The sequence below is a fragment of the Lichenostomus cassidix genome, chromosome 4, assembly GCF_008360975.1.
Source record: "Lichenostomus cassidix isolate B80296 chromosome 4, HeHo_3.0, whole genome shotgun sequence".
NCBI lineage: Eukaryota > Metazoa > Chordata > Aves > Passeriformes > Meliphagidae > Lichenostomus > Lichenostomus cassidix.
In genome coordinates this window covers 69,467,083-69,611,261 of record NC_139484.1, presented here as the reverse complement: position 1 = coordinate 69,611,261, position 144,179 = coordinate 69,467,083, and the positions used below count along the sequence as shown (strand labels likewise).

Below are 144,179 nucleotides of genomic sequence, written 5' to 3'. Positions count from 1 at the left end.
CAAAAAATGCCTTTCGAAAATGAAATGTTGGTGAAACATCTTTTTAAAAGGAAAAATGTTGATTTCTTTTTAGGAGTGGTGATCAGATGTCTCCTAGGCTACAAACCAACATCTACAGTGGAACAGTTGACATGGATTTTTTTTTTCCCCTTAGAAGCAGGATATTTTGCATCATGGTTTCTTTGTGTTTACTGTGTCTCTATTCGCAGTTTTGCATGTATGCTTACTAACATTGCAAGGACAGGAGAAGTTTTGGAAAAGGGTGTGTTTGATATTTGGCTTAAGATCCAAATGAACAAGGTTTTCTCAATGTCTAGACCCTAAAACTTGTTCTGCTGTTGCATGGGGACTGGCAGACCAAACAATTCATCCATTTTTCCCTGAGTCTAATCTGGAAGAGTTGCTATTGAATCTGCTGGGTGGGTTCCTGTGGTAGTTGAATCCCTGTCATTTAAGTAATTGTAAGGGGGAGGGGAGGAGAAGTTAAGCAGTTATCAGAGCTTGGGCACTATGCCTGAAAGGTGATGTGTAGGATGAGCTATTTTTTGATTCCTCGAAGACCTTGTAATACTGCTCCTGCAGCATGCCTGTTAGCTAGAAACCCTGCATTGAGATTTGTGTTTGGATGGCTGTATGAGGGTGATTGCTCGTGCTTCAGCTTCCACTGGATTTGTTTATTGGCATATGGCCTGAGCTTCTAATTCCTTAAGAACTTATTTGGTCTTTGTAGTTGGCTAGCAAATCCTGACTACAAAACTGAAAATGTATTCTGCTGTTGGACCAAACATCATAGCACAGGTTGATTGTTGATCCAGTGTACACACATCACAAATTGTTGGAAGGAGTCTGGTTATACTGCTCTCAATCAGGCCCCCCTACATTACTTGTGTTTGCCCCAGACTGCAAATGTCTTGTGCTAAACTCAAACTCCTTGGCCTGCCCTGGAACAGAGAAAAAGGAAAAGACTGGATGGTCTGTACAGATTGCAGTGATTGCAAAATGAAATGTGAGATACTTGACATGAATCAGGTGCAAAAAACCCCACAAAAAATGCCATACCTTACAAAAACCCCAAAGCATCTTTGATGTTGCTATATTAAGAGTTGTATTTTAATGTTAGTTCAAGCCCTTTTCAAGCATAGCTCCTCAAACCCCCTTATTCTTAAAGGCTTCTGTTTTAAACATGACCATGCTTTTGAGCACCTGGCAGTTACTGGAAAGCTGGCTTCACTTCACCATGACTGGCAGTTTGCCTGCTTTACAGTGAAAATGCAGCTTAATTAGGCCAGGGCTAGACTTGGAGAGCTAATGTGACCAGTAATTCCTCACAAGGATGTATTGCAGGCATTCCCCTCCCCCTTTAACTGTGATTTAATCCCCGTTGCCTGTTCCATTTCTGCCATGCTTGTACAGCGCATTGGCCTTCCAAGAAGCTGGTCTGTACAGTCAGCCAGAAATTTGACAACAGCTGTTGTGAGGAATACCAGCAAATCCTAAATGAGATTCTTTAATTGGCAGTTGGTAAAGGGAAAAGTAAAGGACAACGCTGATCTGTTTGGAGATGGAAGCTGTTTTGTTGGACACAATACAATTATGGATAGATGTTCTGGCACCTCTGTTCCTCTGCCAAATGCTTTTGCTGTTAACAACTGGAGCTTCTCTGAGTGATGGTAACAGCCTTAAAACTTTAATTACATGACCATTTTCTGAAGCAAAATACCAAAGATGTAGAATCCTTCAACCTGAAACTGACTTTTTTCTTTTAAGGTACATTTCTAGCAGAGAAGCCAAGAATTTCACCTACTACATGTTAGTATGTCACTGCAGATACTGGTTCATGGTTGTGGCACAAGGAAGGATTTGCTGATAAAAACTTCCTTACAGTTAATTTAGCCATGTCTATCTCTGTTATGAAAGTATACAGAGGAGGAAAACGTGCCTTCAGTGTGCCTGGGAGCAGAATTATGCAGTTAACTGTCTGGCCTAAGAACAAATCACAAGTTTGCATATATACAGCAGATGCTTGTTCTAGGAGTGCAAAGCTCCCCAGAGAGGCTTGGGGAGTGACAGAATCATAAGCAGTGACAGAATCATAGAATATCTCAGTTTGGAAGGGACCCATAACAATGATCAGACTAAAGAATAAATATGTGTGTTTTGCATATTAAAGGCAGTTTGTTTGAAATACTAATATTTTTACTGATAGGACTGAAATCAGTTGGAACTATTCATAGACATGTTGGTGGAAGGAGCCTGAAGATCTCATCTCAAGTATGAAGTAGGGCTAGAGCAGTGCTAGACTAAGTCAGCTGTGTTCTGTTTTCTGATCAAGTCTTAAGAAACTTAAAAGGATGGAGATCACACAGCCTCTTCGAGTAATCTGTTCCACTTAAGTTTTTCCTAATATCCAACCTGAGACTCCAAGCTGTGTTGTGTGACTACTGGTTTACAGTATCTGTTACTAGCAGGAGGTGGTTGAACACTGTGCCCTTGATATTGTCCCCCTGCAATCTTTTCTCTGTTACCTGCTGGCCCCCAGTTGCATGTTAAGTTGTTGACTTCCTCCAGCCCACACAGCTCAGCTTCTAAGGAAGGCTGATGGGCTGCATCACCTCCCTCACCTCACCTGCATTGCTGTCAGCAGTCAGATGCAGAATTATCAAGTGGTCAAGTCTAATTTGCCTGTGTCAAGTCCGTGTTGGTTACTCCTTTGGCCTGCAAGTATTTAGGATTAAATTCCAATGGGAAGTGTACCTTCATCCTTTAGGGGTCTTTAGTGGAAGCAAACTAGCCCCTGTTCCTTGGGTCTTTTTTTTATTCAGAGTTGAGGTCTTTTTCCAGTGATCAGAGCTCTCCCATGATAAACAGGGTTTGCTTCATGGATGATATTTTAACTGTCTTGTAATCATGTAGGCCAACCACTTCTGCACCTCTGTGTTGCTCCCATCACCACCCTTATGGACTTGAATAATCCAGTTTTTAGGTAGACCCTAACATTGTTTGCTCCTAAAGGTTGCCCCTCTCCAGAGCACACTGGCACACACAGGGGTATGGGAGTAGGCCTGTCTGTGAAAACCAAAGAGAGAAAGTGTTGAGTACTTGAGCTTTTTCTATCACCTCGTGCCAGTTTGTTTCCCTCATTTAAGAACAGGTCTCCATTTTCCCTTGAAAAATTCAAGCAAAAAGCTGCATTGTGCGTGTTATAAATATCTGCAGCACTGCTGTGTTTCTCTGTTAAAACAAGTAGAAGAAATTGTTTTGTTGCCTTGTTGCTTGGGACTTGGAGGAAGCACATAGGTCTGAGGAATAAGCCTCACTTTAAAATCATTCTGAACTTTGCATCTTTATTTCTGAAATATTCAGTCCTGGAGTTGTAATAGCAATTACATCCTAATGAGAGGAGCTTCATAGATACCTGTAGCTTTATGAAGTTCTACAGATCACAGTTCATTCATTATCTACGAGCCAACCTGAGAGAAACTCAATATACAGGCCAGGCTTAGCTGTTCCTTTTCCCACGCTGTAGGTTAGCTGGCAGCTGAGTAAACTGCCTTTGGAACTGGGAGCAGTGGGGCTGTGTTGTCCCAGAGAAACAGTTTGTGCTGTGAGCAGTCAGCCTGTGCCTGTCTCGGAGTTAGATCAGCCAGTTCTGATTTCCTGTAGAGAAAGATAAACGTTTGAAGTGCAATTTACCCCTGACACCAAAAGGGGCTGCTTCTATGATACCCAGAATTGCTTATCATTCCCAATTGCCTGGTCTCTGTGATGTCCAGCAAGTGTGTCCCACATGAACAAGGGAGTCACCTGTATTTATCAACCCCTGAAACCATGGCTTATCAATATCATTCAGGCTGGGTTGTCAGAGGATCTGATTACCTGAGAGTTACTCAACCTGTCAGTCAGGTCTCAGTCGACTTGCTTTACTCTATAAAGATTGTAGGCATAAAAATGGGAAGAGGGAATCTCCTCAGGGCAGCCAGGTGTGAATATTAAGGCCAAATAAATATTGACAGATGTCTATACCATGATTCATATTTCTGAGTTGCCATATTTTAGCTTTGTTTCCTGGAACCCTGTTGCCTATATACAGCCTGCAACCTGTGCATGACTTCTGGAGAGCACAGGCTCTTGTTCCAAGGGTTGCCTTTGAAGGCTCTTCCTATGCCCACTGACCTGCAGGGAGGCAGCACTGGCTTGCTGCTGCTCTGCTCAAGGTTCCCAGTATCATTCTAAGTGCAGAGACTCTAGAAGTGCCCACTGCACCCAGGTACAACCCCACGAGGTAGGGATTGTGATTCCAGGATGGGGAAACTGTGTGGGGAAGAAGCTGCAGCCAAGTAAGTTAGAGCATAAAGTATTTAGACACAGTTGTTCTACAGATTTCTCAACAGCATCTATTTGGAGGTGGAAAACAGTCCCTTCTGCTGAGTATTTTTTATAATCTTCATGGACAATCCATTTCCAAGCAGTTAAAAACCAAATCTTTAACGCATGCAGCAGACTAAGCCGTGCCTCAGTTCACAACTGCAAAAACACCTGCATCATATTAAAATGAAAAATAGAAACATTAAGGTAAGGAAGGGGTTAAGAACACACCTAATCAGATAATAAATGTACATATTTGGTACTTTTGAGACTTAGACATTAAAAATGAAAATAGAATCGTGGGATATAGTTGGAATTCCTGAATTGGAAGGGACCCACAAGGATCATCAGAGTCCAACTCCTGACCCTGCACAGGACAACCCCAAGTATCACACCACGTGCCTATAAATAATGGGTAAGTAGCAGTTACATCTTTGCAACCAGTAGTTATCACATTCTAGGACACAATTTAGTCACCAGGACTGCCCTGTGCAAAGGGGAATGACATTTATTAGTACCAAAAATCATCCAGGGTTCAAGAGCGATTTTACCGTTCCGGGGTGAGTGGGTGTCCCTCATTGCTGGCTGTGCTGGCGGGAGAGGCGCTCGGGGCAGGTTGTCCCCAGGGCTGGGTGACACCCCGCAGGGAGGGAGGGAAGCAGGAGGACAGCCGCAGGGACCGGCCGGGACGGTGCTCCAGCAGCAGGTGGCAGAACAGCACTGCTGACGGCATCTCCTACTCAGTTTCCAGCTACTGTCCTGTCCACGCCGACACTTTCAAGCTGTTTCTGTTTCAAGATTGATTTACCTATTCCCGTGCAGGATGGCAACATGCAGCCATCCTACAGGGACAGCTTCTGTCAGACTACATTGAAATAAAGAGATGAAAAGGCAGGCGGTGTCAGAAATATACATTCATAAAATTTTATTGTATTTATATGCCTATGTTTAAGGCCAATTTTGTAACAACATTTCCTTACAAGAGGAGAGAAAGTGATGTCTGGTCTAACTTGAACCAAAGACAAGGTGATGAGTCCCAGTTCTGCAAGGCAGGACAGAGGATCTGGTGGAAAGAAATGTGTGGAAGAGATGCTGGAAGTTTGGCACTTGTCAAAGTGGTCACTCTAGGAATTGAACAGTTCTAAGAGAATCAATTTGGTGTTTGATAAGAAAAGCTCACAGCTGAAAACAGTGAGAGTTTGTATAATTGTTTTGATGCTGTAACAAAACAAGAACAAATGAGCCTTTATCAGGTGGCCAGATCATCTATGACTTACCAACAAAAGTAAAATCAGCTCCTCTTTATTGTGGTTAGCACAACTTGATTTCTAAATGTCTAGGTTAACTGAGTCAGTGACAGCAGTTTATAACAAGGCAGCAAAATCACTTGTGCAAAGATCTGGAACTGGAGCTTTGCTGACCCTATCCTGATAACCATGAATGCACAGGAAACGTCACAGCTGGACTGTGCAAGAGTCAGTGACCAGCTGAGCCAACACAGGACTGATATGGAGGGAAGGTCTTTCAAGGTGGTCAGATTACACTCCTTGGCAGGGGAGTGCTGCTGGGGTTTGCAGCAGCCTTGTGCAGCTGACAGGTTTGGTCATGCTGCAGTGTCAGTCCCACACTGGCAATGTGGGCAAGGGTCCCAGGGGCTGTGAGGGATGTGCCATCAGCAGATTGCTTGAGGGGCACAGGGATTACCCAAAAGATAAAGACTGACATGATTTAGGTCTCCCAGCAGCATAGCTGCCTCCAGGCTTCTTGGTGATGCAGCTGTGCCTGAGGATACATACACAGCAGTCTTCCTTGGTAATGCTGTCATTTCAACCTCACACGTGAGCATTCCTGGCAGGGCAGTGGAGAGAGGCTGATCACCTCCAGTGATTCCAGCCCCCATCTCTCCAGCTGTCATCTGCACAGGGATCTGGATAGGCTGGATCAGTGGGCCAAGATAAATTGTAAGAAGTTCAACAAGGCCAAATGCCAGATCCTGCCCTTGGGTCACAGCAACCTTCTGCAGCACTACAGGTTGGGGGCAGAATGCCTGGAAAGCTGCCTGGTGGAAAAGGAGCTGGGGATGCTGGTGACAGCAGCTGAACATGAGCCAGCTGAAAATGAGCCAGAAGGCCAATGGCACCTGGCTTGGATCAGGAATAGTGTGGCCAGCAGGACCGGGACACTGATTGTCCCCCTGTACTCAGCACTGGTAAGGCCACACCTTGAGTTCTGTGTCCAGTTCTGGACCCCTCAGTTCAGGAAGGCTGAGGTGTTGGAGCAAGAACAGAGAAGAGCAACAAAGCTGGTGAAGGGTCTGGAGCACAAGTCTGATGAGGAGCAGCTGAAGGAGCTGGGGGTGTTTAGTTTGGAAAAGAGGAGACTCAGGGGTGACCTTATCACTCTGTACCTGGTTATGGAACACCAAAAGAAAATGAGGCCAAGGCCCACATTTGATAGAAAGAAATTCAGCTATGTTTGGTTATCTTGTTAGGCCCAAGAGAGCACAACAGGACACAGCACTGTGCTGGGTCGTGCGGCTGCTTGTGCTGTGTGTCTGGTGTGAACAAGGCTTACTCAGTGTCCCAGCAGCTGGACAGACAAGGATGAAGGTTGCCAACTGGCCCTTCCTGGCTTTTGGCACCCTGCTCCCTGGAGAACACACTGGTGGCATGGAGGGACTGTGCCTGCCCTCAGCAGAGCTGGGCAGACTTGGGGGAGGCTCTGGGAGACTGGAAGTGGGCACATGGGCTGGGAGCCCCCCAGAGAGAGTAGCAGGGAGTTTCCCTGGGGGCAGAGGAAAACAGTTTTCCCATGCATGCAGAGGAGGCTGTGCAGAGATGGCTGGATTTGTTCACAAATCTTTTTCATTCCACCTTTTCCAGAAGATGAAAGTTTCTTTATTTGAAAGTCCATAGTTCAGGTTTGTGTTATAGCTATAATAAGAATCAAAGCTCTTTCCATTAGCCAGCAGTGTGCATTTTAAGGAAGAAGCACAGGCAGTTGCATTTTTGAATTAGGTTCCTGTCACAGTAGCTGGGATTGGGTACAGGTCTTGTGTAATGTTTTGTGTATCTTACCTGGCGCTTCTGTTTTTCCAGGAAAAATCATTGGGAGCCTGGAGGACACCTGTATCATCAACTGCCCTCAGCTCCTACTATTTCAGCTGTTAAGAAGTTCAAGGGCTATTTACCCTTTCATCTCAACAGTGGCCCACCTGCAGAGAACAGACGTTGTGGCACAGCCATATGGACAAGTGACTGAAAGAACATTTTTTAATAGCAAGTAGGAGAAAGTATCTAGTTCAGCCAGCCAGACAGCTCTGTCTTCTCTGAGAAGCTATTTAATTTCATTTGATAAGGCTTCCAATGCTCACAGGTAGAAAAAAACTCCTACATTTTGTAAGTCTCTAGCCCTGTCATGGCTTTTGATTCGTGTATTTTTGAAGAGGACCTCCCTAAGAGCAGCCTTTAAGAAGAAAGAAAATCAAGCCTCTGTTTCTTATGCATTTCTGCTAGACCCATGTTTTATCCCTTATTTGGATCAGGTGTACAGCTGGGTGTTCATGTGGCTGCTCTCCCATCCCCTGTGCTCCACTGAGAGAAGATCACCAGTCACCACTCACTCACTACTCCACTATGAGAGTACTGGTTCCCAGAGGGTCTTGGAGTGTCATTATGTCATCACAAAGTCTTGCTAGACCTTTGGTAATGCTGTTCTGAGACAGAAGCTACATAATTTAAATGCTTTAGGTCTCTGCATCTCTTCCTGTTCACTTGGAGTAGGTTCTGAATGACCTCAGCAATGCACTCTTTTCCATAAGGTAACAGACAGTCAGCAGAGATCATCTCATTTCTGCTCTGAGGTTGCCAGGCCTATGAAAGGAAAGCTCGAGATAAAGTACATCATGTGCTCTTGCTGCAGGTTTTTCCCAGATTCATGGAGAGTTTAGTGGAATGCAGCATCTACCCAGAACTGTGAGCAGGATATCCCGTTAGTGAGCTATTCCTTTTTTTGAAGTCTCTTCCTTGTACCTGGTGATACACAGAAATGTAGGACTGGCTTTGAGTGATTATTTACAGAAAGGTGAATTGTTTTCCCAGGTGTCATTGCTTTCAAGTCTCTTTATCACCTTGTCATTAAACAATTATATGTACTAACTTCTGGGACACCTTCATTATATTTTAAATAACAGTGATGCAATACTGGGTTTTAGGAAGGAAGTGTGCCAATCACTTACTGAAATTGATTCAAGTTCTGCTAGGGAGTTTTACCTTTCTGGATATTTTCAAGGAAGAGGAAAGCAAGTTTGCATAATGGAAACCTGAGTGTCAAAGATAACATCTTCTAGGAGGGGTTTTTTAAATGGTGCCAGATTCTGATAAATGTAATAGATAATACTTTTAAATATTAATATGTCTGTCTGTTTTGGCATTGTGTTGTGAAATTCACTTTAAATCATTTAACTTCACATTATTAGATTACAATGGTAGCATAAAAAAATACTATACTTTTAAAAGTAATTAATATATCAATCATAATTGTCCTGGTTGAACTCACAGTGGCTTGATTTCTCCATATAACCTACAATCTTAAGAGATAGGCTATTAAAGAGATCAATGAAGTTATATTTTGGCTGCTCTTTTAGTTTGAAGTCAATAGTTTAAAATTCTTCAGTCATAAAATACTTTTTCTTTACCATGTTCTAGGGAAGCCCTGCAATAACAACACTGCACTTACTGGTATGCAGATTGGAACAGAATTCTTTTAAAACTGGAATTCTATACCTAAAAATCTTCTTCCTGTATTTTTAGATGAGTTTGTCCATTATTGTCTAATGCAGGAAATATCAAATGCTTACATGATGCATTTTGATGACCAGCAGTATGCTAGTGCAAGGCAGTATGTGTTATTGAAGGTATGTAGAACTGGTTTGCACTATTTATTTGTCCATTTAACTCCTGGTTTTGCTCAATTATTTGTCTTGTTTATTATTAGCACTTGCCCTTTCAAAGGAGAAAGGGAGCTCAAATGACCACCAGCAACCACATCATGAGTATTTTGGGAAGATTGCCCTTTAGAGATGTGCAGACAGTGTGCCCACCTCCCATTCACAGCACAAAAGGTCTCACTTCAAATGGTTTTGGTGGGAGAGGAGCCTCCAGTCAACACTGATGGATGTCCCTGCTGAGTCACACACCTCAGAGCATGGCAGGACTGGGACTCTGCCAGTGTGGTACTGTGCCAAAATTGTGTCCTGTGGGGTATAAATGGCCATTCATCAGGTGCAGCTGATGACATCCTCATGATTAAGTCAGGTTTGTTTGATTATAGAAGAGACTTTTTCCTTTTCATGCTATAAATGAACAATCTCCTGTTTGCTACGATCACAGTTTCCGTGTTTCTTTTGCAACACATACCAATATGATACACCTAAGGTAACACCTACATTACAATCATTGCTGCATGCCAGCAGATTTTACAGGAATATTTTACTTTATGTTATGTTCCTGTTACCTTATTTAACACAATGCTTCTTAGTACTTTTTTTTGTTTTCTCGTAAATTGTGTCATTTCTTTTCTTAGGCAAGAAAAGGCTTTCCCAGTCATTTATTACCTGAGAAGATGGTAATGTGTCATGCCAAAAAAATTGCTAAAGGAAACAATTCAGGCCACTCTTCTGTGGGCTGTAATTGGCTGCCCAGTGCCCCCTGGTGAGACACCTCCCTACGCAGCATATCTCACCCAAATTAAGGTCAGAAGGAACTATTAGATCATCACATTTGGCCTGATACGTATCAAAGGCATTTAAGTTTCACCCAGGAATGTCTTGCTTGTTACATATTAAATTTTTAGCTGGTAAAACTACACCTTTGTCTAGTGCTTAGGAGTGGCTGAGGTCACTTAGTTTGTTCAGCCTGGAGAAGGGGAGAGTGAGGGGAGATCTCATTGCAGTTACAACTTCCTTGTGAGGGGAAGAGGAGTGGCAGCCACTGATCTCTGCTCTGTGGTGACAGTGACAGGACCTGAGGGAATGGCCTGAAGTTGTGTCAGGGGAGGTTTAGGTTGGATTTCAGAAAAAGATTCTTCACCCAGAGGGTGTTTGGCACTGGAACAGCTCCCCAGGGCAGTGGTCACAGCTCTAAGCCTGGCAGAGTTCAAGAAGCATTTGGACAATGCTTTCAGGCACCTGGTGTGACTTTTGGGGTGGTTCTGCACAGGGCCAGGAGTTGGACTTGATGATCCTTTTGGGTCCCTTCTAATTCAGAGTATTCTATGGTTGTATGGTTTAACAGGATTGATCCCTCACTCTACCCCAGCAGAAATATTTCTTGTTCTTACCAGGACCAAAGACCCTTTGGCTCCATTCAGACTGCAAAACCAAGCAGAGCCAGCTACATACCACAAGTTAAAGCAAGATTAAAGTGGAACAGTTTGCTCGTGCCCACACCACTCAGTACTTGGATTTGTACCTGTCCTGAGCATTACACCTTCCAATGAGTTCAACAAGTGTGAAATAATACAAATGCTGTGTTGCAATCCATCAGGGGCACATTTGATAACATGACATGACCTGGGTGTGTCGCATGCCTTGAGAAATTGCCTGAGGGTACAAAGTCTGCTGGGATAACATTGGAGGATTATGTAGGGTGGAGGAGCCAAACCTGACACAGTTTTGTCCATAATACCTATTGTGAGTGTTCCTTGTAGCCTGCTGTCTTCCAGACTGGGCCATGATCATCTCACAGTGGGCTAACTGGGACAGATCAACAACATGTCACACACACTGACAGTCCCTGCAGTGCTTTTTGACCCAAGGATTTGACTTAAGACCTAAAGGTTATCGTGTCTCCCTATTATTTAGCAGAATTCCCATATCTTGTAACTGTGTCAAGCAGCCCTTCTGATTGATATAGGGAGGAGGTGACTCCAGCTCAGATTACATACCTGTACAGAAATGAGACCTAGAGACCCAGACAGAAGATCTGGCATGTTTTTTCACCCAGAACTCATGAACCCATGAAGAAGTCACATGCCTTCCTCGCAGACATATATGCAAGGTTTCTGTTGACTAAAGATGGATTTTCTCTGAACAGTAACTTTTGTGAATAATGAAAAGTGGGTGGTGATGGAACAATTCTGACTTTTCCTCTTGAAAGGATCAACACTGAATGAAGGACTAACCTACATTTACATCTCAGAAGGGTCCCTGATTCTGTACCAAACTGCTAGACAAGGAAGTTGCTAGGTGTAGAATCCCCCAGGGTGTCAGAAAAACCTGATTTCAGTAGGGGTATGCTGACATAAATACTGAAGCAACACAGTCATTGATCAAGCAAAAACCTAGAGGCAATATCTCACTTGCTTTGATTTCCTCCTGCTCTTTTCACTATGACTTCCCCACAGCCATTAAAACTGCTTGACTTTCAAAATTTATGATTCTCTTTTAATATATACGATATTTTTAGAGAATCATAGAGTGGTTGATGTTGGAAGGGACCTCTGGAGATCGTCTTGTCTGAACCCCAGACTCAAGCATGGCCACCTACAGCCATGGTCTCTGTCCAGAGACTCCTTCTAGATCATGTCTAGACATCGTAACAGTAATGCAGTTATTTCCTTCTGATGCCCATGCATTACTTTTTATTATAATTTCATCACTGGCTGTTTGAAAAGCAGACTTGTCCTTTTCAACATCCCCACACAAACTTTGAGTGTCTATGAGGAAGACTAATAACTTTGGCAGCACTTGTCTTGGGAGTCTGGTGATTCCAAGATTACATGTTAGACACCCCAAAGAGATTATTTACCTATTTGTGGAGTATTATTTGCTTTTCAAAGTTATGTTCATGATAAGATTTTCAATTCCTTTGTCTGGGAAAACAATTTTGGAAATATGGACTAAGATCATCATGGTGTAGATTGGTCTTCCTGAATCTGTCAATTTCTTGAAAAATCTGTTCACTGACTGTGAGCTGCCCTTTGGGACTCTTAGCAGTACAACCATACAGTTTAGTCTTTCTTTTCTGATAATTTTTAAAGTTAACCACATTGCCAATGAGTCCAAAATTCCCAGATTCTTACTCGTTTCCAGTTAGATTCATGACAGCACTCAACACAAAACATCTGTGACCAAATCAAAACCGTGAACAAGAAGCAAGTCAATAGAATTTAATCTTTAAGTAAGTAACAGGGGTACTGCCTCAGAACATGTTATTCATTAAAAAGGGAAGGATTTTTCCTTCTAAAAGCCTTGCTACTGCATACAACAGCTTTCCTGGGCCTCACCTGTACTCTAGGTTTCTGCTGCACATTTCAATCCAGTTTGCCATGTCTTAGATTCTCAAATGTTTCTCACAATGCACCTTGAATATTGAACATGAGAAATTATCTAAATGTAAGAATCCTTTCCCAATAGAACTGGAGCATGATCTCCCCTCTGCACTCTGGTGACCCAGCAGGGCAGATCAGCTCACTGGTCCCCAGTGTCCCCTCACTGCACAAGGGATCAGCCTGTCTTGTTTACAGCTCCAGCTACCTGGTAGTTTAACACAGCTGTAAATAGCTCTTTGGAGCCCTGCTGTCACTGCTATGAACATGGTTCATGCAGCCCTTAATAAAAACAATTATCTAGATATAACAAGAAATAACTCTAGAAAATGTTTCTCTAGAATAAAACAGGTTCCTTGTTCAAGTGTGCTCTTTGGTTTTCAGTTCCTTCAAACACCTAACAGCAGAGCACAACTTTGAGGTCTTACCTGTGAACAAGCAGCACCAGAAATCTGACTTGAGGGAAAGCTATGGCATGTTTGTGCAACCATGGCACAGCAAGGTTAAGAGAAGTATTGAGGTGAAATATGTGTTGGAAATGCCAAGCCAGGTTATAGGTTAAAAAGGGTCATTGATTTTGCAACAGAGGTACTCTTTGTCTGCAGGTCACGTGTGAGCCTTAACCCACCCCAGTTCAGTATTGTGACTTTCCTCATTACAGTAATGAACTCTTCAACTGAAAATGTGGAGAGTAAGAGAAACAGTTATAAAAACTTGGATTATTTAGCAGTAAGCAAGAATTAGGACTCTTGCACATTTCATTTTTTACTAAATTAATATCTTATAACATTTTTCCTTATTTCCATGTTCCACCCAAGACTGTCCCTAGTGAGTTACATGACAACACACAAAGGTTTGGAAAGGCCACTTCACTGTTTGTGCAAATGAATCACACTCACTACAGAGTTTTTGGTTCAACAATTTAGCTGTTGCTAGATACTGCTGAGGCCATATCCTAGGTATGACTAAAGGATTCCTACTCCATTTTCTAATTTCCTTTTTAAAGAAAAATCAGCACAAATTATCACAAATGTTAAGCCTTTTGAGACAGGAGGGCAAACACCAAGTTTTTTCCTAATCTTAAACAGAAAACTTCACTGGCAATGTTTTCGCCATTGTTTATACCATCCTGAATTTTATAGGTTCCTCTTGACTGGCTTTAACAAGGAAGAAAATAAAGAAAGCTCCAGATTTACAATTTATTGAGTTCTTTTCCCACCACTTCTTAAATTGAGCTGAAAGATTGCATTTTATTTGAAATGTAAGAAAATATGCAGAAGTCACTACGTAACTGATGACAGTACCAAAATGTCCATTTTTTTCAATAGCCCAGGATTCCTACACAGCCTGATTTTCATTCATTGGTATTTCATTATTCATCACAAAGCATGGGCTCACAAACCCAAGGCCCAGCTGGTTTTGGTGTTGTGCAAATGCAAAAGATCTGTTCACTTTCTGTCTTTCCCCAGAACTTCATAATTATTACTCCATTATTCCCCAGAACACTTCATAATTATGTGTAAGATACAAATCTACTTTAAAGAGAACTGAATATTGTGTGACTCAGAGGTGTAAGAGACAGCCAGGGCAACATTTACAGCCAGGTAAACTCTGTTGTTAGAAAACTTACAGTATATTTAACAAGTTTCACAAATGCATTCAAGGTAAAAAAAAAAAAAGGCTCCACCTCCAGTTGTTTTGGATCCTGTGTGTAACAAATAAAACGCTGTACTTCCTGTGCCTTGGTGCAGATCTGCCCAGTGCTGCAGTGCCAAACACAGATAGCTTGAGCTGCCTCAGGTGCCAAAAGAAAAAGAGCCACGATGGCTCAGTGCTGCCCTGAGGTGGAGAAGTAGGCTGAAAGTAAGTCACTTGTATGCTTTGGGAGACAGGAGTACCCGGGGAGACGTCAGTGCCACACAGCATGTGCAACCACTTTGTCCATATTCTTGTAAAAAAGGAAGTTGCCTCAGGTTTCAGGGCTGTCCTGTGCAGGGCCAGGAGATGGACTTGATGATTCTTGTGGGTCACTAACAAATCAGGACATTCTATGGTTCTATGGTGCTCCACAGAAAGCCTGTTCTAAAGGGTAAATTTGAAATTCAAAGCAAGTCAAAAGCCCTCATTTTCTAGAAAATTGTTCAAATAAATTAACAAGAGACATAAACCCAAACTCAGCCTTTGAGCTGCTGAATGCTGTGACAGGGGCATTTCCTTGTAGAGCTGAGTCTTAGGGCACTTCACCTGGAGAACAGTCAGGAAACCCCACCAGAGAGTATTTGATTTAATCCTTACTAATGAATCCACAGGGGCCTCACTAGAAGACTGTATATGGAATTATTTTATTCCCAGCCTCACTATCCATGCTTTCTGTCCAGCAGCACTCACCTTTGAGGTCTTGTGATTAAATCTGACCTGCAAATCCTGTGGAAATTTCCTACTCCTGTTACTGCCCAGCCTCTTCCATGCTGTGTCTGTCACAACAGCCACTTGCTGCACTCAGAGAGAGAATATTCCTCATCCTGACAGAGTATATGGACAGCCCTACACCAACACGTTATCATGTTGAAATTTGTCCTCTTTTAACCTTACTTTTGCTATTTAAAGTGCAATTTTCATTTATACAAATTAGAAGCTAGTGAAGCATGCAAACTAAATGTGAACTCATGGAAATTTCTCCTTGCTGAGCAGCAGCATTTGAACAATGCAGAAGATTTGTATTTCCTGCTCACAAATAAAAAAAAATCTGATTTTATACTTTTGTCTAGTCTCTTTTTTTAAACTCTATATTCTTCACTTCCATTCAAAGTGTTTATCCTTATAAGATGGCTTGAAGTGGACATTAACTACAATATATACCAAATATCTGATAAGAAAAGACTGACTCAGACCAGATTAAGAGAATGTCACTAATTTTATTTGCTTCCAGTGTTTTCTGGCATTTTTGAAATATTCTAATATTAAAAGAAAAAGTGTAATAATTTAGGCAGGAACTCACCACCTCTGTCCCTTGGCTGTCACAGCCATTTTGACATCAGCAGATTTCTCTTTAACAAGAGAAGAGAAAGAAATGAGATCTGTTTGCTGGTAGGATTAGAACTCATGGATCAAAGCCACTCAGAGGATCTTGACGTCATGATTTACAGCCACAAGAGCTTCAGAATTGTGTAAGGAAGAAAAAAAAGGTGCTCCCCAGGCAAACTACTAATATGTAGTTTTTGCATTAACCCTTGGGAAAATGAGTGGGTATTTTTTGTTTCCTTGATGCTTGTATTTGCTATTTGTGTCCTTTAGTCTGTGTAAGAGGAAGGAAATTCAAGGCACTGGTGTGGTGGAAATGCCCCAAGGAAAGCAGCAGAGATGGATGCAGACCTGAGTCACAGAATCACAGCAGGGGTAAGGTTGGAAGGCACCACTGGTCCAACCTCCCTGCTCAAGAAGGGGACATGTTACTCAGGATTGTGCACAGACAGCTTTTTAACATCTCCAGGGAAGCAGACTCCACAAGCACTCTGGGCAGCCTGTTCCAGTGCTCAGCTACCCTCATAATAAAGAAGTTCTTCCTCATTTTCAGATGTTCAGAGTATATCCTACCTGTTCCCAAGTCTGTTACTCTTCTATCTATTAATTCAAAGACCTGTCATATTTGTCTTAAAATATTGCTTTTTTGAATTTGCTGGATTATTTCATTTTCTTAGTAGTATTTGGCAAGAACATTCTGATAGTTTATCTTTAAATTGAGAATTTCTGAAAATATGTTAATTTGACCTAAACTTTCATTGAGAGCCAGGAGAAAATTACAAAGGTACCTTTCCCTGTCTTGCCTGCAGAGGACAGACCACAGCACAGCCACTGGAGTGCTCTTTAGGATATCAGAAACCACTGAAGTGGTTTCTTGTTAGTGTAAGAAGGGCAGGAGATAAGAAGATATATTAATGGAGAGAATTTCATTTCAGGGAGAAATGGTGTGGCTAAGGCTTGTACAAAGCTCTAATCTCTTAACCTGGGCTTTCTTCCAGCAGAATTGCAGCAGAGCATTCTTGACATTATCATTCTGACTAATAGACTCAGCAGCTGAAACAGAGGATGAAGAATTTTTTTATTTATGCAGATAAAATTTACACCTTGATCCTATTTGTTCAGTGTCAGATGTGCACCTACGAGCTCTTTGCTCACTGCAGCATCTCTGAAAGTGCATTTTTGATGCAGATAGAGAGAGTAAAAGGCAGTGTTCTTTTTTTTATTATTCTTAAATAATTTATTTGGTAGTTTATTGCTACTAACCTTCGGGAATACACTTGAACATTGACACCTATTAAAAGCTGAACAAGTAGCAATGAGAGTGGTTTCCCCCCTATTTACAGTGCAGCTTCTGCCCTAGAAACTGTGGCCAACTCCTGTCATCTATAAGAAATTACTCTTCAACTGATACCTAATTTTGCACCTATTCTTTTAAGGTGGCCTGTGAGAATTCACACCAGATTATTTCCTTCACACAGTTTTAAATCATCACGTTGCTGAACCTGCTTTTAAAAGACTTTGATTTGAGTTGATGACAGCTCTTAATTGAGAATCCATGGGTTCTATTTTCCCCTGCTCCCCAAGCTCTCCTTCAGTTCCAAGCCCCGCAACAGCCCCATTGAGGGATGTTGCCTCAGTCATAGTGAAACAGTATTCCTACTGCAAGAAAATACATATTAGCAATTGCATTGTGACAAAGTATCTGAAATGTCAGGATACATTGTCATAAATCAGAAAAAAAATTCTTTTTCCCCTCAGAAGAGGCCTTAGAGCAATAGTATATTATCAAGATATGAACAAAGAAAGTAGATTTTAGCAAAGAAAGGAGTATATCTTGCAGAGGAAGAATTTGGTGAGAGAGAATAAAAATAATAAAGAAGGTTTGGTTCTCAGCCAGACAAAAGTTCAGTGGAGGAATTAAGATGTGTTTGCAGCAGCCTGATAAAGGAGTGCAGCCTGGCTTTTCTGGGTGTCTGAAAAGGAATCAGATGTGAAGGGTGAACAGAAAGATCATTGCATTTTGAAAAGGGGATCACTTCTAAATGATCTTTACTTTCTTGTGCCTATCCCAAGAAGAAAAAAAATTAGAGTATGAAAAACTCCATCCAAAGACTCTCTGTTCATCTGTTTGTTTACATCAGCCATCTATAAATCCAAAATCATCAGAAAATGAGAAGATTCAGAGAAGAGAAGAAAATGAGAAAATTTTAAACGGCACTTTGTCAGTCTGAGGGGTTACTGCTAGACCTGGGGATGGGAACTGGAGGTAGGACTGCAATTTGGTAAAACAAGTGCTCTCAGCCTAGGGGCTCTGAAACTTTCTGAGGAGTTGGTGGTAGTATCTTCTTAAGGAATATTCAGCAGGGGAGCTCATCCAGGATATTGAAATGGTTACCTGGAGAGCTGACATAACAGTGATCTCCTTGGATTATTTTCAATGACTTGGAGAAATGTTTCACTGTTCATAAGGCTGAAAAGTATAGTTAACTTTGTTCCTAAATCCTTTTCATTTCTGCTTTGACATTTTTAGAGTCAAATGAAGTAAAAGTAGCAGGTGGGAAATTGTAGGACTCAGCCAATAATTTGAATTCTGCAGATAAAAACTGAAGTTATATTTCCCAGAATAAATTCTAACATTTATTTAATGCAATATAAAAAATGCATTATATAATGAAATATTTAAGCAAATTATACACTTTAATATTGATATGACTTGCACCACATGATTACAATTATATATTAAAATATGTAATGTATATAATTTATTGTCATATACAAAACATAATGATGTATTAAGCCATAGAAAATTATAAGGCTAGAGAATCTGATATGCTAAAATGCTGTACCCAACTTCCACAACTTCCAGGCTATTCCACAAGGGCTCTTTTCAGACCTTGACTGATAAAAACTCAATGAGAATGAATTAGGTACTTTATTAATCACTAATTTGGAGAATCTAGAGGGAAATTCTAGTATATACTATTTAATATGACCATGATCATAACTGTGGCCTCCATGAAGTTCCAGTTCCAAAACACTCTCAGACAAAGTCCTGGTATTTTCCACCAAAGCTGATGGACTGTGTTTAGTTTTAATCTGGAAATTAAAGGAGATGAAGTTGATCTGAAACCTGCATCTGTTATCTCATGGAAAAGTACAAATGGGGAATCACTTTTTATGAAGTAGAAACTCAAGTGTAATTTGAGTGTATGGTTGTTGATGTCAAAGGGAAGAATTTCATATAAAGGAAAGTCATGACTCTGCAGGCTGAGTTTATGGTTTTATAGTCTATAAAAAGGGGGCAAAATATTTACATAAAAACAAAGCAGTAACTTTTTTTGTATATGTTTCAATATATAAATGTTGTCATTTCCTATTTTTGTCTCCTTGAGTTCTATTACATGAATGTTTAATTGGGCAGTTTATACTGCTAAGTATATTTTATGTTCTGGCAAAATCTGTTGATCCCACAACAAGCAACAATTAGTCATATAGCTTGTATCTTAACCTGTAATCTAGAATATTTCATCTACTAATGGTTGTGTTTGGAGAGTTGTTACCAGAAGGACAGTGGGCAGTACAGAAGTCCAGATTTTTACAAAAGAAATGTCTGTTATTCTTGTTGTTTTGCAACAATGACAAGCAAGACTTAACTCAAAATGGGCTGTGTTTTGCTTGCATGGTGACTGTAATTCCAAAGTGATACACCTGATGATCAAAGGGCTGGAAAATCTGCCCTGTGAGGAAAGACTGAAGGAGCTGCATATTTTCTCCCTGGAGAGGAGAAGATTCAGGGAAGAGTTTCACCACAGAATTTCAGTTTTTAAAGCATAGCTACAGAGAGGGCAGAGGCTGTCCCTTCTCCAGGAGCCACATAGAGAAGAAAAAGGGCAAGGGATGCCAGTTTTTCCAGGGAAGGTTTCCACATAAGAAAGAAATCTTTTACAGTGAGAACAATCAATCATGGGAACAGCCTCCCCATGTGGCAGAGTTCCCATCACTGGAGGCTTTCAAGGTGCAAATGAACAGGATGCTGGACAATCTCACCTGGGCTCCCTTTCCCATGAAAGGCTGTATCAAGACAGTCTTCTGATGTCCAACCTGGGCTGCTCTGTGATTCTCCAAAATTATGTAAAAAAATCCCTCCTGGTGTTCAAAAATTTAATTTTGAAATGTGTTTGAAGATTCCTGGGAGATATGACTGAATGATACATATCTACAGGTATTTTTATTTTCAAAATTGACATTCACAAAAATGTAACAGGCTGAAAAGATCAGGGATTCATAAAACTGCAAGGCACCATGAATAAAGACCTATTAAGACCACTAATAGAAGGGCAAGGCTGGTAGGAGACTGAGTCTCTGTACTGTAGAATTGAAGTAGTATATGATTTTGCAGTTAGAGACTAAAGCATAGTACATATATAAAAGGATCTCCCAGAAATGTAAGCAGTGCATTCAACATTAACTTCTGAGTCTCAGTAATTGAGTATTTTACTGTGCAATCACAAGGTATGAGTGAGGTGAGGAAGAGCATGGACAATCCTTATTCTTCTACAACAATGCCTCTTCTGTACAGTCAATTTCTTCCAAATACTTACGTTTATCTTCCAGTGAAGGCAAAAGGGAGAGAGTAGTTCCCTTGGGTCCTTGTCCTCCTGTGCATTTTGGACATTAGATCAGCAAACACACCACTAACTCTGTCAGCTCTGAGTTCACCAGGTAGCCCAGCCAACCCACAGCAACAGCACCTGGGTTTAGGGAACCACGGGTGTTTCCAGCCTGATAATCACATTAACCTGTGCCTGTACTTTCTTAGACATGTCTAAGACTTCTGTGCAACATAAGGACAGTTACATTTCTAGTAAACATGTTTTCCTATGTCTTTACAAATGCTGGGTCTGACTAAGCAGTCTGAGTTCCAGAAGGAAGTGAACACTGTGACAATGTGCTTACAAAGTGCCCTAATATCCAGTGAGTCACATCTACAGATAATCAAGGAAAATTATCACCTCCCAGTTATGGTTGTTCAACACAAAAAATAGGCCACTTGGCCTGTCTGGATGAGAAGTGCATTTAAGAATGAAGAAGCTCCATATGTAAGCAAGACACTGAAGTAAGTTGAAGGATGACCATGATAGATGGAAACAGCCTGCACTGACTCAAAACAGAGGTGTGTGAAGTCTAGACAATGTTTCCTGGCATAACCTTCCACAGTTTTCCTACTCTGCCTCTATCCTTAAGGGAAAAGTCAGACATGTTACTCTGCATGCTGTGTGAGAAGGGACATTACCCTAGGAAGTCTCTCCCTGGAGCAGGAAACAGGAGTTAATGAAATAGAGACACCCCTTTCTGAGAGGGAAACAAAGGAAAAAAGATGGCATATGGGCACTGACAGCACCAAAGAAAATTAGTGTGTGTTCACAAGAGGATGAGGAAGGATGCCAAGGATTTTTCTAGAAGTCCTGGCTTGTGCAGATGCCAATCCCCCAAGCCTTCAAGTGAACCTCCCAAACTATTTTCTGCAAACCAGAAGAAATCCAACATACACAAACCAGAGGAGCAGGATTTGAAAGGAGTCCAGATGGGGACTCAGAATCTCTGTTGTTTATTTTTTCACATTTTAAGAGTTCATGGTATGCAGTTACAGTTCCACATGACAGTTCCTCTCCAGAGAGAGGTGTTGGGGTGGTCTTTAATGAATAGTAGGCATTTATTCTGGCTTGTACCTCAAATTTGAACAAAAGCCCATTTCTTAATCTGAGGGTTATATTTCCACCTTTGGCTTTCACATTGCTTTTTTTATTTTGCTTACTGTACTTTACATTTATTTCTTTTAGAAATAGACTCTGATTTTGAGTTTGAACTTAGTTTTTTTTTTTTTTTTTAATGTGCCCAAAAGAGACCCTTTGAGCTAGAAAGGCAGGTGAAGTCAATAAGTGCTCATAGCATTTAAACCTCTGTCCAGTTAGTCTTTGTGTAGCATGGCATGATAGTGAATATCAGAATTGTGGACTTTACAATTGCTATGCCTCTGTTTCCTCATCTCTAAACAAGGTTTGTTGATAAGGATAAAATTATTCATGTAAATTACATGTAAACCAAGCATCTAATATATGTATAATCTCTCATCCTGAAGATTTCTTGAATTTAAAAGGTACTTGAAGGTTCTTTCTAATTTAATTTCTCTCAGAGGGAAAGTCTTCCCTAAATTCTACATCATTATACACAAAATGAACATATTGCTGCTGGCAAGCTGCTGGCTGGAAACCACAGTGGTGGAAGGCAGCTGAGACACCAGGGACTTTGTCTGCTGTGCAGTACAGAGAAGAAATGAGCATTTTCAAACTCCAGAGCAGTTTGGGGTGGCAACAGAAGGGGCTGGATCTGTGAAGGCAAGAAAGCTGCCTGTGGGCAAAGAGGGAAGGAAAGGGGAGATGGTTAATGAAGAACTAAGTGAGAAAGATTAAAGAGCTCTCTTCATGAGCAGAGGGCATTGGGCAGCCAAGAGGGCCATCATCCCAGCTTATTGCTTATCACAGAATCAGGTAGGTTGGAAAAGATGCCTAAGATCATTGGAGTCAAGGACAGCTGGGTAACATTACCTTAGAAAGGTCAGGAATTCAGTGGATAGGGCTCTTCCCAAGCATATGTCAGTGCCCAGCTCCAGGGAAGGATGGAGATGAGGATATGGAAACAGTATTAAATGCAGCTGGACTAGACAGAGAAGACCAAAAACCACAAATAGCAGGAAAGTCAAGATAATGACAATCAACCATCTGAATAAGCTAGATAATCACAAGAGAGTAAACCAGAAATAGGCTAGTATTAGGGTGGAAGAGATCTTGACTTTCTTTCTGTGAGCTGCTCCAACTCATATATTCAATTAAAATAACTTTTAATATTAAAAGAGTTAATAATTATTATCTAGCTCCAATATTCAGACCATTTCTAAACCTTAACATTTACAGACTGTACCAATAACTGGCTTTATCTGCAGTGCAGCCAGGCTACCAAATGGAGCAGAAACAAAACATTACTTAAAGTCATGGAATCCATCCTGCATTTAAAATTTATCAAAGATGTGTCAAACACAGTCAAATCTGTTAACTCTAATCTTCAGTTCCCTTTTGCCCAAACCTAATTGAGCTGAAATTTGTTGACAGAGAATTATATTTTTGTGGTTTGTCTGGTGAACAGATGAACAGATACTTCTCTCTTTTAGATGACTAAATGATACAGAAAGTAATTATTGGGACATTCGCCCTGATCCTTCATCTCCTACGTTTTTAAGAGCTTTCTAGTTTAAAAATATGATTGAATCAATTACTTCTAGAATAATTTTGTGAGTTGCCTTGAACTAACTCCTCAAACTACTAGCTTGATAATGGCTATGGAGTAGCTAAAAAGGAGTTCTAAAATTTTCATTTTGCCCTGGTGAAGTTCAGGATTAAAAGAAAATATCACAGGGCACCATTTGTTTTAGGCATATCATGTATGACAGAAAAAACCCCCAACCAAGTATAATCAGGAGAATATGTTTGGAAGAGTGAAATCTGGGAATAGACAACAAATTAACCACTTCTTGCAAATGAGGGAAGTTCCTATGACAGTGAGCTTTACATATGTATTAGACAGAAATCCAGCAGCTCGAAGTCCAGTGGGGAATGACAAATAGCCTGAAACCTTCTGTGGCTGTTAATGTGTTTTCCTCAGTGCTGGATTTGATTTCTACACTTAATCAGAAATAATTAAGATTTGCATACATTTTATCCTCATGCTGACCACTGACTAGAGATTTGGAGCAGAGCTACACGAGGCAGTTGTCAGTATGACAATATCTTCATTGGTTTTATTAGTCTGACTGCTTTTGTGGTCTTTATATACAAGAAAAGACCTAAGATAAAGTGAAATGCACCAGTTAGAAAGCACTTTTGGTAGTATGATTTATTTCCTTAAGGGAATTTATATAATTTATATTGTCGAAGGCTATGTCTATTAAAATTGTTTTGTCATACAATCACAAAATAAATTAGGTTGGAAGTGACCTCTGGGCTTCAGCTAGGCCAGATTTCTGGAGTTGCAGTGCAGAACTAACTTCAGTGGTGAAACAGGTTTCTCAGAAGCTTCTCTGAGCACCTCTTTAAACCAACCATTGTGAACATTGCCTTTTCATATCTACAACCAGAATTTCCCTTTCTGCTTCAGAGAAGGGTTTGTTCATGTCCTTTCTCGCCTCCCCCTACCTCACAAAGTGGAAGACAGTAAATAAACTCACTCCAAAGCCTCCAGACTGAGCTCCCTCAGACTCTGCCTCTGTGTTGGATGTTTCAATACCCTGAGCAGCTTCTGAGCTTCCATCCATCTGCTCATCTCTCTCTTGTCCCAGGGGACTCAGACCCAATCTGCAATTGCAGAGGCAGCACTGCAAATGCCAAATCAGCATCCATTATCACATCCCTCTGACTTACTGCCGAGGCTGCCTGCAGTCTTCCTCCTGTAATCACTTTTTAAGACCAACAATCGCTAATATAGAAATCCCTTTGAATAGTAAAGAATTAAACTAACAAATTATTGAAAAAATCTCGAAGATATAATTTTTCTTTGAAAATCTAATTGCAGATTTTCTCTATGTTGCGTGAGTTTAAAGATCTGTGTTCATGTCTCAGAGTAGCTAAATGGTTACCATAGATTTATGCTGAAATAGAAGAGGTATTATGAAAGAAATCAGGATTAACTTATCATGTTTCTAAAGAAATCACAAACCATTTCTCATAGGGCTTTTTTTGCCTAATTTTGCTTGGTTTGGAATCAGAGAACTTTTGAAAATACTGAATAAAAGGCAAAATCTTATGCTGTTTTTTCTTTAAATGTAATATAATTCATATGATATTTAATTTTTTTTGTTTCAAGAGCAATATTCATAGGTAAATGCTCAAGGAAATTGTTCCATTTTTCCCAACAGCCACAAAAGTGTGAATGTTTTTCCTATAGTGGGGTTAAGAGTTCTTCCCCTTCCAGGAACACCTGAGCAGAGGAATGCAGTTGGACAGCTTTTGCTTAATTAGTCAGTTTATCTGAATTAAGGATGGACTAACACTCTTAGAACAAACAGTATAAAAGAGGGTTGGCAATGATGAAGAGGAAAACTGAAGACTTGTTGAATGAATGAATGAGAGAATTAATTTCAGCCTGAATTAAGACCTTAGTAAGTAGAATAGTATATCTTAAAAAAAACTTGATTTTTACCCATATATTTATGTATTTTACAAGCTGGGATGTTGAATTGGGGCATTCTGAGCTAGCGTGTTAAGAGAAGAATGTATGTGTGTTGAGGGGAGGTGGGTGGCTTGAGCCTTCTTTACCTGTATATAAATACAGTGTATATATATAAATATATATATATATCTAGCATAGATGGTCATCTGTTTAAAGCTTGTATGACCTGACTCCTTATGAGCTAACACTGCCTTCTTATAATCATTTGGATGTCTCCATATATATATATATATATATACATATATTTGTCTTGTATTACAGTTTTGTTGGATTAATTTATTGGATGTTCATATTTTTTTAACATATCTACTACAATTATCTTGACACACATCAGATTACATTTCATCCATGTGTATGTTCATCTTCACATCCATTAATCCATTATTCTGTTCAAATAGTTCAGGACATAACTTCTAGGTCAAAAAAAGAAGTATTGGTAAGTAATGGTAAACTTTTTTTTTTTTAATTATTTTGTTTATAACATACTTTAAAACTGTGAAAATTTATGTTCCTTGACCTGCCTACAGCACTCTCACAACTTCCAGGAGGGATCCTTTCCTTTGGATATCTTCCTAATTACAGTTATTGCTGAATAGCTGACACTATGGTTATTTGAATTAGCAAAAAGAACCCCAGAACTGCCATCCTTTGAGACAGATCATTAACCACAATTTATTCTTGAATGAAACTTAGCATTTGCGATAAAATCCCAGAGGCATATTTGTATTTCACAAAATCATTGTTCATCACATGATGTACAAAGCAGCATATTTATTAGCATATCCTAGTCTGGTAGTGCTACCTCTCACATTAGCATGTATTTAGCAGGATCAGAGAAGATTGCCAAAATGGAATTTCTCATGCAAAACTAAACTCTGGTTTAGGGGTGGATAAGTTTCCCTAGAAGTAGAATAAATGACAAACAATGCAAACACTAATAGGAGGAGAAATATCTGCTAAACAGATGTTGTATTATGACATAATGTGCTTTTTATATTTTCAAGTAAGTATTTGTGCATAGTTAATATGGTTCTTGAAATAGAAATCAAGTTAATTTCAAAGGCCAGATCTTCAATTGTTCAAAACACAACTATTATATGCTGAAAACATGTTTGGGCTTTTACTTATCTTCCAGGGTTTCTAGTTATCTTCTTCTCCTTGGTCTGTGCTCCAGGATTAAGTATGGCTTGTTCTGGTTCAGCATAAGGTTCAGATATATACAGAAAAGGATTCCCTGTGAAAAATAAGAACATATGGCTGGACTGCAAATATATTTCAGTGGATATTAAAGTCCATGAAATGTCTTAATTTCATTGAAGTTTTGCTCTCTTGATTAAGATCTTGTGCATTTCCACAGAGAAGCCATTCTGGTACAGGAGCCATCAAGTGCATCAACACACTGTCTCTTGAGATCAGACATTAATCAGTGGGTTGAACACTTGATATTTTTTTCAGCTGTGGCTTGTGTCCTTCCAGAATATATCTAAGCTCAGTTTAACTTGACCAATGTGGGTTTGGCAGCCCTTGATACTTACCCTGCTAGCTCAACATTTTCACCAAACTGTCTTGTCTATAGGAAAACTCCTTAAGATTTAGTGCTGTCTGTCCACAGCCTATTTTATGCAATCTGCAGCGACTTCTGTAGGAGTCCACTGGTGCAACCCCTGCACCCACACTGTGAGCTGGCACAAACCCCCAGCCCAGTGTGACAGCTGGGCTCTCTGATCTGTCCTGTGCCTGCCCCAAGTGCAGCTCTGTGGACACTGGGCTGCTGTGCCTAACACTGCCTTTTGTCTCCAGGCCAGTTTGGAGACTCTCCACTCCAATCTCCTGTAAATCCAGCTCCAGGGAGGAATGATGAGCACTCGGTGGCTGCAGATTAACAAGATTAAATGGGAGCTTATTTGTCATATTATGTTAAATTCAACACAGGGCTTGGATGGAATTGGAAGATTCAAAACCAACTTTATAAAAGCCAAGCCAAATTTCATTTTAAACTCAATTGTTTGAGCTGGATAGCCCTAAACACAGGAGGCAACTCTGTACGTGTCTGCTGTTTCTGCAGTAGCCACAGTGCTCAGTTTGGGTCAAGGTGATAGCAAGAGGCTCAGCTAGGAATCTGCTGTGAGCTCACTGAGAAGCTCTCTGAGCAGATGCATTTGCTGCATGCCTCAATGCAGCAGCTAGGACCAGACCTGACAACAAGAGGCAGCCATGGACACGAGCTGGAGGAGCAGCTTCAGTGATCTCTTCACTCCAGAGACTTTCAAAGGCTTGCTCACCCCAAGACATGAGCTGTCAGCTGCTCTTGAGTGCCTGAGCACATTAAGACTGTATTACTCTGCAAAAATCATGCCAAAATCAGTCTTTAACCCTGTGAGGTGACAGTGTCTCCAAGGCTCTGAACCTGGCTCTGTACTGGAGCACCATGCACACTTAGGCCACAGCTTCATGCTTTTCCTTGGATACACTTTTTCCCTGGTGAACCTCATCTTTATTGCTGCATATTCAGTGCCATTTTTCCAGGACAGGTTGTGGCACTGCCTTTCCAAGTCTCCACTAACCCGAGCCTGATCTATAGGAACTAGAGGAATGGAACCAAATCTCCTTATGCTGAATAAGAGATTGAAGCAAAATTTTCCACTTCCTCTGCTGCTACAGGGGATTATAGTAACATTGTTAGAAATGTAAACACCTTAAGATTTTAGGGGAAAAACAAACTTTGTGGGTGTTAGTCTGTTCCCACAAAGAATGGCTGCTGGTATCGTCCTCACAGCAGGTTTCAGAGTTGTAAATCTCTGAAGCTATAACTATGTAGTGGTTAGAAGAGACAAACTCAGTAGCACTCTCTGTGACTCACTGTCCAAGGTATATGTTTTTCTTTAAAGCATTTGCATAGTCCTGAGAAGAAAACTCCTCAGCAAACTCCTCGTGTCTCAGCCACAGTCTTGAAAACTAGAACAACTGTTCAGTACTTTCTGAAACACCTCACTGATGCTTCAGAATGATCCTGTGCTGTGGTGGTCAGAAAGTTCCAGCAGGATGAGGTGCAGGTGTATTACCTGACTAACTGGGACTTGCCCTTTCTTTTTTTGATTCTTTTTCTTATATTATTTTCTTCACCTCAAGTGCAGTGAACTCCCTATGAAGAAGCTCTCTGTCTACTGGATAGTGAAGCACAATGCCAAACCTGGGGTTTGTCGTCACTGCTTTGTAAATATTTAATATCAATGATAATGGCTCTTTGGGAAAAAAGGGTGTTCCACCCATAAGTGTTACTGGCACTGCTATTACAGTCTCCTGGATCCAAGCCAGCAGGGCTGGCAGATGCTGGAGGAAGCACACTTAGACCCTTAAGTGAGGCACTAATGTAAATACAACAGTGTGTCCTCTGTCAGTGCCTATTCAAGCACTGTGTGGCCACTTTGACTGTATAGTACTGAGTCTGAGGAAGTTGCTGTGATAACTGTGAACCCAAGGCTGAGTTCCAGTAAAGTTCGGGCAGAGAAAGATAGTGGTTTGAAAAGAGTTCTGAGAAAAACAACTAGATTCTGGATTCAGCATCAAATTTACTTCATTTATTAGCATCCCTGTGTCTGAAGCTGAAAAACGCAGACCTTCTTAGATGTGTCAATTTTTAAATATTCAGCTTGTGTGTTCTTCATAATGCTCTGTAAGGTAAGACCAAATGAAAAACAAGTACAGAACTGCATCTCTCAATGAATAATAATTCTGTATTAATGTATTAATACCTCATTTAAAATGCCTGGTTTTTTTGGTTTTTTTCTTAGCCCAAAGGCCTTCTAAGACAGGTGTTATTGTCTTTTTAAGTCTTTTGTTAAAGTAAAGCAGACTGTCTGACATGAAAACCAATAAAACAAAGCAAATAAATTCTTGTTTTTTCTGAGGACTTATCTCACTGATCTTTCTTCTTTCAACTTTATTCTAGTACAATTAATGGCTTAATATTAAGGCAACAGATTATCTTATCAGCTGTGTGTTTCCTGCCCCTTCAGCTGACTTTGCTCCTTACCTACTGTTCAGCTTCTTCCCTCCTGAGAAACCTAAGGCTAAGTGCTCACCACCCCAAGGCAGGGAGAGAATGTGCAGGACATAGGAAGAGCTTTCTTGGGGGACAGAGAGGTGTGTCTCATGATGCATTTGGTTCCTGCTCAGGAGAGGGACAGAGCGAGCCCTGAGCAGTCTCTACCCCATGGGGAGGGCAGTCACGCCTCTCCTGCCCCCGTCAGACATGCACTGAGTGAAATTCGACTGGAGGACAGAGGGGCTGGCTGTCTTCACTCTCCAGAGCCCTCCCTGCTCACCGAGAGGGAAGCAAGAGCTTCTTCACTTTCTCGTCCTTTCTTTTGAATGCCAGAACAGCAGAGGATGCCCAGCAACCCCTCATCTCATTACTGATTCACAAAAGGTTTGTTTTTGTGGGGAAAATTCTGATTGAGAGGGGTCTGTGCATGTAATGTCACAGCTTTTATCTTCTGGAGGAACTGCTCTGTATCTACGGCATTCCTTGGAGGCAAAAAAATCTTTAGTGCTTTCTTTAATTGATGTAAGTATAGATTAATCATATACTAAACTTGGCAAGTGGCTTTATTAAAAATCACTTCTCTCTTCAAGCACATTAAAAAGCTCATTATGAGAACAAAACAAAAAATGATGGGGAGTTTCACCTCCCTGGCAGAAATTCTGAGTTGTAAACTTGGGGTCTGAGATAAGTATTTTAACCAATATACAAGGGAACAATCTTACAACAGTAAGATCTAAAGAATAAGTGTGGTGGTTTCTTAGCGTATGTAGCAATTTATGTGGAAACTTGTAACAGATAGATGGGGACTCTTGAATCCTTGTTTGTTTGTGTTTAAGAGGGATGATCATGTATTTATGTAAGTTAATGAGAATCTTTTCATTTGATCTTATGGGATCTACTCTAAGTCTAAATACATTTTGAAAACTGTAAAGGATATTTTCTTTGCACCATATCCTTCTTAACAAAACAAATTAAGACATTCCTTGCTCAGCCAAGGGTCCTATTTCTGTTTTGCATATGTTGCTTATGGTGAAGCAATTCAGAGGGTAAAGATTTATGCTGTTCTCCTAAAAGCACGGAAAAGTTCTGTAGGCTTAAGTTGAGCTTGTGATTTTGTATCTATTTTTATCCATTATCTTTTTGAGTCCAAAGGTAGAAGAAAGTCATTCACAGAAAGCACCTTTTGCTTAGGCACAGAGTGTGAAAGGCAAGCAAAGATCACAGACTGCCTGCAGTCTGCCAAACACATCAGAAGAACAAACACAACTCTTTTTAATAACCTTCAGTGTTAACCAATTTGGACCAAATTTTCATGTCAAGATTTTTGAGAAGAACAAAATGCAACACCTGTGAAATATTTTCCTCCAGCAAGCACTTTTTGGATCATCCATCCTCAGAGGTAGGAGGCAATAACTGGCAATATTAAACACTTTCTTACCTGCTTACTTTGAACTTTGTTTCTATATTTCTAATGGTTCTAATGTTCTGTGGTCTAACTGGTTGTCCCCAGTGTTTTGGAGTGCCATATTATGGCTAAATCACCAAAACACTTTATTTGGAAGTGCTAAAATTTCCACATCCACTAAGTCATAGAGTTCAATATTCTAAGGCTGAAAACCTGGAAGTTAGTGAGTTCAAGAACCTAGTTTGACAGTAAGTACTTCCCTCTCGTACTGGTAGACTATCCTAGTGAATGTATTTAATGCTAATTATAAGAGGATGAACCAAAATGTATACAAAATGTGTATGAAATCAAAATCCTATAGTCTCAAATATGTGTGCTTGGCCCCACTGTCAGGGAACTGGAGAGCCAGCTGATGCCAGAGTCTGAATGCAGCCCTGTTTGCTCCTGAAGCAACCTGATACCTCCCAGGCTTCTAGTCCAGACAGGATTGATTCTTTTCCTATAAGTCCCTATTCTAGTCTCATTAACTTCATAGTTCTCATTCTCCCCTTCCTTTACTCCTTACAATGAGGAAGAGTTTGGTTCCTCTGCCTGGAGATGAGATTTGCTCTGTGTTGCTAGGTCACAGTGCTGAGAGAGTAGGGGTAGAAGAGGAGGAAGCAGATGGCTGTATGGAGAAAACAAAAAGATGAGAAAAAATCTGCTTCTCAGTTCTCATAATCTGGGGTATGTGTGGTGGTGGTGGTGCTGCTGTGGGGTTTGTTTTGTTCTGTTTTCCAAAAGAAAGCTTCCTAAATAGCACTATGCTGAAACATGAGGTAGCCCTCCCTATCCTGTGCCACATCCTAAACAGCTGTTTATCTCTCTGTACCTCAGGGGTGTATGTTTCCCAGTTTTATAGTTCTAGTATAGTAACGAAAAGTCAAGTCATAGGTTCTATAATTTCTATATATGTATTTCTATATCTGTACAGAAAAACACTGAAGATTGCTCTTCAGTCCTTCTTCATAGTAGAAAAGTGGCTGATAAGAAATAGAAATGAACTTCTTATTTCTGCTGCTAGGCTATAATCCAAACTGATTAAATAGTTAAACTTTACTTCTGGATTTCAAGTCAGACAAAACTGGTCTGTGCATGAGAAAGAAGAAAATGGAAAAGTTAGGGAACAAGGGGTTTTCCTTCTTTTCCCCACTGCACTGAAACAGAGGAATCCTACCTAGGAATATGTCTCACAGCTTTGTTTTAGCAGACAAAAGCTTTTCCTCATTCTTAAACTATGTGTTATAGTGAAGGGGTAATCTAGATTTTGGCTCATACTGGACATTTACTATGAAGAAATTTTATGAACAAACACCACAGACAATGGGTAGGAGGAAAAATAGAACAGATTTGTTTAGCAAGGGAGTCGTCATATCTGTTTTCTCTAATTGTGAAAGGATTTTGAGGTATGCCACAAGGTTTGGAGAAGATGTTTATTACTGTTCCATCACTTTATTACTGCTTGTTAATTTACAAATTTGCAAAGGTTTTTGTGGTCATGCAAGAACTATACATTGTAATTTAAGTTTAAAAGGAAGAACAAATAGGTAATATTGGAAGCTACCTGGACTTCCAACTGGAAAAACCCTTCAGGTTTTGCAATAAGAAGCTATTCCAGTACAAATCTTTTTGATTGCAAACTGTTTTTTGAAAGGATTAAAAAACCCCTATTTGAGCTCTTGAGCAAGTGAAGCAGATATAACAAGATCATAACACAGAGACAGGAAACTTTGAAGGGAGTGGTATCAACTCTTAGACTTGGACAAAGGGCTTGGAGTCATTCTACACTGCTACAGAAACAGAGTCATTTAATTTAATGCAAAAAACCCTAACAGTAACCTTCACAGAGCCATAGAATCACAGAATGAACTAGGTTGGAAAAGACCTTTGAGATCAAGTCCAACCTATGTCCTACCACCTCCTCACCAATTAAACCATGGCACTGAGTGCCACATGCAGTCTTTTTTTAAACACATCCAGGGATGGTGACTCCACCATGTCCCTGGGCAGACGATTCCAGTGCCCAATCACTCTTTTGGTGAAGAATTTTTTCCAGATGTCTAACATAAGCTTCCCCTGGCACAGTCCTCTCGTTCTGTCAGTGGTTACCTGGGAGAAGAGACTGACCTCCACCTGGCTCCAACCACCTTTCAGGCAGTTGTAGAGAGTGATAAGGTCTCCCCTGAGTCTACATTTTTCCCATGCAAAACAACCCCAGCTCCCTTGACTAGAGCCTTGAAGAGGAGAAGTTGTAGTTAAAAAATTGTTTTGTCTGCCAAGCTGTCAGTATTTCAAGGCAATCCCTGCAAACAGGAAAGAACATGTTGTAGAGAAGAGGGCAACTGGAAAGAAAGTCACAGCCAGATTCCTCCCTCCTTGGATTTCTGAAAAAACATTAAGCCAAATGTGGTCGAAAACTGTGAGATCTTCTTCTCAGTCTCCACAGTTACTTGCAATTTTCACATTATCCCTTTCATTGCTCATATCTACAAGCTCCTTAACTTTGAACTCCAAGTATTTCCTTGCAACTTGGGTAGAGCGTTTTGTATCAGTAGTTCAGATCACTTCAGCTTAGAGGCAACAGAGAATTAGGATAGGTTTGGATGGTCAGTCCCCAAATGCAGTGAGAGTCCTCTCCATATTTGCTTTCATGTACAGCTTACCACAACACAAGTGTAGATCCAAGGAGTACGATCTGAGGAGTAACATCTCATGTAATCTGCTGTCTCTAAAATCTGTGGTCAGTCAGAGCCTGACAAACAAGACACAAACAAGTCTTGATTTGGCCACAGAGGGCTGTGGCTTCTGTGTAACTCTGTGTGCAGGCGTGAGTCAGAGCAAGGATGTGCATGTAAATGTGGTGCAATCTAACCTCCCTTTTGAAAGATTATCTTGTCCTGGTATATCCTATCCCACAAAGGATGTTAGACCTTAATCAGCAGATGTAGGTCAGGAGAGAGGTCACTCAATGAGGTCTGAATGCCATGGGGCCTGGTACAGTTCACAGACTTTGTGGATTTTGGGGTGAAGAATGAGCATAAGGTAATGTCCCCACAAAGAGATGAGGAACAGCACAGTATGTATTAACATCAACAGGAATTAAATTACACACAGAGAAAGGAGTTGAAGAGTTAAAGCTAGGGTTTCAAACAAAATAGAAGCTGGGTTGATTGCAGACAGCAGGATATTGCAGCAGTGCTTTGCACCTGGAGGGAAACAAATATTAATCAAAGTGATCAAGAGAAAAATCAAGCCACGAGGATGGGGGGGCCATGAGGCAGAACTGAGCCTCAGATAACATGTTCTGGTTTTGCAGAAATATGAGGAAAGGTAAGATGGGGACAGCAGCTTAAGGAGTTTTATGAATGAATTCAACCAAATCATGGGAGGGGTAGACAGGAAATTATAGCAACAAGAGAACAGGAGAATGAATGGAGAAGATCACAAAATTTTTCCAAATTTCTGTTTCAAGAGAAATGCAAAGTCTCTTATATCTGCAGAATATAGCATTTGCCCTGCCTTGCTGCCTTGAGGGCTGTTGAGAGCATATCAAACTAGAGCAGACATCAGCACTTAACCATTTCAAGCAGTTAGATATATTCAGGGTATTCCATGAAAATACCATCTATGTTTGCAGAGTACAAGCCTACATGTCCACACAATGCAGCTTTGAGGGCAGGTACTGTAGAGAGAAAAGTTACTATGGTAAGTCATCATTTTCCTACCTTTGAGACAGTAAGAATTTCTCCAGGAGTAAGAGAGGCTACATTAAAATTTGCCCATCTTGTTCTGGCTCACCAGCTCTTTCTCACAGGCTGGATAGAAGCTGCATGCCTCTTTTGCAACAGCAATTACACAAGTCAGTTTTTAACTCTTCCTGCTTCCCTGGGTTATGCTTTTGCAGTCAAATGAAACAATCAGGCAAGTTTCCAGCTGCTAATTAACTGCATGTGAATTGATTTTTTCCCTTTTAGGGAAGAAGGGGAAATATCAAGCGAAGTCTGTACTAACTAGGGAAACACCATCATGAGGTTCAGTTTAGACAAATTCATGGTGTTTCCCTCTTCTGTGGTGATTCTTCTCTCAATGTCTGTTAAAATCTTGAGTACAAAGTTGGAGAAACTGAATGCAATGGCATTATTATCATGTTTGCTTGCAGATTATCAGCTTGCTCTCATGCAGCTGATATAACAGTAATGGTTCTATTTAAATGTCGTTCTATTTTAATGTCATTTGTTGATAATCAGTTATTAAACTCCAAGGTGGATATTTGCTCTCAGTATTTTTGCAGAGCACCATATTATGCCTATTAAACTGTTTAATCTGAAGCTTAAATGCCACACAGATGATTCTTTCAGGGACAGGATTAATTATGTTGTCTTCATCTCGCTAATTGATACATGACGTATTATGGAACATCAATAAGCAGTTTTAGAATTAACCATCTATGGAGCAGACCTCATTGTTGCATTTCAGACCAGAGAGTTTTATGTTCACAATTTAGCTGTCAGGAGGATGGGAAGAAAAAGACAAAACATGCATAAGACCAGAGAAGGATTTTACTATATCTATTACTAAAAGCTCTCAGAAGTTCCTACAAGGCATATCTGTTTCTGCTGCTACAGTTACCTGCCTGGCTGGCCTCTTGTTTTCAGACCAGACCTAATCTCACTAATTAGGAATCCACTCTATTTTATAAAATAAATGAAAGGGAAAAGATTAATGAGTTTACCAATTTTCCTTGTGCACCTCCACAGAGAGACTTGTGAGTAATGGTATTGCAGCAGTTTGTGGGGCTCCAGAGTATATTCGATATTCATGACATTCACAGACCTTTGCAGTGCAATGTCAGTGATCAAAAACCACTCTGAAAGCCTGAGATGCATGCTCTCCTCCTGGAGAGGGGCTGGGCAGGGAGAAAAAGGGATCAGGCATGCCAGACACTGGTGATATTTAACACCCTGATGGGTTGTATTCCTCAGCCACAAAGGCAAGTACAAGAGTCTCTATATGTTTGCTTAATTACAGTATTTCTTTTTCCAGAACTTTAGACATAGATGGTCAGAAACTGTCATGCCCCTCTCCTCCAAAGACACTGCAAACTGCTCTATCACAACTGAAGTAGAAACAGCATAAGTAGTCACCAAATAAGATGAGAGTGAAGGGGAGAGAATTCTAATTGAATATTTTCTGAAATGGAAATAAACAACTGAGCAAGAAATTTCATTTCAGGAAGCTTGAGAGGATGAAAAATATGCAGTAAATAAAATTAATTAAATATTGTCCCAAAGGCAAACTAATAACTCAGAGTAGTCTGACAGAAGTCTCATCTTCAAGACATGCTTCTGCTCTTTGCTACCCATTCTCAGCCTCTTGCTCTAAAAGGGTGCTTACAGAAAGGACTCTATCAGCAATAGGCTGCCTCTGTAGGCTCTAGAGCTCCATTTTGTTGATAATTTCCCTTTGCTGGCTATGCTGCCCTGCTTTTCCCCATCCTGGAGCATCTGGCTCCAGCTCAGGTTTGCCTCTGCTCTGAGTGATCTCTTGCACCAGCTCTTGGCACTGATGCAGCAGCTCAGGAAAAAAAAAGTGGAGAATTTTACCAAAACAGATATTTTCTGTCCACAGCAATTCCTTTTTAAAATAAACACACCAAAACACTCCTGACAGAGGAGAAACTGAGGCTGAGGTTGCCTATTACAGCATTAGATGTGTGGAGAATCCTTGGGCACATTGAGGAGATTCTGGTGCAACCACAGTGGTGTTTTTGTTTGAATTTTAGTAAACCAAGGCGTGTTCTGGCTTGTAAGGCAGAGTAGTCTTGGAGCATGTGAATTGGATGTCTTGTAAAGTTTAGGAAAATGAGAACTATTTTAGTGACTAATATAGATACAGCCTGTGAGGTGTAATTGCTTAATGTAGCACAACAGGAGTGTGCCCAGGGAACCAAGCAGATGATGTAGGAATGTGCATGTAAACCAGCACAGCTTCACTTAGGAAGGGTATGGCTGATAAGTCTCACAACACAAGAACTAGACAAATTCTAGATGAGTAATCAGACAAGAAGTTAAAATTGACAACCTGATGTATAAACCCTGTCAAACTCATTGCCACGGGAAGCAGAACAAAAAATATACATAAATTGGAGAAGTGACACGGGTGACTTGAAAGTGGATCCAAATACATACTCTAAGTTAGGAAGTTGTTAAGAAATCTATACACAAAATCTGGACATGTAAACTTTATTTGTTTCTCGTTGCTTGAATAGCCAATCCTAGCCATTATAAGATGTGACAATGGGCTGGACTAAAGGGAGCACTGGCAAGTTTTATGGAAGTGAGACTGTTTGTGTAATTGTCCAAACCTCTCAAAGGTTCTGCAAGGAAAGGACAACCTGAGGGAAAGGTCACATCTCCTTCCTAAGTTTAGCATACTTACTCCAACAGCATCATTCATAATTTCTGTCCTTCTCTGCATCTGCTGTGACAGTAAAGGTCCATTACAGAATCTACTGCTGGCCACAGTCTGGATCAGTATCAGCATTATGAGTCTTTCATTAAGATTTATTTTAATGCTTTTCTTGTTTTGTCTGCCTCAGAGAACTCAACTGTCAGCTTTCTAAGACTATTCACAATGGTTTCTGGATCTTTCCAAAAAAATACCTGCATGAGAGTCCATTACTGTGTATTTATTAAAGGTTTTTATAAATTTATAGACATGGATAAGCAATTAATTTTATCTGTCACTTAAAGAACAAAAATGGCTTTCTACAGCACTTTGCAATCAGCTTTAGATTTGAGTGTCCCCAGTAAACTGCTATGCAAACTTTCTCCTCACATTTGCCCTCCTTTTCAAAATAACTCAGTGATAGATTGAGCAATAAAACCATATCAGATAACCGTATTATTGTGCACTGCTCTTTCATTTAATGCAATTAATTTGACACAGAAGTGGCTCAGTTCAGCAGTAGGACCAAGATCCAATTTAGCACAGTGCTTTAGCTCTTGCATAAATTGTTATTGTGCTTAGATTGCCTGCACTTGCATCCCATACTGGTCTGGAACACTGAATCACCTTTCACAGACCAGGTCACAAAATGTACTTAAAACCTTGATTTTCATTACAAGCACAAACAGGAGGTAAGGGGATTTATAACCAAAATTCTGCTATGCAACTACCAGTTACTTCAATAATGGCTTGCGGCATAAGATGAAGACTTTGAATATTCTTCTCAATGGCTTAGTGTGTGCTACCTATAGATTCCTGTTTCTGCTCTCAGGTTAATGTTTAATTAATTGACAACATAAGCCTTAGCATGAAAGTAATGCCCCTTGAACCAACAGCAAAGTAGAATGCAATAACATAGAGTCATTACAGGATTTTTTTGCCATACATGGCATGAGTCATGCACTTGGACATAATTCAGTCACTCTCACACCCTGTTCATATAACTGGCAATAAAACTAGGAACAATCTCACTGTCAGTGACTTGCCTTATGTCAGTGTTCTTGCTTTCATATACTACTTTACACCATAATATTACAGTAGTTTGTTCGATTTTCAAACCTTTAGTAACAAAAGTGGGCAGAGGTCAACTCTGACTGAACTTTAAAGCCAATATTTAAGACTGAAGAGACCAAAAGATTGTTACAAAAGGAAATGAGTAGGAGGGAAGCAGAAAAGCTGGAATACAGTGGCTGTCAGTAGCAACCCAAACAGAGGATATTGGGCTATATAGGATGTTGTACAAATGTTATACAAATACAGCTTGGGGATTTTGTATTGCCTGAGAAGCTGTGCACACATCTGTCTGGACACTTGTGCAGTTCCAGAGAATGCTACGCTAGAGTCATAGAAACATCTAGGTTGGAAAAGACCTGAGGGTGATAAGGTCCCTCCTCAGCCTCCTTTTCTCCAGGCTAAACAACCTCTGTTCCCTAGCTGCTCCTTATAAGAGGAGCTCCTGTTCCTTCACCAGCTCTATTGCCCTACTCTGAACTTGCTCCAGCACCACAATGTTCTCCCTGGACTGAGGGGCCTGGAACTGAGCACAGGATTCCAGGTGTGGCCTCACCAGTGCTGAGTACAGGGGCATGATCACTGCTCCAGCCCTTTTGTTTCTCTCCATAGAAAAGTCTGGACCCACAATGATGGTTTTCTGTCAATGCCCTTTTGTTCCATAAAATGAGAAAAAAGATACCTTCCCTTGAAATTATTGTGAAATTAATTTCATTTCTAAAGCCTTCCTAGGATATGTTGTTCTGTTAACATAATTATTTCTATGAATGATGACATCACCTAAATAATTAGGTGGTTAAAATGTATTTCTTACCATCCTAAGCATAGATTGATAATGAAGTTTATTGCAGGAATATGTTTTACAATTTGATGGCAACTGAAGCAAAGATTATCTTCTTTTATGGAGAATTCCTTTTGCTGTCACTAGTGCTAATCAGCTGAGAGACCCCTGCTTTTGACAAATAAAGATACTGCACTAAACTTTTGCAGTATCTTCTACCTCCCTTTCTGGACATCACAATTTAAATTACCCCAGTTTACAGAGTAGAAAAGCATGGAACAGAAACACTGCTCAAAGTACTGTTTATTGTCCAAGAGGAAACACACCTCACGTCTATTAGGAATTTAGTGTTAACTGTGAGCCTGTTTCTATAACTGAGATTTTAAGAGTCTCACTATTTGTCCAGATCTACTTATTACAGAGAAAGAGAGAACAACAATGCAGGCAGCAGGGTTACCCACACACTACATTAATGTTACACAGCATTACACTCATCCATCCCCAGCTCCTCCCAAGGTTGGTGGTTTCAGCCTGGGTGGGAGTGAGTTATGAAAAGTCACCTGTACCTCCAAGTCCTTTGTTTTGTTTTGTTTTGTTTTGTTTTTTTTCCTGCAACTCCACGGCTACTAAATTTGCTAGATAATGGTGTCTTTTATGCATATTTGATACTATTTCTTTGACAATTTCTTTGTTTGACTGCCAGTCACCTGGTAGCAGTGATCAGGCTCAGACAGAAGCCCAACGTGCCCTGGTGATGAGGCAGGTCTGGGGCTCAGGTGTGAACTGAAGTCAGCAAGTCAGGGGCAGAGACAGCCCTGTCATCAACAGGCAAGTCCACAGTGACAAGGCAGGGCTGAGTTTGAGCACAAAGTCAGGCCTGTGGTCAGGGTAAAGGTCTGGATCAGTTTTACCTGGAATGAGGACAAGGGCTGAGAATGTCCTTTATCATGCTCTCCCGAGGGAAGGCACAGGGGAGTCCCTGCTGTTCCAGGAGGCTCTCCTCACGAGTGCCATGAGCTGCTGGAAATGGTAATAACTAGCAGACTTTGATCCCAATATCTTTTGAAATGCAAAGCAGGCGCTTCAGCCATCAGCCTTGCCAGGGTTTCATAAGCCCTGGCAATGTAAGGGAGTTTCGTATATTTATGTTCATGGAATTGAAACTTACTGAGTGTGACAAAGCATTTTTTGTACCATTTTTTAAACTGCAACAAAGGACATTTAAATGCCCCTGGAAATCACAGCTAAAGCTTGAGAGAGGAGAGAAGGTGTATCTTACTAGCTTTTTCTTTCATTCCCCAATTCCTCAAAGTGGGAGAAAAACACATAGGTTCACAACATGCAGAATTTTACCATATTTACATATCAAGATTTAACTACACGAATTAAATTAGTGATACATTAAAGTCAATTCTTGTATTACAGTACCTATTTTAGGGGGAAATACCTTGATACTCTCTCCTAACCTTCCAGACAATAAATTCTGAACGACTGCTTGCCAGGTTTCATGAATCTGAGAAAGGGAGAATAATTTGTTTCACAAATATCTCTGATTATTTTTAGTCCCTAGATGAAGAAAAATGAAACATCTAACCTAAAACTACATCTAGACTAAACTAAAAGGGGTTTGTAGCTTGAAGCAAAGCTGGGATTTGGGTTATTTAAAATAGCTGGATATGTTGGATAGGGCAAAGTTGGGCAAAGTTTATTTTCCTAGCTTGATTTCCAGGACTGACTTTCGCAAGAAAGTAACGTGAGTATATATTTCTACCCTGGGCTTGCTCTGCATCCTTTTTAGGCACATTCAGCCTTGTGAGGAATGTGTGTACTCCAGGCTCAAGCAGTGCTTGCTGCTCTCAAGGGACTGGAGTCTTGCAACTCAAGTTTTGAGCAAGCTAGTGACTGGCTGAGATTGCGATGTATGCAAAGGCATGTTGATGCTTCCCTCTCCACAGAGACCAAGAGTGATATCTAAGGCCAAAAGCAGTCATTATGTCAATGAGGATGATCCTTGGGTCAGCACAGAGCTCCATCTGGAGGGTTAGCAATTTGAGTGATCTTTCAAAAAGATCACCTGTTCTCCTCCAAGGATTCCAAGAGAAGTAGGAAACAATTGCTGGGTGTAATAGCACTGCTCAAATATTTTGGTCTTGGAAGTTTTGAAAATATTCTTCCATGTTCAGCCAAAAGAAACTTAGGTGCTGGGTACTATGCCTTCAGGATGAAATCCAAAATTCCCACCCAGAAAGTTTTCATTTTGTGGCATCATTCTTCTTTATAATGCAAATTACCTAAACAGTGTTTCCTTTCCATCTGGAATGAACCTGTAAAAAGGAGCAGCTCTGGTCTTACCTCAGGGCATGACCTTACAATATAAAAGCTTTCACTTGTCAATATTTAATTCAACATTTACTAAATGGTACATAGATGCTAGGCTGATTTCACTGGAAATAACTTTGCAAAGATTTAACTAGCTTTAATCTACATGGAGGGTAATGTTGGAAATAACCCTAACATAATAAAAACATTAAACTCATGGCTCATAAGATTTTTCCTAAATGATGACATACCAGACTTGCATGTGTACATAGGAAAAAAATGGTTAAAACAACAGTAATGGCCAACACAGCAAAGGGTAATTATTAACCACTTTTTCTTGCAAAATAGCTGGAAAATACTTTGCTGTAGCTGATCCAAGGAACTGTCATATAAAATCATCAAAAACTATTTTTATATATTCAATATTCTTGCTCTGTTCAACCCCGATCTGTTTGATCTTGTACTGATGCCTGAATATTTGGAACTTTGAGGTTTTTAAGATGAAAGGATTACTAAATAAAAATGGTCAGTGTCCTGGCTTTTCTCTCAAAACTCTGGTTTTAGGAGCGCAGGAAGCAGTGCATTTCCATCAAGGATATGTAGCCAGAAAAAGACACCCAATTCCAGTTTTGGTGGTTTGACTAAGGGAAAAGCTAGATGTTCTCTCTTTCACTAGCAAACTATTTATGTACATGGTTAATTTTCTTGGGGAAATAGGTTTAAAACTAAACTGGATACTACTGCTTTGTAGACTGCTTTTGGAACATTTTCACAGACCCAAAATCTTAGCATCAGTTTGAGCCTGCATTTCCAAAAGGGCCTATCTGCATATAAACTACATCTTTAAGTGTGAATGAACATTCACACATATAGTTACAGACACTGTACGCTCTCTGGTTATCATGTTTTCTCTAGCATTTGTGTTTTCAGCTTCCTAACAATGAAAAAAATCATCTGGAACAATAAATTACAAGTTCACAGACTTCTGTCTGAATAGTGACTTGGTAAGCTTTTAACATAGGCTTGCTTGTAAATATTCTTTCTGTTCTGTTTATGATTTCTTTCTTGTGTGGTATCTATCAAAAAAATTCATGGTTTGCCTGTGCTTATTTCTTGTTTATGTCTGTATAAGTTGCCCTTGAGATTGTTTCTTTGTACTATTGGTCAGGATGATACAGGTCAAACTGAATCTAAAGCTTTGTAAAATTTGGACCAAAGAGCTAGCATTGTCAGAAAGGATTAGTCCTTTCACAGAATGAGCTGCTCTTCAATGATTATTGAATTGATGCTCTTTGAATGTGCATGCCTTCCCAAATCTCACATAACTGTGTAAAACTTGTTTTATAATGTAGCAGTGCCAGCGTTATAGCATTTCTTGCTTATTTTCCTGTCCTAATCCTAATCATGGGACATGCTGAGCAACAAGTCCTTTCCAAAAATTATAGATTTGCTAGAAGTAGTGCATCTCAGATTTTGTAACAACCTAATCACCTTGGATTAATTTGAAAGTTGTAAAGATTTCAGTTAAAACGTAGGTTGTTTGAAATGCAAATTAAATGTATATATGTAAAGGTTTGGAAGTTATTATCTGTCACTTGTACCTGAGATATAAGATTTGTTTGAAGCTCACCTATCTGCTCCCTCATTCTTGTTCCAGAGCATGAGAGAATCTCCTTTTTCTTATAGCCACCATGTTACAGAGAGCTAAAGTACAAGACATTTTTTCCTGTTACTTGTAAGAGATTAGATTCCAAGCCTAAAGATATTCTTACATAAAAAATGTTAGGGGATCTTAAGGAGAAGTTTCCTGTCACTCAGAAGTGGTGTTTTCACTGATTAGCATCTTATTACTGGAGAAGGATGCCTGTGTTTAGCTGAAGTAAATCTGATGGTAATGTCTTTTGAGAACCTCAGCAAGGTTTATGTAACAGGATCAGAGGTGATCCGTAGGAGCTGCCAGAACAATCATAACCTGAAATACAAACCAAGCACCACATGCTCAATAATCCCACTTTCCCCAAAAGACCAAAGTTACCTCAAATCCCAACCAGAGTTTACAGTTTCAGCCAATTCACATCTGTACCACTGCTTCTCTACCTAACACATCTTGGGTAGCTTCATGTCTGCAAATTTAGGAATAATCCAGCTAAATTAGCTATCAAAGTCCTTAGGACAATGCTGGTGAGACTGATTTAACACACCTTAAATTTTCAAAGAAAGCAATACATGTAGGAGCTGGGAAAAACCAAACCAGAGAGCACCTTTTCACAAAGGAGTGTTCTTATCTCTCTTAGCTTTGGGATGTGAGGAATTAATAACAGTCAGAACTGCTTCACCCTTGTCCTGACCCATTTTTTTTCTGTCTTTAAATTAACAATGATATGGAGCTCCCCTCTATGGCACAAAGACAAAAGAGCAGACAAGGTAAATCTTTTTTATTAGCTACTGAAGGGTTAATTACTGTACATTATGCTCTGTACAGTACTGTCCCAGCCTTCTATAATCTGGCAAAGGAGTAATTCCTGGCAAGTACCACACACCATCTCACATGCTTGAGTGTATAACATCACAGTTAAAAGCTATTTACAGCACGTGGAATGCTGGGGGTGTTCCTCAGTATGGTCACTCGTAATCAGGTAAAAGTATAAGAATGCAAGTCCTAGCCTTAGGCACTTGAGTTTCAAATGTCTGATGGTTCAAATGAGGGAAGCAAAGCTTTTTCATGGTTTATGGCATCTGAAACAAAGACCTCTTGTAGGGTATCACAGCCATACAAGGCAGTTTGTTTTCTATTGGGTAAGACAGAGACATAGCATGAATTCCAGCTGAAGCGTCATACTATTCTTTGTTTTCACTGTTAATTATTTATTACCTCTGAAAAAGTATAAAAGAGTTAAATCTGACTTTGCATTTAATTCAGTGATTTAGTTGTCCCTATTTTAGAGAGGAAGGCAGCTGTAGCAGTTCTGAAGAGGCTGCTCTTGAACTTCACTGGAAGTGAAGAATACTTCAGATAAGTGGTGAGTAACATCTAGAAGCTGGACTTGATACTCTGCAGCAAATTTGGCAATGCTCTCAAGGGATTGACTTGGGGAGGGAAGAATAGATTTATCTTGTTATAAACCAATGTTGTGAAGTTTATAAACAAAAAATTGCCTGTACTAGTGTAGTACTCAGCTTCTATGTAAGTAGCTATTAACTCTGAAATTGTCTTCTTCTCCTAGTGTAATATATTTCTATGGAAAATAACTTTAATTTTCACCAGAATTTATAGAAGAAAATCCACCAAAAGCCAGCAACAACCCACAACAACCCATAACAATCTCTATTGCACTTTGAAATTCAATAGATTCAACTTTGAAATTCAAGAGATTCAATCTTTGCACTTCTCAGTAAAAGAGATCGGATTGTGACTTGTATGAAATATTGAAATGCAGATAAAATAATTCATCATCTTGTAAGGACACTTTAGGATTTATACTAAAGATACAGGGAAAAAAGAGACATATGCATTTTTTACCACTATGTCCACTGATTACTTCTGAGACAGGTACTTCTGGAAGCTGGGGTGTCTACTGTATTTGAGAATAATCTTTTCTAAATAGTTTGATACCATAGGAACCCTCTGTGTCAAATTAAAGTCATGCCCCAGCTGATTTCATCAAAGGTATTTTAATATTGGGGCTATTAGACATTTTCCATAAACAATACAAGAAACACTGGCTTGTACAGTCTCACTTGCATCAGAATAGATTTAGTTTAACAAAACTACTTGAGAAGAAAACAATCCCTTCGGTTCTTAATGGACTTCCATTTTAACCAGATAGTTACATAACTTATCAGGATCTAACATATAAATTGTTACTGGTTTGGGGTACACAGATATTTGAAATATGTTCTTCACATTGATACTCTCGTTAACCAACCTTTTAATTAATCAATGGTGGATTTCTTCTGAGTGTGTGTGTGTGATTTATAGCACCAGCTAGAGGAGCACATTCATTGCAGTACACACCATAAAATAGTTACAGAAGAATCTGGTTTGAAACACAGGGAAGTCCCCAGCTCAAGTCTGTTTCACCACATGGACAGCTCCATTTTTGAAAGACACAAACACTCAGACATAGAAAGTCACTGCCACAGCTGAGTAGAAAAAAGATAGCAGTACACAAACTATGGGATAGGAGTGAGATGCAAAACTTTTCTCCTCCATGCTCTTTTACTAGAGTTTTAGTGTTGAATCCAAAAATATGAAATAATAAAAGGTCTTTTGAAGCATGGACTTATTTCCAGTACATAGCATAGCAAACCAAAGTAATTAAGTTTTGCAAAGGCAAAAATTGTTAGATGTCAGTCTCTCATGGACGATAAGACTTACTGGGTCTATTTGGGTTATTTTTACACCAATATATTTTCCAAAGCTTTGTGATTCACATCTTACTGTGGTGTCGTCTTAACGCGGAGGGGGAGGAGGGGTGGAACCAGGCCTCTGCGTTTACCGAAAGTGTCTCTATGGCTTTTCGAGAGATCACTCCAGCCAGCACTGCCTGGTGCTGTACAGAAAAGCCCTTCTCACACCCGTGCCGGTGTAAGGCACATATTCTCACTCACCCACGGAGTTGGATAACTCGTGCGTTACCAGAGACAAAGAATTCAGAGCGCTCAGTCAGCCGGAGGTTCCAGAGGTTTATTCTGAAGGGTTCCAGGGCCAAAAGAGGACGAGACACCCCAGCCGTCTACATTTAAAGGGGCGGCTGGAGGGTCAGGGGAGAGGAGGCGGGGGGAACACCACAACCAATGGGAGGAGGAAGGCATGGGATCAAGGGTTAGGTTACAGCTGGGGGGATTTACATAATTTGGGGAGGAACCATCGTGTTCTCCAGGGGGGAGGACTAAGAAGGCTTCCACCAGTGGGGTTCTGCTGTGTTGGAACCCCTCAGCTCCTCAGCAGTTCCTGAGGTGGTATCTTCTACCCCAACATCGTCTTTCTTAGTGCTTCTTTTCCCTGCTTTTAAAAGAAAGCAAACTATTCTGTGCTACATTTGAAAGAGGTGTGCCCTGAGGGGTAAAAAATAGTCCCTTTCCATCCTTGAGAGGTTGTACTAATTTATAATTACAAGTGAATTTTGCCAGCTGAAGGCAGCTCTTCCACATTTTCCCTGTCCATAGTAGTGCAATGTTGACATAGACATTATTTTTCTATGGAGATAGTATAATTTTGTACTTGGGTGACAGACAGGGAAGCTGTTCATGCCCATAATGAGGAATCTGTAGCAGCAGAATTTTTCCTATCACAGATAATCTGCCTGAAGCTGGTTTGTGTTGTGCTTTAGGTGGAGTGACTGGGGCCTTGGTCTAAGTCCACACTCATCTGATCAAGATAGCTAATGGGCCCTCACTGGCTACTGAGCCTTATGCTCAGACTGGAAAACAATAATTGATCTAGTCCAGGTTTATGTGTTTCTTAGTTTGGCTTGGTCTTTTTGGGTTATCTTTTTAGCATCTGTGTCTTTAAGTCAGCCTTTCTGAGGTGGTCATCTCCTTGGTGATTTCCTCATCTAACTTAACAAATGTGGTTATTTAAATTCTTAGTTCATCTGAACTGCTCCCTTTGCATATTTGCTTTTTCTGAACACGACAGCTTTCCAACAGCTTTCCCTTTCCCTGACTTCCAGTCAGTAAATGAAAGTTGAATGTTCAAGAAAAGTTCAGAACCAAACCTGGATTACAGTAGGTTTATTCATACCTCTCCCAAGCCAATTTGCTGTGCCAGTCATAATGTTCCTTTTTGTGAACTGCTGAGCCTTCCTTGCCAAGGCTAACAATTCATGGGACTCAGTTGGATTGCACGTCCTTCCAATGAACTCAACCCATACATTGCTAAATAAACTGCTGGATAAGTAGGTAAGTAAACTAGAGCTGAAATGGAAGATGCCTCCTGGCCTGATGTAAATGAGCCTTTTCTGATCTGTGAGTAGCTTGCTGACTAACTGTACAAGCTATGCAGCAGAAAAATCTAATCTGCTGTGACAAAGAAAAAGTAATGAATGAATATCTTTGGATCAACAACTTTAGCAACTTTTGCTGGTACTAGCAATATGAAATTCAGAGGGAAGGAATACACTTTTCCACACTATCTATTAGCATTTTTCAGGGAATGGTAAACATCAGCTTCAGAGCAAATGTGAGCCTTTTATTCCCCTAAGTGGATAATCACTTCCTTAGATCTTTTCAAACAATACAATCTGAAGATCAGGTTTCTGCATGCTGTGATCACGTCTCTCTTCCCTGCACACAAGTCAATAACATGCAAAAATAACTTTGACAAATCCATGCAGGATTTCAGTGACTTCTACACCATCCCCAGTCCAGATTTCTTATTTTTTGCATCAACTGGGATGCCTGTTTTGGATATGGCAACATTCCTTTTGCTACAATCAAGTTGATATGTTAAAAAAGTAAAAGAGGGCTACCTGAAATACAGGAAGGATAGCTCAGTCTGAACACTCCTGCAGGTGGTGAACTGTTAGCAATTAAACTTTCCAGACACAACAGACATACCTTAGAATGTTTTAAGTATGTTCTGAAAAAAATCCAGTGATATAGAAATAAATGCAGTGAGGAAAGGAAGGTGCAGATTATCCCTGCTAGTGGCTTAGCTGTGAGGTTATGTCTCCTTAGATCCTTAGCAGCTTGTTTCTGACTGTGTTGCTTCAGTGCTATGACCCACATAGTCTTTATCTTGTCAGCTCTTAAATTCCAGTTTGATGATGCTTTGTTTGTGTTCTGTCAGAACCTTCATTAATTTAATTATCTACATTATCCATATATGAAATCTGTATGGGATGTGGGAGCTTCAGTGAACAGGTCTTGACATTATTTTTCATACACTTTTTAAGTGTGGCAGGACAGGAGAACTGTTTGATGATATGAAGCCTCTCTCCTATAAAGCTAAATACATTTCAATGAAAGCCCTTTTTGAAGAATAATTTAGCAGGAATTGACCAAGGTCCTTTGAAGCAGAGGAAAAGTAGGTTGTTTGCAGGATGCTAGTATTGACTGCACTGGTAAGTGGAGGGGTAAGAAGGTAACTTTTCTGACTTTAGTGCTTACAGGATGCTGGCATGTCTCAAGTTTCTCTTACTTAAAAGCTCAGACTGATTTCTTGAAACCATCTGATATAATGGCCCCAGTACTGCCAATGTCTCATGGAAGTGATTTCATCTTAAAAACCTCTTTTATGTGTGATGGCCTCAACACTCCAGTGTGCTGTTTCACCAAACTGCCTGTTACTCCCCATGTCTCATAATTCACTGTCTTGTAGACTCTTGTCTGGAAGACAACTTTTATTCAGGACAGGATCTATCATTACCATAATGGCATGTAAGCAAAAATCTTGAAGTGTGCTGTCATCTCAAGATGTTGAATCAGAAGAACACAATAATCCATGTTCCAAATTAACAGAACAAACTGGCAGACTGCCCAAGATCATACAATGAAGCACCGTGTAAATATCAGATCCTCTCTGAAACACCAAAAACCAGTTTAGTTTCTTAATAAATTAAGATTAAAATATCCTTTAGCATTATTAAAGTACACATGGTGATGCACAGGCAAGAATTTGCTTGAAAGAACAGTAAATAAATGGACTCCTCCTTTGCAAATATGCAATGACCTAGCTAGTATAAGGTCTAATGATCATTAGAATCACACCAACAATTAATCCAAATGCCCTGGCTGGAACCCAGCCATAGTAATGTAGTTCCACTTGACTGACTAAACTTTTGTAGTTGCAGTGGGTCTGAAGTTCCTGCTCTAATAGTGATAGCAAGTCTACTAAAGAGCCTGTATCTTTTTCCTCTCCTGAACAGTAGCACAACTTTTTCCTCTTTTCTTCCTCAGCTATTACTTCACAAGGTAACAGAATGGAGAACAAGCCACAAAGCAATGGCGTGATGAAGGAAAATAATACAGTGAAGAAAAAAGTGGTGAGTGAATTCATCAAGTCTTCTGTCAAGACACTTGTTTGCTATTTCGGGACTGCAGGTAGAAAATAATTATTTGGAACCCATATGAATGCTTACCCTTTTTTTAGTAGCATATTTAGTTTCTGTAAGTTACCAACAGTGATTGTAGAGGGTCAAAAACTGTGAATGTGTTAAGGTGAGAAATTATGTACATATCAATCTCATTGTATATAAGTATGAACTGAGCTATTTGCACTGCTATATAACATGAAACAAAACAAATCACAGGTGTCTGATTCATCTCAAATACACTCTATATATTCTAGGGGCTTGGTTCTCCTAACTTGACTCTTTGACTGCTTATGAGCTTTCAAAGAGATTATAAATGTTGTCCAGATCGTCTGTCAACATGTACAATAATTTTGTGTGTTAATGAGTAGCATCTGGCTTTCTATTCAAACACTGGTCATCTTGATCTGAGCCAATGACACTTCAAAGCTGCTGCATCAAAAGCTGCTTTCCAGCCTGCTTTACTCAGTGGCATTAACCAAGGATGTCTTTGAGATCTCTAAGCTAGTTCTGAGGTATGTAACATATCAGAAGTGAAAACAGCTCAGATTTACACCAATATTAGCTACAGTCATCTGGGAACAGTTCCCAGATGCACTTAATACTCATCATTGCCAACTAAATGGTGTCATTTAACTCTTAGCAGTTCAAAATTCCGTGTTTGTGAGTAGCTACCTTCAAACATAATAGCTGAAAGCTTTTATCTTCCCTGGTAGCATGTCTAATTCCCATCCTTTGCACAGCAGTAGTGTGGCGTGTCAGATCTAAACCTCCTAAGGCTGTGGAAACATCCTTAACATCTTAATTGGCTACAAGTCTTGTGGTACCTTCGCTTTGCAGCCTCACGGGAAAAGTCTTCCCCACCCTAGACTAGAGCCTTGCCCACGGAAAGGCTGCCCAGGTCTCCAGGCTGGACCCAGCGGCAGAGATGCCCTGCAAGCCGTGGTCTCCCAGCCCCGGCGCCACTCGGCGGGTGGGTCGCGATGGACACCGAGTCGCGACATTCCCCTGCCCTAGCTGCGCTGCCGGGTAAATCCCCGCGGAGGGACGGGGGCTGCCGGGCAGCCACAGGGCGGACACATCGCCCTCAGTTCTGTGCGAGCACGCAGAGCAGTGAGCTGGTGCACCCCACGGCCCGAGCCCTGCCCGCAGCCGCTCCGTCCCCCCCGGGAGCCGCGTCCTCCCGCGGCGGGGCTGGCCGGGGCTGGCAGGGGCAGGGGCAGTGCTGCCGCGCCCCCGAGCACCCCGAGCGCCCGGCACGGCCCGTCACGGCCCCCTCGCCGCCCCTCGCCGCCCCCCGCTCTGCCCCGGGGATGCGCGGCCGTTGCGGGCCGGTGGCAGCGGCATGGCCGGAGCGGCACAGCCCGAGGGGGACGCGCTGGTCAAGCGGCGAGCTGCGGGAGGCGGCCGAGCCCGCCGGGGCGTAAGTAGCGCGGGGCAGCTTTCCGTGCCGCGGGAATGCCGCAGCCCTTTCCGCGGAGCGGGAGCGAGCCCGGCGGTGCGGGACGGGAAGCTCGGCCTGCGCTGCCCGCGCCTGGGGAGCATTAACGGGACAAGGGGTGATTCCGATCCTCTCCGGCGCGGTGGGAAGGGAGGGACGCGAGGCTGGAGCGCGGAGGCTGCGGGAGCGGAGAGCAGCCCGGCGGAGCTCAGGTTGCACAGCCCTTCCCCGCTCGGAAAGCTGTCGGTGCCGCTGCCGGCGGTGGGCAGAGCTAAAACTACCGCAGCCGCAGAGCCGGGCCCCGAGGGTGGGCGAGGGGCAGCGCGGGGCCGCGGTGTGCCCGGCCGGGAGCGCAGCCGGTGCCGCGGGAAGCGCCGGGCGGAGGGAGCAGCGCAAGGAGAGGGCGCGGCTGCTGGTGCCTCTCTGCTCCCCAGCACCACCCGTGCTGGCAAGCTCTCAGGGCAAGGGCAGAGCCCCAGAGACAGAGACGGAGGTTTCCCTTCACCCCCCTCAGCCCCGGGGACAGAGCAGCCGCAGGGCGCCGGGTCCGCGGGCACCTGCTGGGAGCGCCCGGCTTGCCATTGAGGGCATCCCCGGTAAGGCGCTCCAGAGTCCAGCTTCCCTGAGTCAACAGAAAGTCTTAGCAATGCCTGTTTAAAACTATTAAAACTTCCTTATGCATGCATGCAATGTTTGCCACTATCAATTGTGTTTAATATTAGTGCAAGAAGGGGTTTATAACTAACTAACCAAAGCACAATGCTCTAAACCATGTTTTGAAAACTGAAATGCAAACTGAAATGTAAACTGTCATGCATTAAATTAAAAAAAAAAAAAAAAAGAAAAGAAAAAAAGACTATTTGAGGCTCATGGTAGCCAGCACGAATAATTACACTGCATACTGAACAAGGACTGGAGTTGAGAAAAGCACCAGCAGACCACAGTGCCCTGGGATCTGTGATTAGACCAAAAATGTGGGCTTTCACATATTACAGTGTTCAGGTGTCTGGAGGTCTTTGCTGTGAGCTGACGTGCAGCTTTCCTGGCTGAGCCCTGATTGCTGCGGTGACAGTCACACATTCCTGCCCTTGGGCTGACAGCAGCGTGAGCATGAGCACACACATGGCCGTGAAGCCAAGGAACACCTATGAAGGAGGCGTGGCTGCCTTTTTATTCCCTGGCCATTGCAAAAGACATTGCGGGTCGTGTTTCTCTTTCCTTTCCTTTTACTAATGTTGCCACAGGGTTCATATCTTTTTGAGCAACAGTTTGATTTTTTTTTTTTTTCACATTCTTGCTTCATTGTGCTTTCGTCTTTATCTGGTGTTGCTGAAGCTTGAGCAAATATTTAAAATACTGAATGAGGGGACAGGTCATGGAGAAGCTGAAGTTCATGTTCCAAGTTCCAAAACCTCTGAATTGAGCAGGCCTGAGGTTTTCTGCAGCAGCTTGTATACTTAAAAACTTCATATTGAATAAGTTTCTAAACCCAGCTATTACCCTGTGGGGTTTTCTAAGCATTTCTGTGATTTGCCCTACATTATCTTCCACTTAGCCTCAAGTACATATAATTTGCCTGTGATGAAAAGCTTATACATACATTGATGTTTTTAATAACCATTAGGTTATAAGTTCCAATTAATTTTGCCTGCAGGATTTTTCTGATGGGTCTAACGTTGTTGGAGTAAAACCCTTTGCAAATATTGCTTCAAGATTACTGCATAACACTAGGGAACTCATGCTTATTGTTTGTGAACCCTTTGGGAGCAGTCTGGTAGACGACCAGGAATATTTGCCCCAGCATCATTCATTCAGAGTAGTAGCAATTTCTTCTAAATGTAGGAATTCCTGTGCACAGCAGAGAAATAATAAGCACCTAATATGAGGTGTTATCATCAGAAATTATATAAAGCCTTGTGTTCAAGTTGCTACATTTTGCTAGGAAAGTCATAGTGCAAACCATGTGTGTGTGTGGCTGGCTCATTTTAAGAACCTGGCTAATAATAATAAATTGTGTTTGGCTTATGTAATGATCTCAACGGGATACATTTCTTACACAAGGCTTTTCCCCCCTGCACACTTCCTCTTGACCTGACCAAAACCAGGCTGGTTAATGAACTGTGTAATCTCTTAAAAGGTTCCCACATCATGTGGAAGAAGTTAAAAACACTCAGCTGCCCTACAGGGTGCATTTTGAACGCTCAGAATTGGCAGCTGTGAGTGTGGCTGACCCCACAAGTGCTGAGCTGTACACGGTGCTCCTCACCCTGTGGCACCTGGGTATCTGATCCTTCATCTGTGGGTCACAAGTCTGTGCTGACAGTGTGGCACAGGAGCTCTGGCACATGCCAAGGGCTGTGCTGTGTTTGCTTGCCCTGCCATGCCTGCAAGGCTGGTGCTGCTTGTTCCAGTCCGCTGTCACTGCTGCTATGCCATGTGCCAGCTGCACAAACCTCGTTCATGCTCCACACCTTCATTTCCCAAAGCGAGCACACAACAGAATGTATTGACTCATTAACCTGGTGTGGTGTGCTGAGGGATATGGCTGAAGCTGGGTTTTTTAGGCCTGCTTAAGCAGGTCTTCTGCCTTTTGAAAGTATTGAGGTTTCAGTGAGCGAGGAGGCTGGGCATAAATGGCAGTGAGCTGTGCCTGAAAATCTAGATTCTTATGGTTGTTTTTTAAATTGAAAATGTGTCAAAAAGCCATCTATTTTAACTTAGTCAGAGGTGTCTTTCATGATCTACAACATCAGATTGGCAATTGACTAGCCACCAAAACACTAACTTCAATATCTCTTGGGAACGGCTGGGAATGGTGTCTTCTGCCACAGAACTGGGTGGCAGGAAGTAATACTGGGGAAGATGGAAAGGACCCTAAAATGCAAAATCCCTAAAATCAAAACAGTTCTACCTTTTATTCAACAGCTGATGTGGAAGAAGAAATTGCTTGCAGAGGTGGGCTAAAAAGAGTATGAGGAGGATGAGGGGAGATGTGGGGAGGAAGAGGTACAGGTGTGTCACTGGGAAAAGGGCAAATGAGTTTCCCCTGGAAAGTGTGTGTGGCAAAAAGTTACTGTCAGAAACTTTCATTTGGGTTACAGAACTTAGTCTGTAGGGATAATTTTAACCTTTTTGGTCACAATTTTATAAATCCTTGTGGGTGTGGATGGCACACCATCATGAGTTTTCATCCAATTCAGATCTACCCACAGACCTGTGGTATCACATATATGCTGTACCTTACTTCACTGTGTTAGTGACAGACTGTCAACAATATCCTTTGCTGAGATTATGCTTCCCCAGCATTTTACTTTTTGGTGTGGGGGCTGCTAGAACGCTTGCAGCAGAGCTGTGTGAGGTTGAAAGAAGTTCAAATGTTCGCTTATGCCTCTGTAGATGTTAACTAAGATGCTGTCACTTCAAATTTAATGTTTCTCAGATTGAGCAAGGGAAGTGTTTCAGGCTATTATTCTGCAGCAAGGACAGCTGCCTGGAGAAGCTATGCAAAATAGCTAAGGAGTGTTTAAAACCTGCGGTACATTAATTTTAAGTATACTAACAATGGCTGCATCTTTCCTTTGTTTTTCAGAATTGGTCTGGAAGTCTTATTTTAGCCTCTTTAACTGGCGCTTTTGGGTCGTCTTTTCTTTACGGTTACAATCTATCGGTGGTGAACGCTCCCGCAGCGGTAAGTGACCGAAAAAAGCGGAATTTAATGTCAGTAGAGGGCAGCCGTGTCCAACTATTGCGCTCCTCAGCATCCTGCCTTTATAGTCCTCTTGGTTACATAGTAGAAGGGGATTAAATCTCATATGGTGACTTTCCTTTGCCCGGAACCTTCTTTCTGTTCCCCACGAGGTTTTTCCATAAATTCATTAGCTGCTAGAGAGCTAAATGCCACTGTTGAGGTGAATGGATCCACAAGGTTTTCTTCCCATTCTCCTGGGTGCAGACTAATCGTAAATCTCTTTGCACACTTTTATGTGATAAAGTATTTTTAATATCTGATGGGTGAGTATTCAATAGCTGCAAGCACATGTTCAGGAGCTTCTTTTCACATCATGCAATTCTAGAGGTTTGCACAACATTTCATTCCCACAGTACTGATATTATAAATAATGCTTCTGTTTTCCTCTTCAATAATGGGCCTCCTCTTCTGTGTTTTGTTGTGATGCCTTGTTTGGTTATGAATTCTAAACCTCTGGGTTGGCCATCTATTAGGTAAAGCGTGGGACAGATTTGATGAACAGAGCACTGTAAAATCAGTATAAAAATTTGTGGGGATTTCATTAAAATATCACTTATTGCAAATGGAAATATGAATATTTTGTTTTTACCCTGGCTGTCTAGAGACCCTCAATTCAGTTAAGCACAACAGTAAGCAATTCAGTGGGGTAGCAAGCAACACTATTTTGAAAAGTGGCTAGTAAATATTGGGAATTAACTGTGGAAATTCCATTTCAAAATAGTTCTATTCCAAAGCTAAGCTCCTTCTTTTATGAAAATCTCCTATTAAAATGTGTGGCTAGATTTCCACCTGAATAGGTTTTTCATGTTACAGATGAATGCAGTATTTATGCAAATAATGAAAGAAGCAATTTTTTAAATTTATGTTTCATACATGCATTTCATTTGGTAAACTGTTGACCCAAAGGACTAGGAAGAGACTCAACCTATAGAAATTTTTAATTGCTCACTTCATAATTTCTCAGAGTTTTCTTCAAGTTGTTGGTGGTTTATATACTGATAATTCAAGGCTGGATGAATTGGATGTTAATTCTAGCATGACATGTCCAGGCATCACTTCACCTTGCAGTCATCAGAGGATAAACATGGCTTGGAAAAAAACAGCAAGGAGATGTAATTTTGTGAGCAATGGTATTGATTTTCCTGATGGTAAAAATCCTTCCTGAACCACACTGGGGCTGTCAACAGAGCAGTGAGAATGAGGAGATTTCTAAACTTTTAAGTACCATTTAAAAAATAGACTGTCCTGGTAGTCAGAGCTCTCCTGTCACTTTCTGCTGGAGTAAAGGAGAGAAAGGATGACAGGATGTGCTCCTTGGCAACACTCAGCTCTGTTTGAACCATGTGATAGATTACAGTGGTGATCAGTGTGGGTGGAGAGGTTGAAGGTGTAACTGTTCAGTGATAAATGGTAAATTCCAGGTTTTGTGCTTAAAAGTACTTCTAGGATAGCCCGTTTTGGTTTCAAATCTTTAGTGTGGCTTTTGGACTGAAACTGGGCACTGTGCTGATGGCTTTGGTCACACCATGACAGGTATGCATGAAGAGTCCCTTGGTGTTTCAGTGTTTGAGAACTTTGTATCTTTCATATTCATGTGAAGCCATACATTAGCTAGGGCTGAGGAGTAGTCCATAACAGTAGTTGATATTGACTGTTGACTAAAATACAGAATGTTTCCAGGATCCTGGAACTAAGCATGTCAGCAGGACAACTGAGCTGACAGTGAGGGAAGTTAATTTAAGATTGAAATGTTGAAGAATAATTTGTAAATTCTTGTGCCTATTTTCTTTCGGTGCCAGAAATTGTGTCAGCTCATCAAACCACAGGGAAATTCTCCTGTAGTTCTCACTGGTGAGCTTTATTTCAGGTCATCTTGTGAGGCACAGTTAGTCTAAATGCCTGATTGTTGCAATGGGGAAATAAGCTGCATATACTCTGTTCAGAGATGAGATTGTTTCCCACTCAGTTCCCTGTTGTTCTGTGGGAAAGAGCATGGCCCATCACAGGTATGATTCTCTGAGAAACCCAGAATTACAAGTCTCCATGGGCTTGTTCAAAGAGTTAGCAGAATTTATTTAAAACATATGAGAACATTTAGCAAGAAAAAGGATTTAATTGAATACAAGCTGAAGCTGTCTTTTTCTGAGCTGAGTTTCTACAGTTTGTTTCATGGACTGATTGTGGGCAGTGCCTGTGAAACAATGATGTGCTTTGTGCTCTGTGCAGGATGCAAAGTCCCTGCTACTCTTGGCTTTGCAGCCCTTGCCCCCTTCCCACAGGAGGCTGCAGCTCTGAATTCCTGTGGCACAAACATTCAGCCTGCTGTGACAGCTGGTTCAGTAGTTGTCACTGTGTGTGAATGACCTCTGTAACGATGGGTAAAACAAGGAAAATACTTGCCTTGTATTTAAAATATATCCATTAGATTCACATATATAAAAAAGTATATCTATTCCTTGTATTCCACTTTTCTTTCTCATCCTAGCACTACTGTCACAATGAACTGAGGCAACTGAGACAACAAGATACTGGTATCAGTCAGCTACCATTTTTTGTAGGCTTTATTTAGGAGCTAAAATTTTTGTATACACATTTATGCCTCTAGTGTTATTAAGTTACCTGATCAAAATCCAAAAGGAGCCTTTCCACAGAATTCAATGGATTAAAATCCAGTGGATTTGTCTATCAGGTTTTGTTTCATGTGCATCTCCTGAAAAGCTGTTTTACTAGCTTCCTATTTATTGGCAATGTGAATCCAGAGAGAGGTGTTGGTATGTGTCAGAGCATCCATCTCTCTGTTACTATTGAGTGCTGTAGTTTGTACTTTCTTTTCTTGAATATTTGCAGTTATTCGATGTCTCCTTGTAAATAACTAAACTATGCTGAGAAAATTAGTCATAACACAAGGGAAGAGTAATTAACATATTATTTTTAGTCATTATCATTAAGAAATTCTAATGGTGTTCTAAAAGTATTTTCTCTTAGTATTCATTACTATCAGAAATTAATTTCAAATAGACAAGATGTCTGAATCTAAATATAATCTGAGTATTGGTGTTAAAGAACTAAGATGTTACTACTTGATTTAACGGCAGGTTCATTTGGAAGCTTAGTGTGAGACTCTTCTAAATGATTAAAGCACCAAATAATAGACTTTTCTTCTCCTTTTTTTTACATTTTTTAAAATGTTTTTTTCCCTGTCTGTTTAGAAACATTTAAGATAGGATTGGAGAAATAACCCTGTTCTCCTTTTAATCCAGGGCACAAGTTTACTAGAAACTTGATAGACAGAAGAGAGGAAACTGTATATTCTACCTGCACCTTTCTTAGGTACTTTGCAGATGGAGAGGTGACGATTCAAACTAAAAAGCCCTCAAATCAAATACTTCATGTGTCCAAGGCCAGACTCTAGGTAAAGTTTGAAATTCCTAGTTTGAATTCCTAGGGAAAATGTAGTAGCTTATACTGCTGAGTCCTGTCCCAGGATGATTTAGGAGCTGTTACATCCTGAAGGAAATCAGAGAAGAAACTGGGAAAAGGTGCCAAGATAAACTTCTGACACTGTAGAGCTTGAGAGCTTTTCACAAGTGTGTTGAGCCCTTCACTGTAGTGACTGCAGCTGCCTGGCACTGTGTCCTTGCCAGACCATCAGGCACCACGGTAGCATTTCCTTGGTTTTGAAATGGGAGCAGCGTAAAAACAAGGAAGCTTGACTAAAAAGAAAGTAAATAGGTGATGTTTTGGCAGGAAATACAGAGACTGTGTTAAAATGTCTTCCTGGAGCTATGACATCTTTACCTTTTCAAAAGAAGAACTTGGTACTGCAATTAAACATCAGGGAAAGGAAGTTATTAGAACTTCAAAAACCTAGTATTGTGCACATGTGAGGAAAGCAGAAAAAGAGTGTAAACTTTGGCACATTAAAGGCTAAAGAGTGATCTAGTCCTGAATATTCCTATCTACCTGTGGGATTTTTTGCCCACCCTGTTTGTGACTGCCTTATAGTTATTTGTATATATGCTTGGACTGATTCAGTTAGTTTTATTGCAGTTGTTTGTACAAATGAGGCCCCTTTTTTTGGAGGAGGGAGATAGAAGAGCAATTCCTTCAAGCAAGCTACTGGGTTTTTTTTTGTTTTGTTTTTTAATTCTGTTTCTCTCAATTGTATTCTTAAAGTGTGATTTTTTTTCACACGCATTTTTATTATGTATTTTCTTTCAGTATATCAAGAAGTTTTACAATGAGACTTGGGAGAGGAGATATGGCTTCTCAGTGGATGAAGGCACACTGACACTCCTCTGGTCCATCACAGTTTCTATTTTTGCCATCGGTGGCCTTGTGGGTGCCATTATTGTTACCCCAATTGTGAAGTTCTTTGGAAGGTAAGTGCTCTGGAAAACTTGCATTTTCTAAAGCAGTTCTCACTTAGTGTCTCTAGAAGGCTTTACTTTTATTTAAGAAAAAAAATTAAACATCTTTAAATCCTGAAAACTTACTATGCATTGTTTGAGTCTCAGAAGCCATTTGCTCTGAATGGGCAGTGGGCTGGGATGTCAAGGAGGGTGACTTGTCAAGAGTGCCAAAGGAAAATACCATAAAATGGAAAAGATTTCCCAAAGGATTGGTAGATTCTTGTTTCATGAGTCTACTGAGTATCTTACTGTGAACAAACAAAGCTATCAACATATCTCCTTTGCTTCTTAACAGCATTTGTTGTCATATGGTAATAAAATTTATTCTTTCTTTTCCTTCCTTGTGTCAACTTAATATATAGTTTGAATAACTGGACTAGGATGAAGTTCACATGTGGTCTCCCCCAAGAAGGGGTGATGCCATCCATGTTCTGTACAATGCAGTATTTGAACAAGTCTTGACCATAGGGAATATGAGTATTTAAGGAATGTTTCTGTTGTTGTGTTGTTTGCATTTTTGCTGCAGGTAGTAACTAGATATTTCTGTCAAGTTTTTGTGTCATACAGTCTTTCAAAGAGAATTTTTAAATAATTTGTAATTTATCTATATTTAAAAGGGAATGGAAAAACTCCACCATTGTAGCATTCATCATAACTGCTCATTTGGATTTTCCTTAATTTTAAATTCAATATTATTTGATATCTTTTAGTCAGTTAAATCACAGGAAAATGCCATCATGGAGGCTTAAATATAAACATAAATCTCAAGTGTTCTTACTTTTCTGTTTTACATTTTGACTGTTTTCATTAGACTGTACTTTCCTAGGTCTATTTGTCATTCTCCCACCTTGTCCATATCTCATTTTTCATTTCAAAGAGGGTATTTTCAGGTTCCTCCATTTCATGCTTACAGCAAGTCAGTCTTCTTAGCTGTTACCCTTTCTTCATGAATTTATTTTGTCATTTCAGCACTTGATTTTCAAGTCTTAAATATTTTCCATAGTCACATTATTTATTTTTTTTAGGTTTTCAATTTCTTCTGCCAAACCATGCATTTGGCTTTAACACAGCTGTTAGAAATATGAAACTGTGCCTGTCTCAGACTGATTAATTTCCAGAATATTGCTGAGTCTTTATACATGAAGTGAAGTAAAAATGTGTCCACAGAAGGCTTGAATTTTCAGTGAAGGGTAAACCAGCTTTGTGTGCAGGTTGGTCTCTGTTTTAGATACACCACTTTGGTTGGAGCTGGTCAGATTTCCAGGGCAGACCTTTACACTTGCAATCTCTGTTCCTGTTTATTAGGTTTATCTCCATTAAGCCACAAAAAGGGCTCTGTTATAGATACAGTGGGTATCTGGAGCAGGGTTGGGAAGAGGCTGTGTGAATAAAAGCTGCTCACCAAAGAGTGGTTCTTGAGTTTGCTGTTCTCACTGCAGTGTGTTTGTCTGGTCTAGGAACCCAGACTGACACATCATTATGGTAATTGAGGAGCACATTGTGAAACGTTGACAGAACAATAAAATACTTTGCTGTTAAATTGCTCAAGTGTAGGATGGAGGGTTGTGTGTATGATGAAGCCGAGATCCATTTACACTGACACAGAATAATGAGCTAAGGGGGATTAAAAGCATTAGTCAGAAATAATGTATGACTTTAAAAGAACACTCTTGAATCATATTGCTGTAAGGTTAAAAACAAAAATTCCAAATTACTGGATTCCTAGGCCCTATTTACTTCAAGAGACATGTAGAGTAATTTTTTGAAAGGGAACCTTCATCCACATAATCATAATTCCCATGCTCAGATGTGACTTTAACACTTCATAATTTAAATTCTTTTCTTCCAATGAAGAGAGTCTGCTGTTGCTAATCCAGGGCACCCAGAGCAGTATGCTCAAGGCATTGTTTAGGTCACTGCTATGGAGATATTTTAGGCTGAGCATCACAACAGGCTGCTCTCCTTCCCCTTGGTCCCACAGCCAGTGAGCACACCCAGTGCCTTCAGTGAGAGAAGGGACAGTGAAAGGGTTTGGGCTCAGTGTATAGCAACTTCCCTGTGCACTCCTTGTTTCTCACCCCTCCTGTGCTCCAGTGTGAGTTCCCATGGACCACAGTCCCTCTGGGAATGTCCCTGCTCAGGTCTGGATCACCCTCTGCCCCACTGACCTTATTGTGCCCTCCTCCCATCTCCTCACAGAAGTCACCCCTGCAGCCCCTTTACTTCCAAAACCTTGCCACAGACACTATGAAGTAACCCCCTAAACAGTGTGTTTTCTTGTTTTTCCTTTTCAGCCTGTCAAGACCTTTGTTTTTTCATGCTTAGTTAGGCTGTGCTTTTCTCTTCCCAGCGGCATAGTATAAGGGTTCGCTGGCCAACTTTTTTTTTTAAAAAATGTGTATTTTGTAGTTTTTATTCAAATTAAAGGAGAAAAAAATAGTATCTTCAGATGAATGTATAAGACTTGTTTGACCTGAATGAAAATTTTGTTTCCATTTTGGACATTATTTATATCACTTCAGCCATTTCAGAGTGTATATCCATTTGAACAATCTGTTTCAAATAGTACACTCATCACTCTTGATGGCTGTGTTGTGTAGATTTTAAATTAATTGTATCTCATTTTTCAATCTTCAAGCCCTATTGTTAATTCAGTGTTCAAAACTCACTAGAAAGCAGGAAGAGTAACTAAAAATAGAAGTATTTGTATTGGTTTGAAAACAAACCAGTGGGAGATTGCAAGTCAGGATTAAAATTTAATAGGAAAAATTTTAAAAAAGTGAAATAATTCAAAGAAAATACTGACAGAGTCAGATACAACCTGACACCCTGTTAATCAGGATGATGGCAGCAGTCCAAGTGAAGCAGTTAGGTTGAAGCAGTGATCCTGTGGAAGGTCTGGTCTCCACCTGAAGCTCCAGTGGTAGCTCTTGTCCTCTGGGAACCCAGCAGACAGAGCTGCCTTGGGCAGTTCCCAGGCCAGGTTATATCCAGGTGGGAATGCTTGGCTCCTCCCTCCTGGGTGGAGCATCTCACAATAGGATGAGATAATTCCATGAGTCATGCAGTTGGTTCTTGATAGCTCATTGACAGTTATCAGGGGTGAGTCACAGCAGGAGATAACAGCTAATGCTGCACAGCTGGTGGTAATAGAATACTAAATACATCTGTATTGTAACCTAGGACAGTATTAAAAACATTTCCTTTCAAAAATGTATGCATCTGTTGTGAGCAGTTGGGTGATTTATTCAATGTATGGGAGATTTCCAGCTGATACCTGCATGTTAAAAAGAATCAGAACTGCTGGGTCTGTTTGCTACCTGCTCTAGAAAGGAAAGAGGTAGACAGCCTTCCTTGTCAATCTTCTTCATTTGAATTGATGGCTCCCTCAAACTTGAGCAGAAAGTTCTGACAAATGAAAACTGAATGTAGTGGAGCTGTTGGCAAATGAGAAATTTAGATGTTTTTGTAATTTTAAAATATGTTTTTCTGATTTTGTTCATATTTTTAACAAAGTGATAATTTGCCATAAGAGTACTTCTTTTATTTGAAAAAAAAAACCTGTTTATTTAACTGTTATAGAGTTAAATAATTTTAAAAGTGGGGAAGAAATATGTTAATTTGTATTTTGGTGAATTCCAGCAATTTTTAGAAAAGGGTTGATTTTTATTACTTGAATGAGCCCAAGTGTTTTTACTAACTCTACAAGTAGGAAATAATTTTCCTCACTGTATGTTTTTAATATGGAGGATTTAAGGATGAATTACAATGACATAAATACATCATGGTTGAGAAGTTCTCAAAGTGGAAAAAACTATATGTAGTATTAAAGTGCCTGTAGTTTTATCAGCTCATTGCCATTTGAAGTACATTCTTTGGTTTCCCCATGCAGACATCTATCCAGAGTATGCTTATTTATATTCATGCACAGAGCCTCAGGCCTGGCACTTGGGTTTTTAGGATGCATTGGATGGCTCCTTGCTGTGCTTTTGAAGTACAGCTCTTTAGTTATCTATGTTATGTTTTCCTTTAAACTGTGCTGTAGGTTTCAGACTCTATCCATGTGGGTATAGTGCTGTTTTTCGGAGCTCTACACAACATCTAGGAGGCAGTGTTTGTTATTTATAGATATTTAAGAATAATAGCTTAGAGTGCTTCTAGTATAACTGGATTTAATTGCCATGATGCTGGTTTCTACCTTAACCTCTTTTCCTTGTAGGAAATGCACCTTGGTGCTCAACAATGTGTTTGCAGTGGCAGCTGCCCTGTTGATGTCCCTCTCCTTGCTGGCAGGGTCGTTTGAAATGCTCATTCTGGGCCGCATTATCATGGGTATTGATGCAGGTAAGCTTTGGTCACACTCTGCATGTCTGAAATGCTTGTGCCATGCAGAAACTGTCTCCTTTCCCCTGGTTAGAGCTTGCTTTACATTAAAGAGGCATTCCAGGGACTAGCTGTAGCCACACTGATTTCACTGGGAGAGAACAGCAGGCTAAGGGCTGGAGGATCTGATGTTTGGAGAAGACATTGGAATGTTTGGTCACTGCTGCTGACAACCCTGGTTTTTCCCCCATCTTTCCTCTTCCAGCCCTGGTAGAGTGTATCTGTTTCCATGCCATGAAACTCCCTTGGCTAGGAGGGTATAATCTGTTTATTAGCACTGCTTGCTGCTGTGTGTTTAGAAGCTGTTGGACTTCATGTCACTACAGCAGGACTAAGGAAGGTTTGGTACCTCATCAATTGTCCTAGCAGTATAGTCTTCCCAGTTTCAAAGTAAACCAGGCATAAAGACCAAAATAAAGATTATTCTGGCACTGCAGCACCAGAATAGTCTTGCAGCTAGAAGGAAGGGTCTCTGCTAATTTTTATCTCAGATTACCACCAAACGACTAAACTTCTGGGGCTGTGCAAACATTGTCATTGTACTGACCAGGGCCATGCATTTGTTTTCTCCTGGCTTTGAGCAGAACTCCAGCTCCTATTTTATGCCTATTGTGAAGAGTTTATTGCAGCTGTAATTGAGAGGAACATCTGCTAATAGTGTTTACAGTAAAAATACTTCATCTGACAATGTCTGCTCTGTCTGGCTGATGCATTGGGTTGTTTTTTTTCCTTACCCAGTGCTAACATGATTTTGCTTGCTTTGGGATGAGCAAATTTAAAACATAAAATCTATTCTCCTGGAAATCCTCATTTCTGAGTAACTTTTGGTACTCCTCATGAAAAAGCAGCCCACGCACATTGCTGTAGATCTGTAACAGATAATCAGTCCCATAGTTATTAAATGGTGTGAGAGTAATTAGACATGCAGGGAAAATAATTCATGTTATCTGTGGATAGATATAATCCTGCTCCTTACTTGTTTTTATGCCACCCTTATGAGCAGATTACCATTTAGACTCCTTTCAATAGAAATTTGTTGCATACCTGGCATAATGAAAAGATATTTTTACTTAATGTATGGGTTTTGTTCTTCCTTTTGTAGGCATATCCTTAAGTGCTCTTCCCATGTATTTGAGTGAAATATCTCCTAAGGAAATCCGTGGTTCATTGGGTCAGTTCACAGCAATTTTCATTTGCATTGGTGTTTTCACCGGTCAAGTTTTGGGGCTGCCAGAAATATTTGGGCAAGTAAGTATTTAACAGTTCTGTCAAAAAACACAAGCATGCTCTAAGTGTCATATTTTCATATTTTGACTGGGTTTTTTACAAAAGAGGAAAACAGAAACTTTTTTGTTTTGATTTGAAGCACTTTGAAAAGTAGTTTCCTCCATGTCCTGTAAAAGTGTGAATGTGAACCTAAGTTTGGTATCTGTGGCCAGCAGTTTCAACAGCTTGAGTGGTTTGTGTGTGTCCATGTGTGGGTCCCCTTTCCCCCTTTTCTTGATGTACATTTATTTTTTCTGGTTTCCAGTTTCTTTGAGCATCATGGAAATGCTGAAGAGTTTTTATATTTTTGATTTTTAATTTTTCAGTATGAGGTAGAACTGAAAAAGGCTTGGTTAGAGTTACTTTGAGAACCTGAATGGAAAGACTCTTAGTTATTATAGTGTTCCTTGTAATGTATTCCTGCTTTTAGACTAAGTGATAGAGGTTAATACATACCTTTATGGGAAGATTACCTATTCAGATAAGAGGCTGCCTTGGTGTCGTAAGCTGAGATTAACTTGGTGGCCACTGGATGTCATCATTACTCTGAATAAATGAACTCGAGTTGTGTTCAGGCTGGCACTTGGAAATACAGTCAGAGAATGGATAAGGTTGGAAGGAACCACAGTGGGTCATATGATCCAACCACATACTTTCCATTCAGAGATAAATCTACAAGGCAGTGTAGAGGAAATATCTGCAGCAATCCTCTCACAATGAGCCTTGAACTCAGAATCCCTTCTGACAGCCAGAAAAAGTAGTAAACAGTTGAAAAGTGAGAGGAGCTTGTCTTTCTCTGTCCATCTAAATGCAACTCCTTTGTAAATAAATGATACCATCCTCCCTGACACTTTTATTATTATCTGACCAGATTTCTTATTCTGTCCATTTATTCTCTTCAGCTCTCCTGGAGGCAAATAGCTTGATTCAATTTACCCTTTATTGAAGGATAGATTTCTCCCCTGTGCCTCCAAAGCAGCAGATTTTGTGAAAAAAATTAAAGCAGCTTTTACTGACTTTCGTTGTGTGGCTTCTGCAGATGTCCCTTCTCTTGCCTTGGACCCCAGTCTGCTACAAATGAGTGTATTAAATATCAAGAGGCCAATTTGATTTCTTAAAATATATGTCAGCCCTTATGTAGTAGGTTTGTTTTCAATTTGGGTTTTTGAAAAATGCATACAAAAAGGTGAGGTGTCATGCAAGCTCTTATTCCTTAATTTCAGCTCATTCTTGCTGGTTTTATTTCTCTTCTTTCCTTCCTTTCATCCCCATTGCTTCCTCTACCAAACTATGGAGGTAGTGTTTGTTTCTGCTTCTACAACCTGCGTAGTGTGAAGTTAATTAATATCACAACATTAAAGGTAGATATTAATTTACATAAGAAGAAATATGCTTTATCTGTGGAATTAGTTCTTTTCAAGATGGGTAACATCAGGATGTAAAAGGAGCAAAGTTTTGGCTGATGTGAATCAGAATATTTCCAGCCAACTTATTTGCGGTAGCTTGAATTTTCTAGTTGGACATGTGGGTGCTTTTATTTTCTCTTTATTTTTCTCAGTCTCAGTCAAGCCAGGATTTTCTTCCCTATCTTTGAAGAGTTCCCATTGAAACTCCTTCAGTGGGAGGTAGATTTTATTTTGTTGCTCTGCAGTTGTTTATTTCTCATCAAAATTTGTTGTAAATGATACTACTTACAAATACTTGTCTTCTGTCATGGTTTCACAAGTTTTGCACTGAGCTCCATCATGTATCTATCACTTGTAAATTGAGCAAATATCTAAGAGGTTATTTGCCATAATATCTAAGCATTGTTGGTTTTGAAGAGAGGAGGGGCAAAACCAGGGTTGGGCATCTTGCTAGAAGACTCTTTGCAAAAGGAATGGACATGAGAAGGGCTGCCAGCATGGCTGAGGTCCTGTCTTTGAGGAGGCAACAGCAACATTGCTTGTGTGCTCAAGTAAACAGAGAGAAGGGAGAGGAACTGACTGCACTGGGTTAACACAAGAAAGAGAACTGCAGAAGGAATAGAGTGGCTTAATCTCAAGGAAAATATGGCTACAAGAATGACTTTTTATAAATATTGCGTGAATAATTGAATGCTGAAATTCATCAGAGTGGTGTTTGGAACAGACTCCTGGCTGAAGTAGCTTGAGCAGAAAATTTAAATTTTAAATTGGAGCTTGATGCATTTATGTGGATTATATGAGGTTTTTGCCTTCAGTGGTACTGTAGCAGTCTCCCCACAGAAAAGGAAAGTGTTTATGTTGGCTGTGGGGTATAGTGTTAACAAGCACTTGTTAACAACCCAAGTGATGATTTCCTCTGTTATCAAATGCAAACGTGCAGCTTTAAATGTGGAATTGTGATAAAAATAGCTCTGAAGCAATGAGTGTTACTTGAGGCAATTCAAAAGTCATCACTGCTTTTTGTATCAAGTGGGTTAAGCAGCCCTAAAGTGATTTTTTTAGCAACCTTTTGTTTGTCAAGCTCGGTGGAGGTGAAGCAGGAGGCGTGTTGGCAGCCCCAGGTGCAGTGCTGAGGGGCAGTGCTCAGCTCTGGCTGGGTTACTGCCTTAAGGCTGCTTGGCTGTTTCCTCTTCCTTCAGCTTTCCCAGGCTTTCTACTGGAAAGAGAAAGCTGAGGAAGTGCTGAGGATTGACAGTCTTCTCATTTCCTTCTAATACCTTTTCATGCCAGTTCTGTTAACTTACTCTCATAATTCGTTTGATCAACTGTTATTTATTCCTTAGTACCTTTCTGTTTCTGGTTTGTTGTTTGTTTGGTTTTTTTTTCACCACCTACTACAGTGTGCTTTCTTTCTCCTCCCCCCATCACTTGTGATCTTGTTTCAGGTTAAATTTCACCTCCTCTAGTAACACAAGCTCTTTAATCTCTTTCTCACCTTGTAAGCCATTCTCTGAAATAATTCTTGGGTTAGATTTGAACCTAGGAGGACAAGATTATACAGATAACCCAGATGAAATTATACTGTTAAAAATAGAATTATATTAAACAGTTCCTGTTGTTTCTGGAAATGTTTTGTCTGAAATATTGCAGAAATGCATTTACATTTTTTTCTGTGTCCTGTCATGTCGACATGAACTGGACAAATATGACTATATCCAATTTTTAAATTATAGTATAAAAGAGCAAATGCAACAAAAAATACAATCTAATAAAGATTGTAACACTTTTTTTTTTTTTAATCTGGGCATATAGAATTTTATCATAGTTGCCTCCAAAGGTACTAATTTTAAAATGTGTTTCTTTAGTATGCAATGTTTACCAAGAGTGGTTATTTGAAGGAGAAAAGCTGCACTTGTGACAACAGTCCTCTGCTGCAGTGACTGTATTGTCTTACTTGCTTTCCACAGTATTAATTCCCTCCCATCCAACAAATCCCAGCAATGCTTTTTATCCAAGATTCTGATTCTTATAAGTCATAATTCTGATTGTGACCTTCTGATTATAGGTCATAAGCTGTGAGAAACCACATCTGCTGTGTCCCCACCAAGGTTTGGGAAATTCCACAATGGAAAAGCAGGCTGGTGATCAGAGTACAGAGCACAATGCCTTCATGTGCTGGTGACCTGCCTCTCCCCAACACCCCAGCTGCTGAGAGCTCTGGGCTTATTTTCATGTGCTGGTATCTTGTATTCTGTAAGCCAGAGCCCTTAATTCTTCAGGGAGCCATGGCATCTGTAGATGACAACTTGGTGCAGGTCCACAGTTGTGCAATGATGTTATCTGCTGTAATGTGGGCACTGAATTATTGCTACTGGCCATATGATTATTTCATTCAGGCCATTTTTGGTTGTATAGCATGTGCAGCTTTCCATATGTCTGACTGAAGGAAAAAACAGATAATAAGGTAAGGATGAGCTATCTTAGACCTGTCACTTCTTCAAACACTGCCCTTCAGGTGTGTCTGTTCTCTCTGTTTCTGTGATTCTGCAATTGAATCACCCATCCCTTTCTTCCTGACAGATTGCTCCTGCAAAGCAAAGGCCAGTGCACTGTCAGCTTCCGTTTTCAAAGCTCAAGTTTACACTTACTGTCTTGGGGGAATGTTGTCTGGCCTGATTCTGGCATATTCCTTGTAACCTTATGTATCTCCCTAGTTTACTCATCTAGTTCCTCCTACATGTAATTCCTCCCAATGTAGTTCCTCCCCTGCTCCACAGCTTTTCCTTAGCATGGTAACATTTTTTAGATATTGTAACCCATCGGACTGTCTCTTCTACTGCTTTGTTTTGTTTAATGAAGGTGGGCTTTGTTCTTTACTTAAATTATAGAGAATGTAGCTAAACTAGTTAGTTAGAAAATACATTTACAGTTGTTACAATGTTCATGTTTTCAATAAACACTGAGCTTCAGTATCTCTTTCCTCTGCATATCCATACAAGAAAGGAGAGAAAAAAAATGTTTCATGGTGTGTATATGTATTGAGGACAGGTAAAGCTGAAACAATTGCCTGTTGCCATGCTTTCCTCAGGCTTCTGCTTTGAGCCCCCTTTCCTGTGTGGTGTGTGAGGCTTTGCCAAGCTGCAGTTGTTTTCCCTGGAGCTGACTCCAGTGGTGGCTGGTTCTGGCTGCTCCTCTGGCTGATCAGCTGTTTGCAATAGGTACACCAATGGAAAAACAGACAAATTTTTTTGTTTACCTTGGCAACCCAGTTTTATACGCTTCACGTGTTTCTAGGTCATGCTCCCAGGAGCTTGTCTAACCACATTGTTGCATTGTTTCATAGTGGATAGTATGTTACCCTAAAAACTTTGCTTTGCTCTCATCCAAAAACTTATCAGGGCAACACTTTCTGAATAAATCCTGTTACTGTGCAAGTGTTTCGGTGGGGGTGAGGGGGAATAAACTACACAGAAAAAATGTAGAATTCCTGATCTCTTAAATGTTGCAAGTAGATTTGGCCATCCTGTTTTAAAAGGAGTGTAATCAAGCAGTACAAGGTACAGCAGCAAGCAGAGATGATCAGATTTGGGAAGTGGCTTCTTGAGGAGAAAAGTCAGGGTTAAACAGCTCTTATGGGTAACCCCATGCTGGGGAAACACTCAAAGAAATACAAAACAAAGTACACCAGAGAAGATTCAGAATTTATCCTGAAGTGGCATGCTGTCTTTTCTAGACTCTTCTCAACCTTTCTTTAAAGACATTTGGAATTTGTTGCAACGCTGTTGTGTATGTGGTTACAGGTACAAATTTTATTAATTGGATGTTGTCCTTGTCATAGAAGATGCACGAATTAGTCTAATTACACCTTTTTGAGGATTTTTAGCAGTTTTAATGCAAATTTGGCTAGAGACTACCTGTTTTTAAAAAGGGATTTAGCTTGAAATAAGTTTGTGACACATGGTGACACTGGCCAAACTGTCCTCCCCATAAATCATTATTTTAGCAAAGAAATTCTGCTACTGATATAAATGCCGCAAATTGAGCTACATTTGGAAAAGGACCAATGAACTCCATAGACACTGTACTATATCTCTAGTAAGAAAACATCTCTGTGATGAGTCCCTTTCAAGTTAGTTTTTTACACAAATGAACCTTGCTGAGGAATAGTTGTGATAAAACTAAACACTTATATAGACACTGTGTTAAACTCTTATTTTCTTTACTAGACCTCTTGAAATTATGTATTTGATGTGATAGATAACTGTGTATTTAGGAAAGTTTATATAAGATAGCTGATCCTTCTTTCTAAGACTCTTGACTCAGAACCAAGGATCCTTAAAAACTGTCAATAAATTGTAAATGAATAGAGAAAATAATTCCAAATTGCTCTAGGGACCTGCAGTCTGCAGGTGGACACCAATGGAAAAATTATCTTTTGGAGATGCTCTTGAAATGAATCTGACACATTAGCATGATAACACAAAGTATGAATCAACCAGTTCCTTCATATTTTTAGCTGTATGTTTATCTTCTCCTTGAGCCATGGTAGTGATGATTGTTAAAGATACTCTTTTTTAAAATACAAGTGAGAATTTCAGAGTATAGAACAGAGCTCTTGTGACAATAAGAGACAGGTGAACTCTTGCAGCTGCATGCAGGACCTTGGAAATTAAAGCAGCTTCTGCCTTATGCTGTTTACAGAATATAAGAAGGTGCTTGTATTTTCCATTAGAGCAGGACAAATGCACCCATTAGTTTAGCGTTTTCTAGGATCACTTTAAATCTTAAAGTGTCCTGTTTGTGACAATTGCAAACATCTGGCTGCATAGAATGAAACAACCCTTAACATCTTTATTCTGCCTAGTTATAGTCCAAAAATATAATGAACTGAAGAAAAGTCTAGTTTTGAAGCCAGAAATTAGTGTAGCCCAGAGTCCAGTCCTGTTCAGTATCTCCATTAATGACCTGGATGATGGTAATGTCAGTGGAGCTGTTTGTATCCATAGAAATGTGCTGCTTTGTGGACCCTCACCAGTTCTTAGTGAGTTTTTAAAAGCAAAAGTTAGTGTAGGACTTGGGAAAAATAACATAGGAATTTGTTGTATCAGTTCTGGTTCCCAGTTGTGGGGGGTTTTGATAAGGATTTGTCCAAGTTTAGAACAAGAGTTTGAGGAGGTGGTCTCATAGTACTCCTGGAAATCATTCTGCTATGGAGTCAGGCTTGCAAAAGGTGACTGTGAGTTACCCTGGTCCCTGCAGTTCACAGGACTGCTGAGCTTGTGCAATGTCTCTTAAAAACACAGGAGCAAAGCTGCTTTTTATTCTTGTAGTAAAATGCAATAACTGTGAATGAAAAGATAAAGCCTTCCCTGAAGACTTCTAAAACTTCTGCTAAGGATACAGGAGACACATTGGTGCTTGTAAGTGGCTGCTCAAATCCTTAAGGGGATGATATTACTAAGGATAACTCAGAGAAACACCCTGACAAAGAAAGGAACTTCTGAACTCAGTCTTCAGCAGGTGTTTGATTTCTGCCTGCACTTCCTGCAAACTGGTACCAGACACACCAATTAAGGCTTGCTTGAGGCAGTGAGTTTGAAGATGGCAATCCTTTTCCAAATATTTTCAGGGTTCTTTTCCTTTCTAGAAATGGAATATTTACATCCTCTTTTCACAGTAACACATAAGGCACAAAGTCTCTTCCTGCTGAAGCTATTTCCAAGTCCTTTATCAAGACACAGACACTTCATTACAAGCTGTTGAGTTGCTCATCAGGGACTGGAAGGTCACCTCACCCAGGAGCTGGTTGATCCAGCCAAGGGAAGGTGCTGTGCAGGCATCAGGCACAGCCTTGGTGCTGCTGATAAAGGTGCAGAATGCTGCCAGGACCCTCTGGGTCATGGTATATTCATAGTTCAATAATACCCATGGGAAGAGGTCTCCTCTGTTATACCAGCCCTGTTGGGGACATGTGGTGCATGTTGATATATTTCTAACGGAGACATTAAGTGAGGTATTTTGTGGATCAGCTGAGATTATGTATTTACTGGAGATTATAAATCCACTTTTTATTGGTTTCCCAAGACAGATACAACGGTATTTATTCATCCCTCTTCTGTACAGAACTAGTTAAGTAATGCATGGGAAAACAGCTGCGTGTCTTCATATTTGCAAATGAGTTTCAGTCCATTAAAGTTGTGCTGTGAGGCTTCAATTCCCAGAGTTTTAACAACACATGGCTGATTGGCCATATGTAATATTGAAATGTTGTAGTTTTGCATTTGGGAAAGAGAACATCCTGCAGGAGAGGATTTGTCTGAAAGTGGAAGTGTGGCTTTAGAGCAAGAGCACTATGGAGATAGAGATATAATTTGGACTAAGCAATGAATAGAAGACTTAAAGGCAGAGTGTGTAATGTTGGGTTGGAAGTGAGGACTGCTACTCATAGACAGTGAGACAGTGCTCACCTGACTCTTGAGAAGATTTTTGTGTACTGTTCTCTGCCTAATTCTCAGTTAGAAAAGCAGCAGACAAACTTTCTTGGAAAGATGTCCTTCAACAAATGTGAAGGAAAGACATCAAAACACTATGGAAGCAGATGGCAGTTGCTTATGATTTGCCAGAAATTTTTCTCCTTATCCACTGAAACACAGTTAACACATGTAATTGAACTTAGAGCATTTGTTTATACTGACATTTAAAGTATGACTTTCTGCTACTTTATTACTCTTAAAAAGGTGAGTTTTTCTCTTACTGTAGCTGACCTAGTAAGAAGCAATGTCTGTCTACAAAACTCATCCTGTGTAAGTTGGACTCTGCTTCAGATGTTTACAAGCAAGTAAACACTTCAGATTGCCTGTTTCCTTAGTGCTTGAGTATTTGATAATATTTACAAATCCGTTATTAAGGAATAAATCTAAAACAATTTACTGTGACTTTCTTCCAAGTGTGTTTCACACACGGGGGAGACAACTCTTTAAAGCTCTTTGAAGGTTCTGGATGATTAACATTTCAGTTTTGCTTTCCATTATACTTTGTAAAACTATCCATTATTGCAAATTCATGTCCTAATATGTAAATTTGTCCTTTACAAATTAGATATTAATGCTGTGGTAAGTTGGTCAAGCACTGTAGGATAGCATGCAGTCATCATACTGAGTAGGAGGCTGTGTTTTCTAGACTTGAATGTCTTTGCTTTTGAAACTGCTGGCAAAAGGAAGAAAATGAGAGATATATTCTTGATTAGTATTTTGAGGGATTTTTTTTTAACTGGAAGTAAATGTCAAATTAAAATCAGTTGGCAATATTTTTTTTTAAATCTAAACCAGATTTGTTGTCATTAAAATATGTTAAGATTAAATATTCAACCATTTCAGCTGTTTTTAAAACAACAAACATGCTTTGGGTATTTTTACATTTATTTTTCTCTTAACATTGACATAACTTAGTCTAACTTTTGTAACTTCAGTTTGGCAAAATACAGTCAAATAAAATAGATTTACATCATATACAATTTCTAGATGCCTTGGAGCACTTCTCTTCATCTCCTGCTGCAGTCCCAAAAGGATGCAGGTCTCTGGAGTTCTATGTATTGCATCTGCCAGTCCCACAGGGACATCTGAGGCACCCAAGGCCATCAGAATGATAGCATGTGCTCATGTTTGAAGAACTGAATCTTATCCTCCTCAATTATTTTAATTTACTATTTTATATTTTGTTATTTATGGAAGTTAGACTGAGTCTAAATGCATCACTGAAAGGAAGTTCTGTCAGAAATTTAGCCGAGCTCCAGCATACCTCTAATATTTCTTCCTAGAGAACCTCAAGTATATATGCTGTCTGTTGATAGTAATCCTGTTTGAATGCTCACCACTTCCCATTGCTTTTCTCTGAAATTTTTACTTCTCTTGGAGATGAATAAGCAATGAAGATAAATTATGGCATATAAGTATGCAGTAAAAAGCTAGTTGTTACTCCAGTAAAAAGTTGGACAAAAAACCATCTGGGGAAGTTGTAACAGATAGTTTAATTCTCTCTCTCAATATGTACGTGATCTAACATGCAATTTAGTGAAGAGGAAATCATGGGACTCAGACACCAGACACTCTCAAGGCTGTTTTAAGTTCTGATCCACAGGCCATTTACTCAGCAACAAGAATCTCCTGCTGACTTCTGTGAATTTTACATCAGACTTGTACAGCCTTGAGTCTGGTAGCTTTTTGTACTGATTATTTCCTGGGAAGATACTGATACTAGGTAATCTTCTTGTCAGAGCTATACCTGTAGCAGTGACCTGTAAAAATGCACATCTGTGTGGGTGCAGAACAGAGGTGAAATACACATATTATCTGGGTAGACTCTGTTTTAGGCAGGAAGGTAAGCAATTTGTAGCTTTGTTATTGAAACACATTTGGACAAAGTGGGTTACAGAAATGGTCAGGCAAAGAGAAAATTGTGTCCAGGAGGGATGTGGCTGTGAGATTAGCATCCTCTGCAGCCAGAGGAGGTTGTAGAGCAATGTTTGGAGTGGTACAAGGAAGATAGGAGGAAGGCACCTCTTCTGCACCTTACTTGCTCCAAAGCCTGAGATGTAGAAGTTCTCTTTTCTCAGCTGCCCCGTGATCATTACCACTGTGCCATACCCTTGACTAAAGGAAGAAAAGACAGTTCTAATGCTAAGAAATTAGTTCCATCTCAGTGCTTTTTCAGTCCTTGGCCCCAGGCCAGCATGGTTGTCCTTTACTTTTAGGAGTGTTTTATGTGGCATGGTAGCAGATTAACAGAGAAATGCTGAACTTGTGCAGCATTCTCTTATGCATGCCTAAGTAAATTTATCCAGTTTATTCTGAGCAGGGATGCTTTTTTTTTGGTTTGTTTTTTTTTTTTTTGTGTGGCAAATGGAATATTTCTGATATGCATTTTTTGTGCCAAGTCTCTATGAGAGAGGACAAAATTCAGTTGCTTGAATATAATCACATAGGATCATCTCGATGCCCTGTGGTACCTTAGATGTCCCTGTGGGACTGGCAGATGTGACACAGAGAATCACTGAGACCTGCATCCTTTTGCAGCTGCAGCAGGACAGTGAGGCAAGATGCTTCAGGGCATCTGAAAATTGGACTAGATGTAATTCTTTTTGTCTGTGTGTGTGATTATGCTTTGCCAAACTAAAATGTTTAAAGTGTTCCCACTTTTTAAAGAAACATGAAAAAGAAGAGACTACCAAATCACTCTTTCCTGGATATTTTGAGTATCTTGCATTGGATACCAGAGGCTTTTGTCTCTTTGTTCCCCACATACAAAATGGGTAAAAAATATGTCATTTTACATAAGAAAATTATAAAAAATGGTAATTTCTGTTCATAAGTTGTTCAGTGCTGTAGTAAACCCATCACAAATTCGTCTCCAAAGGATTAATTCCAGAGTTAATACTTAAACAATGACTATTTAATAGTGACTGGTAAATAGACCTGCTCACTGAGAGATCACAGTTCATCCTGTGCACTGAATGTTAAAAAGGGGGAATGAGTATTTATTTTCATACCATCTCCTGCACATTTCCTGCAGTAGAGGTAGCCAAGCCCTTGACAGTCCTGTGAGGCAGTGTGGTGGTTACACAGGGATGTAGAGCAGGGCTGGGATCCCCTGGGCAGTGCCCTGTGCTAGCCCACGTCCAGCTGAGTTTAGGAGGAGCTGCTCGGGGTGTGGGCATTACCCTGTGGCTCTAGAATGGACAGGAGACAGGATGTGGGAACCTTGCCCAGGAGCAGTTGGGGTCAGGATGCTCCACAGGACATGGGGATCTCCACTGCACAGAAACCCAAACTCAGGGCAGAGAGCAAACATGGAGCCTGACTGTGCAGGAGTGCTTGATACTCAGTTGGGAACGGGGAGTGGGATCCATGTCCAGATTATTCTTTTAAAATAAATAAAATCTATTTATTAAACTGAAAGATGAGAGGTTTAGCATAGATGTTAGGAAGAAATCCTTCACTGTGAGAGCGGTGAGACACTGGACCAGATGCCCAGAGAAGCTGTGGATTCTCCAGCTCTGGGAGAGTTCAAGTCCAGGCTGGATGGGGCTCAGAGCAACCTGGGACAGTGGAAAGTGTCCCTGTCCATGGCAGGGGATTAGAACAAGGTGGTCTTTGAGATCCCTTCCAACCCAAACCATTCTATGTTTCTCTGTTTCTGTGAAATTATTTAGAGAGAAACACAGTGAGTGAAGCCTGTCACAGTTGCATGTTTCCTTACTCAGTCTTTTCAATCCTGTTATCCATCTCATAGTGAGATATTTAATTGGTTGCAATGGATCTTTCAAAAATGAGTGTCCATGTCCTGGGCAGTAGAGCACTTCTTTCCTCCTCTGTTGCATGATGCTGTCAACAATTCAGTTCTTCCTTAAAAATGTATCTATGTTTATATTGTTAACCTGTTCTGTGTTGAGAGTGTCTTCACATTTTATCAAAATCTTCCTAATTGCTGAAAATATTAAATATAACTGGTACTTAAATAGGTTATCAAGTTTGATATGGATAGTTCAGCTGTCAGCAGTGCCTGTTGACATTTCCCCACACTGCTTTCTTTTCCACCTTTTGATGGTTACAGTAAGTTCCATTTTCTACATTTTAGCTGATGATTTCTGAAATGGCAACATTTTCTTTACTGCATTCCAGTGCACCTTAGTCCTGATAAATCCATGCCATGCTTTATCCCCCTCCCTTCCACCCAATCTTCTGTCTGCAGCTTTGCACTTTATTATATCAACCTCTGAATGAATCTGTGGTTGTCAAACTTGCTCTACTATTTAACTGTCTTTTGTAAATACATCAAAGCCAGGTTTTTCATTCTCCAGCCGAAGCAAATATCCATGATGTGACAGTTTAAAATTAAAATTTTACCATCTTGACATGTTATTTGTACCAGTTCTGAGCAGGTGATGAATCAGGTCCCTGTAATTAAAATATTTAATGCTCCTTTAAGTTTTTCCTGAGATAAAATGGGATGTAGTTGTTTTCATTTCTCCCAGCAGTGTCTGTGTGCTTCTCCTTACTGCTGACAATTGGGGCAAGGTGTTTTAAGTGTCTTCTAAGTCATCTGCACTTTTTGCCCTTAGCTTATTACTGCTTCTGAGCACTGTCCCAGTATATGTATTGTTCTATTCCTTCTTAAAGAGGTTATGAAACTCTCCTTTTCCCTGCTTCTGTTAGTTCTCTTTATAGAGTCTAGTTCAGTCTGATTTCCAGCAATTTTAATGAATCCTTTAAACTTATTCTAGTTCTACAATTTCTTTCCTGTAACGGGATGAAGTTGTTAAAATTGTATAATATAAACCAGGAGAAAAGCAAGTAGAACACTCACTCCATAACATTGAATGGACATGAAATGTTTTGAAATGGATGGACAAGTTTCTACTGGCTTCAGTGACTTTTTGATCAATTCATGCCAAAATGGCAAGTGGGAGCATATTATGTGTGTTTACCTTCATGTTTTAGAAGTTAAGATGATAAAAAGTAACACAGAAATCTTTAACAGATGAAATAAAGGAATCTTGGTGTCTTACATGGTGAAAATAGAGAACTTTTCATTGTAGTAGCAGGGTTTATTATTTATTGTGAAGGGTAAGTTCAGAGTCTTGTTCATAACTTTTTCAAAATAACACTTTTGGAAGAGTTATTTGAGATAAATGTGACCAACTGATAAACCATACATATCATACGAGATAAACCATACAAGTCGTACAAGAGACTTTAAAAGGACTGTATGCTTATTCCATGGAAGTCTCCATAGGTGGGCAAAATGTTGATAATAACAGTATTCAAAGAATACTTTTTTACCTTTAAAAGTGTCTTTGACATTGTGGGGAAAAAAACTGCAGAAAATATGGTGTGCTGATCAAGAATAAGATTTGTGTCTGGAAGAGTTGCTAAAAATTCTAACAGACTATAAACTTTTTTGTATGGTACATAGCATGTGTGTTTATTATTCCAGGCAGATATGGAGGGGAGGTGACAAGTTATACTGCCTGTTTTCCTGTTATTCTTTACAAACCAGTACCCACATTCATTATGTGATTATTGACTGGTTTTAAAGTCTTAACCTTAGTTTTCTAGTTTTTACAATAAGATCCAGGGTTATTTGTTTATAAACTGTATCAACCACTTTTGATTCACCTATATTACATTAAGTTTTCCACTCAATTTTATTGAAAAGTAGAAAAAATGAATGAAGAAAGAGGATCTTGAAGCCTTCATGGTAATGCAGGCTCTTAGGATAACTGATTATCTCAAGCTTTAAATTGTTTGAAAAAACACTTCAAGTTGTTTTCCAATCCCAGGAGAATTTTTTAATAACACCTCTCTCACTTAAAAGGGCAAGTGCAAAGTTTGATTAGGAGATATCCCATCCATTCTTTCTGGGGGTTACTCAGTTATCTTGGGTCCCATTCCAGGTTTGGGGCACGGATTACACCCCATACCATGCAGCACATGGTGGTTTAGGCCTTGCTGAAGAGGAAGAATGTCAAATAAAAACTGTCAACAGAAAATAGTTTGGGGACTTAGCCCTTTAGTAAGGTGATCTCAATGGGAGGTGTTCCAACTGCTTACCAAGCTCAGGAGGAACACATCACTCTGGAGATGGACACAACGCTTTGAAAGATGAAAAATTACAGTGTTCCCCATCAAAGCTATTTTTCTTCCAAGTCTCACTGTGTTAGAGCATTACTGACTCATGTTTCATCCATTTGCAGGAGTCTCGGTGGCCTTTCTTATTCGGAGCAATCATTGTTCCATCACTGGTACAAGTCGTGATTCTGCCTTTCCTTCCCGAAAGCCCTCGCTACCTCCTGCTTGAAAAGCACAACACCAGCCAGGCAGAAAAAGGTATGATGTGTTACTTTCTTGCTACAAAGGGTGTTTACTGTAGGCATGCAGGCTGGAGATACCTGATTCTGATACCACACTAAAAGCAGGATGTTCCAATAGGAGAGGCTCTCTTGGCGATAATTTTTCTTTTTTGTTTGTGTGTGTAAATATAACTGCAGCTTTGAAGTTTTTATAAATTAAATTCTCCAGCAAGCTAACCTCTATAGCATTACACAGGGTGATACAGACCTAACCAAATCATCCTGCTGTTGTGTGCCAGCTGCTCTATGCAGGGTTCATTTGGAAGTAAAAGTTGGTTTCAGTCATTGTGACTCTGCCTTATCCACAGTCTTTGCACTTTGACTAATAAAACCACTGCTTCTGCTTTTTTCCCAGTAGTCACTGTGTTTGATCCTGTGCTTCTGTAACTCAATACCTTTTGTAGATCTTATAAAAACCCCATAAGTCTGTTTAACTGAAAATTTCCAGTGCTTCCATATTGCTTCAGCTCCACAGACACAGAATATTTTGTTCTTACTTTAGGTTCCAGGTATAAAGCAATTTGCTTATGTGGTAGAAGCTGCTGTATTCTCCACCCCAGTAAATTTACTATGGTCCCAATACAGCTGAGAGAATGTTGAAAATTTGGTTTTGTTATTATAAGGACACATTAAATACAGGAGGGTATAAAGAAGGAGTCTGATTATAATACCAAAATACCAAACATAACTGCTTTACAAATTATTCTTAAAAACTTTGAATACAGCCCTTAACATTTTCAGTCATGAACTAGTTGATTGCAAGATTATTTGTAAAGTATCAACACTTGAAACATAATTTTAATAATCTTTTAGCATGGAATTAATGCAACTTTATCTTGTTTCTTCTATTATGAAATTAAAAACCAGCCTTTTTTGTTCTGGAGAGCCCTCTGAAAGAGAAATGGCACACTAATGATGGCACAACTCCCATGTTGTCTCAGTTTGGTGTTGAATGAAGAATTCTATAAATGTTGGAGCCTCAGACATTTAGGGATACAGTTCAATGCTTAAAAAAAAAAATCACAAAAGCAACGAGGCTTTGGGGAGAGTTTTTTAGCTCCACAGAGTCAGCAGAGTCTGAGGAGGCAGAGAACCCATTTTCCAAGGACCATGGAGGAAAGGGCTGCCCTGCCAGCTGTGCTCAGAGCACCCAGCAGGGATGCCAACCCAGCTTGGGTTGGCTGTTTGGTGGAAACTTCTGCAGCACCATGGCTGGGCAGGGAAGACATGCCTTTGGGTGCCAAGTTTAAACTGGCTCCTTTCTGCCTGATAAAATTGTAGATATATTTCCAGAGCTATGGCTGGCAGAGAGTCTGCATCTGCAATGTTATTGCATAATGTCACACTTGTTATGAGGAGCTATTGAAAATCCTGCTACAGTACCTGGAAACCTTAGCAATGACAGTGAAACTGGACCTCTTATAGGTACAGATTGAAAATTGTAAAAAAATGGCAGTAAAATAACACCACCTCCCTAGAAATTCACACCATTTCCTGGTGCTGGTAATGGGCCAACTGCAGTCTGGGATGTTTTCAGCATACATGTGCTGAAAATAATTTGAAGTCTAATCCAGAGGCACTGGAGGTAGATTTTGGAGTAGAAGGCATCAGGAGTTGGTTGTTGAAGGGGAAATGAGCTTTAGCAGTTGGGTTGCTGATTACACAAAAATGGCTTTCATGAGCCACCTTAAGGACTATAAATTTAGATACTCTGAGAAAAAAGAGATAACTGATATAAAAAGTTTTTCAAAGGAACTGCTTATCAATATATGCTTTTGGATTTTATTGATTCTAAAAGAAAGGAGTCAATTCTGAGGTATGTTGTAGTACACAGTGTAACTCGTTTTGAGTGTAGTCTACAGTGGAATTCACAAAAATGGAGGGTGAATCAACAATCAAGACAAATCATCTGGATATTCTGCTGATTTTATCAGCAGAAATGGGGGAGGAAAAGTCTAAGTATTAGGGAGACTGGAGGAGTTGTGATTTATTAAAATGCCCTTCTGCTTGTAAGTCATATAATGACAAAGAGGAATTCTTAATTTTAATGATGACTACAGTAATGCTTTTGAATTATTTGCCTCTTAGCTTAAATCTGCATATTAATATTGGAAATTTGCAACTCTTTCTACTGACTTAATCCTTTTTCTTTCCCTTAATGGATCAGGGCTATCCATGCAAACATGTATTTCACTGTGGATTATACCTTGTCAGAGAAATATAAAACTGTAATTTGTAAAAGGTCTGCTGTATTTAAAGCAGATGACTAGGTTAGTCTTTTTGAAATACTCCAAAGTGTGCATGTATGTCAAAGCTCCTAAAATGGTGCTGACAACATTAATCTTCTTAATTGTTTTAGAGCAATAATATCCAGTGAGACAATGTAGGTCACTGAGTTTCCACAAAGTTTTGCCCCTGCCTTCATCCCCTCCTTTTCTTCTCTGTCTCAGGAGATAACCAGACTATAAATACCAAAATATAAGCAGACTCAATCTCTTTTCTGGCAGATGTCTTTAAGGGGCAAATAAGAGACTGAGAGAAGGAGAAAAACCAAAACATGTTGTGTAAACAATGAAAAAATGAAGGAATGGGTTTAGAGGAGAGAGGCATCAGGTGCAAGCCTAAACCATACCACCATGAGAGAAGCTCTCCTTTGGGGCACAGGAGCAGAACTGAACTATATCTCATATTCCTGTCTCCCTGCTGAATGCAGGAGAGCTGATTTGTGTGCTGTGGGGAGAGAACAGTCCAGTGGAACAGCAACATAATCTGTAAAACTGCTTTGCCAAGAAACTAAGTCTGGTAATGAAGCAAGGGCAGAACCAGCCCAGCTCCTCTCCCAGGTCCCACAACTAATATTCTTCTCATTTTATAAGAATAAAAGGGAGGAAAATGCCTAAAATTTAACTGATGTGATCCTTCTTCATTATCATGGCCAGACAGCAGAGGAGAAGAGAAGGAACGGTTGAAGAGAAGGATTTTGGAAGGAGATTGTGGGAATGAAGAGTGACAGGGATAGAAACAGGAAGAAAAAGAAAAACCTTCTGCTACAATTTCATTAGACAGTTTACCATCCAAGTTCTAGGACAGTAGGACAGGGATTTTACATTTGCTGCCTATAATGCACCCTTGATCTCAGAGTATCTCAATGATGTAATATAAATAAAATCAGTAGTAGTGATAAAATGGAACATTTGTTATGACTGACAACACTGGTTATAAAGACCTCCAGTTGGAGAGCTGAGGTTTGTTTTTTAAAGGGCACTGTTACAAGGAGGAACCTTGCATTTTCTATGCAGCTACAATAGCAGCTCATGTAAATCAGTAATGGAATTCAGCTGGTATTCCAGCTTGCCAGGGAACAAGAATATTGTTTTGTCCTAAGGGTCAAACAACTTGGATAAAATGTCACAGCAACACCTGTTGGTGACATACAAAATCTGTCCATCTAGTATGTTCAGTCATACATTAAAACTCCCACGGTAATGAAAAAAAATTACAATAAGTATAACTAGAAGTGTAGAATTAAATTTTTAGAAAGATGGATTAGTAGCTTTTCATGTGATAAAAGAGCAAGGCCAGTCCTGATTTAAAAAAGCAGGTAGCTAATTTTTTACAAGCCCTTCAGGGGACCCACATGGTCAGGAGAGCTATTGAGCCCAAAGTTACAGCAGTAACAAGTTACTGTAAATCCAGTGATTAAAATGAAGTTATTATGACTGACAACAAGGACGTATATGATTTATTTTTGATTCTCTGTGGGTTTTGTATGTCTGTAAGCATTATAAACTATTTTTATTTGAAAGAAAGAGACAACCATGACTACTACACTTGCTGGTTTATGGTAAAACTTAATCTCAGATGTTTATTTTTATTTCTAAAGGATAAACCCAAACTACCTGTGACCACTTCTCTCTTTTTCTGCACCTCTTGCCTGGTGCTGGCTTTATTCTGTAAACCACACAATAGCATTTTGATCCTTTAAAATTTCTTCTCAAAGTTTACATGCTAATTCTGTCTGTATGATAACAATTTCTTTCTTTGCACAATTCTAAAGTACTGCAGTGGTAAAAGAATTAGTAATTCCCCATACAGCTGAGTCATTGAGTGTCCATCTTCAGTTAATTTAAAGGCCTGATTAGTTTTAAAAATGGTACCAAACTGGGTTTTCTCAGATCTTTGAAGCTCTTTCAGATACTTCACTTTTACTTAGCTGAGATGAATAAAAACTGGTGGTGCAAATGGAAGGGTTTATTGACTTCTTTCCCCTTGACTGCAACCATCCAGTTCTTTCTCCTTTTATAAAGGCAGCATTCCAACTTTTGAAAGATGAGCTTCTATAACCTTCTGATCCAAGAGAATTAAATAGGAATCTGGAAAGGCTTAAAAGTCTCTAGAACTGCAACTCCTTAGATGGTTTTAAGTGTTACAGGAAAATAAGGTTTCCCTACAGACAAGCAGCCAGTCACGGAGGGAAATGAGTCATTGCAGCGAGGAGAGGAACGACTGCTGGGCTTCTCAGTGCCAGTAATGCAGGGATTTAGAATGTAAAACTAATACATTGAATATCACACATTGAAACACTTCTAAGTTTTCCCACCTTCCTGCTAATGCAGAATTTATTTCCACATTAATTATGTATAAAATTGGGATTCTTATGGTACTGAAAAACTGGTAATGGAAGAAAATAAAGACATTGAGTAGTAGGAAAATGTTTTCCCAAGAAGATTGGGTGATGTCTATTCAAAATTGTGCATGTACAGCTAGCAATTTCTTAACTTGACTTCTTGGCAATTTTAAGTATCCATCAAAGTTGTCCAGTGGCATTTACATCTTTTTACTTAATGCCATGGAGGAAAGAAAAAGAAAACAGATGTCTATGTTTTTCCTGCCTTGTACTTGGCAATTTTGGTAATTGCAGTTCTTTAGTTCCTGGTCCCTCTAGAAATACAGCAAGCTCCCTTGTGCAGAAAACACAGATTGCCATCTTTTTACTTGACTGCACCTATATTTTTGACTTGTGTGCCCTAAAGTAATGCTGAGGATTCTAAGGACAGGGAAAATAAAGAAAACTGTGCACTGACCTAAAGGTGCTGCACTGATAAACCAGGTGCTTAAAAATCTGAGAGAACCCTTTCAAGGAAGGCTATGGTGATATATGTCTGGTTGTTCTCATCTTTACCTGAATTTTTCTCTGTTAATGAGAATATAGTACTGAGGAGATTCTAATTTCAACATGAGACATTGACTTTAACATACCATAGGCATGCATTTTGCATGTTCTAATTTCTTATCACTGTCTTTGAATATGTCACACCCATTAAAATGAGTGTTTAGTGTTATTTATTTAAAAATGGGCAATGGCAAAGGACAAAAATGAGCAGGTCAAAGTTTCAGTTCTGCAGTCTGAATTTGTTAATTCATTTCTGATTGTACAGCCTGTGTGAAAAGATAAATTTTGTGCTGCTTCTGAGAGATTTAAAAATTCTGACCTCTCCTCTCACAAGAGAGAAACTGGTTATCAGAATATATGAATGCTATGAATTGACTCAACACCCAGAGGTGGTTCATTCCTCCAAAAAAGTTTCCTTCTTGTTAAGCAGAATCATTCAGGGCCCATTAAAATGCATTAGAAGTGCTAAGTGCCTCAGAAAATCTTGGCCCAGAGCTCAAGTTAGTTCCCTGTACCTTCAGACTGGGAGCCAGGCAGAATGCTCTGCCTTGTGCATTCAGCAAAGTGACAGAGAGGGATGCTCTGGGGAGGCCACCAGTTCATTTGTGTGACCTATCCCTCACAACATTGAAATGCCACTAATTGGCCTTTTCACAAGATAAAATTTTGTAACTTCAAAATCTAAACAGAGTCTGGAGGTATTGGACATGACTAGTCAACATCTCTAGTTTTCTTGACCATCCAAGTGCTTTTCATGATCCAATGGTATGCAAACACACTGAAATATGTTATTTATAGCCAGTGCTATGCAAAGCTGTGGGTAAGAAAAATTGATTTGGCTCTTAGGCGAACAAAATGAACTTACTCATTTAATAAAAATGACAATTTTAAGTGACCTGCTGTGTAAAGGATGGTTTTGAGTGTTAGCATCCTACTGGGTTTCAAAGCCTTGTTGCAGGGGTGTGTGTAATGTCATTGTTTCTCTGCAGTCATTCCAAGATGATGAACATTTTAAACATCTCTTAAAATGCCAACCCCTGGGGTATGTTCATTAGACTTAGACAAAAGCATCAACCTGCATAGACAGGGTCTGTAAAACAAGGTTGGTGGAGACACATCATGCCCATTAGGAGGGATCTGTTTGTATCTTGAAGGAGGTGTGGGATGGAAAGCCTGTATTATTCACAGTGGAAGGGTATTTCAGTAAGCTATCAAGGTGCAATATAAATGCTGTGTTTCTGGGGAGATGAGGTTGGTTGGTTGCTTACATTGGCCATGTAAATTTGTTCCCATGTCTCCAGCATTTAGATATAAAGTCTTGAACTGCTCAGGGTAATTCTTTCTAATATTAATCATCTTGACAAAATGAATTCTTGTCTACATGCTAATAAAAATGGGAGGTAAAATGAAGAATAAGTAGTACTTATTCCTCTCAAATATCTGCCTTTTCTTGGTTTACCAGACCTACATACAATTTTACGTTCTATTACTTCTCTATCCAATCTTTCTCCAGCAATGAAGTCAGCTCTATTGCTGGGCTGCAGAAGTAGCCAAGTCAAATAATGTTCAGAGCTGCTTTGGTATTAAATATTTTCAAGTCACACATGGTTTTCACTCTGCATTGCACCTTAGGCTATATTATATATGAAATAATGTAGGAGAGAACTTGCAGGGAACTAAATAATTTATATTTCTGATGCAGTTTCTGAGACCAATAGCAGGGATTAGCCAAATCACATCCAGAGCAGACTGATATCATTGGCAGAACAATAATTAAGTTGCAGCCCATGTATGTCTCCAGTTTGTGCCACACATCTTCATTTTGAAGAAGCAAGTTTATTGTAAATGCACACAGTGCCCAGTGTCTGGCCTAAAGCACGTGTCCTCTCTTTGTAGCATTTCAGAGATTCCTTGGGAAAGACGATGTGTCTCATGAAATAGAAGAAGTCCTGGCAGAGTCTCGAGTCCAAAGGAACACCAAGCTGGTGTCGATCCTCCAGCTGCTGAGGCTGCGCGCTGTGCGATGGCAGATCGTGACCGTGGTTGTCACCATGGGCTGCTACCAGCTCTGTGGGCTAAACGCTGTGAGTGTCCCTCCTCAGCCATGGCACCTCCTGGGCTGCTCCTTTTCCTTGTAACAGGTTTGGGCTAGACCATTCAACAACTTCTACAACTTTCCCTTTTTGGCTGTTTCTTATCGGTAATGATTCTGTGACAGCAGCATGTGGGAAGATCCACAGAGTTCTGTACTGTTCTGAGGGTTTTTAAACAAAAAAAGTGTTAGGGAAGCCACGTTGTGTTAACTTTGAAGGAATACATGAAAAGGTAGAAGAGAACAGCAAAGAAAGAGTGTGCAGCCTTCACTTCTGATGCTCAGATTCTCTGTTTCTGGATATAATGTTTCAGTAGACATTTCAGGTTGGATTGGTTCCATTCAGTACTTAGAGAAGTCAGCAAAACTTTGTATAAGTGAGTTTAAGAGGTCACACTGCACATTTGATTTTTTTTTGTTGCTTCAATGTTCCTGTGTTGGAAAGTGAAGCAAAAGAGGAAAAAGACATAAAACAGTCAATAACAAATCTGATTGACTATTAATTCATCCGAGGCTAATGGATATTAGAAGTCTCCTTTTGCATCTGTCTGAGCCCATATGAGAGAGTCACAGGACAGTTTAGGTTGGAAGATCCATCCACCTGCTCCAAGCCCCTGCCTAGAGCAGGACTGACTTCAGGGTTGGCTCAGGCTGCTGAGGGCTTTTTGCATTTGAGTTTTAAACATATCCAAGGGTGAAGAGTCCATAACCTCCCTGGGCAACCTCTGCCAGGTGTTAACACCCTTACACTGGGAAAAGTGTTTTCTTTACACCCAGCCAGAGCCACCCTTGCTGCAGCTTGTGGCATCTGACTTGGGTGCTTTAAGCTGCAGAAAACAAATATTCTCATGAAGAACCTCAAAGGGAAAGGGGGTTTTTCACAGTTCAAAGGCATTACCTGCTTGTATAAATGAAAAGCAATATTCTTGCTGCTGCAAGGAACTCTCACTGTGCTCTGCAGCACACTCCAGCTAGATTTTCCCCCCAGGACTAATAAGTCTGTGTGCTTTGGTATCTATGAACACTGGCTCAGGCTTCTCTCAGGTATCTCTATAGCTTAGAAACTTCAAATACAAACTCATTTGTCCAAGACCATTAAAAAGATTAATGCAATTAAAACTCTGGTATCTAAAAGCTTTTTACAAAATACTAGGAGGGAATTAGAAGATTTTTTTCATCCTGTGGGGTAAACAATAATAACATTTTTATATTTTTTTCTTCTAATGGTGTTTTCTTCTAAGGGTAGGTTTTCAGTGCAAATAACAGGTTATTTTATTCATTATTGTGGATACACATTTGAGAAAAAAATCCCAGAATTATCTTGTCATCCAGTCTTCCTAAGATTTATCAACATGTAAGCAAAATAAAATGACAGTTTTAGTAATAAACAGACTGTGCAAATAACGGAGCACATTGCCTATCAGGGGAAATGGAAGAGTTTTGTGACTTTGAGGATATTTAATAGCTGATAGAAATTGTCCAATATTCTGTGGCAAAACAAAGCCACACTCCCATGGTTTGAGTGAGGGTGTGGGGAGATAGTCAGACATGTCCAGTCCAAAATAAATGCCAATTATTTAAAAGTGTCATTGGGTGGCCACTTTCTGAAAATATGCCCCAGAAACACTGTTTTTCTCAGGAAACATGTGTGTTGATTTGGCTATTTCAAGCCTTTTGTTTTTTATTATTGCTTTGTTTCTTCTCCCATGCAATGCACTAAACATGAAAAAAAATATTATTCACACAAAAATTGTGATATGAAATGGATTATTTAAGCAGTTGTTAGGAACAGCTAATAGTAAAACCAAGAAAATGAAAAGAGAGGTCAACAGAAATAGCTGGATGACTTGGTTAAGAAACCAGGCATCAAAAACTTGTCTCTTTTGTTTGGCTTTCCTGGCTGATGCTGCTCAAGTTGCCTGAAGCTCCAAGAAGGGAGGACAGGTCCAGGTGTGACAGGTACTGGTGCACCTGGGTCTTGGTTTGCCTGAGTGCATCTGAACCAAGTGCTGGGTGTGAGGCAGCAGCAGCCAGGTTTGGCTGGCAGGGAAAGCTCCTTCTCACTCATTTGCTTTGTCTGCAGTGCCCTGTTAGACAGTCTGGTCTTTTCACCACTACCATCTGGACAGGGCATATGGGAAGGTTGGGATTCCTTCAGGCGAGAATCTCAGGTCGTTCTCCAGGGAAATTGCCAACTGGCAGACTTCTGTAATCATCCTGCTGGTATCTAAGAACACTTGCTTCCTTCTAAGGCTTTTACTTCAAATAAAAACTTGTTTTGCTTTAAAACAGTACATGTGTTTGTTTCCACATGGAACAGAAGTTGTGGTGAAGCGATGATCATGTAAATGTTTTCAATTATAACAAAATACCAGACAGTCTGACCTAAATTGACATAAATAAATGATTTTGTATTACTCTCTTTTACTCTGTTAACATTTATCTCATACATATAAGCCATAATAAATTTATTTACCTTCACCATTTTATCTCAGTTCTAAAGAAGTTACAAAATTACAGTAAGTTTTCACTGGTGAAGTTTATCCTTTTTCATATCAAGGAATATACTGTACTGCATATTGCTTTAAGGGAGTCTGTCCCAAAGTGGGATCCCTAGGCTTCTGAAAGCTCTGTCCTTAAGGCTGTGTTATGAATGGAAAAAATTATGCTGGTGATGGATCTGGGGAAAATTACATGTTTTCATTAGGCAAAAGATCTGTCATGGTGTGCAGCTCACAGCTGGTGTGCAAAACACCAGATAGTGTAGGAAGGGGTGAGTGTGCAGTGCTCCACACAGCCTGTGACTCTGCTGTTACCCTTTTAGTTTTAGAGCCTTCTGCACCATTTTCCACAGCTCTTTCATTCAAAAACTTATCTAATCTTTAGCTAATTTTGTTAGCTGTTGAAATCATTAGCTAACAAAAACCATGTTAGAAAAATAACTTAAGTGAAATTAGAAAAGTGATCATTAGCTTGGTAAGTATGCCTAGTGAATTTGCCAATGTTTTTTCTCTCTTTAATGGCACACAGGCTGAAAAAATTCACTTTTTTGTTTTCAAAAATGTAAATCTTATTTATTTTTATCCTAATTTATTTTTGTGCTGCTACAGAGAATAATAAGTCTGTGAATCTCATCCTGAATTTTGCTCTGCCAGTTTTTTAATCTTACCATTAGTGGTCTGTCACGCTCTCTTGTGAAACCAGTTGTGAAATGTTCGTGCTACATTTTGGCAAATTTCATTCACTACTTAACTGCTTTAGTGGCTCTTTGGCCTCTTCTCTTTTAAATTGTGCATACTTGTAATATCTCTGTCATTTTTAGAATGTGAGTTGAATTTCCTTATTTGGCCTGGGACAAGCAGCTTTGCTGAAGGGCTAGTTGGGAATTTAGAATTTTTTTTTTTACAGAACTGCTGAGTTAGTTTTTGACAAACAGATGTAGCATGTGCATAATATGCTGGCAGGCATCAGGGTTTTCCTCATGCAATCATAACACTTCCATCCATCTGATAAGCCTCATATTTAGGCTCATATTTAACACCCTGTTAGGGGTTGTACCATAGACAGTATATGGGAAAAAATATCATTTCTACTTTGATGCTCAGTGCCAACATTATCTAGGGCTTTGAGTTTTGTTGTCACAGATAAATTACCTGTGGTTTAGAATTTTATTTTCTTTAGATAACCAGTTGTTTCAACTATTTTTCATTTTCTCTAGTAAATCAATTCTCTTTTGTCTCCACTTCTTGCATGCTTTTGGCAGCCAAAATCTTTGCCTTTCCTGTCACCTTGAGTCAAACATAAATCTTATATGGCTTTTGAAGATAGTTGATGTGAATGGGGCTCTGATGCTTACCAGACCTGCTGTTTTAGAATGTTGCCACAATATATTCTCTACCTGGATATTGTCACTGCTGGATATGGTTTTACTGACCAAATATGATTGACTTCCTCTAAGCTATACAACCTGTGTTTCTGTCCATTAGTGACAGCTATTTCTAGCCTATGATTAATTTCATTCCAAAAACAGCTTTTTAACTTTCACCAAGAAATTCTCATCTTAAAAGTAGCTTTTTTGTTTTCTGTGGATAATAAAGAGAGATCAGAGAGATGGCTTGACTGCAGATGTCCACACTCCAGTAAGGTTAAAGCAGAAATACACCTCACACCTTCTGTCCAAAACTATCTGCTTCTTCAGTGCCTCTCAACACCTCTTTCCTGTTTTCTCCTCTGTTGTTGCACACTATTGAAGTATTCCATAAAGCTACATGAACCTGCTTTTCAGCCCCATGGAACCTATTTGTATCCTTGTGTTCAAGCTTAAAGTGAGTTTCTTTGATTTACTCCTAAAGTGAATTAAGCTAAATCGAGTTAAAGGTGTTTGTAATTCTGCTCAGGTCTGCAAGTGGAACTGCAGCAGCCTTGTGCCTAATCCACCTGGAATTTGCACCTTCCCTTCATTTGCTGTCCTGTCCCACACTCAGTCATTTGGGAGTGCTCAGAGTTTTAGCAAGTCTGGCCTCGGGCAAATTAGATGGTTGAAGTGAATACCAATATATTGTATTTCAATCTATAAAGAATAATAGCTCATTTTATTCTCTCTGATACAGATCTGGTACTACACAAACAACATCTTTAGTGGAGCTGGGATCAACCGTGAAACAATTCCTTATGTTACACTAAGTACTGGTGCTGTTGAGACTCTGGCTGCTGTTTTTTCTGTAAGTATGGTTATAAAAATCCATTAGCATACTTGATATTTAAATTACTGGTTTGATTTTCTTGATCAGGTTGAAATGTGAAAAGAATAGTATGTTCTATGATGTTTGTGAATTTCCACAAAACTGTTTTTGGCTAAATCATTTTTTAAATTTTATTTTATTAAAAGACATTGATTTTATGATCTTTTTTACAGGTAGAAATAGAGAAATATGAAAGTCCCTGCCTCTTAGGTTTTCTTCTTTGTGATACTGCACACATACTTCTTTGTTTAAGATACATGGGAAAATAATAATGATAATTCTGCCACTGCATTAAGTGAAGGATACACCTCTTTTATGTGAAAACAGATAATAATACATGGAGATGATTCCATGATATTAAAGCCATTCTATAAATAGGTTCTGTCATCTTCTGAATTCCTTCTGTGCTGTCAGTTTGTGGGGCTTATTCAGAGCACACTCTTAATACATAATCAGATGGATGTGTGTGCTTTGGCTCCTGGTATGTGTGGTAACTTTTTGTACTCAAGAGGAGGTTTTTAAATACATTTTCTATTAATGCTACCTGCTGTGCTTCTGGAAATGCTGAGGTGTTGATATCTCTGCTCCCTTACAATTTCTCAATTCAATACCTGCTGCTTTTTAGCCTTAATTTAATTTCCTTAATCTTCATAAAGGTTTCATTGCTGCTGTTTAAAGGAACAACAACATGTATTTAGTTTTTCAGTTGAAGGCTTTGTAGCTTATTTATTCAAGTAATTTCTTTTCAAGTTTTTCAAGCCTAGCACTAAGGCAAGGGATTTCTCCCTCTCCCAACCTCTCCCAATGTCTCCTTTTGCCATTTTTTAAAACATCTCTTTTACAGCCTTAAATGTTAAGTCAGGTGCAAGCCTTTGGTACTAGTCAGGAAAGAAACAGAAGAAAGCAAGAAGAGAACTTAATTTTCCTGATTTACTAGCTTTTTGTGTTTACTAGCAGAAACTAGGCTTTACTGACAATAAATCCCAGGATTTCAGTAGAGGTAATCAGTTGTAGAGGTATAGTTTCTGTCCTCATAAATGCAACAGCTATTGGAGAGGTCCACTAGAAATCATGTAGCAGCTGTGATCATTATGCTTGAATTAGGTGGCCATGAGACTCTGAGCCTCAATAACAATACTTGGGGGTTGATGAGTTCCATTGATGAGATTCATATGAATGGTAAAGGGAAACAGTGAAATAGATCTATTTCACAGAGAAGCAAAGTACTGTCTAGGAGAGAAAATATTGAAACTGTGAAAAATTTTGAAAGTCTCCCTTTAAAGTGTGTCTTGGGAGCAGCAGCACAACTGTGATAATGTTGATGTGGTCCATGAGGAAACACAATTAGTATTCCATCCTTTCTGTAGCTCTGTATTGCCTCAAATCACTTGGTGTGCCTGCCTGTAGCATGCTTTGCCTACAGCTCCCTTTCTCTTCCTCTTGAACAAAAGCCATATACACAAGACATTGAAAGATGAAACTTGTGCATCATCATTTTCTTTTCCTTCATATAATTTGGCAGCAACTCCCACTTACACCAACACTCCCTGATTTACTTTATGAAATATGTGGGTTGTGGCATTGCATACTTGATGCCCTAGGTTTCTCTCTAGGGAGATAATATAAGCTTTCTATATATATTTTTTTTGGTTAATTGTAAAGAATTCCACCCATTGTACTGAACACAGATTTGATTTAGAGGACTGGCTAGACAATAACTTTTAAGCGAGGGTGTCCATTAACTTCAGTTTGCTTCTGAAGTTTTGTATCCTCTGGAATTAAATACTAAATAGATTTACTATTCATAGACATGTTACAGCAATAAGTTACCTAACCTGATGGAATTCTTTGAAGCTGGATGGCATATACCTAAATAGTTCCATGTTTATTATAAGTCTGTTCTATAACTTCTGAGGTAAGAGCATACCACACACTTAGTTATTCTTCAGTAAGATTGATTACTGTTGATATTTTCAAATTTTTAGTAATTGAGATTAATTTTAGTTGTTGTCTTACTCTTAGTGGGCAGATAGAACAATTTTCCAGCAACTTTCTTTAGCAATGCAGCAGGGTGAATGGAAAGGGAGGCAGAAGTAAATGTCTGAGAAGATTCCTTCCCTCCTCCATGAAGCTATCATAGAATAAAAGGGAATGTTATTCAAATTAAGCATCCTACATCCAATTTTGCCATCTGCAGCACCACATTTGGTTTTCTTGTAATGTTCACAGACAGAGACTAGCTGTGACTATATTGAGAAGACTGTGCCCTAAGTATTTCCCATAGGATGATGCATTAAGGTGTTACTAAAAGCCTGTGACAGAGACAAGCTGGGTGAAGCCTGCAGTGGTTTAAAATACATTGCAGTACTAGGCCATAAAAGGATGTAGAAATCCTCTGCAGTATCACACAGAAATCAGGGAAGCCAAGCTTCTTTAGCTAGATGATGATATTCTGCTTCAAGGTGTCATGGAAAAGGGTTCTTAGATTTGTTGTGTGTTTCTTTTAGTGTTAATAGATCTTAACATAGAAGGAGAGGTTCCCTGCTTAGGGCATGGCACACCTTAAATCAAAGGTATTCCAGACACTTCCATAAGAATTCCCATGTCCAACACATTTCCTCCATGGTTTCTAAAGGATGATGCAAGATATCTCCACTGAAACTCTGGCTCCACTGGGATCAGTACAGAAAGAAATATGTTTCAGTAAGAGCCAGTCCATGATTTCTTTCCAGCAAGTGAAAAGAAATGGAGTGACAAACACTAGAATCTCAAGGGTTCCTATGAAGTTATGTTAGAATCTGATTTTTAGCAAGACCTTTAGTGAGGTCCCACGTGACATTGTTCACACTAAGTCAGAACCAGCCTTCACCCATTATTCCCAGTAGGATGTAAGTAGAGAGGGCAAGAATGGAGGAAACATGGCATTTCCCCCTCTTTCTCCCCTCACCCTGCCAAGTTGTTGCTCAAGGATTATCAGAATTTGAAGGTAATATCTTCATCTATAATGGCCCAGATGGAGCCAGCAGCAGAAAAGAGATTGGGCGAGCAGCATCTGAGATCATGGTGATGCCTTAAAGCCTAATAATTCTAAACATATAGGGCTAAGGTACAAGGACTGTTTGTGAAGGGTACAAGGAAAGGGAAAGGGTATAAAAATGTATAAAAAGGGTATAAAAAGAGAAGACAAGAAACTATCAGACATCAATGGCATTTGTCAGTGGCCAGAGGCACTTGGGCATATTTTCACTGCAGGGTGGACTGCAGAGTGAGATTGTGTTAATGCACCCTAATTTAATCCACAAGTGATCAACGTTTTTTGGCTTTTACATAAAGACATTATTCCTTTTTAATTGTTTTAATACACATGGAGTTTTGAATAGATGAGGACTGCATGTGTTGAAGTAACCATGCAGTGCCTTCCAGGAGAAAAACTCTCATTCTGAAGGTCTACCTTACAACACCACTCCTAAGACCCAAGCTGTACAGGGCCAAAGGCTGCTTTTATGTAGTACAAATTCTTTTGTAGGATATATTCAGAAATTAAAAGTTTTAAAGGTGTATCGCCTGCTGTTGAGGATCAAAAGCATTGGGTTTGAGTAATTCTATTATCAATCTATCCAGGATGATCTGCATCAGGGTGTTCAGATACCATCATTAGAAAATAAAGCACCAGCCACAATAAGCTGTCACAGCTCAAGGCTGAGATCTAGGCTGGCTTTTATAAAGTAAACATGACTCAGCTTAATGCTTTTAACAACTTAATCATCAGCAGAAGGAGCTTTGTTTCAGAAATATCTACAGTTTACTGAAGGGGCATAATAAGAATAAGAAAATGGGTGGTTTTGTGCTGCCCTAGGGGATGTTGCCAAGCACTGCTGAGGCAAAAGCAGCTGGCTGAGATGAGTCCTTGCATGAGCTACATCTTGGCCATGCTGGTCTGGCAGATATCAAGTACAGAGAGCATCCTTAGTGAATAGAAGATTTCACTGCCAAGGGAAGCTGATTAAGGTTGCCTTACTGCAAAATACTTCAGCCTGAGCTAATAAATTTAGTGATCAATTCCATGTTTATCTGGGAGTAATCCTTAGACAGGTACCTAAGAAGGTGTGTAAGACCTTATCCTGCCATGGCTTTAACACAGACACAGGCAAATTGATGTGAGAGCCTTGTAGGCAGATTTATTTAAGGCTGTGCTGCTGTGGTCAAAGTTGATGCTACGCCCCTAAATTTCAGTTTAGGTATTTAAATACAAAAGCCCTCTTTTGTTTTATTTTAAAATGGATTTAATTCATACAGTAGACTAATGGATACACATCAAAATGTGAATCAGAAAAACCCTGTTTATAATTCGCAGTCTCCTGTTCCTCTCCTTTTTCTGGGTACAAGATGCTACACATTGTGTCATGAAGTGATATAAATGAGGTTATCCATTTTAATCCTGATATTTAAAATGGAAACAGCACAGTGCTAGATTGCCACGTTGTCTCAATCTAGTCACAGAGTCTTACTCAGACCTTTATCCAAAATACTTGAGAGAGAAAGTGTGGCTGTTCTTGACATTAACAAATAGAGCAAACTTTTTCACAGAGCTGAGACACCAAGAAAACCTGATAGGGCTTGCTTAGTATAATTTAGGGCCACGATATAAGTAGGGAATAGTATTCAATGACCTCCTCTTTGAACTGTAGGACTTGCTTGCACATTCATTTTATCCAGAGGAGTTTGTCTGATCTATTTTAATGCACTCTGCTTTCATCATGTCAGCCCTGGTATCTGCAGCTGACTTGAGTGACAAGGTTGACATTTGCTTCTTTAACTTTATTCACAAATGTTTCCTGATGGACAAAAGTAAGTTGTGTGAACTGTTAATGTAGTTTGTGTATCAGTTGCCTTTTTAATCACCAAACGTTTGTGTTGAGAGAATTTTGATTGCAATATTTTTAAATGTTTTCAGTTATTTCAGCTGTGTTAATCATCATGACTTGGTATAGGTTTCTACAAATGCATGTTTATGATCACACATAAACAAGTATCAGCCTACACAGCTTGGCACATAACTCAGGTTTTATCACAGAAAACACTTGTAATGTTCTTCTTTTGTCTGTACTTGAGCATGTACTGGATTTCTTGTTATTTCATTTGTTCTACTGTACAGCATATTCTGACTTGTTATAGATGTTCAGTGGGTAACAGTTACCAGTGCGTAGCAGTGGAGCATTCAGAACTATAAATACTTGGAAACTGGTGAATCATCTTCCACTTCTTATGAGTCATAAGCATCTTAGTGGGTTTTGCAAGTTAACAAGTTTCAGATTTGTATAATCATAACTAAAAAATTAAGTTGTTGTCTGTTTATAACCTCAAAACCAGCATTGTTTTCACCAGAGAAACTTGCTGTTAAGGAAGACTTAGTCCAAACTGTCCTTCCTTTCTGGAATTTGTTTTGCTTTGGGCTTTACAAGTGAAAACTGTATATCTCATTTTTCCCATGCTTTGTATGAGGGACATCTAGGAACATTTTCCCTCTAAGAGATGCATCATCCCTTACCCTGTTTTAATACAAAATCCCCCAGCTGGTTTAGCACCAGTGTCATTTGATCATGACCATCAATCCAGCATTGAAAAAAATAAGAGAAATTTCACAGTATGTTAAATTACATGTGCAGCATTTATTGCTGAATGCATAATTCATGCCAAATTACATGTGAAACATCTGTTGCAGAATTCTATTGCAGAAGTTTCAGAAGATGGGTCTTACAGACCTATCAATTAGTTTTCAGCCCTCAAAGCCACAAAAGTCTCTTGGATCAGTGTATGTGTGGTCACATGTGTTTGCAAGATGGGTCCATCAATCATAGTGGAAAATACCTGCCATCTTATAGAGGTTTTGACAGTGAAGCAGCTGTAGTTTTGAATTATTTGGACTCATGAAATCTTATTAGTATCAGTGCAGGTCTTTTTAAAATTCCATAATTGTGTTATGGAAGCTGTGGAAACTGTCCAGATTAGTACATTTGACCATTTAAAGAAATAAAGGATGCAAAATCTTGCCACAGAGCTGCTTTCGGTGATCTGCAGTGTCACAGAGCATATCTCTGGTGGGGAAGTTCAGGTCAGAGTGTAACATCAATGTGTCTTTAGTACAGACAAGTCTGTCCTAAAATCTGCTGGTGAACCCTACACTGAGAAACAAACACTTGCCACTCGAGATATCTCATCCCTGGGTGTTTATGCACTTTGCTTTAATGCATTTCTTCTAGATGCTCACAGTGGAGTGGTGTGTGTTGTTTCCCAGAATTAAGGGTATCACCCCAAATTTCATTTAGTTGCCCATTTTACCTTTGCCTCAAAGAATGTGTGGAAGATGGCTATCAGTCTCCAGTAAATAATGATATGGCAAACAGTTATGTGATTTTGGACTTTAACTTTTTTGAAATGGTACCTTTCAAGCTTCATAAAATTCTTTTCTTTTTCCTCATAAGAAAGCCAACTGTAATTAGTAATTTTAGTAGTTATCAACATGAAAAGTGCATCCGTTGTTATGACAAAATATGTATTAGCCTATTTTAATGAGTCAGACTAGCAAAGACAGTTTCATGTTACATCTTAAGAAATTCTTCATTGTGTTTTTCTCTAGCAGATAAGTAGTCAGATTTTGTGATTTATATTCTGGTGTTAAATATAAATTCAAAATGGTGTAGCTGCACAAGTATCAGTGCTAAAATCACTTGTCTGAGCAAAGTTTTCTGCGTCGTGGATTTCTTCAGTTTGGATATTCTAATCACACTGTCTATAAGATCATGACTAAATGTTTCTTCTATGTTTGAGAAAAAAAGAAATTTAAAATAAATTTTAGTTTAATTAAGATTTAATCTATGCTAAAAAGATTTTATTCTCAAATTTTAAATGTTTTAAGCTTAAATTCAGAGGGATATTGAAATTAGGAAACAGTCAAAATGCAAAGGAAGAGACTATAGTTCACTTAACATAATGACATTTACAGATTGCATATTTTAAGAACATTGCTATAGAAATGTAGAGTGTATTTGTAAGCCATTCAATCAATGCACAATTTTTTCAGTGGTCTCAGATAAGGATACCATTCTGACTTGTTTTTTCAAAGAGGTTGAATTGTGCAAACGTAATTGTGAGCGCAATTATGAACATGTCATAGCTTATAAATGTTGTGAAATCATCACTCGTGGTTTTAGTTCTGATCTTCATATTTACTAGGAGAACATATTTCATGGTCCAAGTTCCTCAGTGGTTTGTCAGGGAGGTCAAATGTCACTTTTTGTTTTCCAGGGCTTAGTTATTGAGCGGCTTGGACGCAGACCTCTTCTCATTGGAGGTTTTGGGTTGATGATTGTCTTCTTTGCAGTGCTCACTGTCTCCCTGACTTTACAGGTAACACTATGGTCACTGTATATTTTTACTCTCTCTTTTACTTGTTTCAAACATGCTTGATAGCAGTTTGCATAGACATTCCTACATAAGCCACTCCTTTAAAAAATTTTGGCATGAGGAGTGAAAGGTTTCCTATCTAAATTTTTGAATCTATTTTCTACAAAGTGCTATGGTTACTCAGAGCAGCTTTTGCATTAAAAAGCCATAGAGACTTTCTCACATTCAGACTCCTTAATTCAAAGATTTATGCATATGATGAACTATTGTAAAGACAATTTTACCCACAGTTGAGTAAATAGTTTACCCATATTCTGTGGGTTTATCTTGGTAATTCACTCTCTCTGAGATTTCTCTCATGCTTTATGTGTCATCACTATTTTAGGTTTGGATTTTATTTTTTTTCCCCAGTAGTGAAATATTTCCATGTTTGAATAATTTTTTCTTGTTTGGCTTCCATCTATGTGAGATGCAGTTTGTTTATGTTCCTAAGGATTTTTAAGAAGTAAAACTGACATATGCAATGGCGTGGGTTTGGGTGGTGTTTCATCAAGTTGTTTTCCTGCTGGTTTTGATTCCTGTGTGGCGCCATTAATCTGACTTCCAAATCTTGTTTCTTGTTTGAAGAGAATCAGTAAGTTAGCTTGACTGGCAGGTCTGTGCCACACCATTGCAGTTTGATTTGATTTGCCTGTGTGTACAGCGAAATAAAGCTTTGCTTCACACACCTGTCAGGACAGCTGTAAGACAGCTCTCCTCCAGAAGAGAGACATTATTGCAGATTTTGTATGCTGAGTGAAAAATTCCCTTCCATACCTTTTAAAGCCAAGTTGGATGTGTGAGGACCTTCAGCTGTTTTAAATCCCTGAGGTCTGAATGCCTTTCAGTTCTATCTCCTTCAAAACTTTCTCAATGTGTTAAGTATTAGAGATTTGCTTTGCACAAAGGACCAGGGTACAAATAGGCTTGATTTCAGAGAAATTTATATATACTCCATATTTGCACCTTCTCTTACTCAGAGACCTTGGATTTGCTTCCAGACAAGAACTCCAGATTGTGTCATTCTGGCAGATCTACAAGCCTTTTGGTTAATTTTCATGACTAGGAGACCAGGTTTCCTACATAACTGAGGGAATAACCCAGACTAGAAGAGAAAAAGCATCAGAAAATGGGTGTCTTTCCTTAATACTGAAAAAAATAAATATTTATTTAACAAGAATATTTTTACAGTGCCACTCAAGGTGGTGATAGTACCCTTACATGTATTTTAATCAACTTTTAGAAACAGTAAAATTCTAACAAAAATATCATTCACGCTTTGCTGTAGGAAAACTCCACCTGTTGGAGAGAGAAAAGAATGGACATTAATTTTTTTTCTCCATCTATTAGTATTAGAATCAAGAATTCACATACATGATTAAGAGTGTCCTGAAAACTCCATAGGAATTGCTCTTCATATTTCAAGTTTCTAACATTTCGAGGTCTAAAAAGAGACAAATCCACTTAGAAGTAGAGGAAAGACAGCACACATGGCCTTCCTTGCCTGTAAAATCAGATTATGGCTGAAAATCCCTGGTCTGTGGCTTTCCCATGCTTTGCCAAGGTTCAGATTCCTGGTTCTCTTACCAAATGTCAGAATGTTGTGTCTAGTCTTCAGCCAAGCCTTTGGCTGGTGAGCTCTGAAGCTCTGTGGGCTATCCTAGTTGCTCTTTTTAAACGTGACTGAAATACCCAAGGAGGGTGGAAGTGCTGAATGTGTTCAATGTTCCAGGCTGGCTTGAACTTGAGCACATGAAATTGTGAATTTTGAGAGTTCTGACTCTGTGGTACATGAGCTTGCCTAGTATTTCTCTACAGGGATTCCACAGAGAACAAGACCTTTAATACAAATCATCTAAGAAGGTCTGACAGAAATTCTGTGATTTTCTAAAGTAACCCCAGACTAAATTCTAAAATAGATAAAAAATCATGGAAAACATTATCTATTATCTGTGAGTTTTTAAAAATACTTGTGATACATAAAATATGCTTAAAATGAATGTCTTTTATCTACCCAGAACACTGTGCATTGGCTTCCTTACCTCAGTATATTTTGCATCCTTGCAATCATTGCATCATTCTGCATTGGACCAGGTATGTCTATATATTTTTTTTTCATGTTTTTTTTACATCTAAGGACAGGTATTTTTGCACTGGCATTATGTTTGCAAACTGTTAATTGTACAGAACTGCACTTTGGCTGTAAACCAGAAAGTAAGACTTTTGTTCCCTTGAGTTTTCAGAGGTTTTATGCACTATTTATTGCCTCTTTTTCTTTGTAAGGAGTTTCACATTAAACATTAATCAGCTGTTTATACATCTTCACCGCTGAAGTGGTCTAATTGATTGATTGTGGTTTATTTGGGGAAATAAAGGGTTGCTAATGTTTGATGTGACTCTAATGAAATACTGCTCTAATTCTGTGGATCCTCTTGAAAAGCTGAGGAAAAAATATGCTGCTTCAGAGAAAAATGGGGAGAAAACCAAGATATTTCTTTTCCCCTTGTTTCTGGGAAAAGAGTTTGTCACTTATATCTGTGCAAAATACTGTGAAAATACTGAAAAAAAATAGCAATCCCTTTGTTGTTCTGTAAGGACAAATCTCAGGTTCAGCTAAGACCACTGCACTGCTGACATATGTTTCTTAGGCTGAGGCTGGGGGGAGGGTGGTGTGTTAAAGAATTCTGTGGAATAGAACTGTTCTTGAATTTTAAATGCCTCAGGAATGTCAAATGTTGACTTGAAACTTCTTTAAAACTTCTGGTGCTTTAAGTGGCTCAGAGTGTTTAAGGGCAGCTGCTTGCAACATCTACCATTGGGTTCTTCTAAAATCTCTGTTGAAAAAAAATGTAGTTCTTTTCCCTATTACAGATATGTTCCAACTACTTTTAGAACTTGCAGATCAATATGTTCTTACATGTCATATTTTCAGCATGTGAAAATTAACTGTCTACTTTTCTCCTTCACCTCACCATCCTTCAAAATGGTTTCTGGTTTTCTTCATTTAGCTTCTTTCCCTTTACTGATGCTCTTCAGGATTTGTGTTGTACTTTGCAATCTCTTTGGAGCAAAGTGTCTGCAGATACATCCAGGACAAAGAGCTTTTGTTAGATATTACTTGTTTTCTACAGAAATTCTTTAAAATTAAAGCTTCTGTTGTGTTTTTCACTGTTCTGAGTGCTTTTAAAGCCAAAGAACATTAATAGTGTATCAGTCACTGCCTGGTTGGCTTCTCCACCTTTCTTCTGTGTGTTCAAATGTTTGTCATATCTAATAGTAGGAATATCACAGTAGCACTTAACAGTGAATTCCTTTTAATGAACATCTCAGTAATTGTCTCTTCAGCTGTTGGGAAGCTGTGAAGAATCATATTTTGATGTCTCTGCAAATCAATAGCAATATTTTAGCTGCCTTTAATGGGGGCAGATTTATCTTCAATTAAACTTTTCTGTTATCTTTAAAGGGGCTTAGGAGATCTGAACTACTTTACTACCTTTTAGCTGGGCAGCTTCCCTTGTTAACAATGTTTTAAGATGATTGAATGAGGAGAGAGTGATTGGGGTTTTTTTCCTGAACAAATTAAATATTACCAAAAAGTCTGACTGTGGACTCAAACACTGACACACAAGTTGGTCTCAGATATCAGTAATTTATTATCCCTGGTACCCCTTTTTATGCTCTTTCTTCACATACCTAACAGGTTTTCCTTATTACATTACCATTGGTCAGTAAACTATCCACAGATGCCTTTTCCAATTAGTCCTACATGTCCACATTCTCTTCTTCATTCTCTAACTAAGGTGTTTACCTCCTTTGTTTAGAGGCACAGCTGTAGCTTATTTAGGTGTAGGCTGCCTGCAGCCTTTTCCTGTCTTACCACAAAAGTCCACTTTGCATCCACTGCTCTCAGTATCACAAGGCACAACTCAATAATTGCATTCACTTACTGAGTCAAGTTTTGTCCTCCTACTCAGGCAGGAAAGCCATCCTTAGCCTGCAGCAATTCCACTGGAGAGTCACCCTGTCTGTGTCAGGAGCCCTGTGAGAAGGGATTGGGTGATCTGAGCTATTTCAGCCTGAGCAAAGGCAGCTCTGGGGACCAAAGGGCAGTGACACTGCCTGTGAGAAGGGTGCTGCAGTGCCAGAGCAGTGTCCTGCTGCTGCGTGGAGAGCTGCTGGAGAGACAGAATGCAGGTGTTGAAACAAGACAGACACAGAGAGACTGCAAGGAAAAGCTTTTTGCTTACAGGCAGCTGAGCAGTCTACTGAGGATAGTGAGTCCTTAATTGCTGCACAAAGATCGAACTGGATAGTTGGTACTTCTGTTTTTCTCCAGTGCAGTGGCCGTAGGGAAGTGTCCAGATCAAAATACAAACAGGGCAAGTGGGTGAGATATTTTTTGAGAACCAGTGCACATTTTTCTCAGCTTAGGGTCTTTCTGAGGCATAGCTTCTAACACCTTCATGTTCATCTTCCATGGATTTGTTAATTTGCTGTCTGAAACAGCAACATTTTAGCATTCTTTGGCAAATAAAACTACATGTCTACCACCTCTTATGCACACATCTTTTGCTATTCTTTGTGTGATAACCTCCAGGTTTTGCAGAAACAGAGCAACTGATCCCCTTCCCCCTTTCCTGCTTTCTTGTGATCTTGTGATCTTGTGAACTTTTACCTTATCAACCCAGATTTTTCTGGAATGAGCAGGTATTTCTTATTGCCACCTTCTGAGTGATATTTTATGACACCCCTTTAGCAGGAAAATTTCACGCTTTAGTATTCCTTTGTAGCACTCTGATGGTTTAATTAGACAAGACTGAAGTTCAGCAATAACTTTCTCACCTTTCTGGTAGTAAAAGGTGTTTTCCCCAAGAGAATTATGATATATTCTTTATTATAAAGCTGCATCTTTTTTATACTTTTAGCTTTTTGTAGAAGTTTTTCCATTTGTTTGTACTGGTTGAACAGGGACTATTGCAAACCAATCCTCAGTATTTTAATTCCTCCTGTAGTTACACTGCAAACACATGATTTGTAATGATTCCATAGGTACAAATCTTAAGCTAGGATGAATTTAGTTTATGTTCATTGACCTATTGGTACTTGGAAAAATTATCCCATCTGAAGACAAAAAATAACATGAGAAACTGAGTTTATAAAAATACTGCTTTAACTTTCTAGATCATAAAATTGCCTTTAAAAATACAATATTTTCCCTCTTGTTAGACTATTTAATACCTTTTTGATGGCTTAGATGTTGTGTAAACCATTATCTGATAGCATATGCATGAGTCCCATCTGCTCCTTTACAGCAAGGATCAGCTGTCACTATAAACTGTGGAGGTTTTTTGTTTGTTTGTTTTATTTTTCTGAACTCAGCTTTTCAGCTTGCAGATATTTTTGAGGACTGAAACAGTAATGCTAGCAACAGGTATGCTCAGGCATCAGTGTGGCTTGGCACTTCATTTTTGTTGAAAAAGAAACAGCAGAAAGCTTTCACTTTCTAAAAATTAAATGGGCCCTTATGGTTGATATAGTCAATCTGTAATCTGATAGAAAAATATCCTTCAAAAATCACTTATTGCTCTATAGATTAGGAGCCATGCTGGTCCAGGCAGTTGTTTCACTGTTTCTATTTGGTTAATTATATGCAAGAGAAGATATTTGTTGGACATGAGATAAATACAGGATAAATTTCAAATGAAGAATTTTCATCCAGCAATGAGTAAACAGAAAAAACTGAGGGGATTGGTTCTGACTCCTAAGGAGATAAAAAGCAAAAAGCCAAAAAATCAACTGAGAAAACAAATCAAAGGAAAAAAGTAACAGAACATTTTCTGGATCTCCAGAGAGCATTTGTGATGTTCAGGTTATGCATCATGGGCAAATGCATTGATTTGCAATGCCTTCACAGAATGGGTAAATAATGTGCAGCTTCTTGGAAATCTGGGTAGTGATAGACAGGCTTAGGTATGTGTGAAATGTCTTCCTTCTTTAACTTTGCCTTAGTTAATATTTAAGAAAAAAGGAAAAGCTAAAATTTATTCCCACTTTCTCAGTTAAACCTGGGTGGCTGTCTCTTCATGGACTGAACATGTTGTCAGATTCAACTGTGTCTGCAGAATCAATGTCTGTCTGGAAAGATAGTCTAAAATCTGATTTAAGTGGAAAAAAGAGAAGGTTCTGCTTATTTTTAGCTACTTTCTTGAATTCCCTGTTCACCCATTGTGCCTTTACAACAGTTACTGTCCCAGCAAGTGATTTTTTATTTTTCTGGGAGAATTGAAAATGTGCATTGTAGTTTTACAAAACCTGCTGCAGATTGGCCCCTTTTACCTACTAGCCAAATAGTCAAAAAAACAAACAAACAAGCAAAGAAACACCCCAAAACTGACCCAGAATATGTGCAATTTAGTTTCCTGATTTGCCTGCAGGGATGTTGACCCCACTTATCAGTGAGTCTGTCGTGCATTTTGGGATGAGGCTCTTGTAGTCCTTTTCTTTGAAGTTTTTCCAATTCACATAAAACAATTAAATGTTCATTCTCTGAACCAGAAAAAGTTCTTCTGCCCATGTGTTAAGATGTGTCAGATAGTAGAACATGTGGAGAAAAAAACCTGATCAATTGATTAATTAGTGATTACAGCAATGTTGGCATGAATTTCCAAATAACCTTCCTAGTGAAAATAAGCACAACAAAAGGACAGTCAAGCCCTTGAGAACCTGGAAACCTGGCATAAAGCATTTCCATTCCTTATCCTTGTATGAAGTGATTTATTGGTATTTCTTCCTTAGAAGTATATTCTGTTTAAGTGTGACACCTTTCTATCCAGTTTTGACAAATGGAGAAGGCATTGCTGCAGAGAATGGCCAGGAAACCATGGTGGGGAGGTTAGGTATGATGCTGTGTGTAGCTAAATGGAAGGATGGGAGGAGGTAGACTGCTTTGGTGAAACACTTTTCTTTGAAGCAATCTTGTTTTATCACCTTCTTTCAGAAATTGGTTAAGTCTTGTTGCTTCCAAATCTCTGCAAATTTGCTGGCTCTGGAAACATGGTGCACTGGAGCACTAGGCTAATTTTACAACTGGGAATAGGTAGGAACAGCACCAGACCCTATTGTGGCAGTAAGATCTATAAAAAGTGTTTGTGTAGCCCAAGCGTGTTGCCCACCCTTTGAGCACTGCATCTGGGAGGGAAATCTGCCCTGTGTGTGCACAGGAAGGGGTGTGGTAATGTTCCTTCTTCCACTGAACATTCCCCAAGGGCTCCTTGGAGTCCTTTGGAGAGAAAAAAAATACCTTTTATTACAACAAGCAGTAATACTCAGGGAAATATTAGTATTTCTGATTTCAAAAATCTCAGGAGTTGATTTTATGTGCATTGCCTGATCATGATAACTCAAGCCGTATTTGTGCTAGAAATGTGTGTTACTTTGGTGGGACTTCAAGATTGAGATTAGTGATTTTGTTGAAACCTTTCACATTTTTCCCATTTTTAAGAAAGGGACATATATACCTGCATGAGCTGGAGAGAAAAAGAGGCTTAGAAATACAGAACAGGGTGAGGATTTAAGGATGTCTGAAAAATGCCAGTTAGCTAAGGAAGAATATAAAAATAATATCTCCAAGTATCACATGGAAGACTTCCTCATAGCTGATTATATTTTATCCAAGTAATTTGAAAGATTGTTTTGTAAGAACACTCTGTATGCACATTCTTTTACATGTTTTCTTGAAGACCTAATACATCATACTGTCATGCATTGTCTCTCTGTATTGTAATGTGAAAAATGCTCATTGTGTTGTCAGGCGTCGTGTCATCGTTTTTGAGATGATTTAGAGCTGAATGTGGGAACACAAAACTGCTCATGCAGCAGTTAGCACAGAAGGGCTGCAAAGAAGGGCTGTGGCGAAGGTGAAGAAAATAGATTTGTGTATGAAAAGATACAGAATAGCTTCGTAGTGTCCAACAGGAAAGGTTGAGAATATAATTTCTAATAATACAGGCATAAAGGAAAATAACACTGAGAAGGGAGAATATTCTGAATGCAAGTGTTGCTGCAGAAAATAGCAACAAAGGCCCAAAATTAGGGGCTAGCTACCCATGAGTAAATTTAAAATACATTTTGGAAAAATACTCCTAGCTGCTAGAGAAGCTGAATCCTGTATCAACTTCTCAATAGAAACAGCAAATGGAGAAATGAAACAAACATATTTCATAAACTAAATACTGCCTGAAGCCACTGAGGACTGTATTTGAACCAGATGATCTAAAACAATCATGGGTTCCTTTATCTCCAAGTCTGGAGTTCTTCATTTATCTCTAAGTGAGGTGCTTGATCCTCTGTATAAAGTCTTACCTTGTTTCCATTTGTCTAAAACTCAGAGTGTCTGCAAAGATGCACATGTGGCCAGAGGGATTTTCTAGCTGGCCATTGCAATAAAATGCAGCCCCTGACTTCATTTCTGTCGATGGCTGCTGTTTTTAAAGCAGTGGCACTGGAGAGAAGAAAACAGGAGTCTCTGTTTAAATCTTACACAGTAAGACTTCTTCAGGCATTCTGACTTCACTGTCTTACACCATGTCTTCTACATCTTAGAAGAAGTTATTCTGGTCTTTAATCCTGTATGTATTTCTGCAGACAAGTAGCATTTCCCCACAGAAGTCCTGCTGAGTTCAGTGGAGCGTGGATAAGGCTGAACTTAGAGTTATCAAACAGGAGGCTGTGTGATTTTACTTAAATTCCTGCTTTTAAAAGAGGTTTCTATTTAGTATACGTAAGGATGACAAAATCAGATCAGTGGTGTGTTTCCAGTCACACTCTGATCACAGGAAAGAAAAACAAGTAAAATTCAATCTCAGATGAATTTGAAAAAAATAGTAATTTTATGGTAGCAAGATCTTCATTTTTCAACCGTTACTTTTTATAGCAAGTACATTTTCAGACACAGCTGAGAAACATTAACAAACCAGGCCATTCCAGAAAAAACGTTTCACTTACACTTGTCTCTTTTTTTTGAGAATTTTATAGTATTTGTCATGGTTTATGGAACATGAATATAGTCTTCCATAGCACAGCTGAATACAATGGAAACGATAATGGTATATTCAGCGTGTTAAACTGACATTATGAAGTAAACAAAAGAGAACTCAGAGGAAATCATTGCTGTGCCCTGAGGTGTATCAAAGATACTCTGGTATTTAAAGTTTAAATCAGTCCATGCTCCCACTCTGAATGCCAGGGTGCAGCTGTGTTCACAGCAGAGCTGTTGTCGTAAAAGGGTCACTTTGAAAGTCATGAGGTTTGTTCAGTCTGAAATGTCATAAGTGAAGAAAATAAAAATCAGCTCTTGGATGTGAAACACAACCAAAGGTGTGATAGCACACATGTAGACATAAAAGTACTGCAGTGAAAGGCAGCATCAGTATTTCTGCCTGAAGAGGAATTTACAGAAGCTTTGTGTGATGTTTTAGCTTCTCCACGTAGAGCAGGATGTAAAAACTTGTAACACTCATGGCTTCCCACAGAGGCATTATTCCAGTCCACTTTGAGAAAGAGTTTGAGCTTGCTTGAGTGGAAAAAAACCCCACTCTCTGTACCAGAAAAGTGTATCAGGTTAAAAAGAAACAAAGATACCCATCTTGTTCTATATTTAGTTTAAAAGTAGTATATTTGAAAGGTTAGGTTAATTTTCAAATTTTTTTTATTCTATGAACTAGAAGCCTTTACAGCCTTTCAAATGGATAAGCATTCTTTGGTAATGCCAAGTGGCTGGATTAGATGAGGAGAATATTTGCTCAGTAATAACCTTTAGTTTTCCCACATATTTAAGAAAAGCCTTGCTTTGTTGATAGTTGTAAGGCTTTTGTGGGCACAACAGCTGAATTAAAATCTGCTGCACAAACATCAGTTAAACACTGCAAACGTGAGTTAAGGCTCAGTTCAGACACTTGCAATAACCTGGAGCAGCACATAGCACAGTCAGCTGAAGATCAGCTGGGACCCCTGGCCCCATCCAGCCCTGGTGTGACACTCCCTCCCTCTGACTGTCATCCACCCAAAGCATCCTTAGGATGGATGTTTGGTCCTCCCAGCTGCAGCCATCACACCCTGTCCTGTCAGTGCCATTGCTTTAATTGCTGTGGGCTGTGAAGCCTCAGGAGCTCTGATTTACCTTTCCATTCCTGGTGCTCTCTAGCAATGGAAAAAGCTCCTGCCTACACCTGGGGGCAAGAGTATTTTCACCTACTTCTACCGAGTCAAGATGTTCCCTTTCATTAGCTTTGAGTGATTTTTTAAACTGTTAAGAAATAAGACTAGAACTGATTTTAATATTCATTGATTTTTTTTTTTTTTGGGGGGAAGGGGGCAGGGGGAGGATAGCATGCCCATTGAATATATTAAATGCAATGTCATTCAACATATATTTTGGGATTAATACCTGTTTTATGTTTTGTTTGAATTCTTCTTTCTTAAAGAGCAGCATAGAGAAAGTGTGTAGCTTTTAATAGTTCTGTAGCAGAAGTGATTTGAATTCTTTTTAATTAGTGGCATTTCTAAAGAAAAATGAACCCCTAGTATTTGAAAGGTAATTGTATCTGTTGAATAAAGGAATTGCTGGAGGTGACACCTGGAGTTCTCAGCAGCAGGAAAACTTATGAACTTTATCCCTCTAACAATAGATTTTACAAATTATCTTAATTGAAGCTTTCAAAATGTGAATGCTTTGACACTTGACAGCACTCCTCCTACCTGAACGAGCAGCCTTTCCTGAATGATCATTAATTACTTGCTGATGGCTCACAACTCCAACCCTGAAGAAATTTACTGCTGGAAAAATGCACCCGTGAGTTTTAGAGCTTCAGGTAACCACAAAAAAATATTTATTCAGAAGCTGTGTAAGTGACCTAGGCACATTATTCACATAAATAGGGATTGGATATGGAAAGCCTTGTAAAAAAATATACTCTTTCTTCTGTGAATTAGTAAAATATTTATACTTGCAAAAGTGCAAACTAATAAATATATAGAACAGTAGATATAGAATTAATGGATGTAAGGTGATAAAGATATTTTATTTTCCTTATGCCCAATGCACAATGCACAGCAAAGAAAGGTTTTCTGTTCATCTCATCTGTTCATCTCATCATTTCTGCTTCATTTTCTGTTCATCTCATCATTTCTGACTGAGCATCATAGCTAAGATCTAAATGCAAAGGTTTATTAGTTTTATGTTGCAATGAACACTGCTGTAGGGTCCAGACAGTGTTTTTTGGTAGCCAACATATTGTGTAGAAAGGTAAACAAACACCAGTAACAGACTTTCAGAGGAAAAAATAGGTCAGAAGGAGAACTGCATGAACAAGGGGAGTCAGATGGTGTCAGTTTGACCAAGAAAACAGTCAAAGCAGTTGTTTCCTTTGAATCTCCAGGTGTTATCTGTCCTACTCCAGAAACTTCACTCTTTTGGAAACACTGAGTAATGGCTTTGGTGACCTCTTTCTGAGTTTCATCGGAAAGAAGGTTTATATATTTCATCACAGCAAGACTGGTACTCGCTTCAGCTGTTATTTCTAGTCAAAGTGCATCTTCTGACTCCCTGTTCCTTTCTTTTCTATTTGCTAGCAGATCCTGCTATTTGCTATATTTATCTTGATTATTTGCCACAGTAAGGAAAATATTTTTTTAATTGTCTTACATTCATTAGCTCTACAACTACTGCTCCTCATACCTTTCCTGCCATCCTGTAGCAGCAACCAATTTCTTTAATTACTGGCATTCGAGGCCACATGTCCTAAAAACTTCATCAGTTTCCAGAAATCATAAACAGTGAAGTCATGCTCTATTACCCATCTTAAAGAGCAGAAGGATGGGGAGATCTCTTCCCTCCCAGCTCCACTGAAATTTTGGTCTACAGTTTTTACTGTTGGGGTCCTTCAGGATGAATGCAGCTATACAATGACATAAATGTGCACTGCTAGTATGAATAATTTGTTTGTTAAAATATGTCATGAGGAAAGCCTGACATGCCACACTGTGTTTTCAAGACTGCTTTAGCTTGCAGGTTCTCAACCAGCAGCATTTTGTGCTAATGGTCTGTCAACCTGAATTCCTGAAGGGAAATCTTTTCTGATGGCTTCATATTTCTTACAGGTTATTGTAGAAGTGATAAGCCTAGAATAGATAGGGGTTAGGGGTTTTTCTTCTTTTAGGTCCTCATACAGTGATGTGACTGTATGAATGTTTCTCTCACCTAGGACGGAACACAGTTGTGAGTCTTTAATTCAGGTATTTCCACACTAGTGCCATCTGTGGAGTGCAGGAATATGTAAGGGACACTTCTGTACTTTTATTAAAGTAAAACTCTCTCTTCATTTTTCTCATCATTGAGAAAATTGGTTTTAATAATGTAATGTGAACAGAAGTGCCTCAACATCATTGTAACTGAGAATAACTATAAATTTAATTCTATCATAGAGACTCATAGCTCATTTAAAAAATTCTTCACATTCAAATAGAACAGAAAGTTGGGCTATATTTAGGGTTGTGATGTTATAAAGTGAGTCTGAAAATACAGCAGAAATGTTTAAAAGACTATTTACATGTAGTTATAAGTTGAGAGTATTTTTAAATTGTATTTTATTCTTTGGTAGCCATGCAGAATTATAATTGTGAAATAAAAAGAAATGTTGCCAAGCATCAGAATAGAAATTTAATGTTGATGTTCAGTTTTTATAAACAAAAGCCAACACCAAAAAAAACAAACAGCAATAATAACAAAAAAAACAAAACTCACCAAATATTCCAATGACTAAAAGTGTTACCAAAAAACAAAAAACCAATGTATTCATTTTGTTCAGAATTTGTCAGAATGGCCAACATACTGCTGCTTTCTCTTACTATTAAAAAATCAAGTAACTATTAAATTAAATTAATAAATTAAGATAAAGTAAAAATTAAATGTATTCCTCAGGCTTCCAGCAAACATCTGCATTTTAAAGGGAATTATTATAACTAATCTAAAGTAAAAGATCTCAAAAGTACTGAATTCATTTGGGTTCATCAGTTATATGATAAGTGTTTTACCTCCATTGAACAAATTTCCTGAGAAAAATGATTCTGTCAGTAAAGGATTCCTCATGAAATTCTGCTTGAGAATACTGACTTATGGAAATTAAAAATTATATCAAAATGCACTAATTACCATTCAAGAGGGGGATAATTTCACTGAAGAGGAAATCATCAGATGCATCCAATAAGGGTATTCTTGTGTCTTTTTTTGCATGGAATATCTGCTGTAGAACAAGTTACCTAAGTGGACCTGGAAGAATTTAATGTGATTTCTTATATTTTATGAAATAGCCTAGTTGTTGTATGTCAACCATTTTAGTGTAAATTACCTGAGAACCAAGAAATAACATTTTAACTACTGATGCTAGAACAGAGTGAATCAATATTTTTGTTCTGCACCGTTGCTTAGTTTGTTTATTTTATTTACCCTGAATCATATGGGTTGCCTTGCAACAAAGTTCAGAATACCTCCAGAACTGGCTTTCTAAATGCTGTTGGAACAGCAGGTTATATATAGATGCTAAACCAAAGCCAATTAATCTATGCAAAAAGTCTTCCACAAAATATTGCATTAAAAACTAGTCCTTTAATAATTATAAATACTAATTACTATAATAGTGGAGTTTGCAAGGTTTTGTATTACTTGTGTGTTTTAATTTGGTCTTATGGCTTGCACTTTTGGTTTGCCACAGACTGACAGTTTTCAGTGGGTTTTATTCATGTGGCCTTTAATGTAAGGCAGAAAAGATTAAAATGGTACAAATTAATGTGGTTAATGAACTATACCATTTTCTACAAACGAAGTGCCTGCTTTACTTAACTGTGCTGTGGAGAAGAGCTGGAGACATGTAGAAGAGTGTGTGGCATGAAGCTGTGACTCAGTGTGCCCCTGTCACACCTTCTGTTCCCAGTTCTCTGAGCAGGATTAGCTGGGAATACAGCTGTCATATCTGACTCTAATGTCATGTTTGGTGGGGTATTATTCAATCAAATACAAAGTGCAAGCTAAAATAATCTAACAGGTGACAGAACATCTCTAGAAAGACTGAGCTATGTATTTTGCAAAATTCTTATTCTGGCTGTAGATCTGCAGAAATGGAAGAAAGTCAGTAGCTGCATTGCATCTCTCACTAGCAGTATTCCTGAAATATATTTTCCCATGGGTTTTGCCCCACGTTTTTGGGGGTTTTGTTCACTGGTTAGATTGGTTTTTCTCTGATTGTTTGTTTGTTTGTTTGAGGTTTTTTAATAACTAAGGTCTGGGTAGGAACTAACAGCATTTTGTTGTCTCACTGAAGAACATTGGGTTGTTTCCCCAGCAGTTATCTTCCAGGTTTTTGGTCTCACTTCCAATGCTTCTCTCCCACGGTTGCTCTCTAGAGAGCCCTTGAATTGCAAATAACAAAATATCTTTTCTTGAGACAGTGCTTTGTCCCCCAGTCCTATTAGGATAAATGAGCCTTCCCTATATGCCTTGCCTTGCAGACAAAAGCCATTTTCCTTGATCGTGTCTAGAGCTGCACAGACTTTTTTTCTCCTCCAAACCAGAACTTTGTTGCAGGGTAGTTGTCTGTTTTCTCAAAACAGCTCACTTTGAGGGCTCCTCCTCTCAAAGCATGGAGTTGGAAAGTCTGGGATCTCTGGCCCTGATCAGGCTCTCAGGATTCCCAGACTCCCCCTGTATGGGCAGAATTTGGACTCCTGAGCTGTGCAGGAGGTTGGGTGGCCATGGATGATCCTTCTGGTGGGGCAGGAAACCCTCTGGCTGCCATGGGGCCACTGCCTGAACACAAAAGGGATTGAAAGATGAGCTGCTAGCTCAGGGAGAGAGTTCCTTTCTCTTTAGTTGTCCTTAAGGCACAAAGTTTCCATCACCTTTAGAAGTGATTTACCACTGTAATAAATTTCCCTGATTTGTATTAGGCATTTATTCCTATAACAGTCTCATTTCATAAATCATATGTATAGTCATAATATAAATTCCCAGTTAGGTACTAGACAAAAACAGAGTGAAGAATTCTGCATTTCCCTTCCTTTTTCACATTTTCTGTATTCAGATTTTTGCACTGACTCTCGTAACTTCTGCTGAGCAACATTTATTCATAACTGAACAGAAGAGTAAATATATGCACCTCATTTTTCATAAGAAAATATATTGATATTTGTGTAAATTTAAATATGTATTTGAAAATCTATAGCATGGATACTAAGAATTTTTTTTCTGTTCTAACATTCCCATTTCATGCATAAAATAGTTCTGGGTTGAGTCTGGATTTTTACCAGCACATGACATTGGTTCTATGTGTAACTGGATTAATTACAGAGCTAAGTGAATAAAGAGCACAGATACAGAAGTATTTATGCATGTCTAACCATGTCATGTGGGCTTAACCTAGTTTCATTAAACAGCTTATTGATATGCAAGTCCTGCAGTAAGACATTTGTAGTTTCCAATAGACATAGCATGCTAACAGGTATAACAATATTTCTTTACTAGCACTGCACTATGTTAAGAGCTTCTTCCATTATGTTCACTGCAGTGCTGAAAAGTATTAGAAATTAATCACTATAATTATGTGGTCAATGCATTACCTATTTAAATTCATGTTTGGAAGCTATCTTGCTGAAAAACTCCTACAGGAAATCCTAATATACATTTTTTTGTTTTACGATCAGAGCTAAAATAAAGCTGTTTCTCTGAAAATGGTTTGGAAAGCTTTGCAGGGGAAAAGACAATGCCAGGTTCATCCTCCATGAGAAAGATCATCAGATATCTTTTTGGTAAATTATTTCACCCACGTTCATATACATGTTAAAGTTGCAAAACTCATGACAAAGTGACACAGCCTTCACTGGTTGTGACTTTAAGGCTTTACAGCTTTCCTTCAGCTCTCCCAAATTTCTTTTTCACTTCACTCAGGTGCAGAGTGTGTTCTTCACAGTGGTATGGAGAAGTCTGTGCTGTTCCAGGCACATAGCAGTAGACAGCAGTGACCTGACTTCATTCTATTTCTTTTGTTCCCAGACCAGACCTGTCTTTCACATAACTCATGTACCACTTTCCAGGCTCCTTGGTTCCCCTCTATGACTCTTTTAAGTCATCCCTCTGCAGAAGCTGACTTTCTCTGTTTTGGGGTGCTGTGGAGATGCTTCTCTGGACCATCCCTCTGTGCCACCCTTCCCATTCCTCCACAGAATTTTTGAAAGTTAGTGATAATTTATATGTTCTTAGAAATTTAATTGGAATTTTAAGGAGCCTTTTCCAAGATAATGCCCGTGCATTTTTATTTCCATAACACTTATGCTTTTTGATAGGTTGCTGTCCTTTTCTACTTTTTTGGGGGTTTTTGCCTCTGGCTTTTTCCTCTCTTGTACAAAGTGTATCTTTCCAAATGCTGTTTTTCCAAATGCTGTTTCCAACAGCATATTTTATTATACTGACAAGAACAGCAGCACCTCTGTAGATTGTCCTAAAGCAAAGGCATGACAGAATAAATGATCATAAATAAGTCATCTTACATGATTTCTGTGTTTCCAGTCCTTCAGTTCCTCTCTCTAAGGGGCAACTGTCCTGGCAAACTGCTGCCTCATATGGCACTTGAGACCCAAACCAGATGCTGTCAGAACAAGTGTGATTGCTGCCACTTGAACCCAAACCCCAAGGGTATGATAGAATGGCCACTGGAAATCATCAAGCATTGATAGACCCCATGTTGCCTGAATTTTGTTGTTACACATGTTGAGCTGCTTATTCTACATGTTCAAACTGCTGCTGGGGGAGGTCATTCATTTTAGTCACAGAATTCTGATACTACATATGTCTTGTAGAAAGATACAAAACTGCAGTCACGATGGTTTAAACTCTCCATGTCTCAGTTTCCTGTGCATAAAGTAAACAAATTTATTTGCTTTCTACTTTTTTGGTGTAATTTTTACTGGCAGTCTTTTGCACAGAAAGTTCAGTTGAAGGTTTTACTACCACCTTAGATATGTTAGCTAGAGGAAGGACTTACATAGGCTTACATAATATGTGTGTATATGGGTCTTGCCTGCAAAGAATGAATGGTGAGACAGATAATAGCAGCACACATGAGGACCTAGAGGCAGAAACTGGTAGCAGCAGAATACTGATGTTAGTAGTTTTACAGTTCTCAAACTGTAATGAAATACTTCTACAAGCAGATACATGTCCAATGTGTAACATTAACTGAATTATGTAGCTGATCAGCAAATAAAATCCATGTTTTATTCTCTAAAAATAGAAATATTTCTATTGAAATATCTAACTGAAAGAATGAAGGAAGCCAAAGGTCATAACTTGAGACTTTCAGCTACTAATCAGTTACTCCCTGGGGGTTAGTGTCAGGCCAGCAATATGCCAGTGCTGTACAAAATAGTCCACTGCCTAAGTGGAAGCAAACACGAGTCACAAATGTGGTATTCAACTGAGCTTGTTATTATGGAGGTCAGAGTCTTTGGCTGATGGGAAAAATAGACCTTGCCAGAAATGCCAGCAGGATCTGGTAAGGGAATGTATTAAATAAGCATCAATGACAAGTATACTCTTAGGGAAGCAAATATTTTGTCTTTTTTATTGCTGAAATAAAGTGGGTAATAATTATTAAAAAATAGGAGTTAGTCTCTTTGGTGCCATCTTTTCAGCTGTTAAGGTCTAAAATTATCTCTGAATTTTCAGAATGTCAAGGATTTTAATAGAAACAATCATTCTTATTTTTAATAAACAGCTCATCACATGGTACTCTGGAAGCTGTTGTGCGGATTCACTGCTCTGTTATCTGCTTGCCAGCCCTGAAAAGAATGTAAACCAGGAGATGTGATGACATGAAAGAAAGAAGTGTCATGATGTAACAGGGTCACTTCTCTAAACTATGATTTTGACAAATTTTGCTGTATCAGAAGGCTCTGCAGAGAGTTGCAGAGCAGTGCTGCTCATGGAGGTGTGCACCACAGGGCTTGTCCATCTCAGCTGCTGGGAGGGGGAGTTTACTAAACCACTGTCTTGTTGGACCCCATTGCAGGTGGGATTCCCTTTGTCCTCACTGGAGAGTTTTTCCAGCAGTCTCAGAGGCCTGCAGCATTCATGATAGCTGGGACAGTCAACTGGCTCTCCAACTTCGCAGTGGGACTGCTCTTCCCTTTCATCCAGGTATTTAACACCCTGATAATTGGTGTGCTGTGATGTTGCTGGTACAGTGGGACACATGATGTTTGAGAAGAAATTTCAGGTAGTAATAAACATCCCGTTGTGGAAATGGATGACATTCTCACCATGTTTGCCACATAGATCAGTTGTGATACCCACATGTCTCCTTGCTGGAATGTGTTGGAAAAAATTGTCCTGCAATAGAAAAAATATTGTAACCATGGACAACCCTCTACAGCAAGCTCCCCACAGCAGTGCTTCAGCTATGTAGTCTGATGCTTTTGTCTGGGTTCACAGTCACTGATGATCATGGTTATTGCCTTTCCTTTCAGCCTTTAGGATACCAATCATCTGGTTTTCCCTGTGCTTTGGGAATCCATATGAGTCTGATGATGGAATAGATGCTCTCTGCAGCTGCTTCCATAAGCAGCTTCATGGCTTTGTTTTTTTCAGCTTCTTCTGTCAGGCTTTTATCTTTAGCTGGCTCCTTGTTGCTGCAGCTTAATTGCTGCATGGATGAATCTGTTCCTGTCCCAGCTTCCCCAGGCTCCCACAAGCTTAATTTTCAGTGGATTGCTTGGCTGCACTAGTCACAGGGAGGGCAGTTTGATCAACAGCTGTCTGAGAACTGGTGTTTGTATTTTAACAAGATAAGTTTATGTTAAAAAAAAAAACAACCTGTGAAAAGAAAATTCAAAGTTCAACATAGAACAACATTTTCCTGCTCTAATTCCTGAGGATATTTCAACACTATTGATGTGGTTTTGTATGGCAAATAGGCTTCAAGCAGCTTCTAACTAAAAAAAAAGCTGGGGTTCTTTTCTTGATCATGAACCTCTCCCACAGATTTTCTGCAGTCACTGGAGCTCACACTGAAGCTGATTCTTTATCTCAGGGGCTGAAACACAGCTGATCAGTCCCCTGACTAACCATGTCCAAACTCTATAAAGAACCATCCCACTCCACTGATAACAGTTAAAGAGTGAACCTCAAAACTATAGGGCAAAAGAAAGAAGTCCTAGGTTTTGGCTTTTTTAAATGCACAGAGGAAAAAAATAGGGGCAGAGAAAAGGTACAGGGAGAGCAAACCCTCCCAGCCACTTGGAGGTCCTCACACCCAGGAGAAAGATTTTAGATTGGTCTTCAAATCATCCACAGCAAAGAGTTTTGAGTAATGAGAGCTGTTGATGTTTGTGCCTTCTTGCAGCTGAAAATTATTTTATTCTGCCATACCTCATGCCTATCAGGATTTGCAGTACATTAAAATTATCATGCTCTAAGGCTTTATACATTTCTTTTTCATTTGAAAAGTAGAACTGCTTTTATTATGTAGTACAGTTTTAAATTACCTGTATGAGGTAGTTTATGGAAGAACTTGAAAGCCCTATAAAGTCTGACCCATGATCTAAGTTTGACACTTAATTTAAAATTTCTTCTAAGAGGAAAAATTCTCACGTAGTTTTGATTACTTGGGTCACCTTCAAAACTTAACATGATTATAAAGTCCATGATCTTTCCAAACTGTGCATGCTTACTAACATTAACTGCAGTTACACTGCTAGGTCTAAAGAGTTTCTTTTCATGCTCATTGAAATTGGTGTGTGTTTTCCACCAGTTTCATGGTGAAGGTCTTTCCAGCTTAGACACTCTCAGGTGAGATTTTCAAAAGGAAATAGAGACATAATTCCTTTTCCACTGAGGTCATTAAAACATCTACCAAATGATAGAAAGAATTGGACAATTCCTTGTGGTTTTGAAAACCTAACCTGGTCCAGGAGGCAGCCCTAACTCATCCAGCAAAGGGGTGCTTTTGTGTGGTTTAATAGCTTTTTCTTCCAGACTGTTTAAGCAGCATTAGACTCTCCCTCCCAGCCCCACTGGTCAGGCACTTCTGGTTCCACATCTGCCTCCATGGCAGCTGGGCAGGGACAGAGAACAAGATCTCACACCTAGGAGCATTTAATCAGGATATTTTTGTTTGTTTGGGGTTTTTTCTAATTACCCAGAGACATTTAGAGAATAATCACATTTCTCCAAAATTGCAGTTTCTGCCTCTTGCACAAAAGTGGGGATTACCACTTAATTAACTGAGCTCAGGTTAGCTGTCACATCTAAATTCATGCAACTCAGGACACTCCCTACTTGTCCTGCAAATGCTACCTGACAGATCACCTGGTGAAAACTCTTTAAAAAGATCCTCAGTAAATTCAAATTAAAAGGCAAACTACATCATCTAATTTTTTATGTGCATATTAAAGCTTTTTGAGTGATTTAGTATGCATCCATATGAAGTTTGCTGTAGCCTTAGGGAATTTATTTTTATGTGTCATAAAAATATCCTGTTGTGTGATTACAAAATTAGCCAGTTTAGTTTTAATGAAGGTAAATTACATTTCCAGCTTGAAGGGTTTTTTCCTTTCTTTTCTTCTTTTAAAGAAAAGAGAAATAAAAAAAGAGAAAAAGCTTAGAGTTTGCACCTAAAGATGAAAGCGGTGTTACTCAGACTTTGATTTTTTAAGCTTTTTCACAAGATCAAACTAGAACATCTCCTCCCCAAGTTTTAACTTTTTTCTTATTTCAGTCAACCTTATTCTCAAAATTCAGTTTATGAGTCACCTGTTCCTTTGCAGAAAGGCAATATCCTCTTCTTAGCTCATTTTATAAATCTAAACCAGGAAAAAAATATCTTTAAAATACCTCCACAGGATGAGTACATAATCTTGTCCATGTATTTAAATACTAACCTGATTGCTTGAGAAACAGCATCCACTTTCTTTGATCCTTGGTGTGCTTCTACAAAATTATCCCAAACATTTGGGAAACAAATCTGGTTATTTAAAAGTTACTAAAAAAAAATCAGGCAGTAGTTAGTTTTCCAAATGTCACCAATTAACTAATTTGAATGACTAGATTTTTGCCCTTCAACCATCTGTAGATAAATATAATCAAAAAATGGCTTGAGTCACACATTAAAATGTATGGATGAGATTGAAAAGCTAGTATACAAATCAAATTTTGAAAAATTGAGAAAAAAAAAAAGAATGTTGTTTGTCTTCCAGGCCTCATCACCTATTTGAGGTGCTGAAATGTGAACAGAAACATAGTGAATCAGAAATTAGAATGTATATATACGTGGAAATGGGTGCAATGAGCTGAAGCAGGCACAGGGAACAACAAAGCAGCAGAAAAGTATAATCTAAAAGGCTGGAAAACTTCTGGTGCAGTAGATCAGGCTTGTGTTAAACTAAAATTCTTCATTAGCAGTAAGTTTGCAGGGACAGACTTCAGTAGTCCAATGGTGTAGGACTTTAAATTATACGTCATCTAGAAAAAGTTCCTGTTTGCTTTTTGTAATGCATTGTGTAAGCACAAAGAATTACTAAACGTTAATAATTCTCAAATAATTTAACAACATGTTATTTTCATTACATGCTGATGCATTTTTATTTCATATTTCAAGTTGTTCCATTAGATTACTATGAGGCACTTAAAGACTACATGGTAAATTAATATTATGCTGTAGGACAACACAGCAGATTTCTCCAGAAGTTTTCTGTCATAATAATGAATCTTTTTAGAAAACTGTGCAGAGCCTTTTTTAAATGTCAAAATCACATTGTATATTCAGTATGTATTAAAGAAATATTTAAATTGCTATGCATTTTATTTTTGAATTTTAATTTTCAAGAACAGCTCATCTTCAGACTTTCCTCCTAATAGAAATGTTTCCAGTAACTGGGGAATGCAGAGGAATACCCAGTTATCATTACAGAACTGCTATCTGGAAAACTGATTTTACTCTTAACCTGGGTTGGACCAAAATAATCTGCTTGGGTCTGTGATCCAGATGGAGCTCAGTGTTCTGTGGGATAAAGGTGCTTCAAGCCTGGTAGCCTTAGTTCAGATGGCTTCACAGTACAAGGGAAAGACCTGTATATGTGTTTATTTTCTTCCTTCTAGAAACTAATTTATTTATGCCTGTGAAGTAATACTTCTGAGTCATTATACTTGTTTCTGGAGGGTCTCTTGTACTTCTGCTCTATTTCTTCCTTATTTTTACACTTGAGGTTTTCCTTCTCATGCCTCAAGATTCATTTACTTGTCAAGATGGTGTTTTGGTTGTCCTTATTATTTCCTTACCGTGTAATAGTATCTCTTGAATTTTTCTATTACTCAGCTCAAGGATTTCAATAACATAGGTGTGCACAGGAAGTTATGCATAGTTTCCCTCAGCCAAGCTATTTTAAGCCTTTTCAAATACATTGGATGTCTCATGTAATGACAGTGCCCCTGTATTAAGGGAAATGGCTGAAGTTCCCCTCAAAGATGAGAAAATGAAATGTAGGCTACCAGGAGGTTAAATGTGCTTATCTTAATTAGAAGCAACCCACTTCAGGTGTATGATATAAGGATCTGTTAAATTTTTATGAGGAGATAGTGAGTGTGTGAGGGTCAGGGTTGAAATTGCAGTTCATGTCTAAAATGTCTCTATTTTTTACTCAGGAATTATGTTTCATGCAGTATATTTAAGTGCTCTGTCCTTCTTCATTGTCCTGCCCTTTCAGCAGAACCTTAAATTGTGTCTGGAGCAGAAGAAGGACAAAGGCTAAAGGACACAAACTCTCATCCATTTGTTTCACTGGGTTATATCAATTTGAAGCAAAGTGAAGTCAAATGTCTCCATGAATAACAGTTTTTCTGCTGATCAATTTTGTGAGACATTGAACTATTATCATTTGACCTCACCACTTCAAAAGCCATCTCATGACTCCAATCTGCATGGCACCTTCCAAATGTATGGACCCATTGCTGGTGTCAAGGGCTGTGACTTTGCAAGTTGAGAATCTACAATCACATTAGGCATTTGCTGGAAAGAGCCAGAAATTGTGTTTTAAAAAACTTAATGTGTTAAGTTTGTTAAATCGATTCGGAATTTGTTATTTTGCTCACTTACTTTGCTGTATCTGCCCTAGAACATCTGTTTTCCTATTCTGAGTGTCACAGTCCTGCTTAGAATTTAACCTTTGCTACAGAGTGTGCTGTCAGTAAGTAACCATCGTTAAATAGCTCGTAACGATGTTCCTCTCAACTGCTTTTAGATTCTTCCAGACTGTGGTGTTCACAGCATGTAAGCTATTAACAGGAAGACTGTTCTCAGCTAGATTACTTCAAAAGTGGCAAATTCTTTTGGTTTTTAAATTAAAACCAGATATCCAATAGTTTCAATGTTAGGAGTTTTATTCGTTTCAGTTTACTTTTTAGCTTTAAAAATATGAGCCATTTTGCTCATTCATTTTGGGCACCTAAAGTACATTCATAATGCTAAAAATTAAGTGTTCTTTACTATTGTATTTAAAGAGAGGTGGGGAAATGGCTGTACATTCTGTCTAATGTGTATAGCAGCCCCTCACAAGCTGGGGATATGTTTGTTCACCTCTTTGCTTAAGAAAATGTGGCAAAGTTGCACCTGCTTATTCATACACCTCACTTATGCAGCTCTATCTCATCCTCAAAATCAGGCCTGATTGCTTGCCATGCCTGGGATCTGATTCAGGGGAATTGCCTGAGTCCTTCAACTGTGATTCTTTTTTGTGGTATTTGCATGTGTATCTTAGGTAAATCACTTTTTGATTTTCTTTTTTTTTTTCCCCCAAATACAAGGCCTTGATCTTAAGCAGAAAAGAGAGGATAAAAATGAGTAATTCAGGATCCAGCTGGCCACTAATCTGAAGAAATGTTGCTTTTTTTAAATGGCCTCCTCAGAAAGCTGGTATGAAAATAGAAGGTGATGCATTTAAAAGTTTATGCTTAACTATTAATATCCTGTATAGCAATAGCCCTCACCAGCCTTGAAAAATTCAGTGTAAATCCTGCTTTGAAGAGGTTTTATTAGCCTGCTGACTAAGCAGGTGCTTCCCTCAGGAGATTGTATCAGTAAGTGTGTCTGCTGTCCTTTTGCCCTCCCCATACACCTGAGAGGGCAGGTGAGCTCCAGTAACCACAGAAGGGTGTGGCCCTTCAAAGACCTTCCCCTGTGTGTCTGCCCTTGGCTCTGAATGGATATCTATCCAGAGACAGAGCTGTTGTTATTTAGGAAACCCCCTGAAACTCTGGGTATCTTTGAACCTTGGAGGTTCCTGCAGGAGGTCATGCTTAAGGAAATGCTGAGGGAAAACAGCTGTGAAGCACAGACTGTTGTAGGGCTTTGTTCTGACTTCCCTCTGACCTTTGGGTTTCTAACCATGCACCTAAAAGCCTGGCTTCAAGCATTGCTGAGGAAACAGGTTCCTAGCTCTTGCAAGCCTGGTGTTGGGGGAGGAGAGGCAGCTTTGTGAAGGTGGCAGTGTGTTCTCAACCTGAGCAGTTCATGCAGGCAGTGTGAAGAGATCTGCAGGAGTGGATGTGTCAGTGGGATGGAAATGGGGCTGGCTTGGTGCTTCCTGCATGGCTGGATTGATGCTGCTGCTGCTGCTGCTGCTGCTTGGAGCAGAGTGTGAGACAGTAACCTGTCCTTACGTGTGAAAACTGAGAAGTACAGAAACCACACACTTTCCTTGAGGTTTTTCTTTGTTTACTTGGAACTTCCATTCAGAATTGACTTGTTTTTACTTCCTCCCCTAGCATTTCCTTCCTATTTTAACTACCCCTTCTAGCTGTTCAGATGTGGTGTACCTTGTTAAGGAGTCAAGCTACTCTTCCTGGGGATACAAGTATTCAAGTTTTTGACCATGTAGTTAGTGAAATAATGTCACAAAGCATAGAAAAATATTTACCTTTTCAATTTTATCATATATGTTGTCATTATTCTTGTATCATTGACAATGCACATGTCAGTAAAGAATCTTGAGACCATCCATGTCTGTTGGCCCAAATACCAAGTTGCAGAGCATCTGGGCTTTGTCACCAAAGATTTTAATTGAAGTTCTTCCTTAGCTTTTTACTCCCACCCCAGCCCAAGATAAGCAATACTCTGGAGTTTTAGTTGTACAGTAGCAGCAGCAGGCTCATCCATAGCAAGCTGGAAGGAGTAAAACAACAAAGAGAGATTATAGGTTAGTTAGGTGACTAACTAACAGTGATTGCAGGTAGTGATAGTAATAGTAAGGGATACATGTTTCATGGAAATAATATAAATAATATCTAATATAAATAAAGTACATTAATTTCATGGAGCAAAGACATCCAGTTTCCTGTCAGATCTGTCTATCAGTACCTTTTTTTAGTAGCCATTGTTCAATTCCTCAGCAGTTACTGGTTTTCCATCACATTATCTCACCTTCTAGATCCCCTGATGGACACATCAGATATGCTTTGGCCTATCTATTACTTGTTCCACCCCTAAAATCTTTCCTCCAGCACTAGGCAATTCGAAATACATCAGAAACAGATAAAAATGAATTAAATATCCAGGCTGAACTGTATCCCACACATGTCCCACTAAAGGTTTTTACTGAGCTGGGATTTGTGTTTTAACACTTTCCTTGCCCTTAATCCTGTACTTCTGTCCTACATCCTTTATCAGTGTGCAGTGCAGGTAGGAGGTTTCATGCTTATAACGAGTAATTTATTTAATACATGATGTGCTTCTGTGCCAAATGCAGGTTTGGGTGATATTAATTGAACTCTGGATGAGTTACAAAAGGTTTATCAATGAGGGGTTTTCTGCCCTGTGAGTGTAAAATAATAACCAGCTTTAAGGAAATATTATGACTGAAGAATGGCTGGTGAGCAAAGGGCTTTTCATGGTCACCCTGCAGTGTTCCTATCTGGGAATTATGGGTCTGTTGGACAAATCCTGCTGTACACAATTGCAGCCTTGCATAAATCCTACAAAACCCACTTGTTGGATTTATAATAAAATTTAATTTTTAGCTTATTCTCTGCGAAACTTCATTTGGAGGTCCTCGAGGGCTACTTCTTCAGGGATTGCAGAAATTGAGACAAGTATGATTATTATCAATAAATATAAATACATTATATAAAATAATTGCAAATTAAACATGCACTCATGAGTGTTTAGTTCAATTAGAACAGGTTTACGGAGACATGAATCAAAGATAATAAGCACTAATTTATTTAGCTCATGGACAGCAAAGAAATAAAGAAGAATAAGAAAGGTAGGACAAAGCTGTGGCTGCACTACCAAGAGATGCAGGTTACTCATTATATTTTGTTGCTGGGTTTATTCATACAAGGCATTAGTGGTTCATTTTCACCATGGAGAATATTTAATTCAGTGAAATTTTTAAAAGTGAAAAACATGATTCTGGATTGAAACTCTGCCATTCAGCTGAGCAACAATTACAAATGCAGAAGATCCAGATGTAAAATTTAAATGTTTAGCATGACAGGATGATTTATGTAGCACTGCAAAATTATTTTCTCCTGTCTGCTATATCCGTTTGCTTCTTCCTCTGTATAAGCTTGAAAGTTCTATCTGTTCCGTAGCAGAATTTTTCCCCCATGCATCACCCATGCTGTTTGACTTGTGATTGTCAGATTGCAGAGGACTTCATGCTTCTAGGCTTTAATGAAAAATCGTTGATGATCTCAGGAGTCCATAGACAATATCAGGGAATGCACTTGCCAGCTTTTCCTATTACAGGCAGGATTTGAAACACTGAACTAGGTAATGAATTATCTGCAGAAACAGAGAATGTTGTGACTAGGCAGGTTGGCAATCAGCCATGGTATTGAAAAGCAGCTGCAGGAAAAGGGTTTTTTTCCATTTTTTCTTTCTTGTTCCATGCAGGAATTGATGTTCTTCTTGCACACCATGCATGATTTATAATGAGTAAGTGAAACACGAAACGAGTGCCAGAAATTGCATACATCTTGAGCACCCAAAGCAGGGAGTTAAACCAGCCTGCAGTGTAGGACTGGTGTGACTAATGATGATGAGAGTGTGTTACAAAAATGTGCAAAATCAGGGTTACATCATTGGCTGGTTCTGTTTTACTTGTTTCAGTTACATATCTTTATTGGCATCTATAAATATGTAAGGATAGGAAGGCAGGTCTGCTTCCTCTGTCCTGAGTGACTTTCCCTGGATAACCTCAGCTTGCAGCATCCACAGTGATGTGTGAGGAGTCCAACTCTCCTTGGATTTGCTCTTCAAACCCTCACACAAGTCACCACAGAAAGGTCACCTTATTTTGGGAGTCAGGGATACCCTTTCTGGCTTAATTCAGCCTCGTTAATAAAAGGAAGTCAGAAAACATGGCTTCCTTGGATGTTTGAGAGCACAAAGCTACAGAGAAGGAAGGGAGGTTTCCTCAAAGGTTGCAAGTGGTATAACACCAAACCTATTCCAAGTTCAGCAAAGTGCAGACAGCAATATTGTAATTATCAAATGTTTTTTCACAACTGTACTGTTTAAAGGTAACCAGTAGCTCTTAAATGATCTAATAATCACCACGCAGGAAATACATTTCAGTGATGTGCAATTCCTACTGGCTGGTTGGAGCCTTTATAATCAATTTATAAATGAACTTCTTTACATCTACTCTGTTTTGCAGTGAAGTAAAATCCATACCATTCAAATATGGTCTGTATTTTGCTTTCACTTAACCAACTCTTACGCTTTCTAGCATGAAAAGAAATGCATTTTATGGACTTTTTTGTCTGCTGTGAACTCCCATAATCATATGAGTGATAACAAATGTGTTCAATTTGGATTTTTTCCTTGCTTATTTTGCAAACCTCAAAGACTGCAACAACTGTGATGAAGATGCCCCTGGCTATGGCAGTTTTTCCATGGGCTGTGTAGAGGTGCACAGCACTGCTAAAGCATGCCTCAGTTTCTGTACCCAGGAGCTGGAAAGCACTGTGCAGAACAACCCAGGGAAACATCTGCCTGGTTTCCAGAAATCCCAGGGCAGTGCCAGGCTCAGTGTAAAGCACACGAGCCCTGCTGCCACCTGTGCTGCCTCAGCTCAGCCTGGTGGCTCCCAGCACCACCCAGATTGCAGCTCTGCCAGGAGCACCTTTGCCAGGATCCTGCTTGGCTGTTGATAAGCCACAGGCAGTGTTGGAAGAACCAAAAATTCATGCATTTTTATGAATTTCTCAGCATTCTGACTTACAGTGAGTGCCAGCATGTACTGTACTTGGTTAAAAATTGCTTCATACCAAACCATTTCTGTCTTTCTTCTGAATTTTTTTCCCTTTTGCAATGACCATCTTCTTTGTTTTCTGTTCACAGGCTGGTTTACAGACCTACTGCTTCCTGGTGTTTGCTGCCATCTGCTTGGCAGGAGCAACCTACCTGTTTTTTGTCCTGCCTGAAACAAAAAACAAGACATTTCATGAGATCAGCCAAGCATTTGCCAAAAGGAATAAAGTAACTTTAGAAATGGAAGAGGTGAACAGCTATCCGGGGGAGAGAAAATCAAGTGCAGAACAAGAATCAAACTTCACATCTTCAGTGGACAATGGGGAAAGCAAAAAAGGCATTGTGTAAACCCAGGATGCTCTTTTAGGGGATGGGGGACAGTGTGCTCTTTTCATTTATAGCAGTGCACAACTTGTATATTCTATGGGACATCATGAACTGCCTCCCCCTTGAAAATGTTCTAAGTGAGTATGGGTGAACTCATTAGCAGCTGGGGTAATGGTTGAGGCCATGAAGGGTGGGAGTAGAGGCAACTGGTAAAATAAATGAGGTGGAGCTCTCTTGGCACCTGTGAGGTAGCTGCTGTGGTGAGTGGGTAATGCAGACTTGGAGAAGTGAAGTGGCAGTGGGGAGCCAGGGCTGTGAGCAGCAGCAGCCTGAGCACCCCATGTGCTCACAGGGAGCTCTGCATGCTCTCTCCAGGAGGAGGAGGAGGCAAGGGAAAGGGAAATATCCCAGTGGGGTCTGTTGAGAAGCAAACCTGAAATGGCACCAGAATGTATTTCTCCATGTTTCCCAAGATTCAAGTTGCCCATGAGAATTGAGATGACACTTCCCTGACCTTCCATCCCTTTTCCACCTGTTTTGATTTTCAGTTGCATTGTTTCAACATCTCCCACCTTCCCACAAATGGGCAGGTTTGGGTCCTGATGAGTTTCCTTGTCTCACTTGCAAATCCTGATTGAATACTCTAGTTTCTGGGTTTGCTGGCACTGCATTTCTCTGGAGATACATATTTATATAATTTCATTTTATAAGAATAAACTTAGAAGCTTTAATATGAAAAGAAATGTAAACCTCAGGGTAAAGTGAGAGAACTCCGATGGGATGTGTAGGGTATAGTATTATAACAAAAATTCAAACATGAAGTGTTCCAAGAGTTGGGTTTTTTTTAATTGCTTTGTTTGTTTATTGTTTTTCTTTTCAAATTCCTTTTAAAACAAGTCTTAGGAGCCAAAATTTCCCTGAGACTTGATAAGTGTTAGTTCTTATCATTCAGATCTCGCCAAAGCAATTTGGGTGCCGATTTCTAACTTAAAAACTAATTTTTATTTGGGCATTAGATTCTGAAGCTCCAGGCCTAGTTCACATTAATAAGTCTTAGAGCTGCCCTCAGTTAGGAGTAAGACACAAGAAGAAAGTGCAGCATGTAGGCAGAGTCAACTCCTTCCACAAGTTATATTTACTAATCCAAAAATTCATTCATTTGAAGCATTTTTGTGAGAAAATGTGCATATATATATTCATATATATACATATATGAATATATATATATATTCCAAGTATAGATATGTATTACTATTCAACAGCTTAGTATTAATGGCTTTAGGGTGAAAGAGGGTAGACAGAGATTGGATATAAGGAAGAAAATCTTCACTGTGAGGGTGCTGAGGCACTGGAACAGGCTGCTCAGGGAAGCTGAGGATGCTCCATCCCTGGAAGAGTTCAATCCAGATTGGATGGGGCTTTGAGCAACCTGGTCTAGTGCAAGGTGTCCCTTCCCAGGGTGGGGGATTGGAACAAGATTATTTTTAAGGTGCCTTCCACCCAGGCTATTCTATTATTCTGTTTTATTTTCATATATATTCACACACAATGGATAATTATTTTCCGGTATCCGGCAGGGGTGTTTGTATTTCTCCAAGTGATAAGCTGGTTCTTGTTTTGTTCTACACTGTAAATTACACTGTAAATTAAAATCAGAGATCTAAATGTTCACCTGTTACTACTAATTTATATATCAAGTTTTATACTGTGATTTATTTGTATGTGGCATATTTACTGCAGACATTGTAAGCTGACCTAATAGGGCAATTTCATTACTAGGTAATAGACAAAAAAACTGGTGAGTGCCTTTATGCCAGATTTTGTGGTGTTTTTTTTTTTTACTGGGATAGAGGTACAGCAGTAAGAAAATGAAAATATATATCAGAAAGAGAATTATGAAAAATAAAATAATGGGTTTGGTGCTACTATTAAGAAAGAGAGTGAATCAGGATTATACCAACTGATGGTCACAGATAGAAGCAAATCAAATACTGTGGAGAATACTGAAGAAAAATGCTATTTTAATAACCACTTGTAAAATTATATATATAGTAAATGAAAATATTACCTTTCAGTGCCTTTAGTTCCCTATTCCATGTGTTACATGAGGCTTGCTAAGTGAATGGCTATGTAAACAATGAGTGGGAATACCAGCCCTCCAGACAATTTAAAAAAAAATTCTTCCTTTTTTGCCTGCAGAGCAAGACTGGTAAATTCAGACCTTCTCGTTCAGACTGGGAATAACTTTACTTTGTGGTTAGGGCAACTAACACAGTATGATGAGATCTGCTTTGAGCCTAGGTGGCAAGATTGGAAACCAATAATACTAGAATGAGAACAATTTAGCACTTAGTGCTGTTCATTAATGCTCATTATAGACACTATTGAAAATGTTACCATTGGATAACTTCAATTAAATATCATGAAGACCTGATACAGTATTTGTATCAGAAGTCAGGACTTCTGCAATAAAATAAAATCATCTTACAGCTGCTGACAGTTGCATTTAGAGCCCAGCTCTGAATGCATGGGTAGAGATGTCGGTAGAATTTCCTATCACAGCTCAGGGGGCTTGTACAGCATTAACAGCAAGGGGTCATGTTTTTCACTTCTGCAATCCCATTTGCCCATCTCTTGTCCCACCTGAGATGGACACACACTCTCTGTGTGGCTGCAAAGAGCTGCTACAGACTGACTACTCTGTGGGAAGGAGGTTCCACCTCTCACCAGTGGTTTGTTGCCATCCATGTTAAAAGCAATTCCAGACTGAGCTGGTGCTTTGTTCAATGGCCAGGGAAGAGTCCTCTGCCTTGGGCTGTGGAAGTTTCAGATGTGCCAGTACTTCATTAACTTTCTCATCTCTGACCCTAATGAGAGTTTCATGTTGTTATTGAAGTTGTTCCATAAGGGGTTTTGTGTTCCATGGTTATGCTGCTATAGTTTCTCCAGCAATGAGAGAACAAAACGGAAAATATCAGCAATTTATTGTTTGTTTTTTCTTGTTGAATGTATCAAACTGTCTACAGCCTGTGTGTTTGTCAGCAAGTGTTGTGTGGTGCCATGTTCCCTTTCCCTGTCTGACATTGGGGTGAGGAGCTGTGAGGTGTTTGTATGGGTGCCACAAGTCTGCGTGATCAACTATGTCCATGCACACTGATTGCTAAATAAACCTTTGGAATAAAATTTAAATGATGTGGATTTTGTCCTGGCTAAATCTGCACCTCCACACCTGTACATGTTTCAATTCCCTGGGGTTTTGCATGTACCAGTACAAAACTGTTCATCCTATGTCTGGATGACTCAAGTCATTGTGAACTCTACAGCTGGGTGGTTGGGAGTTATGGGAAGAAAATGGTCCCAGAAATTTTCTACTTTTTAAAGCATTATTTATATTTTGATTCTCAAATCAGATTCCACATTTCATTTTTTCATATCTTTAGACTGGGCTTTAGAAATAAGAATAGAGACAACAGCGTGAGGAAATCAATTAAAACTGGCTAGTGGTAGTAATATCTGTTTACAAGAATTGTTGAAAATGGTGAGGCTTTTTGCAGAAAGTTGTCATTTGCAATGCATAAGCTTGAGTTGCTACATCTCTGCTTTCTGATGAGAAATTGTCAAGCAACTATTTCTGCTACAAGGATATGCAAAACCTGAAATCTGAAATATGTATAAAAAGCTGAATTTCATACTTCAGGTTTTGAAGCCAATTTTCACTCCACAAGGATCTGCTTTCTAGTGGGGGAAGATGTGAGTAATAATCCATATGGGATAACTTTCATCTTCAGAGTAAAATGGAAAAAAAAACCAGTTAAAAAAACCCACTCCAGACCCAACTCTTAGAAATTTGCCTTCTTTCATTTGACTATTTTTATGTGCTTTTCCTCACAGATATCACCATATAAACTATTGGAGCTCACATCATCTCACACAGCAGGAAGAACAAAACCAAGCAAAGCACTCTTAGGAAATGCCTGTGGACTTTTCCTTGCAGTCTAACTCAAATAAACAGAATTCAGATAAAATCTAAAAACCTGAAATACATAGACCCAAACTGAAGGAGGTTTGTTAATGTAAACATTCGTGCAGTTAAAACATTAAGGTTTGAGTCCATGCTTAATTCTTTCTGCAAGTGACTTAATTTGAAAGTGAGCTCTGTGGAAAGGTGAATTTCATGGCAAATACTTGGTATTTGGACTTCTAATCAAGTTATCACAGCTCAGTAAACAATCATGCATAACCTGAGTCACCAGAGCCCTCTTCCTTTCAGGCTCAGCTGCACTGACCTTGCTTTTTCCATGACCTAAGAGGAACACAGGCAGTGGATAATCAAGCTGTTTCTTCAGATGTTCCTGCTAAAGCTTCACTACAGTTAAACTCTTTCAAACTTGGATTTTGAGGTTTTAAAAAAAAAAAAAGTTATGGAAGAAAAGCTTTCAGGAGACATTTATACAGTGATTAGTGAAGTCAACAGAAATCTTCTCCAGTGGTTTTAACACCACAAATGTACCCAAGAAAGACATGGTATACATGCAGGAATTCTAAGCTTGGGAAAGCCAGTACATTTTTATCTTCTTTAGACAGTAAATCAGTTTTAGCTTATATTCTCTGTCTAGGAAAACAATAGTATTGTGCAAATACTGCAAAAGCACTGATCTGATGATTTTCTTCTGATTTTGGGAGCAGGGAGAGGAGCTGGTTGGCTGAAGATTTGTTGGTGGTTTTATGTAAGAGAACACTAGTCATTCAGCTCATACACTGAAGCAGAGTACCAAGAATGAGACTGCTGGAGTTGTTGGTTGTCTTATGATGATTCCCAAAAGGTAAAAATCCAAACAAAACTCTGTCAGGCCCTTGAAACACCATCCATTAAGAGCATGATCTTGTAAATGTAGGAGATAATTTGTCTGCTGCTCTGTAAGCTGCCATGCAGAGACATTGATTTTTGTTTCATTTTCTCTTGTTCCTCTCAGTTAAAACAGTCAGTCAAACTAAATGCAATGCTCAATTCCACATTTGTACCACCTTTTGTTTCTGACTTGTTCTACCAGTTATACAAAAATTTTTACAGTTCACATTTGAAGATCAGAAAGCGATAATTACTTAGGAAAAGCAAACATGCCAAAGATTACAGAGATTACAATTTTCTCTACAGGTTGACATTTTCAGTGATGAATTCAAGAGTTAATCCCTTAAATCCATATTTCATATAATATCATCCTTTGAATTAAACTACTATGTATATGCATATGTGCATAGAGAGAGACTTTTATATTATCCCATGGAAAAAAGCAGCTTTAATTCTCATACATAAAATAACTTGGATGATTTAGATATTGTATCAAGTTATGAGCTGGACAGTTCAGACACACTGGGACTCAGACATTTGCATTAAAAAACTTAGCTAAGCTTGCATGATCTTAGGTTTGGAAATGTTGTCTAGCAAGGCTGTGTCTTTTTGGCCAGCCTTAGATTTTTCATTTTTCTATTTTCTAAACTGTTAGGTAGAGACTACTATGATAATTTGCTTAAATTTATTTTGAGGCATCAAAGGAAAACATCAAAACTCTTTTCATCCCAATAGAGAACAATTTGTATTCAAGACCCTCAAGAAGCAGGATGGATTAACACAGTGCTCAGGCTGGGCCAAGCCAAATCTACTCTTGCAGGATCTAGTGATGCATTTTGTACTCCAGAATCTCTCAGCTTTTCAGTGGGGAGGTCTCATTGCCACCTCTCCCTTCTTTTCCCTCCTCCATCCCCACCTTCCCCTGACATGGGCTGTGCTTTTCCTCTCCTGCTGCAAGCCCCAGAGAGGTGTGCCACATCTCTAGAAACAGCATTTGCATCAGCTGAGAGGTGAAGGAGCCTCAAGAGGCAGACAAGAGGGGATCCTCTCCCCCTGGGGTGAAAGGGTGGCAATATGCAGCCTATGGCTCTCTTGCAGACTGTGAGGTACAGCTGCACTTCTACATATTTCTGTAGACTTTAGAGAGGACATGAGCAATGCAGCCACAAGGAAAGTGGAAGAATCTCAGAGTTTGTGACCGAGCAGCTGCTGACAGATGAAATCTGTGTCTGAGAAATCATCCAAGTGGCTCAGACATTGCTGCTGTTGATTTAATTAGTATAAAACATGCAGGTAGGCATCTGAGGTATCACTCTGAGATAATGGTAAAAGCACTGCTCACTTCAAAATAGTCATCAAAGAAAACAAAAGCCCAAAGGGATAACAGTGGGCATGACAAGAAAAATCTAATATTACAAATGAAGTTTTCTAATGGAATATCAGTTAGGAATAAACATGACCAAGAAAAACAGGATGCAAGACAGATGGATGGCTTATTTTTCAGTATATGACACCTATTCAATGAGCAATTCAAAATTAATTTAAAGGTAATAGAAAAATTCAGAAATGCATAACCAAAGCTGCATCATTAATTAGCACAAATTAGAATTAATGAATTTTTATAGTAGTAGATATTTAAATTTATGATAACTTTCAAATTTAAGTTAGGCATCAGAAATAAATAAAAGCTACATCTAGTAAGAGCTAATTTTTATGAGAAGCTGAGTCACCTATAATTGGCCATTAGATTACACGTTCACCTTCTTTTGAGATGTATAGATAAATTATGGATACAAGCTGATGCTTTCCTGGATCATTGCTCAGACATGTCTTCACAATTCTTACAGGTTGCAGTGAACACTATTTCCTGACCCAAAATACAACAGAAGTGGGGAAACCCCACCACTATCCAATAAATAAATAAATAAATAAATACGTAGAATGATAAATAATAATAAAAAAAAAAAAGACTTGAGGAAGGTGGGGATGGAGGAGGGAAAAGAAGTGAGGGGTGGCAATGAGACCTCCCCACTGAAAAGCTGAGAGATTCTGGAGTACAAAATGCATCACTAGATCCTGCAAGAGTAGATTTGGCTTGGCCCAGCCTGAGCACTGTGTTAATCCATCCTGCTTCTTGAGGGTCTTGAATACAAATTGTTCTCTATTTGGATGAAAAGAGTTTTGATGTTTTCCTTTGATGCCTCAAAATAAATTTAAGCATATTAGCATACAAGTCTCACATTGTTTCAAAAAAAAAAAAAATGAAAAATCCCCCAAACCCTAAATTTGTTTCGTAAAAGGGAGCTTTCAGATGAAAATTAAAACATTATGCCTGGTGATAATCATTGGGAAATTGTGTGCTGAAATTTTTTAGCTCTTTTAGGACCTTTGCTACATTTTATTAACTCCATTTTGCACAGCTGTTACTTGGTGCAAGTCTCAGCCTCTTCTCATTGTTCACAGCCTTGGCTAAAAAGCGTGAGAAATGAGTGTTAGTAAGACAGAAAAAAAATTGTAATTCAGCAATAGTAGGAGGAGAATCAGCATGTCTGGCAAGCTTTTGTGTTTGCTATGAACCAGGACAGCTGGCTCTGATTATTTAAAATTTAAAAACCTTAATAAGTAGGTTTTCTAGATATTCTCAAACTATTTACTAAGTGGGGTCAGTTTGCACTCCAAACTACAGGCTTGAAGAGCTGGAGTCCAAAGGGAGTAGGTGATGTCAGCACTGGGGATGTAGGTGGTGCTGAAGGGATGATCACTCTGGAATTCAAAATTGTTCTCAGCTCTAAGACAATTTTTGGTTTAAATTTAGAAGTGACAGAAAATTGTAACACATCATACATGCTTTCACTGTCATTAAGTTACTCAATACTACTTTAAAAATCAGATTTTGAAGGCAAAGACATTTCTTTTATCTTTCAAATGAAAGACACTGACAATGCTTTCTTCTGTACATAATATTAGATCATGGACACCTATTTGATGGACACTTTTGATCAGCTATACCATGGACAGCTTCACCAGGCAAAGAGCAGAAAACTCTTTCCAGCTCCACTTAAAAATACGATGTCTTTTAGGTTGCTCATATTTCAGAATCAAAATAAAAATACCAAAAGACTCAAATATTAAAGACACTTAGCCCTGGAGCTCCAGACCATAGTTCCTGGAGAGGTTTTACCATTAAATATTGCAGGTGGGATCTGTGGAAATTAATGGCTGGCATTGTGCCCTTCCCTTTCATCACAGGTCAGGATTTCCCTCAAAACCTTTACACAGCACTGAATATTCACATAAATGCTTGTGGTGGTATGAGAATTATTGATCAGCAACAAACATGAGAGCTAGTCATAAGGTTAAAAATTATCAGGACTGGGTCCTGGTTCAGTAACAGCACATATTACCAACCTCCCCAGTCTGTGATCCTGTAGGTTTATTATGGAGTTAATCAGATTACTACTGTTGCCACCTAAGAAGAGTGAAACGAAAACCATCTCTAAAATTTGCTTTCTGCTTTGAGAATCTGCTCAGCAGGAATTAGTACAAGGACCAGATTTGCCCTGGGCATTTATCTGCAATTTTTTGTCTGACCTACAGTCACAGCTGGGCCAGCCTGTGATCTGCCCTCCTTACAGCTGCTTGGCTTGGACCAAGCTCCTGCACACTGCCACTGCTGGCAGCAGGTCCCAGATCCCTCTCCCTCAGCCTGGCAGAAGTGCTTGGTTCAGTCCTTTCACCATTACTCAAGGACAAAAATCTTACAACTTATTGAGATGATACATGATAAATGCCTAATCTACTCTATGACCTTTTGCACTTTGTATTGATGAAACTCAGTAGTTGCCTTATTCTGTAATTTTTGGTGTTGTCTATATTTGTATATGTGTCTTTCATAACAAAAGATCTCTAGCCCTTGCCTCTTTCCAAGCTGCAGAAACCTGGAAGGTCAGATTCTCTTGCATTATAAAACAAACAAGCAAACAAAAATTTGCATGGTATTTGTTTAACAAAACATCAAATAACGTTTTTGCAACCCCCTTCAAATTCTCTGCTTTTGTCAGACAGACAATAGCTAGGGGGCTATCAGAGAGAAAGGATGAAGCAGAACAAGAACAGATGTCACAGAAGTTCACAAAGGTGTTGAAACCAGAAGAGTTCCTCTTCCTGCAGCTGCCACTGTCCTGGAAGGAGCCAGCTGAGCTGCAGGACAGCCCTGGGGCTGTGAGGTTCCCACCACATCAGGAGAAAGAGCAGCACCACCTTGCTGCATTCTGTTCATGTTTCCAACAGCTTCTCGGACAAAATGCAAACTGTGCAGGGGATGTGAGAAGCAGAAATAGCAGCTAAAGGCCAGGCTCTGCCCAGCCAGGCTCTGCCCAGCCAGGCTCTGCCAGCTGACCCTTCAACCTGAGGTGCATCCTTAGCACATTGGATTTAACACACAGTATAAATGCTGACAAACATTTCTAGCCCAAGGAAAAATCACTACCTGGAAAAAAATTAGGTGTAACGCTCAAAAGTTGGGATCTCTTCAGGTATGACAGCCCACAATGACAATGACACTGCAATCATGTACCAGTTTGGTTAGACCACACTGTTATTTGGTGGAGCAAACAGAGTTCTGTCACTGTGGTGACTAATGGCTCTGCATCAGATGTATTCCAGTGCAAAACAGAAGGAAAATCATACAGTAGAGAGCTAGATATTAGTCAGTTATTCCTTGTTTACATTCAGCAGGGTATGAAGAATGCTCATAGACTTTAAATATCTTCTGTTGTTATGATGGTAGTTGATTTTTAAAATAATGATTTTCAGACAATTGCCCTTTCCAAATGTTTCTTCTACAATAAACTCAAATAGTTATGCCCAGAGAAACAAGCACCTCAGACTCAAGGGAAGTCTTGCTTATGGGTCAATAGTGCAGCTATGTGATTCATTCCCAAAATTACATGTGTAGAGATCTTTATATTCAAAACAGGGGATGTATACAAAAATGTCCTTTCATTTTAATAATTGTATTCAGTTACTAAATCCATTCCCAGAATAATGGAAATCGTGTGCAGCATAAGGGTATAATTATATATGTATTTTCATGCAGAGTTTTTTATACTGAGAAGTTTTTATATACATATATTTGTGTATATATATATACACACACAGAGATTTATATAAAATAAAACTTTATGTGCTGTACAACAGTAAATTTTTTTGTATTTCTAATAGCTGTAATTCAGTAAGCTGTATCTCCTTGCACATGTGGATCACGTATGCCTTTATGAAATTGCACAGACTGAAACACTTCTCCAGACCAGTTCAGAGATTTATAAATTATTTATGTATCTGTCAAGAGTTTAGTGATTTTCTTTCTTTAGTTAGAAAGGAGAAGTTCTATATGTCATCACTGGAATAGTTTAAGTCCTTCAAATATAAATGCAACTGTGTACAATTAGCAGAGAGGGATTCCAGGTCCCTGTTAGGTTGGCTTTTTCTACATTCACTCCCAGTTATTGATCCAAAGTTGGTAATATCTGTGTATTTCTGTGTGAGCTGTCTGTGCAAATCCAGGGCTAAATAACAATAACAAATAACAACAGGCAAATCATAACCCTTGCAGAACTTAGAGCAGCTTAAAAAGCCACTGAAACTAAGTTTTTGTAGGTTATTTTCAGTCAAGTCCTACACAGAGCATATTCAGAAATTCTCACACAGCTTAACTAGCAGCTTTGAATGCCTCATGAATTTTTATGATCTTGTTAATACTGGAATAGTGGAGTCCTTTCTATATTGCATAGTTTATGTTGGCAGTAGAATGGGGAGTTATATTAATCTATTGGTGCCTGCATCTTTTTATGTACTCTGGCACAATGTTTACAGAAAAATAACGTGTGTGGTAACATAGATTCAGAGTCCTTTGGGGCTTGACAGCTAAAGCCTGGGTTTAGACATGACAAGATGGCTCAGGTACAGTAAAACATTTTTTAATTTAGTCTCCAAAGAAAAATCCACTGGTTTTGCACAAACTGGAACTGTTGTCCTTGTTTGAATTTGCCAAACAGCTTTCCAGCTGCTCAGTGGTTGCTCTCAGCCTGCCTGACCAGGTCAGAATCCTGGCTCCTGATCAATGTTTTCAGGGCAACTGCTAACAATATGGAGGAGAAAAATCCCATTATTCAGCCTGCATGTTGACTACACTTTCAAATGACACCAAGCCATTAAAAACATCTTTTTTCTTAGTCTCAGCTTCTTCTTTAAAGCACAATTTTCATGGCACCTTCACTCCCCACATAATTCCAGTCCACTCCTCATACTATCTATCAATTCCATTGTTTTCTGCTTTCCACCAGCTTATGCACCACTGGTGCAAACAACATTTTTCAGGTCTGTGGACCTGCAGGCTTTTGATGAGAATTGTGATTTACACATTTTCACTCAATCTTCAAGCCCACCGCTGTATTTGAGCCACTGCTCAGGGTTCATAACGAGGTGCAGCTCAGTCCTGCAGGTTGCAAACCAAAGCTCTGCTGATGTGAAATGGAACCAATTCACAGAATTCAACAATCAGAGAACCTTTTAGGTTGGGAAACACCTCTAAGACCACCAAGTCCCACCATTAACCCAGCACTGCCAGGTCCAGCACTAAACCTGGCACATCTACATGTCCTTGAAATACCTCCAGGGATGATGACTCTGCCACTTCCCTGACTACCCTTTGGAACAGGCTGCCCAGGGAAAGGGCTGAGTCCCATCTCACAGGTTTTGAGGAAGAAGGCTTTGTGGTGCTGGCAAACATCAACCTCTGAAGAAAGATTGAAGGAACCAGGGCTCAGCATAAAGAAATCAAACCCCACGGAAAAAAGCCACATATATAAGAGGTTGCTGCAGAAATGGAAGACATAAACTGAGTTCTTGATGGATTCAACAAGAACTAGTAGGGTTCAATTGGAATTTTTTTTTATACCAGTAAAGTCAGCATGACAGTAGAGTAGGTGTCTGTGGGAGTTGGGGAAGGTTTTTCTCTGGTTGTGCTAAGGAATAAATTGTAGAAAGGTGATTTAGGTTCAATTATAATTCTTTAGCAAGGACTAGGTTACTTTCATGGTTCTCCCATGGCCTTTTGCAACAGCATTTTGGTGCTCACAGGTTCAAATTCCTGGACTAAATCATTGGCAATGTGATACAAGGCAGGAAAAAACCTTGATCACAACAAGACTATGAACAGCCAGAAACCACATACTGAGCAGGAATGTAATGACAATTTCTCTCACTCTCTAAATGTCCTGAATCCCCCAACCCTCTCTGGGGGTGAGAAACGTGCAGGGGTCAAAGTCACAGATCATACACAGGTGTTTCTAACTCCATGTGGAATAATCTGTGCTTCAGCTCCTTTCATCTCTTTCTCTTTTTCCACACTATAATCAAAGCTTTTCTGTGCAATTTTCTTAACTGACAGAATACAAGAGATAATTGTTGAATTTTTGAGTGACTTCACAGAGAAAAGCCTCTCTCATGTTAATCCATATATTTCTGTCTCCAGCAGAAGCATGCAGCATTGATGACAGGTTTTTCACTTGCTCAGAACTTATTTTACCCTGAAATTGTTTTACAGTGCAGCAGAGAAAAAGCCACAGCCATACAGAGTGTATCACTTCTAGACAACAACACTGCAAACTGTGGCTACCTTCTCTCATCCATATATTATCCACAGAGCCAGGGTTTAACTGTGCTCCTCCTGGCTGATGGAAAAAGTCCGAAAAAGGATACCAATATGAATAGGAAAAAGTTTTAATTAGCATTTAAAATTCAAAACGCTAAAAAGTGTTGATTTGAAAAGTCTCTAGTAATTACAGCTGTGCATCACAATATAGAAATGCCACAACACTCAGTTGCACTCTGTTTTAAAGCCATGTGGGAAAAAAGATAAAATAGTCACTGCTAAGCAATTTCATTCTCTTGGCCCAGCTTTAGTGGAAGGAGTGATTTGTGCTGATATTGTGGAGCAGGAGATTCCAGTCTATGTCATCTGGATGGACCCAGTGGGTGGTGCAAGTGTGCTCCTCATTAAGGCAATGTGGTTAAATGAAGGAATGAGCTCCACCATAACCCATCAAGAACTTTCCAGGTGCCCTGCTGTGCACCAGGAACTTGGTAGGCACAAGTTTAATCTTCCCAAATGAGTCACGAGAATATACACTCACACAATACCATGTTGAAAATAAACAGAAAATGGAGTTTCTTCAATATATATTCCAAATCCCCACATCTGCTGCACAATAAACATACACTGCACAGTTGCTGAATATTAGTCCTTTCATCAGCAGAGATAATCAACTTTGAATAGCTGACTATCTACTTGCAGTAGTTACATAATATTTTACCTGAAATAACTCTCTTTTGGAACAGAGACACCCTGTGAAGCACATTTTAAAGATCACCTTTCAACAGCATCAACTAACACCAACTTGGCTGTAGTCCTGAGTGTGCCTCGGGGTGAGCTGTGCCCATGACCTCCCTCAGCACCTCAGGTGTCACCGTGGCAATGGCTAACACCACACAACAAGCAAATGAGTTACTGCTACAGTAAAGGGTGAAATGTGCCTGTGGGGAGGTTGGGAAAACTCAGGGACCCATCTGCAGGTTCTGCTCGTCCTCCTCTGAGAGCAGAGCTGCAGGATACCCGAGGAGTTACTTCATCTGTACTCATTGTCTACTCAAGGTTGTTTTGTGCTGTCAGAGAGGGCATTTGGAGGCACAGGGAGATCTGGTGGCTCTTCCCCTTCAACAGATTGCCAGATGAGGCTGAGAGGAGGCAGGGAAGCTGGCCATACCTATCACAGCCAAAGTAAATCAGAGTGCTTCTGAGCAGCAGAATAAAACCAAACACAGCACAGTCTGCAGTGGCCACAGTGGCTTGAGGCACAAAGGTCTCCACATGGCTCTGGCCCCACTCTTAGCTGGGAGCACAGCACCCCACCAGGACACACAAGCAGGGAGAGAGGACACCTCTAACGTCCCCAGCTCACTTTTTGCCATGTAAATTTCACCATAATCACTTCTCAGGCTCTAGAAGCCACTGATGCAGGTATATTGTTACATGCTCAATTGTAAATGACATTCAAAGCCAGAACCCCCTTCAGTGCCACTGGCCCTTGGGCTGGCAGGGGCCTTCTCTCCCTGTGCTGTCACCTCTTTCCACTGTTACTGCTGTGAAAGGCATTTTGCAGTGCCACAGTGGCAAATCCACACTTCATGGCCCTCGTCTCATCCTGGGCAGTTACAACTTATCTCAAACATTTAAATGACTGAAGAACTACAGAAAAAGAAAACCAACCAGAACAACTTTGACTGTATGAAGGAAACAGAGGATACCTAAAATCGGGGAAGTGGCCTGAGTTTTACTGCTCATAAACTCAAGAAGTATTCTACTACCAGTGTAAGAAAAATAAGGGCTAGTTTTAAAATTGTTCCCTCCCATCCAGAGCCCAAATCCCAGTGTTGGGCTCACACTTCTTGTGCTAACTTCATCCACTGATCCACTGCAGAATGGCACTAGAGACTGGCAATGTTTATTTAGTTAGATTTTTTCTTTTATAAAATACTAGTGATAAAGGAAAGGTTTTTCAACAGACCTTGAAATGCATGTGAGCAATAACAGAAGTGGTTAGATTTTGACATGAAATGAGTATGGCAAGTTGGGCCATGAGCATCTTTAGTCTGTCAGCACCTGAGCACTGGGAAAAGGTCTGCAAGCAGAGTGGGTTTGAAATCTGACTCTTCTGAATTATTTAAAATAGTTTTTAAATGTTATGGTTTGAGTTGGTCTTTAAGGAGGTAAATTCAAGTGTCAGCTTTCTGCAACAAGGTTCCTCCAGGTATCAAACCTGCCTCATTCAAATTTCTGTCCAACTGCTCAGTAATCTAATAATCACCTTCCAATTTTACAGGTTACACAAATTACTTTTAAATAGAAAGATATGACAGACAGGGAGAGAAATGAACCTGAGAATTATCTAAATTATTCTTTCCCTGTCTATCTTGACATTGCTTAGCTTTTCAGAGATACCAGGGTTGCTGGAGTCACACTTCTAATCACTTTTTGCCAGGAATATCGGGCTGGATAGCTGATAAATGTGTGCAGTTTTCAGAAAGATTGAGAAAAATCAGTAATACCTGGATGCCATGGTGATAAGCGAATGATAACATTACATTTCTTCCCACCAAAAGTATTGCCACAGCTGTAACCAGCACTGGATGCAGGGCTTTGTTTCCACATAATTAAATTTTAGATCAATAATTTAAAAAACAAAAAGCAAAAATAAAAAAAGAAAAAAAAGAGTATTTTCCTGAAGTAAAAATGATCCTCTAAATTCTGGTGAGACTCTAACTGCTATTGTGCCTCTGTAAGTTTGCATATATTGACCCTGGGTGTATATCACTACAATGGTGATAAAATCCTGGTCCTTTACACCCCCAAGAAGAAATTTAAATTTTATGATAAGGTGAAACATGAAAATTGAAACTTTCCTGATGACAAAGGATGCTTATAGGGGGAAAAGACTTCCAGGTTTGCCAAGGGACTGAGAGACATCCACAAGGGCTGCCTTTAGTCCTGGGACTGCCTGCCTCCTGCCTGCTACCCAAGTTGTGTCCTAGGGAGTCCTTCTCTCTTGGGTTTAGGGCAGCCAAGAAAATGAGCCCCACCAGGTGAAAGTGAGGGGTTTCTTTCTAAAACTGCCTCACAAAGATGCCTTTGTTAAGGGATCCACACTCATTGTGTGTAAGTGTAGGCCACCACAGAGCCAAAGATATACAGCCCTTCTTCAGTGATTTGTACTGAAATTGGTGCCAAAAGATCAAACCTACACAGGGCAGCTGATCATTGAGCACCAGGTCTGCCATGGGTTACAGCCATGCCCATGCTTGAACAGACCTGTAGGGACTCCTTTCCCATCCCAGGTCAAGAGGAACTTTATCCATGGCCTGACAGCTCAGCCTAGCCACAGTGAGATGAGCTGGGAGAGAGAAACCCAACTCCAGCCTCTCCTCCCATGATCCAGAGCAGCCTATTCTAGTGGAAGGTGTCCCTGCCCATGGGAGTGGGGTTTGAACGAGTTCATCTTTAAGGTTCCTTCCAATCCAAGCCATTCTATGATTCTATGGTTTTTTCCATGTACTGTTTTCTTCAAATAAGTATAGACTTTATCTAGATGCCATTTTTTTTCTTCCTGGATCTTTTTGTTGATTCTTACTATTAATCAAGCTCTGTTGATTCTGCTGAAAGCAGACCCCAAAATGTAATGGCAATTATTGCCATTGCAAGCATAGATGATCAAGCTACTCAGTGCACAAATTTTCTGGTTTTCAGGAAAAAACATCCCCATCTACTAATGGCATTTATCTAAATGTGCTTTTAAGACAATTTGGCCATAAAATAACTAGTATTGCTTTCACAACTATTGAAATCCCTTTTCTACTATCATGATTTTCAATGAGCACCAATAAATAAGCAAGAATGAAATAAGTAAGTATTTGAGTGCTGAAGGTTAGAATATGTGGACATGTCTTGTTAATAGAGTTGAAATTTTTGGGATCAGGCCCTATGAACTTGTGTTTGCTTGGTCCCCTTTCCTTCCCTCTTCTAGCATCACAGAATATGTCTTAAGTTTTTTCTCACAATCTCTTCAAATTTGAAAAAATCATAGTATCATAGAATGGTTTGGGTTGTAAAGGACCTTCAAGATCCTCCAACTCCTGCCTCCTGCCATGTGCAGGGAGACCTTTCCCTAGTCCAAGTTGCTCAAAGTCCCTGCCAGTCTGGCCTTGAGCTCTTCCAGAAACGGGGCATCCATAGCTCTTCTGGGCAACCTGTTCCAGAGCCTCACCATTCTCACATGAATTTCTTCCTAATATCTAATGCAAACCTGCCCTCTTACAGCTTAAAGTTATTCCCTCTTGTCCTGTCACTGTATCGTTAATCTATTTTAAGGTGTTCCTGGGAGTTAGCCAACCTAAGTCCTGATCCCTATTTACAGCCACCCAGCACCACACCAACCTCTGGGACTCTGGTCCTATGTTCTTGGAAAGCCAACATTCAAATGTTGCAGAGCTAGAGACTTTTTAAAATTAGGTATGTGTTGGATTAGTGTAAACACAGGCTTTGAACCACCTGGAATAAGATGGCATCCCAGCATTTCCAAGATATTTCAGATGTAACAGCTATCTGGAGCTGATTTCATTGTAACATTACAGCTGCAGAGAAAAAAAAATATTTTTCTATCTGTTCATAAAGCATCTTATAGAACATAATCAATGTACACTATGGTCCACAATTTACTACCTACAAAGGCTTGAATTTAACTCCCAAGCACACCCTGTTACCATACAATGTGACACAAGCAATTTCTGGAATCACTCTCATGTCCTTTAGGATTAAATTCAATGTTACTATATTTCCCACTTGCTTCAAAGCAAAAACTGTGTAAAAGATGGTAAATGCTGCAGTTTG

General features: G+C 39.4%; 1 protein-coding gene and 1 long non-coding RNA gene across 7 annotated transcripts; one reads left to right on the top strand and one right to left on the bottom strand.

Annotated features, from left to right (window-relative positions):
- The first annotated feature begins 24,850 nt into the window (after nucleotides 1-24,850).
- On the top strand, nucleotides 24,851-130,017 carry SLC2A9 (solute carrier family 2 member 9). 6 transcript variants are annotated; one of them, XM_085059813.1, is made up of 13 exons: nucleotides 24,851-24,922; nucleotides 49,003-49,088; nucleotides 54,167-54,265; nucleotides 58,547-58,707; nucleotides 62,957-63,081; nucleotides 64,223-64,368; nucleotides 78,544-78,676; nucleotides 85,769-85,956; nucleotides 90,575-90,685; nucleotides 98,012-98,113; nucleotides 100,168-100,243; nucleotides 116,263-116,390; nucleotides 126,592-130,017. In XM_085059813.1, the coding sequence occupies exons 2-13, from the start codon at nucleotides 49,026-49,028 to the stop codon at nucleotides 126,847-126,849; spliced, it is 1,590 nt and encodes a 529-aa protein (XP_084915939.1). In that variant the 5' UTR covers nucleotides 24,851-24,922; nucleotides 49,003-49,025; the 3' UTR covers nucleotides 126,850-130,017. The 6 variants fall into 6 exon arrangements, with proteins under 6 accessions (XP_084915939.1, XP_084915940.1, XP_084915938.1 ...); XM_085059814.1 differs by lacking the exon at nucleotides 24,851-24,922 and adding an exon at nucleotides 28,410-28,671; XM_085059812.1 differs by lacking the exon at nucleotides 24,851-24,922 and adding an exon at nucleotides 29,104-29,422.
- On the bottom strand, nucleotides 33,165-42,886 carry LOC146438805 (uncharacterized). The gene is made up of 4 exons (XR_014852122.1): nucleotides 42,731-42,886; nucleotides 40,210-40,294; nucleotides 33,591-33,688; nucleotides 33,165-33,234 (listed from the first exon to the last, which is right to left on the bottom strand). It is a non-coding gene; the product is annotated as an uncharacterized LOC146438805 (long non-coding RNA).
- Nucleotides 130,018-144,179: the final 14,162 nt, after the last annotated feature.

Excerpts from the sequence above, each read along its gene's own strand:
- SLC2A9 (XM_085059811.1), top strand. The coding sequence starts at position 50,482 with ATGGCCGGAGCGGCACAGCCCGAGGGGGACGCGCTGGTCAAGCGGCGA. Across the intron at positions 85,957-90,574 it reads AGCTCTGTGGGCTAAACGCT|ATCTGGTACTACACAAACAA; the intron begins GTGAGTGTCCCT and ends TCTCTGATACAG. Across the intron at positions 90,686-98,011 it reads CTCTGGCTGCTGTTTTTTCT|GGCTTAGTTATTGAGCGGCT; the intron begins GTAAGTATGGTT and ends TTTGTTTTCCAG.